We start from the raw sequence: 113,597 nt of genomic DNA, 5'->3' as shown, positions 1-113,597 counted from the left end.
AAAGAACTATAAAACCAGAGTGATCTCTATTTTAATGAAAACACCCTCTTTATTGATAATAAGCTTAGAGAGATTTAGCTGGGTAAATTCCTGACAATACTTCCTTCAAGTTCTATGCCAGCTTTTGTTCTCAAATGCCAGGTGTGGATTTCCCAATGTAATATCTTTATGAAACGTGGCAAGTTTAAACACAACCATTTTACTATTATTGCTCACCTCTGAATTCTGTTTTATGTTCTCAAAATGCTTAAGATTTTTGAAAAGGTGTTAATTAATCTTTCAGTAGCTTTCTATTTAATAGCTAGGAACCTGACCAAACTATGTGATCCTTATAAAACCTTAGACTCTTTGGGAGTCAGTAAGAAGATGAAATCCAACAGATGTGAGTTTGGATTAGCTGCTGACCTAATAGTTTGTAAGCTATTTAACATCTCTAAACCTTGGTGTCTTTATTTGTAGAAGCAGGGGACTCAAAATTCATTCTTACAAATGCATTTTGAATGTTTACCACATGCCAGACACCAGGGAAATAAGGAAGACATGTTCCTTGCTCTCACTGAACTTATCACAAGACATGAATACTAAACAAAAGATCACATAATTAAGTAGTTAATTCCCCGGCAAATGTTGTGAGGATTAAGAGTCAGTCAACAGCCTGGCCGGTGTGGCTCATTGATTGAGCGTCGACCTATGAACCAAGAGGTCACGGTTTGGTTCCTGGTCAGAGCACAAGCCCGGGTTGCAGGCTTGATCCCCAGGAGGCAGCCTATTGATGTTTCTGTCTCTCATCAATGTTTCTGTCTCTCTATCTCTCTCCCTTCTTCTCTCTTTAAAATCAACACAAACCTATTTTTAAAAAGTCAGGCAAATTAAAAACTAGTGTCCTAATAATATTTGTTAGTTTTGCTAACAGTCCTAATTGGAATAAACATGTTTTGAGGATTAGTCCTCCCTAATTGTTTGCATATACAATTGACCTTTGAACAAGGGTTTGAACTGAGGGGGCCACTTAATATGTAGATGTGTTCCAACAAATATGTACAGTCCTATAAATGCATTTTTCTATTCCTTATGATTTTCTTAATAACATTTTCTTTCCTTGAGTCCAGCTTATTGTAAGAATATAGAATGTAACACATATAACATACAAAATATGTGTTAATCAACTGTTACGTTATCGGTAAGGCTTCCGGTCAACAGTAGGCTACTAGTAGCTAAGTTCTGAGGGAGTCAGAAGTTATACACAGGTTTTCAACTGTGTGGGGGTTCAGTACCTCTAACCCCCCATTGTTCAAGGGTCAGCCGTACTTTAGGGGTTCAAAGTAACAGCACCATGTGACTTAGTTGTGTGCTCCTTATAGCAAATGGGCGGGCAAGCATTCCTCTTTATGTTGGGGACATGGTCTTCCCAGCCTAAGGAAAGAAGCTGAGCTTGTTGCTAATTACTATTAGGAAGAGCAGTGTAGCCTTAACATTAACTAGACCCGCAGGGCTAACCTGTGAGCCCTGAGCCCCCAGGGCAGTGCAGGGTGTGGGCACAACGTTTTGTGAAGGGTCTCTGACTCCTGACCTGCACCGCTTATGGTCCAGAGACTGAAAACATATTTCGCCCAGATATGGACATTACTATAATCTATGTAGATGTGGGTGTGATTAATACAGTCTAGAATCCTTTCAATGAATTAATGAAGTCTTACATTATTTCATTACATATTTCTCAATAAAATCTTATCTCATCTCTTCCTGGCTTGAACAGCTCCTTACTGCTCAGGATAAAGTCCAAATTTCCTCCCAGGCACTGCAAGACTCTGCTGGCTTCTCTTGGCATCTGCAGCACCCCACCCTTGTCTATGCACCAAGCTCTGACATGAAGGCTCCTCCAGGTCATGGCTTAGGGCCCTGGGCACTTAGCACAATAGCTGTTCTGGCATGAATAGACCCAGAACTCCTGAGTGGGCACAGATACTGCCAAACAGAGTTCAAGACAGGAGGCTTTGGCTAGAAATACATGACAAAGATTTATTCAAGGGTTTTAGGTTTTGCGAATCAAAAGCACTATGGGGAGCACTCAGGGTGTTTCCAAGAAGAAAGAAAAGTTGGAGAGTTTATACAGTAAAAAGCACACACTTGAGAGAAGCACACACTTAGCTGCAGATCGGCTCAGGATGGTGATCTGTCAGGTGCCCAGCGGTCTGCATAATAGATGCTGGGTAGCCTGGAACATGAAACATGCTTTCTTAAGCATATCAAGTGGGAAGCTATGAGAGATACAACAGCAGCACATGAACATTTTTCCTAAGTTTTTCAGACGTTTACCTATGGAATTTAGGTATATCCAGACACTGAGGCACAACTGAAAAAAGTCTAAGAGTTTACGTTGCTGGGCTCATTAAAACAAGAATAATTTTCTCATGCCTCAGCCTACTTGATTTTAATAATTTAGCAGCCTGGCCATAGTGACTCCATTTTTTTTTTTTCTGTACTCTTTCCCTCAGTATCATCATGCATGGCATGGGTCGTCGACTTGGGCACCAAAACCAGCAGGTCTCACCTTGGTGCTCACCTAGGCCACCTCTCTCCCAGGCTTCCATTCTACTCTCTCTCTCCCTCTTTCCCTCTGGGAGTCATCAAGGCCCAGGCGGAGGTGCGATCTCTTAGCTTCCTTCCTCTGTCACTGCCCCAGCAACCCTCCCTCACAGAATCCTTCCAAAGAAGAGCATGAGCCATTCTCTGATTGACAGCCATTTTCCTTCCAAGGATTTAAAAAACAAACAATCTTGGAAGTGACAAAACGTCTCGCTATCAGTTTTCCATGGACTCACCTCAATATTATATAAAAACCCATGTCCCATAATGCTCCATGCCTTCACGTGCTATGCATTCACATTATTCGGGTTCCTGGGGAGCGAGTCATTGATAAAGAGGGCGAGGGAGGCATTTCTACTCCTCTCTCCACTCTTAAAAACCTCCAAAGAATGAAAAACAAGTAACTCCATCTTTTCTATTAACCAATGTTACCCGAATACATTTAATAAAATAATAATAATAATAAAACAGTGGAAGAAAATAGCAATAAATAAATAAATAAAAGCAATAACTCCATCTTTTAAAAGATGAGAAAAAGCCCTGACTGGGTGTCTCTGTTGTTTGCTGTGTTGTCCCTCACACCAAAAGGATGCTGGTTCCATTCCTGGTGGGGCGTGTACAGGAGGCAACCGATCAATATTTCTCTGCCTATCTTCCTCTCTAAAAATCAATAAAACATATCCTCAGATGAGGATTAAATAATAATAAAAGGTGAGAAAAAATAAAGTTAGTATTCCATTTTTTATTCTGAAATATCAAGCTAACCAAAGGATGTATTTAATATATATGTACACTTTCACTTACAACAATAAAATGAAACATGAACCTACTAACCAGCTTTTCAAAATCTAAGGTAACCAGTGACTTGAAAGGTCCTGTGTGAATTTCCCCATCATTCCCTTTTCTCTCCTTCTAGGCAGTCGCTACTGAACTTTGGCCTAATCATTATCTTCTTTTTCTTTAAATTTTTAGTCTTCATGTATATTTTCTTACACAACATATTTTAATTTGAGGGAGTTTTTGCATTGTATTGAAATCACAAAGTGTAATTCTTCTGTGACTCACCTTTTTCCATTCAACTGTATGTTTTTAAGACCAGTCTATGCTGCTGCGTGCAGCTCCAGTCCACTCATTTTTATCGCTGAACTGTGTTCCATTGGATGAATATGGGCACTGTGTTTACCCATCTGGTAGCAGTCACTTGCATGTTTCTAGTTTTTTCTTATCACAGACAGGGCTGAACATTCTGAACATCCTTTTTCTTTTTTTATTTTATTTATTTATTTATTTATTTCTTCAAATATATTTCATTGATTTTCCACAGAGAGGAAGGGAGAGAGACAGAGAGTCAGAAACATCGATGAGAGAGAAACATCGATCAGCCGCCTCCTGCACATCCCCTACCAGGGATGTGCCCGCAACCCAGGCACATGCCCTTGACCGGAATCGAACTTGGGACCTTTCAGTCCGCAGGCTGACGCTCCATCCACTGAGCCAAACCGGTTTCGGCCTTTTTCTTTTTTTTAAATTCTTCCCCAAGAATATGTTTTTATTTATTTCAGAGAGAGAGGAAGGGGAAAGGAAAGAGAGAGAGAGAAACATCCATTGGCTGCCTCCTCTACGCACCCTCAAACCCGTAACCTTTTGGTGTGGGGACGACGCTCCAATCAACTGAGCCGCTCGGCAGGCCTGCACATTCTTGCACCCGTCTCCAGCTTTAATGACACAGAAAGCTGTATACTGCCAAGTGAAGGTAAGGGCACTGTTCTGGAAGGCCCAGCTTCGGGGTCTATTGTTTGGAAACAGAAGGCAAGCAGCTGGAATAACTGCAGAGAAGTGGCTCCACCCCAGTGAATGTAGGAGTGGGGAGGGAAGTGATGAATACGCCATGTTAATTGTCTGTCTTGGCCTCCTAGCTGGACATGAGGGGAGATGAGGGAAGGGAAAGGAGGGAACAGTGGTTATCAGAAAGTCTGCTCACACTGAATGTTTGTGTGCCCTGCCCTCTCTCCCTTCCCCCCAAAATTCATATGTTGAAACCTAATCCCCAGTGTGATAATATCTGGAGGTGGAACATTTTAAAGTTTAAGAGGTGATTAGGTCACAAGGGTGGAGCCCTCATGAATGGGATTAATGCGCTTATAAAAGAGATCCCAGTGGACATAGAGAGAAAACAGCCATCTATGAACCAGGAAGCAGGTTCTCACCAGACACCAAATGTGCTGGGGCCTTGATCTTGGACTTTTCATCCTCTGGAACTGTGAGAAATGCTTGTTGGTTGTTTTAGCCACCCAGTGTATAGTATTTTATTTTTATTAGACCAATGGATTAAAACAAAACTTGTCTTCGGGAGTGTTGCCGCACTCACTTCCTATATTCTGAAAACCGAGGGAATATGGCCCCAGACAGAGGAGAAAATAGACTTGGTGATAGTGTTTGAAGAAAAAAGTCAATGTAAAACTCCGGTCTGTCCACATCAGTTGCCTCATCTTTCTCTAAATTAATTTTTAATAAGTAGCTGGTCTCTTTCAAAGATGAGCAATGATCAGAAAGACATAATTAATTAGTGAAACTTTCTGTTAAAAAGCTGGTATTTATAGTTTCTCCTCCCCCAAACCCTACTAAAATGACAGAAGAAATATAAAAGGGATTTACCCCCACAGGAGTCAGGAGACATCAATAGATGAGAGATTTCAAAAAATTTTTGAAGACAAGGAAAAGGATGGAGTAGCAAGAGGCAACTCAATTAGCAAAATGGAAGATGGAAAAAAAAAAAAAAAGGAAGACGATATCACTCAAAGTGTCTATAGACACCCTGAAAGCATCAGGAACTGTGTAAGAGGGGGTGAGGCATAGGGCTTCACAGCTGAATTTCACCAAAAATTCAAAGAAGAACTAACATCTATCCTCTCAAACGATTCCCAAAAATTCAAGAGGAGGGAAGACTCTCAAGCTCATTTTACAAGGCCAACGTTATTCTAATTCCAAAACCAGGCACTACAAAGACACTACAAAGAAAGAAAACTATAAACTATTCCTGATGAACATAGATGCTAAAATCCTCAACAAAATATTACAAACCAGATACAGCAATACATTAAAAAGGTCATATACTTTATCAGGTATATCACTGGCAAATGTATTTCCCAAAGAGTGGGTTCCCTTTTCATTTTGGTGATGGTTTCTTTTGCTGTGCAGAAGCTTTTTTACTGTATGGGAGAACATATTTGCCAATGATATATCTGGTAAGGGATTAATTTCCAAAAAATATATATAGAACTCATGCAACTCAACAGAAGGAAGACAAATAACTCAATTAAAAAATGGGTACAGGACCGGAATAGACACTTCTCAAAAGTGGACATACAGATGGCCAATGGACATATGAAAAAAAATGCTCAGTCACTAATCATCAGAGAAATTCAAATTAAAACTACAATGAGATATCACCTCACACCTGCCAGAATGGTGGCCATCAATAAATCAACAAACAACAAGTGCTGGCAAGGATATGGAGAAAAGGGAACCCTCTTGCACTGTTGGTGGGAATGCAGATTGATGCAAACACTATGGGAAATAGTATGGAGTTTCCTCAAAACAATTAAAAATAGAACTATTGTTTGACCCAATGATCCCACTTTTAGGAATATATCCTAAGAAGCCCAAAACACCAATCAGAAAGAATATATGCAGCCCTATATTCTTAGCAGCATTACTTACAATAGCTAAGAACTGGAAACAGCCCAAGTGCTCATCAGTAGGTGAGTGGATAAAAAAGATGTGATACATTTACACAATGGGATACTATGCAGCTTTAAAGAAAGATCTCTTATCTGTTGCCATAGCATAGAGGGACCTGGAGAGTATTATGCTGAGTGAAATAAGCCAGTCAGAGAAAGAGAAGTATCACATGATCTCATACATATAAGAAATCTAATGAACATAATAAACTGGGGGGGAAAATGGGTCCAGAGGCATGGATGCATGGAACAGACTGCGGAATCTCAGAGGGGAGGGGCATGGGGAGACAGAAAGAGATTAGCCAAAGAACTTATATACAAACTAGAGGCCCAGTGTACAAATTCATGCACAGGTGGGATCCTGCTGGCTCGTCCCCTAGTCAAATTCCCAGTTGAGGGGACAATTTGCATATTATCCTTTTATTACATAGGCTAAGCATAGCCAATGGACAGAGATAACGGTATGATGAAGGCCTGGGGTGGGGCACAGGCTGGGAGGAGGAAGAAGAGGGCAAAATTGGGGGACATCTTTAATACTGTCAACTATATATATATATCCTTTTAAAAATATCATACACCATAATCAAATGGGATTTTTCCCCAGGGATACAAGGTTGGTAAAATATCCACAAATCAATAAATGTGATACAGCCCTGGATGGTGTGGTTGAGTGTTGTCCCATGCACCAAAAGGTCACTGGTTTTATTTCCCGGACAGGGCATACAGTCAGGTTGCAGATTTGATCCTTAGTCAGGATCTGTAAAGGAGGCAATCAGTCTAGGTTTCTCTCTCTCTCTCTCTCTCTCTCTCTCTCTCTCTCCATATAATCTGGTGAGGATTTAAAAAAATCACAAAACACTATTTGATGACAACATTCCATCAATAAAGGAATGGCTCCAAAAATAGAAATGAAGTCATGGTAAAAACACCAGATCTATTTAAAAAACAAACAACTAGACAATTGTGGGAGTTGTGGTAAAATAATGAAATATAAATATTATTAACCTTTCCTATGTCAGAATAATACAACCAATAAAATTAGAAAGAGGATGCAAGTGGAAAGGATTTTTTTAAATGTGTTTTTATTAAATTTTTTAGAAAGAGAGAAGGGAGAGGGATAGAGAGATGAGATAGAAATATCAATAAGAAAGAAACATCAATCAGCTGCCTCCTGCACGCCCCCACAGGGGCTTGTGCCCTAACCAGGAATCCAACCAGGGACCTCTTGGTTCATGGGTCGATGATCAACCACTGAGCCACACCAGCTAGCCAAGGGGAGAGGAAATTCAAGAAAATGTATGTAATTTCCTCATGTTTCTTGGCTGGAAGTTAATAGACATTGTCTAGCCCTAGCTGGTTTGGCTCAGTGGATAGAGCATTGGCCTGCAAACTGAAGGGTCCCGGGTTTGATTCTGGTCAAGGGCACATCCCCAGTAGGGGGCATGCAGGAAGCAGACAATCAATAATTCTCTCTCATCACTGATGAAGCTATCTTTCTCCCCCGTTCCCTTCCTCTCTGAAATCAATAAAAATATATTAATAAATAAATAATAAAAAATAAAGTTGAAACATTTTTGTTTTAAAACATGACTCAAACCTTTTAATGATATCCTTTTTTTTATTTGAAAGGACTATTTTTAGGAAGCTGTATTTCTTGGCATCAAGAAATATTTTCAAAATTCAAGAATTTCTTCAAGTTTTTCTTCTTGATAAGTGTCATGCTTTTGTTTAGAAAAAAAAGTATGATCCGATTTTTAGTAATGCTATTTGTAGGTATTTCCATTCTCTGTAAAATGATTTCTTTTTCTCACCTACACACACAAACACACACTTTTTTCCATTCTCATTCTTATCTGTATATTTGCATGTAGAAACATCTGGAATTGATTGTCCTTAAATGTGAACAGTGAATTATCTCTGAGTGGTAGAGTTGGGATCAAATTTATTTTTGTTTTTTACTTTTCTTCTTGACAATTTTTTGCATGCTTCAAATTTGTATAATATAGATCAGACTTGGAACATGTAAGATTATTAGATTTTTTTGGATTATTAGACTTTCAAGGTATTAGTCTATTGCTATTTCAAGGTATCATAATTTCACAAATATATTTGTAATGTACTTCATTAATTTGTTCTTTGCCTTAAGAGTATAATTATTTAAGTCCTGTATATACTACAATAGTAACTCTAGTTCAATTATATTACCAATATAATTGGCTTTAGTAAAAATAAACTAATTCAGTACTTGAAAATGCAATGTACAGTGCAGATTATAAGTCAGTATATGGCTATAGATGCACTACCTGTGTGGAGTTGATTTGAAAAGTGAAATAATTCCTTGCGGAAGGTATGTATGCAGCATAGCACAGTCTCTATCTTTGAAGAGGTATATTTATAAAAAATTTAGAATAACTGTAACTTAAGCTGAAATTTTCTTTTATTAGCAAGAGCTTTTACAGCATGCATAATCATTTAACTTAAATTTCCATACCGTTCAAAAACTTAAGCAAAACTGTTTATTCAATAATAAAATGAAAATTCACTTATTCACATAGCTATTAAAAATGTACTCTAAAATGACTGCAGTGGGTGTTAATGGCTGAAGGAAATTCCATTACATGAATTTACTTGACAGATTCTTAACTGATAGACAATAGGTCATTTCTAATTTTTTGCTAATGTAAACAGTTTGCTTACACCCTTAATTATTTCTTTGACAGAGATTTCTAGAAGAATCACTGGATCAAGGGAATGTATATTTCCCAGGTGTTTTATATTAATTGCCAAGTTGCCTTCCAGAAAGGACTAGCCCAGTGGTCGGCAAACTGCGGCTCTCGAGCCACATGCGGCTCTTTGGCCCCTTGAGTGTGGCTCTTCCACAAAATACCGACTTCTGCGCATGGGCCACGAAGTTTCAATCACACTGTACGTGCGCGCCCGCATGTGGTATTTTGTGAAAGAGCCACACTCAAGGGGCCAAAGAGCTGCATGTGGCTCTCGAGCCGCAGCTTGCCGATCACTGGCCCTCGCCAGTTACACATTCCCACCTACAGTTCAGAAAATCTAATAATCTTACATGTTCCAGGTATGTTGGGATTAGTTAGAACCAAGGATTTGTGACTAGTAGCCCAGATTATGATGACTCTGTTGTGCACAAATGTCATAGAAAAGACTGGAATAAAATAACAACATAGTAACCACAGTGATCTCCGGATTCTGGGCAATTGTTGTTTTTTCTGCTTTTAAAAATATTTTCCTATTTTCTAGGCTGAACATCGATGATGCTGCAATTACACAAAGAACATACCCTTTATTGTGCTTTCTAAAGAATGGATGGGAGCTAGGGAGAGGCTGAAGGGGAGGGGACTGGTCAGGAAGTGGGGTTGGCTGAATCCAGATGTTTGGCCCTCAGAGATCCAGGGGTGGAAGGCACAGTAGTTACAGACAGTGAGTGATTCAGACCTGGACTTGAATCCCAGTTCTTCCTCTCGCTGTGTGACCTTGGGAACATTCATGAACCCTCTGCGTTTCTACGTTTGCTAGTTGTGTGGCCTTGGGGAGCTAACAGCTTCTTTAAGCTTCACTCATTCAATGACTTTAATAACTATGGAACTATGTGCCTAGCACTGTTCTAGATGCTGGTGACTAGCAGTACACAGTTCAGACAACGTCTCCACCCTCACAGAGTTTTATATTCTAGAGGGGAAAAGTAGATAATAAACAACCAAGAAATATTTTATATGTGTACACACACACACACACACACACACACACATGCATAACATGCCAGGGTGTGTTATCAAAGTGCTATAAAAAAATGTGTTGAGCCCTGGCTGGTGTTGTTCAGTGATTAGAGTGTGGCCCACGCACCAAAGGGTCATGGGTTTGATTCTTGGTCAAGGGCACATACCTGGGTTGCCAGTTGGGGTATGAGAGGAAGGCAACCAATTGACGTGTCTTTCACACACTGATGTTTCTCTCTCTCCCCATCCTTCGCTTCCTTCCACTCTCTCTAATAATCAATGGAAAAAATATCCTCCCTGAGGATTAACAACAACAAAATGCAATGCGCACTCTCTCCATGGAGCACTCCTGCCCCGCCCCCCACCCCTCCCCCAGGCGTGTTTTCCCTGCCTCTCTTTCTCCTAAGCTCCAAGGGCTCTTCTTTTGCCTCTGCAACTTGTTTCCTGAGCCCATTTCTTCTACAGCTCACTTCTACCTCTGGGACTTTCCAAATAAACTGTCTCTTATTGTTTGAAAAAAAGTTAAAGACAACGAAGGATGGAGAGTGTGCAGTGTGGATGAGGCTGCTATCATAAACAGGGTAGTCCAGGGAAGTCTCACTGAAAAGGTGTCATTTGAGCAAAGACCAGGAGGAAATGAGAGAGCAGTTCTGTGCCTGGGGGAGAGCTGCAGGCCTGAGGACAACTGTGCAAAGGCCTCGAGGCAGGAAGAGACGGGGTGTCTTGGGGAGCAGCAAGTGGGCCAGTGTGGCAGGAGCACAGTAGGGGGAGTGGAGGAGATGAAACCAGGAAGGTGGCAGTGGGCCAGACGACATGGAGCCTGGTAAGCTGCGTCAACTCAGTGGCTAGGAGTAGTGGCAGCAAGGGAAGTCATGGATAGATATATTTTGAAGCCGGAGGCAACGGGATTTACTGATATATAGTGATTATGGAGTGTGAATAAAAGAAACACATCAAGGGAGAGTCCTTGAACTCGTTTTGGTCTGAGCACTGGTTACTGAGCTGGGAAAGGCTGCAGAAGGAGCAGGTTTAGGAAGAAATTAGAGGTGCTGGCCTAGTAGACATCCAGATCAAGTCAGTTCAAGCCTGGATTTCTGGAAACAGAACAGGGATGAGGATATAAATTTGGGAGCTGTCCCCATAGAGCAATGGACCTTAAATCTATCGACCTGGATGAGGTCATCTGGGTGTGAGTAAGGACAGAGAAGAAAAGAACTGAGTCCTGGGACTCTCCAATGTTCACACATCAGAAAGTTGAAGAGAAGGAGGAGCTAGTGAAACAGAAGGGGAACCAAGAAAGAGTGGAGCCCCAGAGACCAAGTGAGGATGTGTTCACCAGCCTCGTGCTGCTGGTGCAAGTCTTATCAACAGACTAAGTCCAGGGTACAGATGGGTGATTGTATTATTACTTTATCAATAGCTTCTCTGGAGGAATGGTATCATTGCGATATACTAAAGAAAGGCTACCATTTGCAATGGTCAATGGTTAAAAAACAATTTGGTCTAATTTAAGGCAGTTGTCGTCCCTCACCCACAATTAGGCTCAACTTGACCTCACACAGACAGCTGTGGTGGAAATTCAGAGGAACCAGGCGATGGAGTGTGGTGGGGAGCAGGGCTTGATAGGAGGCTGTGGCTGGAGTTCCAGGAAGGCAGGTGGGGTCTGAGAGCCCACAGAAGAGCTTTGGTCCCTGGGGAGCTGGCTGAGAGTCAGGTGAGATTCTGACCCCAGACCAGATACAGTGGCCCATCAGGATGGTGACACCTTGAGCAGAATGAGGAAGCAGGAAGGGGAACCAGTTTTTGGAGCAAATGGGTATTTTTACGAATACATTGATTTTCAAGTGGAGCTCTCTGCAAGCCCTGACCTGCCACCCCTCAGATTTGCCCTTCCCTCCCCCTTCCTTCCCCCTTCTCCACATTCAGGAACCCCCTTCTCTGATCCCAGTCCCCTGGCTTCTACCCGTTCTCCTTCCAGAAACCCCCCTGGTCCACAGGCCGCCCGGCCAGCCCCTCCCTCTCAGGATCCCTCACCCCACGGTGTTCTCACACCCACCCTAGAACTGAGCCTGAATCCACAAACCAGCCATGACAGATACTTTCTGTCCTCTGAACTAAATCTCTAAACAGGCACAGCCCATACCTTCTGAAGTCCCTGTCCCTTCTTATTACCCTGTTGTCTGATAACCTAATCGTTCCGGGCACTCTATGACCTTTAGAGCGAGACCTGCTTTGCTGAAGGGAGTGTTTACATAAAAGACAGAGGGGGAGATGGGCCAGGGCTCACCCCAGAGAAACTCCAAGGATCACAGAGGGGGTGGGGGGTGGGGGGGGGACAGGGAGGAGGAGGGGATCACAGAGTAATCACCCTCTCGAGCCAGAGAACTGCACGCTTGGCATTTTACGGAGAGACAGTCTCTTTTTGTCTTTTAGTTGTAATTTGCAACACTCTGTACAGTTCATGAGCAAAGAACAGAATGTTCGCCTCAGGATGATTTGCCCCTAAGGGGGCCAACCAACAACCTTGGCCTTCTGAGCAAGGGCATTAACTGAGCCAACGGTGCAAGAAAAGAACGAATGAGGAGCAGGCCTGTGGGCCAGTGAGCTTGGTGGTCAGGGATGTGTGTGTCCAGGTAGCGAACTTCAGGGCCTCGGGTGCCCCTGGAGGAACAGTGCACCCTCTGCTTCTGTCTCTCCATTCAGGCCATTGTTGTCCACGGCCAAGGGGGTACACAGGGCCCAGCTCAGAGTCCAGCTCACAGGGGGTGACAGAAGAAGAATCCTTGACCCTGCCCTTGAGATGCCCATAGTTCTGATGTGGCAAAGAGACACTTAAGAACTCAAGGTCAGCTCGGCTGGTGTGACTCAGTGGTTGAGTGTCGACCCCCATGAAGCAGGAGGTCAGGGTTCAATTGCCAGTCAGGGCACATGCCCAGGATGCAGGCTTGATCCCCAGCAGGGATTGTGCAGGAAACAGCAGATCTCTTATCAGTGATGTCCCTCTCTCTTCCTCTCTTTTAAATCAATTTAAAAAAAAAGAATGCAAGGTCATTTAGTAGGTGAAGGGAAGACATTAGGGAGGTGGGCGATGGTATTGGAAGAGCAGGGTGCCTCCGCTTGTTGTGTGATCTTGAGTCTCCTTAACACCTGGGCTCCTCAGCTTCCCTAAGAAAAGAGGCCGTTTTGTTATCTGTCCTTTTCCGGGCCCCCAGTGAAATAACAGGCCGAGGGGGATGGGGAGGGAGAGGGAACAACGTGGGCCTGCTGTGGGACGTTTACCTCCGGTCGCCTCCTGTCCATTCTCAAGGACTGTTCAAAGCAGGGGAGTTTCTCCTTCCTCACCCCACGCAGAAAAGTTAAGCAAGACGTGCCCTGGCAGCTCTAGCCGGTTTGGCTCAGTGGGTAGACCTTCGGCCTGTGGACTAAATGATCATGGGTTCCATTCCGGTCAAGGGCACGTACCTCGGTTGCAGGCTTGATCACCAGCCCGGTGGGGGCGCATGCAGGAGGCAACCAATCGATGTGTCTCTCTCACATGGATGTTTCTCTCTGTCTCTCCCCCTCCCTTCCACTCTCTCTAAAAATGAATGGAAAAGTATCCTTGGTAAGGATTAACAACAACAAAAAAGATGTGCCCTGGCTATGAGAGCTCCGATCATCAGAAATCCAGTGATTAATCTAGCTTATCTCTGGAAAGATACACAAGAAGCTGGGAACACGGCTTTTCTCTGGGGAGGAGAAAAGGCAGCTGAGCCCTGTGGGAGGGACTCTTGTTTTTCTCCGTCTTATACTCTTTTATACTTTTTAAATTAAATATCATGTGATTGCAATATCTACTAGAAAGTAAATAGACTTCAAACTTAGAAACGATTCCAGTGATTCCAGGGTTTGGTTCAAGGCTGAGGCAGAGCCAGGAGCCGGCTTTGCACTGGATTTTCCCCTTTAGACCCCGCTTATCTGATCATGAGGGGTTGGCGAAAGGATAGACAGGAGAGTCAACAAACAGGTCCGGAGTGCCCTGCAGGCCAGGCCTTGCGTGTCCCTGGAGCCCCGTGTCCCAGCTCTGAGTCCTTCCAATGAGAAGGGCACACCTGCCTCCCTTCTCGCCTCCGGCTCCACCGGTGACTTCCCTGCCAGGCCGAGAGCGAGTCTGGGAGGGGCGGGTGCAGCTGGTACGGGCTGTGCCTTCCAGCACAGGACGTGGTGTGCTCACCTGCCCGTGAGCCTGGCAGCCTGAGCTCACCATTCTCAGAAGTTGCATCAGCAATGAGAACTGCTGGGAGGGCCATGAAGATGTACACATGGCCACCCAGAGGGGGTCGGGCATGGCTGAGGAGAAAGGGAGGATGGGGGAGATGACAAGAAAGGCCTCCATCAACCCAGGTATTAACAGGGAGGCCAGCGATGGCCACTGCCATTGGTCCTGGGCCAGACCAGCCCCGCTGGTGCCAGGCAAGGTTGGTGTGACCAGGGAACCTGTCTGAGTGAGCAGCTGAGGCCCAGGGGCTGCAACTCCAGTGCTCTGAGAACCCCACCCCCACCCCCACCCCCACTGCTCCCCAGAGCGTTTCCAGGCCTTCCCAGGCAGACTTGGCCGGAGCCTCTCCCCCACATCCACAATCCTATTCTCCCAGCCTTTCTGCCTTCTCCCCCTTCCCCTAAGGAAAGCTGCTCTGTCTCTGATGGCAAGCAAGCCTGCCCCTGGGAGAGCATGCCCGTGGGATGGGACTGAGGCGGCATGAGGATGAGGGAGACTGTCTGCCAGGTAAGCTTCCTGGCCGCAGCTCTTCATCCAGGGCCCCCCGATGTCACAGCGTTGTCACTAGGATTCCTTGAAGTACTCGTTAGCCCTGAAAGCACTTTGTAAAAGGAGGCACACAGGTTGCCCGTGTTATGCTGTTGTTATTATTACTGACTCTAGTAAGTGGAAGCTGAATGGAGCCTCATCCTGAGCCGACGATGCCTCGAGGTCCTCGAGAAGGTGGTAGGGCCTTGACGTTCCCACCCTGGGCCTGGGCACCCAGAGTGAGAGGTGAGGGCGGGTGGGGAAGGCCCACCTTGCTAATGGGCTAAGACAGCCTGACCTCTTCCCAAAGAGGAAACGAGGCCCGACTGGCATGGCTCAGCGGTTGAGCATCGACCTATGAACCAGGAGGTCACGGTTCGATTCCTGCACATGCCCAGGTTGCAGGCTTGTGAGATGTACAGAAGGCAGCCGATCAATCAGTCTCTCTCATCATTGATGTTTCTATCTCTCTCTCCCTCTCCCTTCCTCTCTGAAATCAATTAAAAAAAATATATTTTTTAAAAAGAAAGAAACGAGCTTGCATGGACAGAGCCCGAGAGCGGAGGGGTGCCCAGGCCCTCCATTTCCACTGGACAGGTCCCGGGAGGCAGGGCTCCAGGTCCCAGCGCTGCTTACAGGCTGCGTGCAGGGGAGAGGGGTTGACTGGGAAATGCTCGGTGCCACCCCAGCCCGGAGCAGCCTCTGCGCTCAGAATCCTAGGCGGCCCTGCTGTGCCTCCAGAAGGAACAGAGCGAGAGACCCAGGAAGGCCCAGGCAGAGGGGAAGGAAAGGCGTGTCTTCTAGGGTGCAGTGCGATGCAAGAAGCTCTGAATGCTGGAGACAGGCTGAGCTCACCCAGCCCTGGCCTTGCATCAGCTGCAGAGCTGGCTCCCAGGCCCTGGGAATTAAGCAGGAGGCTCCCAGGAGCTTCTTGGCCTTGCCTCTTGCTCTCAGGGAGAGGGAGTCAAGGCGAAACAGTCAAGCCGGGGCACCCCATTTCCAGGTCACCCAGCTGCCTCAACTTCCAGCTTCCCAGGCAGCAAACAGCCTGTGTGATCAAGGGCAGACCCAGCTGAGGGCTCTGGGCGATTGTCCAGCTGCCCAAGTCTCCTTGCTGGAAGCTTCCTCATTTGGTGGTGTCTCCAGGCCGATTTGGGGACTTTGGGGCTGGTTCCTCTCTGGCCCCTGACCTCACCTCTTTAAAAATGACCCTCTACCAACAGCCGCAGAGGCTGCAGACATGGGCAGGAAGTGTATGGGAGACTTCCACCGAGGCCTTTTGTCTCACGCTTGATTTATTACTGATCCATCTCCGGGTTGAACGTGACAGGTCCCCGGAAGCAGGGCTCCAGGTCCCAGCACTGCTTACAGGCTGCGTGAGGGGAGCAGCGTTGGCTGAGAAATGCTCAGTGCCACCCCAGCCCCAAGGGTGCAGTGGGAAGCAGACGGACTCCTGGTTCCGTTTTCTCCCCTGAGGTTGCTAGCATTCATGAGAGTTGCCTGGCACCTCGGCTGTCCCTGGATCCCCTTAGGCTGCAAACGTGTGTGCGTGGGGGAGAGACATCTGTTCTAAGTGTAAGCGCCACGATAGTCCCTCCATCTCCCCTCTTCCCACAGCTGCTTCACAGGGCGTGTGAACTTTTCCGTTCTCTGGAGAGCATCCATCGGCCCTCCTCACTCCCTGGCCAGCGCTCTCCTGCCAGGCTCCTGCTCAAGCCCACTGGGGCTCCTGTCTGTAATATACTGAGAGCTGAGCTGAGGGCTGTGGGCAAAGGAAAGGAGACCAGAAAAGAGGCCAGAGCAGAGTGCGCGGCTGGGGAGCAGGGACACAGGGCTCATGGGGGGCCTGGGGCCTGGGCCCTGGGTCAGCCCCAACTTCGTGCTCTGGTCTCTCCTGGGCTCAGTTCCCAAGCCTTCCTCAATTCCTTTCCATCTCCAGGCCTTAGCCCCAGCTGAGGGGGTGCTAGAGAAAAAATGTACATCACCCCCACCCCATCACAGACGCCTCTGCCCTCCCCAGCCTTAATTTCCTCATTTATAACCGAGGAGACAGGACAGGCTCCCAGCTCAGATGTCGGAAGAGTCTATATCATTCCATTCCTTTTGATGATCTCCGTCTACCCAGCCCCCATGCTGGTGTTTATTCTGTGCTTTTGTTCCTGGTCTCTGACGTCTGTCCTTCTAACTTCCAGGCCTGCTTGGAGGCTGGGCTTGGTCCACCCATTATCTCATGACAAATATCAAGCAATTCAAAACCCACATTCGCCTTTTATAAACGGTCCTCCTGGGTTATCATTTGATCCAGCGTGCACTGCGGATGGAGGGGGCGCTCTCCCACAGGAATACGCAGGGGAGTTCAACTGAGGGCCAGCCTTGTGGGACTGAGCAGAGCGGAGAGTCTGTGTGGGGGGCAGAGGAGGGGGGGGAGCGGAGGTTGGAGATAGAGATTGAGGGAGAGGCAGGCCGGGCTGAGACACAACCCCAGGCAGCAGTGTACTTGGCCCAGGGCCCTGAGGATCTTGGAATATTGGAACTGGAAAGGCCCTCGAGGTTTTATAGGCCACCACCCTGCCCTCCACGCATTTTATTTGTTTGTTTGTTTCTTAATCCTCATGCAAGGATATTTTTTCCATTGAGTTTTAGAGAGTGGAAGGGAGGGGAAAAGGGGAAGAAAGAGAAACATCAATGTGGGAGAGACACATTGATTGGTTGCCTCCTGCATGTGCCCCAACTGGGGTTGGGGATCAAACTTGCAACCCCGGTACATGCTCTTTATTGGGAATTGAACCAGCAACCATTTGGGGGTGGGGGTGGGAGGGGCGTGTCGACCAATGCTCTAACCATTAAGCAACACTGGCCGGAGCCCACTCCATTTTAAAGATGAGGCCCAGCAAAATCAAGTGACCTGAAAGAAAGTATATATTAATACCAAAAAAGGAGGAAGAATTTGATTTCCTTTCAAAGAATGGCCCTTTGCTTCAGGAAAAACTCACTGCTCAGGTTGTATTTTTCTGTTTTTGTCACGGACTGGCAACATCGTCATCATGGTCCATGCTTGTTCTGAGAACCAGATTTGGAAACCATGATCCCAAAGTCCTGCTCCCAACACCCCTTTTTCTGCTCAACCAGATTTGCGAAGGAAAGAAAGGAATATCTGGGAGAATTTAGATCAAAAGCTATTTTATTTTATTTTTTACTGATTGTTTGATTTTAGAGAGAAAGAGGAAGAGAGAGAGAGAGAGAGTTGTTGTTCCACTTATCTATGCATTCATTAATTGATTCTGTATGTGCCCTGACTGGAGAAGGCACCGATTTCTTGGGGTAGGGGGACAATGCTCTAATCAGCTGAGCTACCGGCCAGGGCTGTCAAAAGGAATTTTAAAATGACCTCAGTATCTCCATAAATATAATGGCCATCAGGCCAGCAGGATCATTATTGCTCCCAATGGGGTGCAGGCAAGATTTCTGCCCAGGGGCTCTGGGCCAGAGCTAGGACTTACTTCCTGTTGAGCAGACCGTGGTAGGTAGGTAGGTAGGCAGGCAGGTGACTGGCTCCTCTCAGATCCTTGGCACGGGAGGACGACTCTGGGAGGATTGATTCTGGGAAGACAGTGAGTATGCCAAGCCCTATCCCAGTGGAGAATATCCCCTGAGTCCTTAGAGAGTGGGAACGAAGGGAGGAACGGGAGCCCTTCATTAGGTGTGGAGCAGGAATGAGATGCACAGAGTATGCACTCAATAAATACTCGTGAATGATGTGTGGTGCAGTTTATGGTGGGTTTAGAGCCAGGCAGACAAGTCTGAATTCTGGTTCCACCACTAACTGTGCTTCAGGTAACTCCTTTAATGGCCCCAAACTTCAAGGCCACAAGTGCCTGTTCCAAGCAGGTGTCTTCTTTAAAAATAGCAGAGGCCATACTCCCACCAGTTTAGACCAAAAAAGAAATGTCTAGCTCTCACTGCTGGGAGGAGTCCGACGGCAAAAGCTGGGACCTTGGAGCAGCACTCAATGTCCCCAAGACTATCTTCCTCCTGGTCTCTGCCCGACCTCTGCAGACAGGCTCTGTCCACGTGGTGAGGAAGGAAGGTGGCCATTTGCAGCCCAAACTCAGGCTTCAACTTGCAAATGGGGCTTCTCTCTCTCTCTCTCTCTCTCTCTCTCTCTCTCTCTCTCTCTCTTGCATTAATCAGTCCACCTCAAAGGAGGCTTTGATTGGCCCTGCTTTGGTCCTAGCCAGAACCAGGTCACATGCCTGGTCCAATGGTGGGAGAAGTGGATGGTGTTCCCAGGAAGAGGGGAATGGGAAAACCAGGCAGGCAAACAAAACAACAATCACAGTACCTGTGATACCTAAAGGTCACGTGTATGTGTGTTGTGTCGGGGAAGCCCAAGTCAGGAGGAGCCCTGACCGAGCCAGGCTTGGCCCATTTGCAGTCAGCATTATTATTAGGTACGAATCATTTGGCTCCACTATATATATGTCAGGCTCTGAGTTAGCCTAAGTACATCTCATATGTATCTTGTCTCATTCTCACAACAACCCTAAGAAATAGATATTATTAGCCCCATTTAAAAGTGAAGAACAGCCGTAACCGGTTTGGCTCAGTGGATAGAGCGTCAGCCTGAGGACTGAAGGGTCCCAGGTTCGATTCCGGTCAAGGGCACATCCCCAGTGGCGGGTGTGCAGGAGGCAGCTGATCGATGTTTCTCCCTCACCGATGTTTCTAACTCTCTATCCCTCTTCCTTCCTCTCCGTAAAAAAATCAATAAAATATATTTTTTTTAAAAAGTGAAGAACAGAGGTTAAGCTCAGGCAAGCAGTGAGTGACTGAGCCAGATTCAACCTTGGGTCCTCTAAACTCCAGAGCCCAAGTTTTTCCCAAGGTCAGGCTGCCTCTTTAGAAACCAAAGTTGGAAGCTTGCGAGAGGGTTGCGTTGAGCACACTGTGGCCCCAGCGGGTGTGGTCTTCCCAGGGTAGGTAACCATGGCTTCACGGCTATCCCGCTTCCTCGGCTCTTCGCAGTCCTACAAACCCTTCCCAGCCAATGGAGACAGGTAACCACTCTGAGTAATTATGGGTTTCTTCACCAAGTCCAACACTTGATCCCCCCGTTGGTGACCCTGCTTAGAATTTTCTAGAGTTTGGCCTGCAGGGTGAGAGGAAATGGGAATGAGGTGTTTGGAGGGACACTGGCGTGGCAAACAAATCAAGGGGTGTCATCTCTCACCTGCATCACAGAACTATCTGCAGTTGCTAACGGTCCTCCCTGCCTCTGTGCTGCCCTCCACCCCTTCAGCACTTCACAGCCAGAGCAATCCTCGTAAAACACCGTTCCTCCCCGCACCCAGCCCTGCTCAGAGCCTCAATGGCTCCCCTGTGCCCACACTCACTAGGGAGGCCTCCCAGGCTCCTCCAGACCGACCCCCACCCCCCAACTTCTCCAGCTTTCTCGCCCACCACTGCCCCTCACACTTGGGAAGGCAACACACTTGGAAAAATAGGATAGCACAAACCATATGTGGTTATTTAGATTAATTACATTATTATTAAAAATTCATTTCCTCGGTCACACTCGTCACATTTCTAGTGCTTGATAATGCCTGTGGCTATTGTATGGATGTGGACGTAGAATGCTCCCGTCATCACAGAAACTTCTACTGGACCGCACTGGTGTTGACATTTCTTTTACGAAGAAAACCCTAATCAAGGAATGCTATCATCTTTAAAGGAACCTGGAGTACACTTGACCTGTTCTGTGGCTCCACAGATATTTGGCACCTCCTATATTCCCCAGGCCCTGGGTACACAGTAGTGGGAGCAGGAGGCATAGCTGGTCCTTTCCTGGAAGTGAAAAAGCCATGGCCAGGGAGTGTCGGAAGTGCCTGTGCCCAGACTGGGGGGGGGGGGGGGGGGGGGGGGTTGGAGGCTTCTTGGAAAGGGGGACATCTGAGCGCAGGACTGTAGACTGAGGAGGCAGGAGCCAGGCTGTCACTCTCCAGACCACGCTGTTTTTGGCATTCAGGGTCCCCACTGTCCCCACTGCCTGGACTGCTCCATCTCTCTTGTTCCCCAAGGAGGGAAGGCATGGAGGCTAGTTCCTTCAAGTTAGTCCCCAAGCTGGGACCAAACGGGTCCTGGAGGGCCACCCCGCCTGGGTCAGGCTGGGGAAAGTGTAGAGAGAGGCCACTCCCACCAGGACCTATAGAGCCTGGGCAGCGGTGGTGAGAAAGCTGCAGAAGGAGGGAGTCTGTCTGGGGGGGGTCTCTTATCCACCCTGCTTCTGGCACAGCCCCCAGCTGCGAATCCCCTCCCGCCCTGTGCCCGCCGCCCCATCCCGCCCCTCTTCCTGGTGCCCTGGCAGGAAACTACACCCTTGCTGCGACTTGAAAGTGGCAGTTCGTGGGCCGAATTCACCACCTTATTTGGAAGAGAGGAGCTAGAGGACTGCGCAGCAGGCCCTGGACAGTCCTGTCGCTTTAGGCGGAAAGCCTCGCTGAACCTCCTAACCCTGGGGTAACTGGGAGGGCCTGTCTTCACCCCATCACAGAAATCCTCAGGGGAATTTGCAGGAGCCGTAGGTGTAACAGCGGCACCTTTATCGCCCTGCGGCCGGGCCTGGCCCGAGATCGCCCCACCCGCCCCTTCCCTTGGCTCCCCGCCTCGCACTAGCACTGCGCGCGTCCCCGCCCGCGCTCCCCAGGGCTCTCGCGCTCCCGGCCCCTGGCTTTCGTGGGGTCCCGCTCCCCCCGCGCCCAGTGTCCGTCGGAAGACAAGGCCGGGCCGCAATGGGCGGAGGGCGCGGGCCCGAGGAGCCAGCCCGAGCGCGGGGCGGCTCTGAGCGCCCTTTGTTTCTGCGGAGTCACAGTCACATGGCGCTTCCGGCACCGGGTGTTCCCGGGCTCCGCGCCAGGCGCGCGCGCCCCCGCCCCGCCGCCTGCCTTTCCCGGAGCCCCGAGCCCTGCAGCCTGCTGGGCCTGGCTGCCGAGCGCCGCCGCGGAGCCAAGCTTTTTCCTCTTAGGCCTGGCGAGCCAGGTTCCAGGGTTTCCTGGGTCCGCCTGTCTCCCTGGGGTAAGCAGGTGGTGGACAAGTACTTACCCCATTCTGATCATTTATGGAGTGGCAGAGACAACACCGAGCTTCGCTCCCTTCCTCTCCGACCACCAAACAAAGCTAAACGAAACCAGCCACCCAGGGGCTGGCCTCCCTCCTCCTCCACACAGACCATCGAAGGGCAAAGGCCCGGGCAGTGTGCAGAAGTGGGGGCTGGCCACCCCTATCGCTCCCAGGCCTCGTCTGTGCCCTGGGACACTTGAGAACCTCGGAACCTCACGGAGGCCACCTCTGCTTCGCTCAGCAAATTCAAGAATTTAAGAATTTATTTAACAAATGTTTATTATAATTATTTTTAATATAATTTTATTGATTTCAGAGAGGAAGGGAGAGAGAGATGGAAATATCAATGATGAGAATCATTGATTAGCTGCCTCCTGCACGCCCCCTACTGGGAATGGAGCCCGCAACCTGGGCGTGTGCCCTTGACCAGAATCAAACCCTTTGGTCTGCACGCAGGCCAACGCTCTATCCACTGAGCCAAACCAGCTAGGGCTCAACAAATATTTATTGAGAGCAAAATAGTGCAGGGCAACCAAGTCCCTCCCAGATGCCAGCCCTGTGTTAAGCCCCCAAAAGCATGCGAGAGGATTCTTTGTGTCCCTGCAGTGCCCGGCTGTCCCCGAGAGGCTCAGGTTCCCTGAGCAGGCCTTCATCCAGGGCAGCTTGGAGGCCCTGGTAACAGGGTGAACACGGCCATTCCTGGGGGCTGGGACTGGGGGCCCGCCTGACCCTGCCTCCCAGCCTCGGAGTGGCAGCAGAGAGCACAGGGCCAGGCTCTGGGTGAGCATGGCATGGGGTCTCGGGACCCTTTCTGATTCCGGGAAACCTTTCCCAGTGCCTTCATCTGGGCCTGCAGAGACTGGGACAAGGGATGAGGAGGGCCTGGAGGGGTGGAGAGAGGGAGACAACCCAAGTGGACAGATGGATGGGGCAAGGAGCAACTGATGGGGCCAGAGGTGGGTGTGGGCGTCCGCTGGTGTCAGGCCTTGGTGGGGAAGAGCAGACAGGTGAGTTGGCAGCTGCCGCTGTGTCTGTCCACGAGGGGCAGGGGGTGCTGCATGTAGTGCTGGACCATGGCAGCCACGGAGGAGAAGCGCTGCACAGAGAGGCAGGGCACCAGTGAGGCCCTGGGGGCTCACGCTGGGAGAAACGTCCTGAGGGAACTGCCGCCTCTGGGAAGGGGGCTTGTTGACATTTTAAAAAACACGTTCCTTCCCGTTTGTCTCATGAGGCTCCACTGCCATTTTGCTACCCAGTTCCAGGCCTTGCGCAACGTTCCTGTGACTACACCCATGGGCATGTGTTGGCCAAATCCTATTTCCAAGGCCAGATGGCAATAACTCCGGGGACCTGCCCCTGTCCTCCCGCATGCGAGCTGAGTGGCGGGTGACTGTCTGTAGTTTGCAAGTGCTGGGCACCAGTTGAGAGTCTGGACTACCTGAGCCCTGCCGCCTCCCAGCGGGTTCCCTACCCCATCTGGGCCCTGTGCAGACTGAGACAAGCAGGAGGAAGTGCCTCCCCCAGAGGGAGGTGGGCCTCTGGGAAGGGGTTCAGGTCACTGCCTCTGTCAGGTCAGGCCATTGTCATTTCCACCCACTACAGAAAAATATAGAATGTGGGTTTTCCCCAGGCAGATACTCCTGGCTGGGCCAGGGTACTTCTCTGCTGTGACCTTGTTGCCCTTTGGTCCCCTGCCTCCTCCAGCACCCACCTCCTCGTGGCGCCTGCCCTCTCGGCCCAGGGCATAGTGGCGCCCACCATCCAGCCGCCGGATGGGAATGTTGAAGACCCGGCCGTGGAGCAGCACTGCCAGGGTGAGGGGCTGGGAGCCACGAGACCCCGAGCTGGGGCTCACGGTGTAGGCCCCGTCCTGTGGAGGAGACCCGTCCATCAGCCTCGCCTTCCAGCTGCCCACCGGCAGCCCTGACCCTCGAAGGCCATCCCCCAGCCCTCGCCCTACAGTCCCTGCCTGCTCAGCCAGCCACAGCCCATGAGCAGAAGGGGTTTCTGAGAAGGCCTGGGGGGCTCTGCGGTTGCCCACCTTTTGGCATTGGAGCAGGGCACTCTCGACGGTGTGACGGTCACAGTTTTCTGAGAACCACGGCTGACCCAGCAGGCTGCCGTCCTGGGCACACACACACACACACACACACACACACAAGCTCAGAGATGTGTGTGTTGGGGCACTGGATGGGGGTGGGGAGCAGAGAGCCCCGCGGGTAGTGATTTGTGTTCACAGATGCCTTCCCAGACTGAGTCTGTGCAAGCTGAACAAAGATATGCTGGTGCTGGTACCCAGCCGGGTGCCACACACACGTGTTCCTTGCAATGGTGGACGCAGGCCCAGGAGGGCTCCTTGCAGGCCTCCGCCCGCCCTCTCCCAGCCCCTCCTCACCTCTGCAGCTGAGGTTCTTCCGGTGGGGGCTGCAGAGGAAAGAGAGGCACGCCTTCCTGCTGGGAGCAGATTACAGGGCTGGGCTGGGAGGGGTTAGACAAAGGAGGCTTGGAGCAGCTGCAGGGGTGGGGGAGGCTGCAGGGGTGTGTGCATAGGGCTGAAACCCAAAGCAGGGCACCCAGTGTGTCACCCCTCCTCTCCTCTCTTGGGCCCTGGTAGGACCCATCAGGCAGGCCACGCGTCACCTCCCATCGAGGGGTGATCTCGAGGTACACGCTGGGAGCCTCCTGCTCTGATGCAGACCCTGGAAAATGGCCAAGGGGGTCCCCTCGGGCCTGCTCTCAACTGGGGGCAGAGCTGCCGGGACCCCCTCAGCAAAGTGGGGTGTGCGGGGCTGCGGCTGGGATGGGCCGGGGCAGGACTCCTGGGTTCTCACTGAAGATGCCTGTGCTCACCTTTGGAGGCGGCGTTCGCTGCTCCCTGGGACATAGGAGGTCTGATCAGAAGAGACTTGGCTTCTCTGGGCCTGCGGTCCCACCCTGAGGCTCCCTCCCTCCCAGCTCACTTCCCCCCAGAGCACCAGCCTCTTACACCCAGAGCTTCCTCGGGGGCCATGGAGGGCCTGCGGGGGGAAGTAGGGAAACAGAGCTCAGGGTCTTCACTTCCTTCAAAAAGAAAGGCCCAGGCAACCCAGAGATCCCAGGGACAGGGCTGGGGAGCCTGAGTGCATCTCTCTCTCTCTCTCTCTCTTTCTCTCTCTCTCTCCCCTCTCTTTCTCTCCACATACACACACAGGCACACACACAGGCACATGCACACACGCACAGGCACACACACACAGACACGCACAGGCATGCACGCGCGCACACACACAAGCACACACAGGCACGCACAAGCATGTGTGCACACACATACAGACACGTACACACAGGCGCATGTACACAGCCACATGTACACAGGCACACATGTACACACAGACACACGTATGGGACAAGCAGGAGGAAGTGCCTCCCCCAGAGAGAGAGAAACCTCCTCTCTCTCTCTCTCTATCTCTCCACATACACACACAGGCACAGGCACACATGCACAAGCATGTGCACACACAGGCACACACGTACACACAGGCACACAGACATGTGCATACACAGACGCATGCACACACAGGCACGTGCACACACAGGCACATGCACACACACAGGCACACGTACACACACACCCTGGGGCACTCACCTGCGCACTGCCGATAATGTCCTTGGCAGAGGGGCTAGGGGCATCAGGACTTGGGAGCTGGGAGTCTGAGGCCAGGCAGGGACTGAAAGAGAAGGCAGGCCCTGCTGGGCTGGGAACAGGCCAGGAAAGCCATGCAGGCCCGGGAGGGGCTGGCAACGGCAGGGCCTGCTGCTTCCCTGCAGCGGGCCTTTCTGGGAAGCCTTCCAACCGGGCTGCAACAGCTGGGAGCCCACACACAGTGCTGCTCTACCGGGTCCCCTCCCTTGTGGCCACAGTGGGGGTCAACCTTCACCGAAGGTGGAAGCGTGTGTGTCCATGTGTGTGTCTGAGGCAAATGTGTGTCGGTGGGGTGGTGAGAAGACAGGGCAGAAAATGGAGTCAGGAGCTGGGGCCTCCGCGGAGGGATCTGGGGAGCAGGGAGGTGTTCACCTGAACTGGGCTCACACTCCAGGTAGATGTCCTCTTCACATTGCTTCGCAGAGCCTGGCCCCTAAGACAGAGAGGGCTGTGTGGGACCAAGGGTGTGACGGAAACGTGAGTGCAAGGGCAGGCAGAGCATCACTGGGGGGTGCTGAGGGGGGCTATCGGCTCCTCACTTCCCCTCACAAGGTGAACCTCATTCTGGGAGCCAGCTGGAATGATCACAATTGCTCCTTTGCCTGGAAGGGGACACCCCACAGGCCGAGCTCTCGGAGAATGGGGTGACCGGAGGAGCGGTGGCAAGGCCCTCCCCACTAGCTCTGAGCAGCTCCCTCAGGACCACTGTGGCCCACAGGGAGGGAGTCAGCTCTGGGCCCTTTCCCTCGGTTTTCGGGACATTTCCTGGCCCTCCCAGGCACTCCACCCCAACCTGCTCACTTCCTAGGGAGAACCCTAGGGTGTCGGGGGATGGAGGGGCTGCTCACCACTCGGGCTGGTGCGCTCAGCTCTGGGGGGAAAGGAGAGGACCGTCAGTCACAGCGGAGGGAGAGGGGAATGGAGGGAAACCGCGGCTGGAAGAGTGCGGTAGCCTTGGGGCTCCTCTGAGGGTGTCCTCGGCGCCAGCACTGCAGTCCCGGTGCAAAGCCCCCCTAACCACGGTGCCTCGCTTCACGACCCAGGTGTTACCTGACTTCACCTCCCAACCCATTTGCCAGGTGTGGCTCCAAAGGACACTGGGCTGTTCCAAAAATCAGAACCTCTCAAGGTCATGAGGGTTTACCAACTACTGAGCACGTGCCTCGGGGTAGCTGTCTGACCTTGGGCAGGAGGAGGCTGCCCCGCCCGGGGCCGCTTTCAGACAGAAAGTGCTGGCAGAGGTCCCTCTCTGGCGTCCAGGCTGTGGGGTCACAGGCCTGCGGGCAGTGACCTTAGGGAACAGTCTCTGGACAGCGGGGGCAATACTGCCATGAATAGAACCAGAGACTGCGGCCAAGGGGCCCTTTGGTGGGGGCTGGCACTCCTGTGTCTCCGCAGGGAGGGGCCTCCAGGCGGAGTAGGCCACCGTGGTGCCCCTCACCTGACCCGAGACCATGGCGGGCTCTGCTTCTGTGTGATCTCAGTTCAGGCAAAGCATTTCACGTCTGGGACCCAGTCTCCTCAGCTGCCTGCCTTGGCGGGTCGGCAGGTGAAGATGAGGGACAGGGAGGGGAGTGCAGTGACCAGGGCCAGCATGAGACCACGGGGAGGCAGCTAACTCTCTCCCTGTGGAGCTGGATCGCCCTTCTCAGGGGAGGGGAGTGCGGGGCCCCCGGGGAGAGCGAGAGGACATCCCCATTACCTCGCCTCCCAGAGGACTGGCCCTGCTTCATGGCCTCCCGCAGGCTCAGTGCTGCCATCCGCTGTGGACACAGGAGCGCTGGTGGGTGGGGGTGGGGGTGGGAGGGGAAATCGAGGCGTGGGGAGGGCAGGGGTGCTGGGGCAATGTAGATCTGTGCCGCTGAAAGAACCCTGCAGCACAGAGTGAATAATGCACAGGGGGGCGGCTCTTCCCTTTGCCTCGATGCTGAGGCTCTTTCTTTGTTGTCAATCTCTCCCCGTTTTCCTTTTGATTCCAATAAAGTATGTGCTGAAAGCGGCAGCTTTCACAGCCCATAGCAGGATCTCGAGAGCTGGCAGCTGATTGGCAGCTGAGCGGGGTTTCTTCACTCTCCAGGCAAGGAGGGGTCCAGGGAGGCGCGACAGAGCCTCTCTTGTCCCCCCCGCTCCCCCTCCCCTGCTTCCAGGCTGAGTCCTGGGTGGTGCTGCCTGGGAGGATGGAAGGGCCAGGCAGGTGGGAGAAGCGACAGGGCCTGGGCTTCTGATGCACCTTATTTTTCAGGGGCCTCTGGGGTGCAGATGCGGGGGAATCTTGCACAGGAGATGCCTCTTAGATTTGCTCACTGGGAAATGGTAGCCTGGGATGGGGCGGGTGGGGCGGGGGGGGGGGGGGGGGGGGGGAGGGACTTGGGGAGGCTGTTCACCATCGCGGGCTGGGGCTGGAGCTCCTGTGGCGGCGGAGACTTGGACGGGCCCAGGAGGCCAGAGCGATCTGGAAAAGACACCCAGCATTGATTCTCTAGGCTTCTCCCGTGTAGGTTCCCATTTTCCTCCCTCCCCACCTAGACTCTATTTCCTCCTCCCTCCCAGCTCCATGCTTTCCCGACAGCCCCGTCTCCATGGCAACTGAAGGTGGCCAGCTTCCCTGCCCCCATCCGGCCCAGCCTGGAGAGGCGTGTGGGGAGGATGACAGGGGGTTCTCCTGGCGCCCCTGCCCTTGCTCTGAGATTGCTGGTATCTCAGAACGGGGAACGCCAGGCCCTAGGGACCAAATCAGGCCTTAGGCCTCCTGCTTTCCCATTGTTGCCTTGGTTACACTGCCCTCTCCTCTTCCCCCTCCCTCCCCCCTCCCCTCCCCTTCCTTCTCCCCCCCCTGTCCCTCTTCCTCTCCCTCTCCCCCTCCCTTTCCTTTTCCTCCTCTCCCTCTCCCTCTCCCCAGCCAGCTGAGGCCTCCTCTCACTGCCCAACACAGATGAGGAAGAGGCCAGGCCTGCGCCTTCTCCCCTGGTGGGCACCCTCCTCCTGTCCTGCCCGGCCCCCGTACTTTCTGCCTCCACTTCCCAGGCCTCACCCAGGTACAAAGATTCCTCCACGGTGCCAGGAAGGCGGGCAGGGGCTAGATTCACAGACAGAGCCTCACAGGGAGGCCGCTCATAGCTATCCTCCTCCTCCTCCTGGGCCTTTGGGACGGGGGTGGTGAGCACAGGGCGGATGGAAGAAGAGCAGAGGAGTGGTGGCCCCTGCCGCCCCCACCCCAACCCCAGGCTCAGCAGCTGGACTTACCCTGGGACTCCAGGTCCCTGGGGCAGGCAGAGGGACATCTGTTCTCCAAGTCGGAGAGTCTGGACAGGAGACTGATGAGAGTGCCGCATCTCCCCCTGCCCACCCCCATTCCAGCACAATGACCTCCTCTCTCTCCCCGATATAATAAGCCACCTGCAGTTCCACAGTGGGAGAACTGCAGCTTCACTCAGCTCAAAGGCCCATTCAGGGGGGCCTTTTCACAGTGCAGCAGGGCGACGACAGAGGCATTTTGGAAACAAGGGTGCCTCCCAGCGAGCTGCCTGTTGCCCCTGGGCCAGTCCCCCACCCCAAGGCCTCCTGATCCTGACCAGGAGGCGGGGAGGCCGGGCCCTGGTGCCTTAGTGGTGCTGGACTGTGATGGCCACAGGTGGGGGAAAGGCCACTCAGGGAGACTCAAATCCCAAGGGACCCTGTCCTACTGAGCCCCTTTTGCCCACTGTGTCACTTACCTGCACATTTGAGGGGTGAAGAGGGTAGCTTCAACCTGCAATCAGACTATAGTCAACTCTGCCCAAGGGGCCCTTGAGTTTTCATCAGCCAGACACTGCACAACTCCAAGACATTCACCCCCATGACAGTGGATGGAGCCCCTGGAGTTGTGTGACGGCAGCTTGGGGCAGGGAAGCAGGGGTTAGAATCTGGGGGCAGAGCTAGTGCTCTGGGTACGTAGCTGGATGAGTTGGTGCCCAAGGGAAGCCAGTAGTGGGTGAGCCCTCGTGCTCACAGGGTGGTGGAGGTACAGGCATGGTCTGACCAGGTGGGTGGGGAGGGCCCAGGCATTGCCAGCACAGCTCCAAGATGTCTGTGCCTGGGAAAGGGGTGGCGAGGTGGAGACAAAAGAGGAGCGAAGGAAAGCGAGGAGCTGAGTACTCACCGGCGCTTGCTCTCCCTGAGCTTGTCCTGAAAAGAGGGGGGTAAGGGGGTGGTCAGTGCAGCTGGACGCCTCTCCCTCCCCAGAGTCCTGGGCCCCCAGGGGTGGGCAGGTCTGTGCACCTGGGGCTGCCCCCAACCAAGTCTCACCATGGCCAAGGTGAAGGAGCTATGCTTCCCGGAAGCCCAGTCTCTGGCACAGATGTCCTGGGGACAGGGGCCCTATTGTTGCATCATTTGCATCTCATAAGCTCCTGGAAGGTGGGCCTGCTGTGGCTTCCAACCCCAGACCAGCTTCACCCCTGCCACTCCCAGGGCCCAGCCCCAGCTCCCCCACAATGCCTCCCCAAGCTGTGGTCTCCAGCCCCTCAGCCCCACAGGAGGACGAGCTCTCTCTTCCAAAAGTGTTTTAAACAGAGAGAGAAAAAGCTCTCCCCTCCATGCCCAGGCCTGGAAAGTTGGGCCAGGGTTCTAAGGCATCCTACAGCTCTCCGATGCATTTCCCTCCTCCTGGAAGAGGCTCAAACTGCCCTGAGATCAGCCAGACCAAGCCCTTTCCCAGTTCATAGAAGACATGACATTGTGGGCAGATCCAATTAAAAACAGGAAACTGTCCTTGCAGACACTTTCCCCAGCCATCAACATTTTAATGTTCTTGTTTTTTTGTAATTAATTTCAGAGAGAGGAAGGGAGAGGGAGAAAGGGACAGAAACAGCAATGGTGAGGAAAAATCATCCATCGGCTGCCTCCTGCATGGCCCCGACTGGGGAACGTGCAACCCTGGGCATGTGTCCTGACCAGGAATGGAACTGTGACCTCCTGGTTCATGGGTTGACCCGCCACTACTGAGCCATACCTGTCAGGCACAGACACTTTCCTTAAACCCTTTATTCCTGCTGTCATTTGCTGGTGATCAGTGATCCAGGAAACGGAGGTTAGTGAAAAGCTCAGGGATATGCACTCCTAATTTAATTTGACAGCTTCCTTTTCTGATAGATGTGTTTGTTCATTCAGTGGGTATTTATTGAACATCCACTATGCCAGTCACTGTTCCAGGTGCTGAAGAAAACTAAACAGGCAGGCATTACATGTGTATTTCCTCAGCTTCCTGATGCAATGACTCGTTTTATTCCTGCTTTTCAGATGAGGAAACTCGGTGTCTGAGTCAGCTCGGGCTGCCATCACAAAATACCACAGACTTGTAGGTTTAAAATATTTTCTGTTCTGGAGGCTAGAAGTCCAAGATCAAGGTCATCAGGGTTGGTTTCTGGCGAGAGCTCTTCCTGGCTGGCAGACAATTTCTTGCTGTGTCCTCACACGGCCTTTCCTCTGAGCCTGCAAGAGGCATCTCTGGTGTCATTTCCTCTTATAAGGACAGCAGTCCTATTGAATCATGCCTCATCCCCATCACCTCGCTTAACCTCAAGGATGTTCCTAAAGGCCCTATCTCCAAACGCAGTCACATTGGGGGTCAGGGCGCCAACGTATGAATTTTGTGGGGACACATTTCAGTCCACAGCCCTGAGAGGCTGAGAAGTTGAGTGTTGAACATGGGATTCAACCCCAAGTTTTCCCAGCCCAGAGCCTGTGTGCAAACAACTGAGCCATCCTGTACCTCATCGAGGATTGAGTCCTGACCCAACTTTCCTGTGATGGACTTAAGCGCATCGGAACCTGTGAGCCCCCCAAAGGAGCCCATGACTTCCAGGTGCGCTGTTACCTGCGTGAATTTTAGAACTTTGACTTCTGAGAAGTGTTGGGGTAAAAAGTCGGGCTGGAGCCTGGTGTCTAGTTCTGTTTAAACCAAGGAAGGAGGAAACACAGATCACAATCATGAATGTAAGGCATTTCTGGGGCACTGTAACTTTCCTGTCTTTATTATTTGGGGACAGTCCTGGCTGTTGGCACAAAGGAGAAAGGAAGGCCATCTGCTTGCATCTCTGGAGGCCATGATGCTGAGGGCACTGGAGAGAGAGCACCAGGGTTGGCGCTGGCCACAGCCTTCAGAGAGGAAGACCAGGTGATCCTGGGACCTGCAGGCAAAAGGGCACTGAGATGGCTAACAGGAGCCCATTTGGTGCAGTGGCAAAAACTAAAAGAACAACAATAAAGACACAGCCCAGGCCTGGCGTCATGGGGTTTCCCCCCTGACCTTCGCTCCCCAGCTGGCCTTTGTTCCACATTTGGACCATAAGGCAGGGGGCAACTGACCTCACCCAAAGGAGACCTCCTAGGGCAGTGGTCGGCAAATTTCGGCTCTCGAGCCACATGCGGCTCTTTGGCCCCTTGAGTGTGGCTCTTCCACAAAATACCGACTTCTGCGCAGGGGCCGAGAAGTTTCAATCGCACTGTACGTGCGCACCCGCACGTGGTATTTTGTGGAAGAGCCACACTCAAGGGGCCAAAGAGCTGCATGTGGCTCGCGGGCCGCAGTTTGCCGACCACTGTCCTAGGGGACCAGAGTCAGCAAGTCCAAGTCAGCAGGAGGCCTTCCCAGTCCATACCGCCTTCACCTGGGCCACACCCTCCCTCTCTTCGGGGCTTTGCATAGGCAAATGCAGGGCCTGTGTGAGCAAAAGGGCCCAGGCAGAGGATGGAATCCATGTCATCTCCATGGGGTCACTGGCCTGGACAGGTCAGGGGGGAGGGAAAGGACGGAGTCCTGCCTCACAGCTTTGTGCCCGCTGGACCGCTTCTTGCTAATTGCACAGGCAGACCTGGGCATCCTTTCTCCATCTCTGGCACAGGATTGCTTTGTGCACAACCATAACTATTCCCTTGGGATGAATTTCTAGAAAGAGAATTTCTGGAAACACATTTTAAAGGTTTCCTTGCTGCACTGTCTGACAGCAGGTGACCGCCTGATTTATGGTCCTTCGAAGCACATTTTTCAGCTCTCAGGTTCTGATTTCTACAGAGCACAGCCCACCACTTACAGGCCCAGCATGGTCTACGTGCCCCTAAGGAACAGCTGTCTGGAGCAGTATTTCCCGATGGGCAGGATCACAAGAGTCACTGAGGAGCTGTCAAAAGTCTTAGATGCCTGAGATCTTAAGAACTGATGCTCCATGAGAGAATCGGGAATCTAGATTACTTCTAACAAGCATCCTAGATCCATCTTGTGATCGGTCAGGCTTGAGAAGTGCTGTTCTGCAGGAGTCTGAGAGGACATGACTCCTGGGCCCCCGAGAATCACATGCAGCCTTTAGCTCGCTGGGAACACAGGGAAGGAACGTGACACCCACCCTGCTCTCAAGAGACCACTGTGAGTGACAGAGAGGGCAAACCCAAGGAGACACTCATCTCTCTGGTCTCCCGTGTCCTCTTCTGTAAATGGAGATATTAATTAGGCGTTCCTCCTGGCAGGGGGTGGGGTGGGTCTGAGGGTCAAATGAGAAGACAACCCGTGAAACACAGTGTGTGCACAGTAAACATCAGCTCTTCCCGAGGTGGTGGTGCCCTGGCCGAGGTCATTGTCAGCAGACAGAGGAGGTGGTGCCTTCTAGCTGGGATCCCTGGTGTGAGCGCAGCAGGAAGCCCTGTGAGGAGGGGGTGGTTTCTGAGGACCTGAAGGATGACAGGTAAGCCGGCTGTAGCCAGAGGACTCAGAGGTGGGAGCGTGCACAGGTCGAGCAGGAGAGCTGAAATGCAGGTGGCTGGACTGACTCCGAGAGAACTGAAGGGGACACCTGCCATTCTTCCTGGTTGCTGAGCATTGCCTACATCTGGGGCATCTCCATCTTATGAATCTTGCTCCCTGTCACAGAAGCCAAATGAGGCCTTCCCAGCCTCCCTTGCAGCTGGGCTACGGGCATTCTGCCAGTCAGATGCCCTCATGCAAGACTGAATCTGAAACAGGCCCCCAGAGGAATCCACCCTGCGGAGAGGTGACAGCTTTATCCCGCTTCCAGAGGCTGAGGAGGCTGAGACCCCGTGGCACCACGCAGGGCCTGGGTCCATGGTGTGGGCACATGGGGGTGTTTGTGCTCAGAGGTGCCTCCACTAGGCCAGCTTGGCTGTAACCCTTGGGACATTGTTCCTGGCTGCTTCTCTGTCCCTCCTAGAGATGCTCTGAGCTACAGAATTATTTTTGTTTAAATCCTCACCTGAGGATATGTTTTTACTGATTTTTTTTTTTGAGAGAGAGAGAGAGACAGAGAAAGAAACATTGATGGGCTGCCTCCCGTATACACCCCAGCTGGGAATCGAACCCATAACCTTTCTGACTGTACAATGCTCCAACTACCTGACCTACCCAGCCAGGGCCAGAATCCTCTTAGTAAATTATTTTTCAGCCTAAACTAGCTGGGGTCGGTTTGTCTGTTTTCAGTTAAGAGCTCTGATTTAGAAAGTGCAGCATCAGTGAGATTGCCACGTGGCTGCCAAGAGCCTAAACAATGCAGCCAGGCATCTCCTGGGAAGGTGAGACCAGGTAGAAAGGCGTCACCGCTTTAGCTTGCTATTCTCTTGAGACATTTTTATAAATTAAAATATCAGTCAATACAGAATTTTTAAAGAAAAAAAAGAAGGACGGAAGGAGGGAGGGTGACCTGGATTTCAAACGTGAGGAAGCTCTGGAAGAAGGATGTCTTTGGGGCAGGAGGGGCCCTGGCAGCGGGAGGTGAGGCCAAGGGCAGGGTCTGGGAGTGTGAGGCCACCTCGGACAGCCAGGGTTCCCTTGGCCAGGGGAGCAGGGGAAAGGATGCTGAGAATACAAGAATGGGTATAGATTCCCATTGCCCTAGAGCAGTGGTTCTCAACCTTCTGGCCCTTTAAATACAGTTTCTCATGTTGTGACCCAACCATAAAATTATTTTCGTTGCTACTTCATAACTGTAATGTTGCTATTGTTATGAATCATAATGTAAATATCTGATATACAGGATGGTCTTAGGCGACCCCTGTGAAAGGGTTGTTTGACTGCCAAAGGGGTCGCGACCCACAGGTTGAGAACCGCTGTCCTAGAGGCATGGGGAATCTGCAGGGTCCAGGGGAAGGGGTGGGGTAGAAGAAGGAAGGGAGACCTTTCTGAACAAGAGGTTAGGGCCAAGTGGATGACATGGGACAGGCCTGAACAAAAGGGAGACCTGGGAGTAAGAACAAGGTCCTGGGGTTGGCGGGGGGGCGGGGGGCGGGGGGCGGGGGGGTGGAGTTCATGAAGGAGAAGGAGGCCCTCAGGATATTTTTACCTGAGCAAGTGGTCAAGGTCCGGTTGAACTTTGTCCGTGGTTGGGTTAGTTAATGTCAGGGACAATCCTTTCTTTAAAATTTGTTATTTATTTATCGATTTTAGAAAGAGAGGAAGGAAGGGATAGAGCAAGAGTATGAGAGAGAGGGGGGTGGGAGAAAGAGAAACATCGGTTTTTAAAAAATATATTTTTATTGATTTCAGAGAGCAAGGGAGAGGGAGAGAGAGATATAAACATCAATGAAGAGAGAGAATCACTGATCGGCTGCCTCCTGCACACCCTCTACCGGGGATCAAACCCCAAATCCCGGCATGTGCTCTGACTGAGAATCAAACTGTGATCTCCTGGTTCAGAGGTTGACACTCAACCACTGAGCCACGATGGCCGGGCAATTTGGTTTTTTTGTTTGTTCATTTTATTTTAAATATGTTTTTATTGATTTTAGAGAGAGGAGAAGAGGGAGAGAGAGAGAGAGGGAGAGAGAGAGAAACATTGATGGGCTGCTGCCTCTCCAACAGGGAATGGAACTCGAAACCCGGCGTGTGCCCTGACAGACCAGGAATCAAACTGGCCATCTCTCGATGCACAGGACCACACGAGACCACACCAGCCAGAGTGAAACACTGATTTGCTGTTCCACTCATGCAGGCACTCATTGGTTGATTCTTGTATGTGCCCTGACTGGGGATCAAACCCACAACCTTGGCGTATTGGGAGGACGCTCTAACCAACTGAGCTACCTGGCCAGAGCTGTCAGGGACAATCTTGAAGCGAGGTGGTTGGCAATAGGGAACCACCCTCCTGGGCTGATGGATGAAGGGGAATGTGGGGCTGTTTTAGCCAGAGCGGGCAGAGAGCCTCTTCCTCTGCAGCCCACGCCCTCTCAGGCCCGCGGAGTCAGCTTACTCTGGTGGCAGCCGCAATGGGCGATGGAGGACTAGAGCCCCGGACGAGCTTCCTAAGATGGGTCTCCGGCATGTTCCTCCCTGGTGCATGATCATTTTTTGCTGCAGCTTCAGAGTTTAATAACAGATCCTCCTGCCATCTCCCCTGAAAGTGGATACACTAACCTGTTTTTCTGGAAGGCAGCACACTCACTTTCAACAGGGTTAGGGTTGGGGTTGAAAGTTGAGGTTGGCTTTCTCTGGCCTCGAGGGTAAAGTGCAGAAGCTGACACCACCCTGCTTCCCTCTGCCCCTGCCAGGGTGGTGTGCCTTTGTTCCACTCCCCTGCCCTTCCCTGTTCCGGAACCTTTACTCACAGCAACTGTGTCCCGTGACAGCTCTGCCTAAAACCCCTAGTCACTGCCCCTGATTCCTTGGAGACCAAATGTTTCTTGTTGTCTCTTAAGATCAGGCCCCTACCTTCTTCTCCCTCCCCAGCTCCTCCATTCCCCCCGTGGACTCCCTCCTGGGCACCTTCTCTCTGTGGTTCCAACATGACTGGGGCTCCAGGTGGCCCATGCTGCGCCCTATTGACCGGAGGAAATTTCCGTTGGAAGAAATGTAGATCTTTAATCTTAATGTATAGCAAAACACAGTAAAAATAAAAAAGAATATATATATATGCTTCAAAAAGGTTTGCCACCCACCCCAAATCCACTCTCGTTATCCCCACACCTGGCAATGCCCCCTTCACAGGTGGTGCAAGCGTACTCTCCTCCCCGCAGAGCCCAGACCTCTCCATCTCAGCTCCTTACTATGCAGATCACCATTGCTTCTTCAGCTGTTGTTTAAAAAATTTATTTGGGGGGGCGGGGCGGGGAGAGAGAGAGAGAGAGAGAGAGAGAGAGAGAGAAAGGGGAACATTGATTTGTTGTTCCACCTATTTGTGCATTTTTATATGTGCCCTGACCAGAGATCGAACCCACAACCTTGGCATATCAGGACAATGCTCTAACCAACTGCAAGGCACTTCTTTTAGTTGTTTTAAAACTTGATCCCTTAGCCCACTGCCCAGATCTACCCAGGAGAGAGCCCAGGAGGTGTCCCAGTATCCAGGAAGCCCGAGTAAGATGCAAACACATGTTACGTGGCTTCTTTCATGCCTTTCCAGTCTCAAGCAGGCTCCTTCTTATCAGGGGGCTGTGTGTCTGCCATTCTTCACTGGAACACTCTGGTCCTCTTTCTCCCTCTTCAGTCCACAGCTAAAGTGACCCTCAGCAGGGTCCCAGACCAGGGCAATCTGTCCCCCCAAACTCTCAGGGCTCCCATCACAATGAAATCTATAGACTCGCACTGAACTGTAAGCTCTAGATGGGTAGCAACTGTGTCTATTTGGTTTATGACCAATTTCCAAAGGCCCAGCCCACAGTTTGGCACAACAGGCTCTCGAAAAATACTTGTTGTAGCTGCATATTCCAGTCTGACTCAGAGCTCTCCTCTCTGCAAACATCCTTGGTTTCTCTCTTCTGGAAGACCCAGGATTTGCTCCTTTCTTGCCCATGAGACACCAGCCACCAGCCCTCGACTGAGCCCCTGTCCCTGTTACCTGCAAACAACCCCCTTCTCTAAATGCAGGTGGATTACCAAGGACTCTTCTCTGGGGACCTGTGACAGATCTTATGGGCACTCTACTGGACCGTCTCCTCTATTTACCTTCCTGAGTGGAGGAGGGAGGCATGCATTCCTCCCGACCCTCCTTGGCACTCCACCCCCTTCTCATTCCCCCACCCCCAACTTCCTGGCCAGATGTAATATGGCCCTGCTTAGGCTTCCTTCTTCAGCTCAGAGCCCAGGAGCCAGGCGTCTCCTAGTCCTTGTTCCTTTGTCTTAAGCTGGTGACCAGAGAGACCAGAGAGAGACCAGAAAACCAGCCTGGCCCTCTATCTCCCCCTTAGGAGAGACCAGGCACTGACGTTCCGGATGTGTCTCCATCCCCACATCCTTCCTCGGTGGGTGTGGAGGGCCCTCCCTACCTTCACCACCGGAAAAACTGAGACTGAAGCGGAGACGGCTGCTGGGCTGGAGCCATCTCATTGTGTACACAAGACAAGGCCCTCCGTCCCCTCGCCCCAGTCCCAGACCGCTGTGGGGCCCTGAGCAGCGGTTCCACGGGAAAGGGCGGTCCCTGGTGGTGAGGAGAAGCATGGCAGCCTGTTCCTTTCCAGGACAGGCAGACAGGAAGGGGCATGGGAGGGAGGACCCACCACAGGCTTTCATTACCACCTGTTACGGATACAAAGGCCTTGCTTCCAATGGCAGAAATTCGTGGCGTCCCATACAAACGCAAGATTTAAAAAATATGTACAAACAATATTAAGGCAAAAATTCAACCACGCCGAAACCGGTTTGGCTCAGTGGATAGAGCGTTGGCCTGCGGACTGAGGGGTCCCGGGTTCGATTCCGGTCAAGGGCGTGTGCCTGGGTTGCGGGCACATCCCCAGTGGGAGATGTGCAGGAGGCAGCTGGTCGATGTTTCTCTCTCATCGATGTTTCTAACTCTCTATCCCTCTCCCTTCCTCTCTGTGAAAAATCAATAAAATATATTTAAAAAATTAAAAAAAAAAATTCAACCACAACGCCACTATACCTGGAAGGCGTTATGAAAACGGTCAATTTCTGTTTGTGGTTTTAAACCGGCAGTTTTAACAAACGTATTGGAAACATTCATGTGCTAAAGACATTGCTGCTAAAATGGGAATCCTGCCGTTGCATCAGGATGTGTAACCAGTGTAGGTGCAGGCGTTCCCATGTACAGAATGTGGGTGCTCCCAAAGTCCTGGAGGGGAAAGAACCCAACTTTTGGTAAGCCATCCCCTTAGCCACATTCCCGGTGATGACCTAATAATCCTGCCCTGTGGCTTTAACGGCACCCAGATGGCTGTGTATCTGTGCAGGAAGCAGTGAGAGGCGTTCAATGGCTTCTGGCCCATCACGTGCAAGTAACACGGGCTCTTCCTGATTCAAGAGTGAGGTGCTAAGTCCTGGGACACAGAAGCTCGCTGTCAGCTCTCGGCCGAGGGAGAGATTAGGCTCTTTACTAAAGAGCCCAGGAACTGGGGCAAGGGTGTCTCCAAGTTTCGGTGGTATCTATCTCTTGTCTAAGCAGAGAGGCTGTGGAACAAAAGGCTGGTTGTCTTAACAGAAACACTTGGGAAACCAAGCCTTTGAGAACCTCCCAGGCAAAAACGGGCATGCTTAGAGACCACCTGACCGTTTAGTACGACCTCCGCTCCTGCAACCAAGGGAATCTGAGCAACCCACTGGGCATGGCCTCTCTGGAGTTGTTTCTGTTTCAAGATTAATTGGAGTATTTCTAGAACGTAGCTGGTCACAACCTAACTACAGAGGAATACATCTCACCGACGTTACCGGGTCTTGGCTATACCTTCATAAACCAGGCCTCTTCCTATCAGCCTTGGCGGGCAGGGACACAGCAGCCTATGACCACATGAGAAAGTGCAAAAACGGAAAATGGGGTTGGAGACACAAAGTCCAATGTGTGGCTGGCCGCTGTGGTGTCACTGCTCCCGATACCGGGTGTAACCTGAATCCTCACTTGGGAGCCAGAAATCAGCCGAGAAGAGGCCTCTGGAGAGAGCCGGCCGTGGCCCCGAGGGTGAATGAAGCGGGGCGTCAGCACAGCCCTTCCCACCGAGCAGGCTGGACCCCGAGTTCCTGACTGGCACTGAAGGGTTTGGGTAAGTCCCTTCTTCATCGCTGGGTAGCCTGGGGAGTTAGGACGAGAGCCTGGCACTGGCCCTGAGGAGTGAGCAGAGCACTGGGAGCGCACACTGGAGGAGAGGGCCTGGTTAGAACTTCCTGGCACCCCCTCCCCCAGCCTTAGGCGCATCGCCAGGTGAAGCTGATGCCTGGGCGCCAGGCGCTGAGCGGTCAGACACAGCGGCCCAACATGCGGACCAACATCCCAGGACACGGAGGACCCAGCCTCCCGGGCTTCTCCAGGAGACCTGGGGCCACCCAGGGGTGCTAACAGGCTTGGTCCTTCCTCAGGTCGGGGCTACTCTTCCTTCCAGGGAAGGGCGTTTGCTGGGGACGGTGGAGACAGGTCAGGGAGGTGCCCTCTCCGTCTCCCGGGCGACGGGCCCACGCCCCCACACCCCCACTCCACCCCGGTCCCCTGATGCGAGGGTGGACGAGGCTCGGGTTCGCGGAGGAGCGGAGGGCTGGGCGCGGGCCGCTGCCCCACGCGGAGCAGGGTGTGCAGGGGCGGGGAGCGGGCCTGCGCGGAGAGCAGACCCCCTTCTCCATAGCAGGGGAGCCCCACGCGGCGACGGGGATCCCACCGCGCAGAACGCTCGCTGTCTTCAGGTTGCGAATGTGCCGCTCGCTCCCAAGGCCCCGCCCGCAGCCCACGCCTGATGGGAAGTGTAGTTCGTGGGGCGGGGGCGGTGCGGTCCGTGCGTGTGTCCGTGCGTCTCCTGACCGCGCCCGCCATGGTCCCCTGCGCCTGGGCACACCCAAGCCGCACCCAGAGCGGTGCCATCCTTCGCCCTCGTGCTCCTGCGCGCCCTGGACCTGGACAGAAGGTCTGGCGCGGGTTCCCACCTCCAGCCGGGCTCCCCCGGCCCTTCCCGGCGGCCCGCGCCCTGCGCCCTCTCCAGGCGAATGCGGGACCAGCCCCCAGGTGGGCAACTGAGGCACCAATGGAGGCGGAGCCGGCCCCCGCGGAAAGGCTGGAGAAAAAGGGCCCAGTGAGGCCCAGTGCCAGCCTGGTGGGCGAGGCTGCGCTAGGAGAGTGTCGGAGCCCTTCCAGTTCTTAAGAGGCCGTGAGCAATGCCGCCTTAAAATGAAGAACAGACCTGCCCACGACGGCTGGCACATTGGAGCTGATTACCTGACAGGGTTGACAGATGAAAGTATTTGCTAGCCCAAATGGTTTGGCTCAGTGGATAGAGTGTCGGCCTGCGGACTGGAGGGTCCTGCGTTCGATTCCGGTCAAGGGCATGTGCCTTGGTTGCGGGCACATCCCCAGTCGGGAGCGTGCAGGAAGCAGCTGATGGATGATTCTAACGCTCTATCCCTCTCCCTTCCTCTCTGTAAAAAATCAATATAAATATATATATTTTTTTAAAAAGAAAGTATTTGCTAAATTTGGCAACTCTTCAGACTCGGAGTTCGGGGTGGGAGGAAGTATCGTGTGAAAACCAAGATATGGGGGGACCCTAGCTCGCAGGCGCACTTTGAGCTCAAATGGGGTTTGTGTGTAGGGTGGGGTGTTTCGTAAACTGACCGCCAGCATCTGAACCTGAAGCTCTGGAGAAAGGGCTGGAGCCTTCCGGAGCCCACTTCAAAGGGGAAGGCACATGGCTGCAATTAGGAGAAGCTGGGTAATAGAGACATGGGACCTCCCTATACTATTTTTTAATAGATTTTCTTTTTAAAAAATATGTTTTTATTTATTTCAGAGACGAAGGGAGAGGGAGAGAGAGAGAAACATAAATGATGAGCTCTAGCCCGTTCTAGTGTCAACCTATGAATCAGGAGGTCATGGTTCAATTCCTGGTCTATGTACTAGCACATGCCTGTTTCAGGCTCAATCATTGATCAACTGCCTCCTGCATGCCCCCTACTGGGGATCGAGCCTGCAACTTAGGCAAGTGCCCTTGGCGGGAATTGAACCCTGGACCTTTCAGTCGGCAGGCTGACACTATCCATTGAGCCACACCAGCCGGGCCCTATACTATTTTTTTAACTGGGGTGAAATGGGTCAAGGATGGCCTTGTCACTCAAATGTTACAAAGTCCCTTTGTTTCTTGTTTGTTGACAGCTTTATTGAGTGTACCATTCAATGTTTTTTTAGTATATTTATAGTGCAACCTTGACCACAGTCTAATCTTAGAACATCTTCATCACCCCCAAAAGAAACCTGTATCCATTAGCAGTGACCCCCTAATATCCCTCCAGCCCTAGGCAATCTTTCTATTTCTATTCCTAATCTTTCTGTTTCTATAGACTTATCTATTCTGGACATTTCATAATTTATAAGTCAAATCATATAATATATGGTCTTTTGTGACTACATTTTTATTTAGCATGATGTTTAACACTCCGGTGTGGGGTGAATTTCCCGCCAAAATATAAGATGGCGCGGGCAATTATTTAGGTTTCCCGCGCAAAATCAGGGATTTTTATGATACCTATTACCCCAATGGGTATGAAACGGTTCGCATACGCAGGTAGGTATCTTTGTGAACGGCAAACAAACAAATATTTGGTAATACGCAGTTACAATCGGCCCGAGTTTACACGTTTCCCGCACTCCACCGCAAATCTATATGAACCGAGTTAAGACGGCTCCCGCGGAGTACGCGCAATTCACGCGAGCCGACTTAACTCGTTTCCCCCACTCCAAGTGTTAAAAATGTGTCCAGGGTGTAGCATGTATCAGTATTCCGTATTATTTTTGCAATTTCTTGTGAGTATATTTTGAAATAAAAAAATGTCCTTACATGTGAAATGGCTCAGCTGGCACTAGCATTCAATGCGGAGAGCAGGGTGGGCCTTGGGAGAGGAGGAAGGAGAGCAGGGCCTGGCACGGGGGAGAGGCCCATCTCAGCCCAGCTGCACCTCAGGAGGCTGTGGGCAGTGAGGGTTGGGGGGAGGCATAGGGTCCCACCACCTGGTTCCCAACCCGTTCTCTGCCACTTCCTAAGTGGGTCCTGGAGCAAGTTAGTTTGACCTCATTTTGCCTCCATTTCTTTGTCTATAAAATGAAGAAAAGACAATCTACTTTAGAGGGTAAATGGGAGGGCTAAGTGAGAAAATTATATAAAGGACAGTGCCTGGCATATAGTGCATCATTCAATAGTTTAGCTCTTATCATGACCTTACAGTAGTGATGAGGATCCGCTGTGACCCTAGCCTTGAAGGGTAAATTTGCCCTCTTGTGTCCTCCCTGGGGTCCAGTTCCCCCTGCCCTAATCATTCAGTGTCCCCCCTGCCCACATTGCTCCTCCTGAGTGGACCTCCTGGTCTACTCATTCCTACTGTACGACAGTCCCCCTTTTTAAGAGGTCACCAGAATTCCAGGATGTCATGTCCAGGGTGCCTTTGAGCACCCAGCAGTGAATAAAAAACAACAGCTCTGGCCAGTTGCTCAGTGGTTAGAGCCTTGGCCCACAGACTGAAGAGTCAAGGGTTTGATTCCTGGTCAAGGGCATGTACCTCTGTTGCAGGTACTCCAGCCCCGCCCTGGTAGGGGCTGATGCGGGAGGCAACCAATCAATGCCTGGCTCTCTCTCTCTCTCTCTCCCCTTTCCTCCCTCCTTCCTCCCTTCCACTCTCTCTAGAAATCAATGGGAAAAATATCCTCTGGTGAGGATTTAAAACAACAACAGTAACAACAACAAAACAGCCCAGCTGGAGTGGCTCAGTTGGTTGAGCCATGTCCCACACACCAAAAGGTTGCCGGTTCGATTCCAGGTCAGAGCACATACCTGGATTTTGGGTTCGATTCCAGTTGGGGAGCATACAGAAGCAACTGATTGATTTCTCTCTCTCTCTCTCTCTCTCTCTCCACGCCCTTGGGCGAGGATTAAAAAACAGCCCTGACTAGTTTCTCAGTGGTTAGAGCCTCAGCCCTCAGACCAAAAGGTCTCAGGTTTGATTCCTGCACCTTGGTTGCAGGTTCCCCAGCCCTGGTCGTGCATGTGCAGGAGGCAAACAATCGATCTGTCTCTCTCACATCTATGTTTCTCTCTCTCTCCCCCTCTTCCCTCCTTTTCACTCTCTCTAAAAAAAAAAAAAAAAAAAAAAAAATTTAAGGGAGCCCAACCAGTGTGCTCAGTGGTTGAGCATCGACCTATGAACTAGGAGGTCACAGTTCAATTCCTGGTCAGGGCACATGCCCCGGTGGTGGGTTCGATCCCCAGTGTGGGGCATGCAGGAGGAAGCCGATCAATGATTCTTTCCCATCATTGATATTTCTATCTCTCCCTTTCCTTTCCTCTCTGAAATAAAAAATATCTTTTTAATATATTTTTTAAATCAATGGAAAAAATATCTTGGGTAAGGATTACAAAATAAACAACAAACAAAAATGTTTCAAATCTTGAGCTTTATGCAGAAAAAAATGGCCATCCAGATCCCTGGCCATTCCTCAAAACTGGTTGAAATGTTCTAGAAAGATTCATTGCAGATCAGATTTAAAGACTAGCAACATCAGAGGCAGTGCCATCAAAGGAGTGTTCTGGGGTATTGTGACAGATGCCCTCAGCCCCCCAGGCTGAGGACATGCAACAGCTCAGCCTGAACTGTGCTTCTCCGCTGGAGTCAGAGCAGCCAGAAGGGACTCTCCTTGTCTAGTGCCTGCATTTTACTGGGAAACAGGCTCACAGAGGGCTGTGAGGCAGGGAGGGAAATCACTTAGGAAGAATCCTTTGCAATTTCAGGAAATTCTTAGCCCTGGAAATCAGTTCATAGCCTCCTGGGTCCATGGACACAGAAGCCGAAAGCTGTCCGTTTTGGGCGTCCTCCGACGTTGGCCAGAGTCCAAGCAGCCAAGCCCGGAAGTCAGTGTCTGATGCCCTCCTGTCCTGGTTTATTTCAGCCAGATGTTTATCCTAGTAGTTTAATAATAATAGTGGTCACTCTTTCCTTTTGCGACCATTGCTGAAGCACCAGCGGCCAAAAGGAAGTTCAATCCCTTTGTGACTTCTGACCGGAGCAAGAACCATAAAGGGCCTTTCCGAGCACCTTCCCACATTCTCAGGAAGGTTACGTCTGCCGGACATTGGGCAACATTTAACGCCGGTGGGTCTTGATCTGGCATCTAGAAGGGTTCTGGAATCTGGAGAAGGCTGTGCATAGATTAAATAGGAGTCCAGAGACAAAGCATAATTTTGAAAGGCATATGGGGGTCAGAGGAGCTTAGCTAAAAGGAGCTAAGAGCTCAGGACCCCATGGTTTTTATTAACACAAATTGTCCTGAGGCGAGGCAGAGATATACACTTCAAAGGGTCAGGGTTTCCTATACAGAGGCATTGTCAGAAAGGGGGAATTAGCCTACGGCTGTTCAGGTGTTTGGCCAATAGGAGGCAATAACATGTAGGTTAAGATGCCCTGAGCTATCAGGCAGCAAGCAATCACCTCTTTTCAGGTTTGGGGAAATGCCTTCAGCCATTCCCAACAGGTGACAACATATGTGACTCAGCCCTTGATGAGTCCCCAAGTTTTATCAACCTTTTAATGAAACTCTTGCAATTATGACATGCTAGAATTGGCTTCCGGCAACGTCTTCTCCTCTTTCCAAAGAGCTGAGAAAGAAAGAAGTACAAGTTCGATCCACACCCATCGGAAAGCGTGATGAAGGTCACTTGCGCAAGGACACTATACAGGGCAGCAAATTGGCAAAGTAGTCCCGTTTTACAGGAAGAAATAGGCCATCTACACCAGACGAGTGCAGCTAATGGCACAGCTGTTCATGGGGGCACTCACCCCAGGAAGGTGGTTACCACTAGACTAAAGCTGGGTAAAGACCACAAAAAGATCCTTGAACAGAAAGCCAATCTCGCCAGGCAGGGAAGGAAAAGGGCAAATACAAGGAAGAAACAATTGAGACGTCACAGGAAAAAAGTTACATACAGCTTTCACTAAAAACTCTTAAAATGAAATAGTAATAATAATAATGGTCACAGCACCTTGCGCATATCCAGGCCCTTTTTCAATTCCCCAAGGTAGGAGGGCTGCGGTATTGTCCTCGCTTCACGGGCAAGGAACCTGTTTAAGCAACTTCCCCCAGGTGACAGAGGCTGGAGCAGAACTAGAATGTGGGGATTTTGCTCTCTAATCTGTGAAAGCATCAATACAAATTTTTTTGGAGTCTCTGTTACCTGCTGCGTGCTCTGCGGGTGCTGGTCACAGGAATCAGCTGACATGGTCCCCGTGCTGGAGAAGCTGTGGCGGAAGAGCCACCTTCTGTGGGTGGTGGTGGACGTGCTTTCTATCTTGGGTGACATGGGTGTTTGCATATATCAAAATTCATTCAGCTGTACACTGATGGTTTGTGCATTTTGCTGTAAATTTTACCTTAAAAGGTGTAGAAAATAGAAATGCTCTGGAAGGACTGTGCCTGGCAAGGCCTTCGTAGCTGTCTGGAAGCAGGCCAGGGGCTGGCGAGGCTTCCACCTTTGTTCGTGGAGTATGGCTGAAAAGTTTTCTCCTTTGTCCGTGGGGTGTGGCTGAAAAGTTTTCATCCAGTGGCCTTGATGCCCAGAGCATGTGGGCCGCACTGAGGAGGGAGTCAGGGATCACCACATGTTTCGGAGGAGGGATTTGTAAGCGGAATCTGCAGGAGAGCAGTTGGTCAGAGGAGGGAGCATCAGCGGAGTGAGGTTGCCCAGCATCACCCAGATGGACAGGGGTAGAACCAAGCTTTGAATTGATTCCCTTAACCCAGGTCCCATCAGTGGGCCTTGGAGAAACTCATGCTGGTTAGAAATTTTGAAGCTGTTTCCCAAGAATGGAAAATGTCCTATTCCCACCGCGTCAGGAGCCAGGGCCATGCCCCGATCCCATGCCGTTGTCACCTGACCTCTTGTGGGGTTTGCCTGCTGCTCCTGGCTCTCTCCATGAACCAGTAGAAGCCAAGGTGGAGGAGCAGGTCACTTGCTGTCTGACTCATCCAGAATGCCCGGCCTCCTGTGCAGACACTGGCCTGTTTTCTTCTGGCTGAAGAGGGGGAGGGGGAGGTGTTGCAGGTCTAGCACCAGCTTTGACACTAGACCGGCCAGGGTTAGAATCCTGGTTCTACTACTGAACTGGCGGTGTGACCCTGCTCCAGTGACCCATGTGGACAAAAAAGGGGACACACACTGTGCCTGACAAGCTCAGGGGAAGCCTGCATTGCAGGCCTTACAAACTCGGACTGAAAGTAACCACGTAAGATGGTCTCAACATAAATATTCCCAACTAAAAGCACATCCAAGGCCTATAGCTTCCTTGACAAAGGTCAATCTTTACCTTAAGTGAGCCTGTCTTGTATCCTTTTGCATCGCAGATAACATTCCTTTGAAATGTCAGCGTAATCTCCAGGCCTGTCAGGGCACAGTCACTGCCCCAGAGCTGGAGACCACAGGACCCCTCATTGTAACCTTGTTCGCTGTGTGCTGTCAATGTTAACTATCCTGCGCCCACACGTAAAAGAGCAGTGTCTCTCTGTTTTACTCTTCATCCAATCCCACAGATTCCTCTGCTTTGTTTTCTCCCACCTCCCTGATCTACCACCAATAAATTTCATGTAACCACCCCCTTACATCTTCTTTGATTCTAATGTATAAAATAAGTATAAAACTGCCATTTTCTGCGTCATTTTCTCAATTTGTTGAGAGTTTGCTTCCTGGCAATTGTTTTCAGTTTGGCTCAAATAAAATCATAGCCCTAGCCGGTTTGGCTCAGTAGATGGAGCTTCAACCTGTGGACTGAAGGATCCCAGGTTTGATTCTGGCCAACGGCACATGCCTGGGTTGCGGGCTTGATCCTCAGTAGGGGTCATGCACGAGGTAGCCGATCAATGATTCTCTCTCATCATTGATGTTTCTATCTCTCTATCCCTCTCCCTTCCTCTCTGAAATCAATAAAAAATATATTTTAAAAATCATAAAAATTCTTTACAGGTCTGGACATTTCTTTTAAAAATTATTTTCAATTACAGTTGACATTAAATATTATTTTACATTAATTTCAGGTGTACAGTATAGTGTTTAGACTATCATGTAATTTATAAAGTGATCCCCCCAATATTTCCAGTACCCACCTGGCACCATACATAGTTATTACAATATTATTGACGATGTTCCCTATGCTATACTTTACACTCCATGATTTGTAACTACCAATTTGTACTTCTTAATCACTTCACCTTTTTCTTTTAAAAAAAATATTTTTATTGATTGATTTCAGAGAAGGAGGGAGAGGAGAGAGAGATAGAAACATCAGTGATGAGAGAGAATTATTGATCAGCTGCCTCCTGCACACCCCACACTGGGGATTGAGCCCACAACCCGGGCCTGTGCCCTGACCAGGAATCAAACTGTGACCTCCTGGTTCATAGGTCAACGCTCAACCACTGAGCCACGGCAGCCGAGCCACTTCACCTTTTTTATCCAGTCCCCAGGCCCCCTCCCCTATGGCAACAATCAGTTGTTCTCTGTATCAATGAGTCTGTTCTATTTTGTTTGTTCATTTATTTTGTTCTTTAGGTTTGCATTTAAGTAAAATCATATGGTACTTGTCTTTCTCTGGCTGACTGATTTTACTTGGCATAATACTCTCTAGGTCCATCCATGCTGTTGCAAATGGTAAGGTTTTCTTCTTTTTAATGGCTGAATCATATTCATATATATTACTTTTTTTTAAGTTTTTTAAAAATATATTTTATTGATTTTTTTTACAGAGAGGAAGTGGGAAAGATAGAGAGTTAGAAACATCAATGAGAGAGAAACATCGATCAGCTGCCTCCTGCACACTCCTTACTGGGGATGTGCCCGAAACCAAGGTACATGCCCTTGACTGGAATCGAACCCAGGACCCTTGAGTCCTCAGGCTGACGCTCTATCCACTGAGCCAAACCGGCCAGGGCCATAAATATTACTTTTTTATCCAATCGTCTATTAATGAGCACTTGGGTTGATTCCATATGTTGGCTATTGTAAATAATGCTGCAATTAATATAGGTGTGCATATCTCTTCAAATTATTGTTTTGGATTTCTTTGGATATATGCCCAGAAGTGGAATTGCTGGGTCTTAAGGCAGTTCTTTTTTTTTTTATTTCAGAGAGGAAAGGAGAGGGAGAGATAGAAACACCAGTGATGAGAGAGAATCATTGATCAGCTGCCTCCTGCACGCCCCCTACTGGGGATCGAGCCCATAACCCAGGCACGTGCCCTTGACGGGAATCGAACCTGGGACCCTTCAGTCCCCAGGCCAAACTATCCGCTGAGCCAAACCACTTAGGGCAGTGGTCGGCAAACTCATTAGTCAACAGAGCCAAATATCAACAGTACAACGATTGAAATTTCTTTTGAGAGCCAAATTTTTTAAACTTAAACTATATAGGTAGGTACATTGTTATTAACTTAATTAGGGTACTCCTAAGGCTTAGGAAGAGCCACACTCAAGGGGCCAAAGAGCCGCATGTGGCTCGCGAGCCGCAGTTTGCCAACCACAGAGCTAGGGCAAGGCAGTTCTATTTCTTATTTTTTGAGAAACCTCCATTCTGTTTTCCACAATGTCTGCACCAGTTTGCATTCTCACTGACAGTGCACAAGGGTTCCCTTTGCCCCACATCCTTGCCAACACTTGTTGTTTGTTGATTTATTGTTGATAGCCATTCTGACAGGTGTGAGGCGATATCTCATGGTGGTTTCAATTTTCACTTCTCTAATAATTAGTGAGATTGAGCATCTTTTCATGTCTCTTGGCCATCTGTATGGGTTTGGTCTTTTTTATATAGTCTCTGCCCTTCCACCCAGTGTAAGCAGCTGGCTTATGGGGAGGGGTAGAGCAGATTTTTGTAGATGACCTGCTGCTCTCCCATATTACTGGCATTATTGGAATAAACGCTCATATATAATTTAACCCTGTCTCTGCTTAATTTGGCTCAAGTAGTGACAGGCAGCCCGAACCCCTTGGTTGTTCGGTTACAAAGTGACTATAAAAAAATGCCTTCTTTAATGGCTGCTGAAGCCCAGGGAATTTTCTTATGAAACTCTTACTGTCCTCCTGGCTTCTGGCAACCTTTAGATGGTAATTGTCATTTATACCATTGTGTTTTTATAGCTCTTGGCCTGATTAAACCGTAACATTGGTTCCCAATTGCACAACTAGTAGGAATCAGATTAATAATGAACAACACTTGAGGGCTTCCAATGAGAAATAGGTGGGCCACATTAAAATAATAATAGTAATAACAATCTACACTAATAAAAGAGAAAGATGCAAATCGACTGTACCTTCGTGATGCCCACCAGCCAATCAGGCGTGAGTATGCAAATTAACCCAACAAAGATGGTGGGTTAATTTCCATATGCATTCCACACCATCCCAGCCGCTCCAGGCCTCTGGGCAGCGTGGGAAGGCGGAAAGGTGGCTCCGGCCGGAGCAAAGGCGGTGCCGGCAGCCAGGGGAAGGAAGGCCCATTCTTGCACAAATCTTTGTAATCTCTAGTAATAATAATAATAATAATAACACCAGTAAATGGGAACCCATCTCATGTTTCAATTGTGAAAACTGAAGAGGTGTATGGTGTGCCCTCAAACTGCAAATAAACTATACTAGATGCAAAACACAGAAAAGTGAGACAGCAAAACTTGGATCCTGATACTTGTAGGATAGAAATGACCCAGAGTGGCCCTAACTGGTTTGGCTCAGTGGATAGAGCGCCGGTCTGTGGACTGAAAGGTTCCAGGTTCAATTCCGGCCAAGGGCAAGTACCTTGGTTTCGGGCACATCCCCAGTAGGAGGTGTGCAGGAGGCAGCTGATCAATGTTTCTCTTTCATCGATGTTTCTAACTCTCTATCCCTCTCCCTTCCTCTCTGTAAAAAATCAATTAAAAAATATATTTAAAAAAAAGAAATGACCCAGAGTGTTTTTATTGTAATTTTTTTATAAGAGAACATTTATTTATAACATCACAGAGGTAAAGAAAGGGCCCTTGGAGCTTGGGGGTGAGGACGGTAGTGGTCTTGTGCCTGGGGTGGAGAGGAGAGGGGGAAGGGGAGGGGAAGGGGGAAGGAAAGGTGAGGGAGTGCTCCCGGGAGGGAGAGTGCTCGCAGAGTGTTTTCTTAACCAAAGCCCATAAGACCTGACTGCCTCCCATTTACATGGCTTTCCCTTTGGAGAAAAATTCAGCCTTGACTTTCATTCAAGGTTATGATCCCAAATGGTCCACCATTTCAGCAACACAAATGACATGGAAACATCCTAGGGACTGTGGGACCGCATTATCCAGCCAGGAGGTCGGTCATTAATGTATCCTTCAGAATGGTTTATGACAAAAAGGGGGACGTATGGACGGAGAGGGGGCCACATACTGAAGGACAAGCTCAGGGGAGGCCCGCATGGCAGGCCCTACACATTCAGAGACCGAAAGTAATCACATAGGATGGTCTAAACATACAAACTCCTAACTAAAAGCAAGTCATGGCAGGTAATTACGCCCAGGCCTGTAGCTTCCTTGACAAAGGTCAATCTTTACCTTACGTGAGCCTGCTTTTTTTTTTTGTAATTTAATTCTTTATTAAGGAAATTGGATTCTTTTGTTACAACTCTTTAGATTTGTGTTTGCAAACATTTAACATGGGGGTGGGGAGGGGAAACCAAGAACAGCCCACACCACCCTTTACCTTCCCCAGCTTCTGGCAGAAGCAGGACCTAGAATAGGGCTCCCGATAGGGGTTTGCACTTGAACCTTGCCTGGTTCGCGCTCCGGGACCCCAAAATGCCTTCATAACCTGGGAACCGGGCTCTGGGTAGTGTTGGGGGAGCTCTGGGTCGCCACCTCCTAGACTGTGGGGAACAGCGGGGTCGCCTTCTCCCAGACTTTGTCAGGGGAGGCCTGGACCGTAGCCACCCGGACTGCAGGGGAGAATTCTGGGGCTCGGCCTGCTGGGCAGCGTTCTTCCACGAGCCTTGTGCCCAGAGTTGGCGGTGATAGTGAGCCAAGTTTATGATCATCTCGGACACATTCTTTTGGTAAGAAGGCCGACCCAATACAAAGATCTCAGCCTCGCCTTCAGAGTCCCACTGATGCATGCGACAGGGCCTGCGACACACACTCGACGGGCAGAATGTGCTCTCTGCCCGGCGAAGATCTTCCAGCAGCCTCGCCTCGAGGTGACCTGTCTGCGGGCTCTTGAGGTACTTACTCTGTGTGCAACCAAGAGGGCGGCTTCTCGCTGTCACCCAGCATCTGGACCGCCCCCCCCCCACCCCCGCTGCTCCAGTGGCACCAGTGTGGGAAAGCACGTGGCGGTGGCCAGGCTGCGGCGGGACACGCGGAGATGCTGGTGCAGATGCAGGTGGGCCTGGCTAGGCCGTGAGCCTGCTGTTTGTCTTTTCCCATCGAAGATAACATTCCTTTGAAATGTCAGAGTAATCTCCAGGCCTCTCAGGGCACACCCACTGCCCCAGAGCTGGAGCCCGCAGCACCCCTCATTGTCATCTCACCCCCCAAATACTACCTTTATGTGCTATAAGTGCTTAACTATCCTATGCCTGTTGTAGGCAGTTAGACAGACATGAGCAGAGCAAGGATGATGGGCCAGGAAGCCCAGGATGCCCAGCACGGGGCAAAACTGGGAAAACAAGAACTTCACGCCCAGGGAGACTTTTCCTCCCCTAGCGAACGGCTGGTCATGTAGTTTGGACCCCCTGATCTTCTCTCCCTAGAGATAACATCTGGGCCTCAGTGTATTTCAGCTCCGGGCCCAGAAAAGCAGAAAAACCAGACAAATGACACGGTGGCAGCCTCAGGACCAGCTGCATTGACTAATGACCCCCACCCATGGCGCTGACCAATCAATGGAGACCATGACCCTGACAGAGCACACCTGGACAGCTGATGAATATTCTATCGAGACCCTCCCCTGAGACCTCCCCTAAGATGTCCACCTGCAGGAGAGATAATGTGCTCAGGATGAAGGGCCCAGGGTAGGCTCTTCCCCAGGGGAGCATGCCCACACCGTTCCCTTTCCCGTCTCCCCTTTAAGGGACTTGCAACCAGGGGAGCAGTGGGGCTACCACGGAGCCACACCGGCCAGGGCTGCACTCTGTCTCTTGATTGAGCTCTTTCCTTCAAGAAGACAAGAACCGAGGTCTCCTTGTTCACAGGTAGCATACCCATCAATGTATGAGAAGGATGTGTCTCTGTTTTACCCTTTATCCCATCTCAGCGATTTCCCCACTTTGCTTTCTCCCACCTACCCAATCTCCCACCAATAAATGTCATGTAACACATCTAGTTAGGACTGTAGGGCAGTACACTCCTTAATGGCCATTTGTAAGCTTCTGCCACAGGAGAACAGAGACCAGGAAAGACTCACTGGCCACAGGAGTCAGACCACACAAGGCATGGACACTGTCCCGGTGGCACCCGACTCACACCTGCTTCCCATCCGCATTAGGAGCTCACATCTCAGCCCCCAACCCACTGAGGGCACGTGTTCCACCAGGGACTGCACATAGGGACGGAGCTCCGGCGTCTGTGCTGCCATCACCGACCAGTGTCCCCTTGGCTCAGGGCTGCGTAGGCCTTCCCTGTGGATAGCCCCTCCCCCACTCCTTTCCCTAAATAAGTGCAATTTTCTTTAATCACCATCAGAGATGGCTACTTAGCCTACCCCTGTGCACCATCCACCATGTTCACCTTCCACTTCTTTAAAAAAAATTACATATATATATATATATATATATATATATATATATATATTGATTTCAGAGAGGAAGGGAGAGGACAAGAGAGAGAAGAACATCAATGATGAGAGAGAATCATTGATTGGCTGCCTCCTGCACATCCCCTACTAGAGATCCAGCCCGCAACCCAGGCATGTGCCCTTGACCAGAATAGAACCCAGGACCCTTCAGTCAGCAGGCTGACGCTCTATCCACAGAGCCAAACTGGCTAGGGCCACCTTTCACTTCTTAAACTCTCACAATGTCTCTTGGCCTGGCTCTTCTCGGTACGGACCAAACACCCCTTACATCTTTTATGATTCTAATGTATAAACTAAGCTGTGAAATGCCATTTTCTGGACCATTTCCTAAATTTATTGAGATTTTGCTTCCTGGCCATTGTCATCAGTTTGGCTCAGATAAACTCATAAAAAGTCTCTGCAAGTTTGGACGTTCCTTACAGCAACACCTACCTTCTTGAGCCTCCCTGAATCTTCATGCATTAAGCACAATAATGGCAGTGGGTGTGAGGACCAACCAAGATCATTTTTTTTTTTTTTAAATATATTTTATTGATTTTTTACAGAGAAGAAGGGAGAGGGATAGAGAGCTAGAAACATCAATGAGAGAGAAACATCGATCAGCTGCCTCCTGCACGCCCCCCAGTGGGGATGCGCCCGCAACCAAGGCACATGCCCTTGACCGGAATCGAACCCGGGACCCTTGAGTCCGCAGGCCGACGCTCTATCCACTGAGCCAAACCGGTTCGGCCAAGATCATTTTTAAAACACAAAGTCATAGTGGGCCTCAAGGAACAGTAACTGATATCGCTTGATTGAAGCCAAAGACCCACCCACTGCCTGGCTAGGTTGTGACCACGCAGCCCTCTGAACACGGTTACCCTAGCCTGGTTGTCTCAGCTTCCCCAGGACCCGCCATAATTCCAGTGTGTTTCCGTGCCTGTGACCCAGGAGGGACGACTCGGGGGACAGGGCACACACAGGCGGCCTGGTTTCAGCAGCGTCCCCAGCTGGCTCAGCCACCCGCCCTCCCTCCAACTCACTCCAGCGTCATCTGCTGGCTCACATGGGGGAGGGGAGGAGGAGGCGCTGGCGGGCAAGTTGCACTTTGGGGGCTGACTGACAGGGTGCCCGCCGGGGCTCCCCCTTTAGGGGTAGGTGGGCCTTGGCTGCTCCAGGGCCACCTCCTCGGTGCGCCCCGCTCCCCCCCTTCCCTTTGTGGGGTGCCCCCGCATGACTAATCATGTCTCCTGGCTTCCAGTCAGGAGGGGCGGGAGAGGGCGGGTCCAGGCTAAAGAGCTTTTACTACGTTTGGGACAAACCTAACATTCCTGCTGGGGGAGACCAGACAAGGAGGAAAAATGTGAGTCTAGTAAAAACAAGTTTTAGAATCTTGTTACCAGGTAACGTCCTTAGCGTGTGCATCGTTAGGCTGTAGGCAGTTAGATGTGAGAAGAGCAAGGACGATGGGCCAGGGACAGGTCACCAGGAGGGAAAGCCTCGCCAGGGACCATCAACTCGAGGGCGGGACCTCACCCCCAGCGTGACTTCCTCCCCTAGCAAATCGCTGGTCATGCGGTTTGGACTCCCTGACCTTTCCTCCCTAGAGATAACATCTGGGCCTCAGAGTATTTCAGTTCTAGGCCCAGATTAGCAAGAAAACCAGCCACAGCTGACCAGCTGCGTGGAATAATGACCCCCTGCCCTGGTGCCGGCCAATCAATCAATGGAGGCCACAACCCTGACAGGACACCCTGGAAAACTGCTGACTATGCTATTAAGATCTTTCCCTAAAATCTCCGCCCTTAAAACCCTTAGGATGGAGGACCCAGTGCGCTCTCCCTCCTGGGAGCACGCCAAGCCCATTTCTTGTAGGAATTACTTTTTCTACCTCTGTAATGTACCCAGGAAATGCTCTCTTACAGTTTTGGGTCTTGCTCTGAATTCTTCCCTAGCCAGAACCTGAACCCAGGTTTGGTCTGACCCCCACAGTCATATACACTGTGCCGTTCCGCTGCAGCCTACAGCAGTTAGTTACAAGGCTCCGGGGCCTCCCAGGCTGAGTGACATGCTCCTTTGTTTCACTGTTAATTTGCAAACCCTTTTTTCCCTGTGGTCAGGGTGCCACCTTTAGCCAGAGGAGACTTCAGTGTGGAGAACAGTTATTCCCACCCATCCTTGTGCCCCCGGGTGGGTGCACAGAGGCTGGAACTAAGGGCTACCCAGGTTCTAAGCCGTCCAGGAGCCTGCTGGGGTGGGAGTGAGAGAGCGGTGAGAAGGGGCAATCAACTTCGTCCCTCTGCGCTGGAGGAGGGAGCAGGAGCCTTGCTTCCCAAGATGCTGTGCCCATTTACTGGAGTCTGTTAGGGTCACCGAAGGAGGTATGCACGAGGCCAAAAGTGGTAAGGGATTATAAATGTATTAGGTCCTCTGGATACCAGATGGGCTGAGCCCCCAAATGGTACCAGCACCCAGAGATGGGGAAGGCATAGGTTTTATTTATTTATTTAAAAATATTTTTAATTGATTTCGTAGAGGAAGGGAGAGAGATAGAAACATCAGTGATGAGAGAGAGTCATTGATCAGCTGCCTTCCACATGCCCCACACTGGGAATCGAGCCCACAACCTGGGCATGTGCCCTGACTGGGAACTGAACGGTGACCTCCTGGTTCATAGGTCCACACTCAACCACTGAGCCACACCAGCCAGGCTTAAAGAACGCCAGGCGGGCTTTTTCGAGGGACACTCTCTGGGTGGGTCCAGATCCTGGGAAAGTCCGGAGCGGAAAGATAATGGTCTTAGCAGTGGACTGTGGCCTAAGCAAAGGGGAATGCCAGTTGTGAAGGTCAGTTCCCAGGGGAGGGGGTATCGATTCAATTACTTGATCAGACCTAACAGGGTCCTCCTAGCAAATTATCAGTGTTGGGAAGGGGAAAACGTCCAGGTTTATTAAGCATCTATTACTTGCTCATTAATTATAGGATCTACTTTCATCTTCCCACTTATCGTTATACCCATTTTACAGATAGCGCACACGGAGGCTCCAGGAAATCAAGTCACTTGCCCCAGGAAGACAGCCAGTAAGTAGCCAAACTGTCTAACTGTTTCCACTGTACCAGTTTACCTGCCCAGCCCCTGGATCCCCTGGGTTCCAACCCAGATTACCCTACTTTTAATGCCAGCAGTTTGGCCGCTGAGACACTCAGATACCACCTGCCCCTTTCCCGGACTGCATTTCTTTGAAGAGAACATTTAACTTCCCCTCTTGCTCTGGTCCAGAAACTTTTAATCCATGCATTGATTTTGTTTCACTGCTCACACCGCTTCCTCCTACTCGGGGCCTGGACCCTGAGGGCTGAGCCTTATTATCTTTAACTAGCCTGCTGACCAGCCCTGGACCGGGGCCTGCCTGTGTCCACAACAGGGGACCAGCTCTGGCTGAGCAGCCACGCGTGTGTGGCTGTGTAACTGGGTGCTCCCTTGCTCCTGGAGCACACGCGGACTCCGCCTCATCCTTCTGCGAGGACTCAGAGGGAGTGGGAGCTCCTCGTGCCCTGCCTCCGGCTCCCTGCATGACCGTGGGCAAGTCACCTGAGCCGCAGGGCCTTGGTTTCCTCCCCTGGAAAGTGAGTGAGTTGGAGAGAGGAGTCCATGGCCCGCTGATGTGATGTATGCAAGAGGGTGGCCCCTGGGTGCAGGCAGAACCACACTTGTCACTGCTGCCCCAGGCGGCCTGGTGAGGAGACTGGAGGGAGGGGAAGCTGAGCGGGCACACCCGAAGGGCCTCAGCCCGCAGGACACAGTACAGACTCGCACACCACAGGCCCACGTTTCCCATTACCCGTGGGAGGTGACCAGTCAGGGGAGGAGGAAAAAGTCCCTGCAGAGGCAGGAACCCCACCCGGGAAAAGTGACTAACCCAGTGGAGGCTGGCGCAGGGCGGACAGCCTGCCTGAGGCTGGTGAGTGCAACAGGCCGGCCAGCGGGCGTGGCTTTCCTGTCCGAGTGGCTCTGCTCGCTGGTGGACGCTGATCCTGGGGGACGGGCTGGCAGCTGGCTAAGGCCCCTAGGAAGCCCCCCACCCCCACCCCCACCCCCACCCCAGCCTGGGCTGGGATGGACCTTGGCCTCCCTGTGGGTGCCTCTCTGGGACCCGCGGGACTCAGCACCAGCAGGGATTGGAGCAGGGGTGGGGCAGGTGGGTGGGGCAGCCCCCGAGGAGTCAGAAGGAAGTGAGAGGCTGGGGTGGGGCAGGAAGGGAGGAAGCAGAGCTGGAAAGTAGAAGTAGAAGCTGTGCTGCAGAAAGGTGAAAGGGGGCTGGCCGGGACCCTCGGCGGTGGAGGGGGGGGGCGGGTGAACGGGGCTGGCTGCCGGGGTCTGGAAGGAGACCAGGTTGCCGGGAGCCACTGTGTCCTGGCAGCTTTCTGCCAGGTTCCAGGGGCCTCACCTGGCAGGAGCCAGCAGCCGCGGGAGGAGATGGGTTGGGATCAGGATCCTGATGGGGAGCTCCTGCGTGGGGGCTTGTCCTGGTGTGAGTGCTGGTGACAGCCTCCCGACTGAGGCCACCTCCCCGAGAGACGGGACCCCAGAAGGCCCTCAGCCGGCCTGGAAATGCATTCAGACTTGAGGTCACCTGTCCCCAAGCCTGGACTGTGGGGTGACTGTAGAGTGGCTGGGGGAGGGGCCCAAGCAGGCCAAGCATTTGAATTCCAGATCCTGCCGGGGATCTGCTGGCTGCCTGGGGTGCAATGAGGGGGGGTAAAGGGGGAGGGGGAGGAGGAGGGGGTCCTATCGGTATCAGGGGAAATCGCACCACCCAGGAGCCTCTGCACCCAGCTCGTGAGAATGCCGCTTTCCCGGACTGGAGGGTCTGGTGTTGTTTGGGGGGAGTGGTAGGGACTGTTCCATTTCACAACTAGGGACACACTGGGACTGGGAGGTGAAGGGACCTGTTGGGGATCAGTGGAATCAGGGAGCAAGGATACAACAGAGGACTTTTGTCATTGTGACAGCCTCCAGGCATTGCCTGAAATGTAAGCACGTCAGCAAGGGCCCCCCCCCGCCCCCGCTCCAGGGCATGCACCCCACCCCGACCCATGACAGTCTGACTGGATCCCTGGTCCTGCCTCTGCCGCGCCTGCTCCAGCCTGTCTCACTCTGTTCAATCCTGTGCTCTCGGGCTCCGTTCTGGTCTAATAGTCGGAGCCCCTGCAGGGTAGCATTAAGATTCCTTCTGAGGCTGATGACTGGGGTTCTGCGCCATCCCCCACCCAGGGGCCGTCTGTCTGCGGTTCCACTGGCTGTGATGGCTCCCTGCTCCATGGCCCCTTCAGGCAGACCGGGCCACAGGTTGCTCTTCATTTCTGCGCCCCCCCTCCTCCCATCCTGCCCGGGGCCAAACTCCCAGCACAGACCTTAATGGCATTGAGTAGAGCCTGTCAGGGGCTGCTTGAGGAATGCAGGGCCCTCAGGCCTGTCCCCTCCTCTGGCTGAGCCATGAGGCGGTCAGGTCCTGCTCTATGGGAGCTACAGGAAGGGACTGAAGTGCATGGTCCCAGGTGAGAGGGCTGGGAACTCCCAGAGAAGGCGCAGGCCACGGAATGTCCTGGAAGGCTCCTGGGACTTGATATGGGCCTGGGGGTGAGGAGGGGCTTTGATGGATTTGAGGGAGGAGGTGCGCGCTGAGGAGGCTCCAGGAACTGTGGGCTTGGGCAGAGGGGCTGGGAGGGACGGGAGAGTGAAAGGCAGGAGGTGAGGTGGACTTTGTGGGTGAGGCTGGAGCAGCAGCCTGGGGGGCGGGGACCTGAAGGGGTAGCTGCGGGGAGCGGGGTGTCAGCTCTGACCGGTGCCCAAGAGGCACCTGGAATTTCTCAGTCTGATTTTAACTGGTCTGCTATGGGGCCTGCGACATTGGGATTTTTTTTTGCAGGCTCCCAGGTGATTCTAATGTGCAGGCGAGTGTGAGGCCCAGCTCTGGGCAGCTCACTGGCAGCATCAGAATCACCTGGAACATACATTCCACGAGCTGGCGCACAGGCCCCCTGCGGACCTGTGGAATCCAATCTCCAGCCTGGGGTTTGGGCATCCCTGTTTTTGTCTTGTTGTGTTTTTAATATATTTTTTAAAATATATTATATTGATTTTTTTTTACAGAGAGGAAGAGAGAGGGATAGAGAGTTAGAAACATCAATGAGAGAGAAAAACATTGATCAGCTGCCTCCTACACACCTCCTACTGGGGATGTGCCTGCCACTGAGGTACATGCCCTTGACCGGAATCGAACCAAAGGCTGACGCTCTATCCACTGAGCCAAACCTGTTAGGGCTTGTTTTTAATATTTTTATTGATTTCAGAGAGGAAGGGAAAGGGAGAGAGAGATAGAAACATCAATGATGAGAGAGAATCATTGATCGGCCGCCTCCTGCACGTCCCCTACTGGGGATCGAGCCCTGACCTCCTGGTTCATGGGTTGATGCTCACTCAACCATTGAGCCACACCGGCTGGCTGGCCACCCCTATTTCTTTAAGATCCTGAGGTGATTCTAACGGGCAGCCAGGTGGAGAGCCAGGGTGACGACGGAGCAGGCAGCCGAGCCCCTTTCATCAAGACTCTGCAGTGGCTCTCCGAGGCCTGTGGGCTGCCTGCTTTTGAGTTGTGGCCTGAGCTCTCAGATCAGTATCTCAGAATGAAAAATAGCAAGGCTGACGTTGGTCCGCTTGGTCACGCCATCTCTGTCCCACACTCGCCCCACTGGCTTGGGCGAGGGCAGCGGCCTCACCACTTCAGGCCTGAGTCACAGGCTGTTGCAGGGGATGTGGGCACAGCATGTGACTCTCTGTGGGACAGAGAAGTGTTACAGGTTCCTGCTCCAAACCTCCCCCTCACCGCCTCCCCTTTGTGGGGAAGCGTGGATCCAAAACATGCCTTCAGCGATGTTGTAAGGTAAAGAGTGGGAAAGGAAAGTCGTAATTCACATGGTATCTTCCACCCATAGCCACTGCTCCTGTTTCTCCCTGTTTGCTCTTCAGACTCAACACCCACTGCTCTTCTAGCCACCTCCCCCCCGCCCCCCCCCCCCCCCAACAAAGACTTTTCTCTGCTTCCCCAGCCCTCAAGAATCTCCTGATGGTGCCAGTTTGCCTCTTCGCCCTGAAATTCCCAGTCCCTTACCCTGCACCACTGGCGCTCGCCTTACAAAAACGCTGTTCAGCCGGTGGGAATGGCCCAGTTGGTTGAGCATCGTCCTGTGCACAGAAAGGCTGCCGGTTCGATTCCCGGTCAGGGCACATATCTGGGTTGCGGGTTCTAACCCCAGTTGAGCATGTACAGAAGGCAACCAATTAATGTTTCTCTCTCACATCAATGTTTCTGTTTCCTCTCTCTCTTTCTCTTTCTCTCTCTTCCCCTCTCCCTCTCCATCTCCCTCTTCCTACCTCCCCCCCCCACGCCTCTTTCTAAGCAGTGAGTATTAAAAAAAATTTTTAAATGCATAAATAAGTGGAACAACAATTTGATGTTTCTCTCTCAAATGTTTTAAAATGCTCATTGTTTTGCAGTACTTGCTGGTGTGGGCTCTGCATTTTAAGCCAAAAAAAAGAAACCCTCTGGTAATGGGAACATATGAAAGAGACAGTGAGTGAAGCTGTAGTTACTGCATCTGCTGAATTTTTATTTGTATTTTTTAATATATTTTATTGATTTTCCACAGAGAGGAAGGGAGAGGGATAGAGAGCTAGAAACATCGATGAGAGAGAAACATCCATCAGCTGCCTCCTACACACCACCCACTGGGGATGTGCCCGCAACCAAGGTACATGCCCCTGACTGGAATTGAACCTGGGACCCTTGAGTCCGCAGGCCAACGCTCTATCCACTGAGCCAAACCGGCCAGGGCTATTTGTATTATTTTTTAAAATTTTTATTGATTGATTTTAGAGAGGGAGGGAGGGCGAGGGCGGGGGGGGGGGGGGAGAGAGAGAGAGAGAGAGAGAGAGAGATTCATTGTTTTATTGTTCCACTTATTTATGCATTCATTGGTTGATTCTTATATGTGCCCTGACCCGGGATTGAACCCAAAACGTTGGCATATCGGGATGACTCTCTAATCAACTTCAGCCGTGGGCAAACTACAGCCCGTTTGAAATGAATAAAACTAAAAAAAAAAAAAAAAAAGACCGTACCCTTGTATGTAATGATGTTTACTTTGAATTTATATTAGTTCACACACACACTCCATCCATGCTTTTGTTCCGGCCCTCCGGTCCAGTTTAAGAACCCATTGTGGCCCTCGAGTCAAAAAGTTTGCCCACCCCTGAACTAGCTACTAGTCCAGGGTGCATTGGCTGAATTTTTAAAAAGTTAATATATGTTTAAAGTACTTCCTTTAGCATTTTTTCCCCTTGAATAATGTTTGTCCCCAAAGGTTACTGTTACTGACCTACAGAGTAAAGATGATGTTCGTCATTCTGGCGTTTGAAGGGAGCTGGGCATATACTAGTAGAAATGATAGCTGATACCCCAGAGAAGGTATTAAGTTTAATGTTAGCTTTAGGGTCTTTTGTTTTTCTGGGTTTTGTTTGTTTTTGGTAGACACATTTTATCAGGTTAAGGAAGTTTGCTGAAAGTTTGTTTTTGTTTATTTTTTGTTTTGATAATGGGCCAGGGCTTTGAAAGTTGTGTGTTTTTAAAAAATATTTATTTCAGAGAAGAAGGGAGAGGGAGAGAGAGATAGAAACATCAATGATAAGAGATAATCATTGATCAGCTGCCTCCTGCATGCCCCACACTGGGTGGGGATCTAGCCCACAACCCAGGCATATGCCTTGACTGGAAATCAAACCATGACCTCCTGGTTCATAAGTTGACACTAAAACTACTGAGCCATGTTGGCTGGGCAAAATTTTTTTCTTAAAAATCAGGAATGGATATAGAATTCTGCTAAACTGCTTTTTCTGCATCTATTGAGATAAAAGTAAAGAAATAGTTAATAGGGTGTATTACATTGATTGATTTTCAGATGTTAAACCAACATTGCATTCCTGGGATAAACCTCCATTTAGTCATATGTTTTATTCTTTATATTATGGCATTCCATATGCTAAAATTTTGTTAATATTTTTGTGCCTTGTGTTCATGAGTGATAGAGAGCTGCATTCCAGCCCCATGCCATGCCCAGGTCTGGAAGCAGAAGAGAGGTGTGGCTCAGTGGTCACAGCACGGGGAAGACCCTGGCCCGGGAGCCAGACACGCAGTTTTCCTGGCCCCTTCCTAGCTGTGTGGCTGGGGACTTAGGCTCTCTGAGCTTCAGGTTCTTTGCCAGCATCATGGAGCCAGATTTAATCTCTCATGCTCTTGGAGATGAAGTAGCTGATGAACATGAAGCCACTTGGCCAAGGTGGAGGGCCTCTCCAGACCACTGGGAAGGGTGGTCATCATGACATTTTGTAATAATAACGGCGTCTTCTCTCGTTTCAGGTCTGGAAACAGCATGTACACACCCATCCCCCAGAGGTAGGCTGTGCACCCCATCCCCTCCCACCCCTCCCCTCCTTCACTTCCAAGGCCGCCTCTCCTCCCCAGCACTCCTCCCCCCAGCATCCCTCCTCCCAGCACTCCTCCCCCAGCATCCCTCCTCCCAGCACTCCTCCCCCAGCATCCCTCCTCCCAGCACTCCTCCCCCAGCATCCCTCCTCCCCAGCATCCCTCCTCCCAGCACTTCTCCCCCAGCATCCCTCCTCCCAGCATCCCTCCTCCCAGCACTCCTCCCCCAGCATCCCTCCTCCCAGCACTCCTCCCCCAGCATCCCTCCTCCCCAGCATCCCTCCTCCCAGCACTCCTCCCCCAGCATCCCTCCTCCCAGCATCCCTCCTCCCAGCACTCCTCCCCCAGCATCCCTCCCCCCAGCACCCCTCCTCCCAGCATCCCTCCTCCCAGCATCCCTCCTCCCAGCACTCCTCCCCCCAGCACTGCTCCCCCCAGCATCCCTCCTCCCAGCACTCCTCCTCCCCAGCATCCCTCCCCCCAGCATCCCTCCTCCCCAGCATCCCTCCTCCCAGCATCCCTCCTCCCAGCATCCCTCCTCCCAGCACTCCTCCCCCAGCATCCCTCCTCCCAGCACTCCTCCCCCCAGCATCCCTCCTCCCCACATCGCAGTCCCCAGGCCTGCCCAGGCCTCTCTGCTCCAGGCCGCTCCTCTCGGGCTCTGGTCGCTGCCAACCCTCTCTCCTCCCACAGCAGTTCTCCATTCTCGACATCAGTGCAGGAGCCCGGCCTGTACGTATGGCGGGTGGAGAAGATGAAGCCGGTGCCCGTGGCCCCCGAGAACCAGGGCGTGTTCTTCTCGGGGGACTCCTACCTGGTGCTGTACAACGGCGCGGAGGAGTTCTCCCACCTGCACCTGTGGATAGGTGAGGGCCTGCAGGGTCTGGGGGTCGGGCCCCGAGGGTGGCGGGGGTCTTACTGGCCTGGCCCTGCCCCCTCCCACCGCCCCAGGCCAGCAGTCCTCGCGGGATGAGCAGGGAGCCTGCGCGGTGCTGGCCGTGCACCTCAACACCCTGCTGGGGGAGCGGCCTGTGCAGCACCGCGAGGTGCAGGGCAACGAGTCGGACCTCTTCATGAGCTACTTCCCGAGGGGCCTCAAGTACCAGGTCAGCCTGCCCTGCGCTTCTCTCAGAGCCCAGCCCCTTCCTGCTGGTGCTCTCCCTGCAGAAGGCCCGGTGTCCTAGGGGCTGGGGCTGCCCGTCTCCCGGGGGGATGGGGTGCGGAGGGCGGGATGGGGTGCGGGGGGCGCCGGGCCCCGCCAGCCCACTGAGGCTGGCCACCTGGGCTGCAGGAAGGCGGCGTGGAGTCGGCATTTCACAAGATCTCCGCAGAGGCCGCCCCAGAGGCCATCAGGAAGCTGTACCAGGTGAAGGGGAAGAAGAATATCCGCGCCACCGAGCGGGCGCTGAGCTGGGACAGCTTCAACACCGGGGACTGCTTCATCCTGGACCTGGGCCAGGTGGGCAGGCGCGGGGACCGCTCTGTCGGCACCGTCCTTGGAAAGGGCGGGGCCGGGAGACCAGGGAGAAGGAGAGCAGCTGTAAGTCCGCTCCAAGTGGGGCCACTCCAGCCATTAGAAACATCTGTGTGCTCAGGACAGAAACCTCCCTCTGCCGCCTAGCGGAGCCTCGGCACTGGAGCCGGCCCTCCTCCTCCTCCTGGAGCCACTGTGCCTCTGAGTTAGCTGCTGCCAGACCATTCATTCACTTCCTCACTCATCCTTTCACTCAGGGAGTCTGATGGCCACTCTGAGTCAGCCCGGGGTCCACTGATTGCTTGCCCTGGGGAGGCAGCCATGACGGGCCTGGCCTGTCACTTGCAGTCATCTATGGCAGGATGTGGTGAGAGAGAGAAAAGGAGAGGGAGAGGGAGAGGGAGAGGGAGAGAAACATCTGTGTGAGAAGATAACATCAGTCGGCTGCCTCCTGCACGCCTCCTATCAGGGATCAAGCCCACAACCTGGGCATACGCCCTGATTGCGAATCGAACCAGCAACCTTTCGGCACAAGGGACGATGTCCAACCAACTGAGCCACCCTGGCCAGGGCTGGACCACATCCTGTGGTGCCGAAGATTTTGGGCAGAAATGGAAGGAGGACTAGAAGCAATGGGATGGAGGCAGGAGGACCAGCTCGAGAGAGGGGATGAGGGCTGTGCCTGGCAGGGGTGCAGGTAGGATGCTCAGGGATGGCATTCACTCACTCATTCATTCATTCATTCATTCATTTTGTGCCTAAATATGTGCCAGTCTCTGTTTGAGCACTGGGCATACAGCAATGAACAAAGCAAAGCAAAACGAAATGGAACACTCATGTCCTAATGAAGCTTACTGTCTAGTCAGGGGAGAGAGATTATACACAAGATAGAGATGTTGAAATGTCGCTGCTAAGTGATGTGGAGAGAAGTAAGGCAGGGGGGAGGCGAGGGGCGGATGGCTGGTGTTGTCATCACCGTGCTCAGAGAAGCCTTCTTTCCCGGCCTCCCCCTTCCCGCCAGAACATCTTCACCTGGTGCGGGGGGAAGTCCAACATCCTGGAGCGCAACAAGGCGCGGGACCTGGCCCTGGCCATCCGGGACAGCGAGCGGCAGGGCAAGGCCCAGGTGGAGATCGTCAGCGATGGGGAGGAGCCTGCCGAGATGATCCAGGTGGAGGGGCTGTTGGGATGGGAGGCCTCTGCTTGGAAGCTGGGAGATGGCTGTGATGGGCTGGGGGCCAGAGGGCGGTCAGTGGAGGACTGGGCGGGGGCGTCGTGGCCGCTGCTCGTGGCTAGTTCATAGGGTGCCTCGGTGTGGTTCAGAGTAAAGTACCCCTGAGGGCGGATGGACCAGTGGCCTGGCAGGTGGGGTGGCCTGGACCCAGCCCTCATCTGTGCTGGGTGCCCTTGTGCAGGACCGTTTGCCCCACCCGAGGCCGAGGCCCTGGGCGTAACGGGTTGGGAAGGTCTGGGACGGGTGCCAGGAATCCCTGGGAACCTAGTCTTCCCTGACTACTGCAGGTCCTGGGCCCCAAGCCTGCTCTGAAGGAGGGCAACCCTGAGGAAGACCTCACAGCTGACCAGACGAATGCCCACGCTGCGGCTCTGTATAAGGTGGGCGTCCGGGGCCTGCCCTGGGCCCGGGCAGGGGTGGGTGCAGCGGGGGCTGAGGGAGAGGAGGCACAGTGGGAAGTCTGGGCTGGGCTGGGAGGGAGAGGAGGATGGGAAGGTGGGTGTCGGGCCCTCCGGGGGAGATGGATGCTACTCCACTTCCGGCCATTCTTGGAGAAGGACATCTGACGATGTCGAGCTTTGCTTTCTGAATCTTTGGGTTTATTTGTCATGTGGAATCCACTTAATTTCCACATGGATTTGGGCCTCTGGGCTGCAGTGGTGAGGGTGATGGGAGGCCTGGGGCTGCCTGGATTTGCCCAGCAGAGCCTCCTCCTTGTCCCGTCTGCTTCCCCGGCCTGGGCTGTGGGTGGGGCCGTGGTGCAGGGAGGCAGCCTCCTCCCTGGACCCTGGACGGAGGTTAGGACTGTGTGTTGGGGGGAGGGTGATCCAACACGGCTCTGTTAGCCTAAAAATAGACTTTCAAACTGAGAGGCAACAAGCATTTAAAAATATTTTTAAATATATTTTATTGATTTTTTACAGAGAGGAAGGGAGAGAGATAGAGAGTTAGAAACATCGATGAGAGAGAAACATCAATCAGCTGCCTCCTGCACACCCCCTACTGAGGATGTGCTGCAACCAAGGTACATGCCCTTGACCAGAATCAAACCCGGGACCCTTCAGTCCGCAGGCCGACACTCTATCCACCGAGCCAAACCGGTTAGGGCGGCAACAAGCATTTTATTTAAGGTCAAAGGAATAGCTATTTGGGAGACACGGATGCAGGCAGAAGCCCAAATAGGGTTCTGGCTAGGAGACAACGAAGGCATTTCTGTTGTCAGATATCTCTGTTCTGAGATATCAGTGATGCTCATTCTGAATGTTTCCGGTCCAGTCCTCCTCATATCTGCTTTCTTGTTATCTTTGCAAAGGGTTCTTTGAAACACTGTTGGGGGGGGGGCAGCCTAAAGGTTACTTTGTCCTATTGAAGGTGTGAGGTGTCTGTGCAGGGCAGCTCCGCTGGGACCTCAGCGTGGGCTCCGTGTGAGAGGGGCTGTGCTGACACTGTTGCTGCACATCCTCCCCCAGGTCTCTGACGCCACCGGGCAGATGAACCTGACCAAGGTGGCCGACTCCAGCCCCTTCGCCATGGAGTTGCTGATACCTGATGACTGCTTTGTGCTGGACAACGGGCTCTGCGGCAAGATCTACATCTGGAAGGGTACGTGGGCATCTCCACGCCAGGCGGAGGCTGGCCTGCTCCGACCCCACAGGCTGATACTCTGGGCCTGCCCTCCGGCTCCGGGCTTCTCGTTTCTGTTCCCACCCCCTAATTCTGAAACTTGAGCATCCCTCAGGATTGCAGGAGGGCTGAGGGCCTGTGAAGACAGATGGCTGGACACCCCCCTCCCTCCCATTCTGATTCACTAGGCACTGGGGCGGGAGCCTGGGAAGCTCCCAGGACCCTGGTCCTGCCGACCTGCCTTGAGGAGCGACAGGCCTTTTAGATAAACTGGCTCACTTTAGGCCGTGGGCAGAGAACTGGGAGAACGTGTCTGGTTGTACATAGAAGCATTGTTGTGCAGAGGCCTGTCCCGTGGTCTGACTCCACAATGGTGAGACAGAGCTGAGTTGTCTGAGTGGTACTGGCAGCTCCGTATCTTCTCCACGCTTGTCTGTTCATGTCTTACCTCCCTGGCCAGGTCATAAACGCCTTGAAAGCAGAAACCATATCATCTCTAGTGTCTTGATGGTATATTTGCTCAACCAAGGCCAAGACACACTGGCAGTCCCAGCCTGGTCAGGAAGATAGAGAGGGTTGGGTGTTCGAAGTGTGGCTGCTGCTGGGCAGTAATGCCATTGCTTTAGGGCAGGGCCCAGAGCAGCAAGCAGCCTGGCAGGTTAAAGTGTGTGTGTGGGGGGGGGGGGGGGGGGGATGCCTTTTCCCTCCTACCACAGGGCTCCTTCCTACGGAACCAATTCCAAGCATGGGGGTCGGGGGGGTGGGCGGGGGTGGGGGGTTTGGTGTGCAGACCTCCATGGGAATGTAATTAACCCCAAGCAAAGAACCAAGCAATTCAGGGAAGAGAAACCAGAGAAGAAAAAACAAACTTGCCAGCCAGGAAGATATCTGGTGGGTAGCCGGTCAAATCACAGAGAAGGGTACGCCACATTAAGTTAGATAATTTGTAGCAACTGGATTGTATAGCCTGGTTGGTGTTGTCACCAAGCAGGGGCACTAAAGCCAGTACTGTGGCACTGGCTTTTAAAAATATATATATATTTATTGATTTGAGAGAGAGAGGAAGGGAGAGGGAGAGAGTGGAACAGCGATGTGAGAGAAACATTGATCAGATTGGTTGCCTCCCGTCTGCACCCCGGCCTGGGATCAAACCACAAACCGGTATGTGCCCTGACTGGGAATCGAACCCGTGACTTTTCAGTTCACGCTCAACCAACTGAGCCACACTGGCCAGGGCAGCACTGGCTTTTGAGAAAAGAAAAAAAAGATTTATTGGGAAGTCAACCAGCAAGGAGATAGGAAGCAACTCAAACTGCCTCCCAGATCGAGGGTGGGGGGGGCGGGGGTAGCGTAAGGGAAGAACAGTCTGGCGCGTGGAGGGCTGGCCGGGCAGGTTTCAATCGGAGGGTTTCAGCACCGGATCGTTCTGGACAACAGACCCTTTGATTCTGAAAGGACTCAGATGATCAAGTTCCAGTCAAGTCTCGACTTTTTGGTTCCAGGGAGTTGGGGGTGAAACTTTGGTTCTGGGTGTTGTTATAGATCAAAATTCTCTCCTGTGCATGCCTCGGCCGCATGTCTTAACGAGTTTGTTCTGTTGACCCCAGTATCTTGTTAGAAAGAGGGTGAGGCCAGCTTGAGCTGGTTCTGCAGTTACAGTGTTAATGAACGAAATTCAACGCAGTCGATGTAAAGATCGTGAATCGGGCTGCTTCCCGTCCAGTAAACGGAAGGGTACCGAGAGGCGCTGTGCAGATGGAAGGCTTCTATCAGGGACAAGGAAGTGAGATGAGTGGATTATTTCAGGCCAGGGCACCTTCTCTTGACGGGGGGGGCTTATCAGGCAGATGCCTCACTAGTGCTCACCAGGAAATTCCAGACGATGGATTTCAGAATTCCACTCCTGGGAGAGGCGGGCACTGCAGTGAGGGTAGGCACTGAGTCTCGTGGGGTTTACCACAAGGGATTCTATTTGGGTCTGTTTGTCTTTAGACCCAACTGTGGAGAGCCAACCACAGTTGACAATATTGTTGCCCTGGAAAATGCCTTAAGCTGGAGCCCACTTGTGTTAAGGGACTGCCGCTAGGAGAGAATGGGTGGCTCTGGGGCCTTCCTTCTTATGCTCTTAGTTGGCATCACTGTTAGGCCTGTGTCGGCGAGCTGGCATTATGGGAGTGAGACTGGGGTCAGTCACACCCTTTGTCCTAGTCGGCTGTACAGTGAAGGCGTGACAACAGAACGTGGCAGGCTCAGGAGGCCAGGGGCCTGCGGTGGGGCCATGGCTCTAATGCCACAAATGTCCCATGAATGTCCCCGGGTCTGATGGAGTGAGTGTTCATGAGTGGGCAGAAGGGCATTTTTCATCTGGCTCAGCTGCCAGGCTGGGAGAAGCCTCAAGGGGCTGACTTCATAACTCCGGAGAGCTCAGCAATCTTATCACCTCCTGGCCCATTTATTTATTTTTTAAATATATTTTTATTGATTTCAGAGAGGAAGGGAGAGGGGAGAGAGATAGAAACATCAATGATGAGAGAGAATCATTGATCAGCTGCCTCCTGCATGCTCCCTACTGGGGATCAAACCTGGGCATGTGCCCCTGACCGGAATCGAACCCGGGACCCTTAAGTCCGAAGGCCGACGCTCTATCCACTGAGCCAAACCGGCTAGGGCTGGCCCATTTATTTTTAAAGTTGCCAGCTATTCTGGGTGCCCCCTGAAATTTCTTCAAGAAAAACGGCATGTGGGCTAGAGAGGGTTCCTGATCTTCTGAAACCTCTCCTTCCTGTGGTCCAGGGCGAAAAGCTAATGAGAAGGAGCGGCAGGCGGCCCTCCAAGTGGCCGAGGGCTTCATCTCCCGCATGCGGTACGCCCCAAACACGCAGGTGAGGAAACACCGTGCCCCTGACCCTCCGCCTGGGACACCTCTCTTGACCTGCTGCTGCTCAGATGGGACAAGAAGGGCAGGAAAGCCTCGGGCAGTGAGGGACAGTCTGGCCTCCCTACCAGACCCACCCAGCGGGGAAGCTCTTCTCAATCCTTGAAAAACTTAAAGTAAATGTGATTTTCTAAGAGGATGTTGGGCAGCACTCCCCTGGGAGCCGGTGAGCCTCTGAACAGCTTGTGCACTTCTGGGCCACTGTCCCAAGCTGGTACCACCCCCTCTCACCCCAGCGTGGTGACTCCACAAACCATTTCGCGGGGAGCTGATAAGGCTCATGTGTAATTGGTGCGTCTTGCAAACTGTTTCCTACGTCCTGGGAGCAGTCTGTCTCCTCAGCCGTGACCTGTAATCTTCCTCAGCTCTTATCACCTTGGGGGAGCATCCTTGGCCTGGACAGCAAGTGGACTGAGGCCTGGTGCCCAGTCCCCCCCCCCCCCCCCAACCCCGTCCTTCCCTGGCGGAGGCAGAGATGGCATCCTTGTGAGCAAGTCTCCCCCTGCTGTCCCTGCAGGTGGAGATCCTGCCCCAGGGCCGTGAAAGTCTCATCTTCAAGCAATTCTTCAAGAACTGGAAGTGAGAGGGCCATCTCGCTGCGCATCCCCCTGCCTGCTTGTTCTTCCTCCTGCTGCCCGGTCAGGGCTGAGGTGCCCTGCAGATGTTCAATAAAGGAGACAAGTGCTTTCCCCACTCTCCGCCTGCACTGCTGCCCCGGCTCACTCTCCCTGCCCCACCTGCTCACCCGGGCTCATTCCTAATGCTGGGTGCAGTGGGATCCAGGGGACACGTTCTCCCCTCCGAGGGGCCAGCGCTGGCTTTGCAGGATTAAGGCAGAGGGGCCAGGACTCCCAGTGGGCCTGGCAGGTACTGCTGTGAACCCAACAGGGAGGTGGCACAGCGCCAGGCTCAGGATCACTTGCAGCCAGAGGCTTCAGATCAGTCTCACGTTCCCAACTGGGAGAAGGTTGTGGCAGCTGGCTGGGGCTGCCTCTCCGTCCGAGCCAGCATTTCCTCAGCTGCCCTAATAAGCCACAGCTTCCAAATGACGCATGTTCGCCAGGCAACGACACTACCTTCCCTCCTGTGCAGAAGTCTGCTCGTCACTTCACGGCACATTGCCTCACGTGTTACCAGGGCCCCTGAGTTCATGCTCTTGCGTAATAGGTGGTGGCTGGAATATCAAAGAGGCTAGATCGCTAAACAAGGGGAGAATGGAGTTGCCCCAAAGCGGTCCCATCCTGAGCACATGACCCAGGGGGATGAGCGAGGCAGGGCGGTGTGAGCCTCGACCAGAGTGCGAGGCCTGGCCGGGCACGTCTGTGCTGACCCAAGCTCACCCCTGGGCTCCCGGGGCTGTGTGGCTTCTGAGCTGACATGCTTGCTCTTTCCAGTCTAAATAGAAATTCTAATCAAGTTCATCTTGTTGATTTTGTGCCAAGAGGCACAAAAAATCAGCTCCCTGGATATCTGCCTTTCTCTGCACAGTCGTCCACCTGACAGCCGACAGAGAGCAGTGCCAGGGGGTGTTTTTTAAAGGGCACTACTCTGCTATCTTGACCGGAAGCTTCAGGGATGATTCTTAAAAGGGGGAGTTAGGGGCTGCACCAAACCTGTAGTTCTCACACCTTTAGGGTTGTGAAGCATATTAAGTCTCCCATGAAAGGCCTAGGCAGGCCTTTCCCTGCCAAAAACTGCAGATTAAGATTTTTGTATCTACTTTTTCATTTTTAAAGATTTTTATTTTTAATTCTCACCCAAGAATTTTTTTAATGGATTTTTAGAGAGAGTGGAAGAGAGAGGGAAGGACAAAAAGCAATATCAATGTGAGAGAAACACATCGATTGGTTGCCTCCTGCATGAGTCCTGACCAGGGCCTGGGCCAGGGAGGAGCCTGAAACTGAGGTACATGCCCTTGACCGGAATCGAACCTGAGACCCTTCGATCTGCAGGCCAACGCTCTATCCACTGAGCCAAACTGGCTAGGGCTTTGCATCCATCTACTTTCAGAGTTTTTAGAGACTAACACTGGTCCCCCCTCCCCCGGCACCACCCCCACTCCAAACAGTCCATCAACAGAGCTTGATCCCTGGACTGTGTTACTGCTGTGAGCACTCCGCTGTCTGGAGGGTGTTGCCCAGGGAGGGTGCGGGAAGGGGGCACCTGAGAGGCCCATTGGCTGGGCCCTGGCAGTGCTCAGACTGAGCATGCAGTCAGGTCTGCCCAGAAGCCTGGTCTCAGCGCAGGTGGAAGGAACCTGACACCGAAGTGGAGGCTGGGCTGCGGCCCTTCTGCATTCCCACCCACCCACCTCCCTGCATCTCTGCGGGTCAGCTAAGCCCGGACTGGAGGAAGGATTAGTTCCTGTCGGGCAAAGATGACAGGCACACTGCAGGGCCCATTGCCAGCCCCGCCCCCAGGGCATCCTGCTGACAAGTTCCCTTCCACCCTGGGGTGGCCATGTGTCAACCCCACCCCTGTGATGGCCCCACCTCCAGAGGGTCGGCCTTGGAGAGGCCTGCAGGGGCTAACAGGGTCTTCCACGCTCTACCTGAGGGAGGGCAGAGGACAGAGCAGTGTAGTGGGGCCCCCGCCCCAGGTCAGGATTCCCTGGCCTGGAGGCTGTTCTGTGAATGAAGGAACAGCCACCTTCCCCAGAAGCAAATGCAGGAAAAAACCAGTGTGGGCACTTCATACCAGTCCATCTTTTCTTGGTGTTAATCCTCACCTAAGGATATTTTTCCATTGATTTTTAGAGAGAGTGGGCGGGGGAGACACTGAGCAACATCGATGTGAGAGACACATCAATTGGTTGCCTCCTGCATGTACCCGACCAGGCCGGGGATTCAGCCCGCAACCCAGGTACGTGCCCTTGACCGGATTCAAACTCGGGACCCTTCAGTCCATGGGCCAATGCTCTATACAGTGAGCCAAACTGGCTAGGGCACACCAGTCAGTCTTACCTTGCCCACTGGTTAGAGTCTCTGGACCCAGAAGTGCAGGGTGGACGAACTCAGTGGGAGTTTGGTGAGGGCACAGTGCCCTTTCTGGGAGCCCTGGCCAGGGCCTTCACCCGGTAGGAGTGCCGGGCTCTAGCAGGGCTCAGGGAAGGCACAAGGCTTGTCTTGGAGGAAACATGGAAACCTTAACCCAGAACAATTCTTTTATTCAATAACTTCCGATTTCCTCCTTCCCCCAACCAGGCTAGAAAACCATCTGTGATGGGCACCGCACAACCTCCATGGGAAGCCCAGCTGGCAGGCAGCTAGGATGGGCAGCAATGGAGACTTGGCCAGAGGCCCTGCTCTGTACCGTAAACAGCGGGGAGGAGAGGAGATGGGACAGATGGGAGGCCAGAAGCCCCAGAGGGGTTCTTCTACTAGCCTGGTGGATGGAGGAGAGGAGGGCGGGCCCAGCTGTGGCCTCAGGCGTCTTGCTCTTGTTCATGCTGCCCCCTGTTGGCTGCTGCCACTGCCACCTCCCTTCATATTCTAACTAGACACTCTATGTGCCTGTCTGGTCCCTGTCCTATGGCCACCAGGGGTCTGAAAGCCCTACCTGGGGGCGTGTGGAACATCCTGGTGGGGCTCTCCCACCTCACGATCCATTCACTCTCACTGAGATGACCTGGAACCCAACTCAGATGACAGCAAAGGATGCAGATCTGTACGGAGTGCGTCAAGTCTGACTGCCCCTGTGTCCCAATAGGAGGAGGGTCCTTGGCTTCCCCGACCAGGCCTGGGAGCTTCCACATCCCTTCTGCTGAGATGGGAAGGGGCGTGGTCCAGCCAGGTGTTCCTGATGTGGTTTGCCTCCCTCGGCGGTCAGACTGGCCACGTGCCTTCGGATGAGTGTGGTGGCAGGTCACACACGCCTGTGAAAGTGAGGTCCTTGGAGTGAGGGGCTGGTGCCCCACGGCACTTCTGTGCTCCCAGCAAGGAGGTCTGTCCCTTCGATACTCCAGCCAAGTAGATCTCCAGGGTCTTGAGCAGCCGCCGTGGGCTCTTCTTGGCCAACACTTCCAAGTCTGGAACAGAGAACATTGGGAACAAAAGGCTTGAGGGGGCTTTGGATGCACAGTCCAGGGCCCAGCAGCTCTAGGGAGTACCCCCAGCCCGGGTCCTATGGAGAGAGGTGAAAGAGACCTCTAAGATGGGGAGCTCACCACGGAGGGAGATCAAGGGACCACAGGGTCCACAGGGACCATACACTCTACCTTGCCCAGGATAACTGCAACTGTGAATAGTCAGTCCACTGTCGGACCCAGCTTTTGATTCAGAAAATATCACCACAGGTAGAAGGGCAGAAAGGGAGGAGGGGGTGGCAGAGAAGGGAGAGCTAGCAGGCTCCAGAGGGTGGGCTGGAAGGGAACTGCAGCCAAGCCCAGTCTAGTCACCACCCTGAGGTCCCTAAGCCTGGGACGCCCTGGAAGAGGTAGGTCTCCCCAGAAGAAAGAGCACACCTTTGAGGACAAAGCCCGAGTCTGCGATGGTCTTCTGCTGCGTCTTCCAGACATGAGCGAGGTGGAGGAAAGTGGCAGCATAGAAGCTGTTCACCACTGGGATCACCTTCTGCTGCCGATTACACTCCCTGCAGGAAGGGAGGTGATGGACAAAGGCTGGCCCCTGGGTGCCCTTCCCCACTACCCTCCTGGGGAGCCATTCCCCAGGCAGCCTTCACACCTGAGCTCAGGGTTGGGGAGGGGCTGGCAGATGGGCACTGGTGCACATGGACGTTGCCTAGTACCCCCAGAAGCCAGCAGGTGAGGAAGGAAGCTGGGGAGAATGAGGCAGGGAGGGAGGGAACCAGGCTCTGCTGGGTCCTTCTCATCAGCCGGTGGGGTCGAGGGGGCGGGGGGGGGGGGGGGTGAGCAGTGGGAGGACTCACCTGGAGAGACACTCCTCTCTCAAGGCCTGGATTGCGATGCGGGTGATATTCACAGACATCAAACAGAAGGGGAATTGCTGGAATGGGAGTGGTACCAGGTCAGTGGCAACCCAGGTCTTGCCTTCTGTGTTTCCCGTCTCCCACACCCAGCCTGGCCTGCAGGCAATAACAGTTGCAGCCCAGAGGCAGCAGCGATGTTATGGCTGCTTCCACTTAGTTTTCACAGTGATCTTCCCATCTTACAGATGAAGATACTGAAGCTTCATGAAATACCTTAAGGCAGCGGAGCCAGGATTCTAACTGGGTTAATTCACTCCAATCTGGTTTGCATAACCCCTGGGAGAGCTCTCCCACCTCTTCAACATCCCAACCCATGAGCTCTCTTTGGCCTTCACCAGACCTACCCATGTGCTGCCAGGGACCACGTCACCCCTGGGGTTAGGATGAACATGAGAGACTGAGGCCCAGGTACCTAACTAACTATACAGGTTCTTAAAGTCTCTTCCCTTTTAAGGGTTTCTGGTTATTTGCTCAGAGCACTTCATCCAAAATCAGACAGAGAGGGTGCAAGTACGTAGAAAGTCAGCTTTGACTTGCTGGACACCCCATCTCTCAGGAGCAGAGGCCTGAGCATTCCCGAGAGGCGGCATGGACTCCCACCAGCACTTCACCAGGGTGGGCCTCAGAATGCCCTGCCCACCTCAAAGCTTTATTTTTAGAGGAGCAAATTCCTTTCTATTTAATAAACCAAACCAAACCAAAACAAAACACACACAAAAAAACACACAAAAGCAAAAGCAAATGAAAAACATTTTGCAGGGGATTTGCAAATGTTACATGTTAGTTTTCATTGTTGCACGTACACAAGGGCATCCACTGAGGATAGATCAGTGCATTCCGTAGTTTAGAACAAGTCACAGTCTATTTATCCCATCTACTTCCCCTGAGAAAAAAACTCATTACATTATGATATACGGTGCTGTCCAGTGTGGTAGCAACTAACCACAGGCACCTATTTAAATTTAAATTCAAAATTAAATAAAATCTAAAATGCAACACTTTTTTAGCTCATCCTAGCGTGATTCCAAGTGCTCAGTAGCGACATGTGCTCAGCTGCTGTAGTGGACAATGCAGATCTAGAAGGTTCTATTGGACATCACTGCCTGACCTGTAGAGGGTCTCCTGGCCCCACCCAGCTTCTTCTCAGGGTCTTCCATGACACCTGGGTCCCAGATCTTGGCCTGGCCACCTGCTAGCTGTGTGTCCTCATTAAAGCCACCCAAACGTTGAGACTCAGCTTTCCTATCTCTCAAAATAAAAAGGGAAATGCACTTTGAGTCAACACAGCGGCCTGAGACTGCTGTCCTTAGAAAGGCCTGCATACAAGGTTAGCCCTTGGCTGGCATCTGGGCGCTTGGGTTGAGAGAGACGCCCGCCATTCCCTCACGATGACTCACTGTGTAAACTGTGCAAATAATATGGTTTATGTTACACACCTGCTTCCCCTGTGACTCTGGGATTCTGATCTGTGCTACAGATGGGGCCTGCATGGCTACCGCCCAATAAAAACCTTAGATACTGACTTTCTAATGAGCTCCCCTGGTTGGCACCATTTTATTTGCTGGAGGAATTACGCGTGTCCTGTGTGACTCCACTGGGAGAGGACTCTTGGAAGCCTGCACCTGGTTTCCTATGGATTTTGTCCCATGCGTTTCTTCCGCGGCTGATTTTGCTCTGGTTCAACTAAACCATGGCTGTGCCTCTCTGCCAAGTCCCGTGAACCCTCCAGTGAATCACAGAACCTGGAGGCTCCTGGGGACCCTGCCCAAGTGCCATGCTGGGTGGAGTCAAGACACTAATCATTACAAAAATTCTACGAGATGGGTTTCATTATCCACAGTTGACATTTTCTATTATCCCACAACCTACCTCACAGAGTTGCTCTAAGGAGTTATTTAGATCTCATATGCAAAATACTAAGTACAGCATCAGTCTAAGTAGGTGCTAACAAATGTTCATAATTATTATTTTAGCCTCGATGTGTGACTGAGGTAGCAGCAGTGCATTTATACCTTCTTTCTTCTTTTTTTTTTTAAATCCTCACCTGAGGATATGCTTTTATTGATTTTTAGAAAGGAAGAGAGGGAGAAAGAGAAACATCAATGTGAAAAACATCGATCAATTGCTTCCAGTACACACACTGACCAGGAATCAAACATGCAACCTAGGTATGTGCCCTGACTGGGAATCGAACCCACAACCTTTTGGTGTATGAGAAAACACTCCAACCGAGTCAGCTGGACAGGGGGTTATACCTTCTTGTACTGCATATTCAATTATATATACTTGCATAATATCACCCCTTCCCTTAATTTTTTTCAGTCTAAGATAAATATGGGAACAAGAATATGGTAGCAACATAATTAAGAGAAGATTTAAACCTAGTGTTAATTCACGCTCAGGAACATTCATTTAAAGCTCACTTACTAAAAAGCAGTTTTCACTGGAATTCAGATCTCAATGTCTCCGTTCCTTCAGTAGTTCTTTTGGATCTGAAAAGTGTTCCTTTGAGCTAAAATACGACAGTGAGGCTGTGTTGAGGGAACTAGCAGACAGCAGAGGAAACCAGATCTGGGCATTTTTGGGTTTCTATTTAAAGTTTCACTTCTCTTCATGCTTAGACACCTTTGAGAACTGAACAGGAAGCCCAGATGGTCTTCAGTGGCTACGGCTGACATGGCCCCCCCTGGAGCTTCCAATCCCGTAGTTCTCTAAAATCAATAAAAACATATTAAAAAAAAAAGCCAGCCCTAGCCAGTTTGGCTCAGTGGATCGAGTGCCGGCCTGTGGACTGAAGGGTCCCAGGTTCGATTCCGGCCAAGGGCACATGCTCAGGTTGCAGATCCGATCCCCAGTGTGGGGCATGCAGGAGGCAGCTGATCAATGATTCTCTCATCATGGATGTTTCTATCTCACTCTCCCTCTTCCTTCCTCTCTGAAATCAATAAAAAATATATTTTTTTAAAAAAAGCTAGATGGGATCTTAGAATTATTTAGGCCAAACCTTATCTATAATAATCTATAATAATAAACGCATAATATGCAAATTGACTGAACAACCGAACAGCAGAACGACCGTCTGGACGACCTTCTGGACGACCACACTATGACACGCACTGGCACCAGGCCAGCCAAGGCAGGTGCAATGCGATTGGAGGGGGGCCCCTGCCATCACCCCACAATTGCCCCAGGTGACCCTCTGTAGGGAGATCGATGGGGGGGCTCTGCGATTGATCTTCCCAAAGAAGGAGGCCCAAGCCACCCTCTGCACTGCGACTAATCACAGAGCCCCGGCCGGGTGGGTGGGGCCTCTCTCTTTGGGCTAATCCATCTGGGGACCCCCGCGATAGATTGCCCCACAGAGGGAGGCCCAGGCCACTGGCCAGTGACGCTGTGGCGGGTGTGCAGGGCAGCCAGCAACCACCCTGCAGAGGGAAGCCCAGGCCAGCCAAGCAATGGGACCTCACACCTGTGGCCCACAGAGGGAGGTGACTGGTAGCATGGGAGGGGGTGGGCAGCGCTGCACAGATGGCAAGCAGTGGCAGCGGCGGGGGTGGGGCAGGCTGCCGACAGCCAGGGGAAGGAAAGCCCAATAGGCCTGCCCAGGCCTAGGGACCCTATTGGAGGGGTCCCAGATTGCGAGAGTGTGCAGGCTGGGCTGACGACACCCCCACCCCCACCCCCGTGCACAATTTTGTGCACTGGGCCTCTAGTTATTTCATAAAAGAGCAAACAGAGGTTCAGAGACTTGCCTCAAATCACAGCTAAATAATAATACTGCAGATGGAACTAGCATCTAGCTTCCTGACATCTACACCAGCCCTCTTTTTTTATTAAGCTGCTGTTCCTGTGGAATAAATATAAATCCCCAGTAAATGCCACAAAGGCCAGCAAGCGATATACCTCAAGACCAGATACTCATGAAGTCCCACTCTTGCCTCCTCCAGTGTTTCCTGGAATAGACAGGCATACGTAAAGCCTTAAGATATAATGAGTGTGCCCAGCTGGGTGGGTCAGTGGTTGAGCATCAACCTATGAACCAGGAAGTCACAGTTTGATTCCTGGTCAGAGCACATGCCCGAGTTGAGGTCCTGATCCCCAGTAGTGGGCGTGCAGGAGGCAGCTGATCAATGATTGTCTCTCATCATTGATGTTTCTATCTCTCTCTCCCTCTTCCTTCCCCTCTGAAATCAATAAAAATAAATTTTAAAAAAAGATTGAATGAGTATTTTCCCCCAAAAGATATAGAGACATATAATAAACATTAGAAATTAAAAACTGCCCAGATGGCAGGAACTGTATGATTATTTGTTTTATATTCAAGTTTTGGATTCAAAGGTATCGACCTTACTAATAGTTGTGTGTGTGTGTGTGTACATTTATGCACACAGCAACTCACACAGATATGTATTTGGTTGATTTAAAAAACATGACATATTATATATTACACATAAGATGTAAGAAATCTATTTTCACTCATGGAAATCAAAAGTTACTTTAAAAAATAGTTTATTGCCAAAACCGGTTTGGCTCAGTGGATAGAGCGTCAGCCTGCGGACTGAAGGGTCCCAGGTTCGATTCTGGTCAAGGGCATGTACCTGGGTTGCGGGCACATCCCCAGTAGGAGATGTGCAAGAGGCAGCTTATTGATGTTTCTCTCTCATCGATGTTTCTAACTCTCTATCTCTCTCCCTTCCTCTCTGTAAAAAGTCAATAAAATATATTTTAAAAAAATAGTTTATTGATTTTTAGAGAGAGAGGAAGGGAGAAGAGAAAAACATCAATGTGAGAGCATGACATCGATCAGCCGCCTCCCTCATGCCATGTACTAGAGACTGAGCCTGCAACTCCCAACCCGGCACATGCCCTGACCGGGAACCAAACCAGCAACTTTCAGGGCACAGGATGACACCCAACCAACTGAACCACATTGGCCAGGGCCAAAACTGACTTTGATAACCCTCACTAACTGACTAATGTGCTGGGTACTTTACATAGCTTATCTGCAACTTAGAATAATTTTACAGGGTTGGAATTATGTTCACATGTTACAAAGGAAAAGACTAAGGTCCTGAGAATTAGGATTAACATGGCCAATACTCTTTGCAACTCAGGCCTGCCCAACTCTAGCCTTCTAAGATAAAATGATCTGATTAACATACTGCAGGTCTGATCTTCAGCCACTGATTCTCAGGCACCTTCAGACTCAGGGATTTCCCTGGGAGGGTGGTGAGTCACTTAGTGCTTTAGTACATTATCTCCTTTAATTTTTCCGACTACCCCGCTGAGGTTTCCATGATTTCCATTCTACAGATGAGGAAACTGAGGCTCTGGGGAATTGAGGCAATGCTTGAGACTCATGCTAATGAGTGCTAGAGCTCAGATCCCGGCACTGACAGGGGAAGACCAATCCTGGTTTGCCCCAGTTGTCCTAAGAGCCCTCAGCAATGAGAGAGATTTACCTGGGAGGCCCGCCTGGCTGCTCAAAGAGCCCTGAGCCCAGGTCCTAGCTCCACAGCCCTCTCTGCTGGCTTCCCACCAAAGCCCCACCTGGATATGGTGATGAGACAGGCGGAAAATCTCCTGGGCCATCAGCAAGGTCTTTGAGTCCATCACCAGGTACAGCAGATGCAGGAGGGCAAGGAAGCCCGCTCCTCTAAGGTCTGTGGCTGGATTTGCTCCTATAGCAGAAACCAGGAGGAAGTTGAGGGTGATGAGAGCAATACTTAATGAAATGCCTGCTGCCAGGAGCATCAATGACTTAGTTATAGACCAAGTGGAGAGCCTAGACTCTAACAAGACACCCCTTAGCAGGGCAGTCAGAGAAGTGGGACTTCATCCCTTCCTGGTGCTAAGGAGCCCCCTCACTCTGGTGGCACTGGAAGTGAAGTGGACGTCAGTGGAGGCCACACGGGAACAGTAATGAGGCACCTCTGCCCTTCCCAGCCAGTGGTACCAGTGGAGGTTAAGTGGTAACTGGGTTCCCACCCCATCTGACAGTAATGAGGTCACAGCCTCCTCCCCCCATTGGCTCAGTATCAGAGGAGGCCTGCTAAAATAGAAGACTTAAAGAAGACCCAGAGTCTCATTACACAATACCCAAAATGTTCGGGACACAATAAAAAAATCATTTGTTGCACAAAGAAAATCACAATTTGGATGAGAAAAGGCAATCACTAAATAGCAACACCAGATAAAGGTTTTTAAGCAGCTGCTATAGGCAGAATAATGGCCCCTCCAAAACTGTCCCTGTCCTAATCCCCACAACCTATGTATATGTAATGTTGTGGGTCAAGGAGGAATTAAGATTGCAGGTAGAATTAAGGTTGCTCATTAGCAGATAAGAAAATTACCCTGAATTATCTTGAAGGGCCCAATGTAAAAAGTGAAAGAGGGAGGCAGAAACATAGTCAGAAAAAGATGTGAGAATAGAATCGGGCTCAGAGAGATGCTATGAAGGAGGAGTGCAGGCAGCCTCTAGAACAGTGGTTCTCAACCTGTGGGTCGCAACCCCTTTGGGGGTTGAACGACCCTTTCACAGGGGTCACCTAAGACCATCAGAAAACACATATATATATAATTACATATTGTTTTTGTGATTAATCACTATGCTTTAATTATGTTCAATTTGTAACAATGAAAATACATCTTGCATATCAGATTTTTACATGACGATTCATAACAGTAGCAACGAAAACAATTTTATGGTTGGGGGTCACCACAACATGAGGAACTGTATTAAAGGGTCGTGGCATTAGGAAGGTTGAGAACCACTGCTCTAGAAGGTGAAAAAGACAAGGAAACAGAGTCTCTCCTGAAGCCCCCAAAAGAGTGCAGCTCTGCTGTCACCTTGATCTTACCCCAGTGAGACCTGGTTCAGATTTCCGAACGATAGAACTCCCATATTTGTGTTGTTATAGCTACTAAACCTTTGATAAGCAATTACTAACATACTTAGAAAAGAAATGAAAGTCTCGGTAAAGAAATATAACTAAAATAAAAAACCCATTGGATGGGCTCTACAGCAGAATAGCTTATAACAGGAAAAGAATCAGTGACCTTGAAGATGGAACAATTTAAATTACAAAATCTGAACAACGAGGGGAAAAACAAAACAAAATGAGGAGCACTTCAGAGATCCATGAGCTATAGACAGAGCCTGTGGAGCAGTAACAAAAGACCTAGCATTTGTGCCATCAGAGTCCCACAGGAGAGGACAAAGTGTGGGGCTGAAAAAAGTACTCAAAAGTAATAATGAGTGGATATTTATCAAATTTGGCAAAAGACATAAAACCTACAGATCCAAGAAGCTGAGTAAACCCCAAATGGAATAAGATATCCACACCAAGACACCTCATAATCAAAACGCTACAAACTAAAGACCAAAAAATAAGAATCTGGAAAACAGAGAGAGAGAAAAACAACCCCTTAACTATCGGGGAGAAATAATTCAAATGACAGTAGCTTGCTGGCTGGTGTTGCTCAGTGAACTGAACTAGGAGGTCATGGCTCAATTCCTGGTCAGGGAACATGCCCGGGTTGCAGGCTTGATACCCAGTAGGGGGCCTGAAGGAGGTAGCAGATGGATGATTCTCTTTCATCACTGATATTTCTCTCTCTCTCTCCCTCTCCCTTCTTCTTTCTGAAATCAATAAAAACATATCTTTAAAAATGACAGCGTTTTCTCATCAGAAACCATGAAGCCCAAAAGGCAGTAGCACATTTATCAAGTGCTGAAAAAGAACTGTCAACATGGAATTCAATATCCAGGAAAATTACCCTTCAGGAGTAAAGGGGAAATCAAGTCATTCTCAGATGACTTGTTTCTCTCATTGTTCAGATTGGGTAAGAGAATTTATCACCTGTAGACCTAGATAAGAAAATGCCTAAAGGATGTTTTGAAACAGAAATGAAATGATAAAAGGAATCGTGGAATATCAGAAAGGAAAAAAGAACAATGGAAAAGTAAATACAATGGATTTTGCTTCTCCTCTTGAGATTCTTAAGTTGACAGTTGAAACAAAAATCAAACACTCATATGATTTTCAGTGTTTATAGAGGAAATATTTAAGACAATTATACATGAGGGAGGATGGACTTAAACACGTTGTCAATATCAACAGACTGTCAATTAATTATGGGTATATAAAGTTTCCTTTTAAAATTAAGATTTTTTCCTATTCTACACAAGTGTTAATTTGGTATGATTTTGAAAAAAGAGTAGCACAATCCAAAAGCAGGTGAAATAATTTTGTTTCACTCAAAATAAAATAAAATAAAACAAACTTTTCATCAATATTAGTGGCAAAGAGGAAAAAGAAAAAAACAGATTCCAAATCATAGCACTCAGTGGTTTCCACCCCAGAGTGTTTGACGATGGTCTGCACGGCCACGAGTGAGCGTTTCTCCTGCCACTCTCTTCTCACGTCAGCCACGCTGTTTCTCTAACAGAGGCAAGCAACCTTCATGCCAGGGCCTTTGCATTTGCTCTACCCTCTTCCTGGAAGACTTTCCCAGATACTGCTCCGCATGGTGCTGGTCTTTCTCTCTAGTTCTGGAATCAGGGGTCCAAGAAAAGAAGATGAACCATTCCTCTCTCTTACCCTGAAAGCCCAGATCTTCCCAGTGATCACCGTGGAGGGCACAGTCAAACTTGGAGCCGGTCAGCTTCTTATAGATGGTCTTGAGGACTCGGCCATGTGTTGGGTCTCGGCTATCCAGGCCACCTGCCCCAAAACACACCCATGTTTCTGTTGGATTGCCCTTCAAGGGAAGACCAAGTGCTTCTCAAGATAGATCCAGACTGTACTCAAGACACCCTGTTCTCCCAGACTTTTACCTCTCAGTCCCTGCTCCCCACGTCAACATGGAAAATGCAAGACCCTTGGGTGAGGCTTAGTCACAGGGTGGGCAAGCAGTGCTCTCTGCCTGACCTCATGCAGCACCTGCTCTGTGGCAGCACCAGTGCACTCACACTGAGCAATGGTCAGGACCAAGTCCCTTTCTTCACGGAGGCCCTGGTGGAGCTTTGGAGGCCCGAAGAGGCAGTGCCGGAGGGCGGCAAGCCCAGTCCTTCGAATTGTTGGCTGGATTCTTTTCTGGGGAGAAAGTTGCAGATAATGGGTAGCATGCTAGGTCCACCCACTTTCATGAACTTATCATTAGGCTGAGCACAGGGACTGTTCTTGCAGAAAGACATAGTTCCCCCAAGTAAGTGGCTGGTCTTTCCCCCAGGGAAAGGGGGCAGACGCTGTGAAGCATCTGTGGGATCTCTGGAGACAGGCTCTCCCAGCTCTTAAGTCCTTTGTAAATAGAGAGACATGTCCCCAAGCATTATCAGTCGTGTACATTTGGTCCTTCGGGCTCTTCCAGAACTAGCTATTCCATTGACTGTCAAGGAGGCTGGCTGTGGGGACTCCCCCAGGTGGTCTCAGAAACACCAGACCAGGTTTCCTAGCAGGGCTGCTTCTGCATAGCCTTTGTATGCCTGCCTCTGTCTCTCTCCATAAAGGACGTAATTTATAAAGTCTAGCACCACTCTCAAATTCCAGGATGAGACAGCCAGTGGGGACAGAAGTTGAGTGGAGACTTTTCTGGAGCTGGATACCTCTGAGGGGAGCTAAAGCCTTCTGCTACCACCACAACCAGCACTTCCTAAACCAGGTCATGCTGACTTCTCATTGCTCAGGGCCACTGCCAGGAACTTAGAACAAACTGATCTGGGTAGCTTCTGGCAACCTGATTCCTATCTTTGCAGCCTCTCTATTGAGCCAGGTTTTAGGTACAAGATCTGAAATCACATTCCTCTAAACTTACTACTGGTCACTCAAGATGCCCCAGAAAGCTTGCCAGCTTTTATTCTCAATACTAGAGGCCCAGTGCACGAAATTTCATGCACTGTGGGGGTGGGGGTGTCCCTCAGCCCGGCCTGCGCCCTCTCGCAGTCTAGGACCCCCTGCGCCCTCTTGCAGTCTAGGACCACTGCTGCGCTTAACAGCCATGAGTCTGGCTTTTGGCTGAGCAGCGCTCCCCTGTGGGAGTGCACTGACCACCAGGGGGAAGCTCCTGGTGGGGGAAGCTCCTGGTGGGGGAAGCGTTGAGCATCTGCCCCTGGTGGTCAGTGTGCGTCATAGCGACCGGTCGTTCCACTGTTCAGTAGATATGCATATTACCTTTTATTATACAGGATTCTTTCTTTTTCCAATCTTACATATTTTTAAAATTCCCAGATAGCTTCTAATACCTTGAGAGAATGGAAGATTTTCCTACATTAGCCATTAATTACTCAGCTCTGGACAGGCTGCCTTGCTTCCTCAAGGAACTACCTAGCACTTGATTCCAGACCTCCCATCGCTAAGAGGGAAGAGCAGGGAGCAGCTACATGGACCTCTGTATGACAGGGCCACCGGAGCTCTGGGGCACAGGTCCAGAAAGGCCACTGGGGCCCTGCATGCAACAAGGGTCTTTGGCAGCCACGACCCTGTACCCCAAGATCTTTCTAGGTGAGATAGGACCCTCAACTAGAAGCTTCCATCTGCTTGCCCAGTGCCCTGTCCTGGTGGGATAGAAACCTGGCTCCTGGGAAGAAGTGCTTTGCTGGAGATCCCAAACGTCCCTATGTCATACCTTGAAGGAGGAGAGGTCCATGGTCTGGAAATGCTGCAGGGCCTCACTGAAGGAGATCAGCTGCGCAGGCTGGTCTGTCTGGCTTCCTGTGGCCAAAGGGAAGAGGCAGAAACCCCAGGTTTGTAACAGTAGTCAGTGTCAGCAGCCATTCACTGAGGCCTTCCAGTTGTCACCTCTAAGCTCAGATTCCAGCTGTAAACATCAGACACCCAAAGCTGCTGGATCAATTTCCCTTCCACACCAGGCTGGTCAGAGGCTTGCAAGCGATCTATGCTGTGAGTAGGGATACATCTGCCCCTCAGGGCTTCCTAAATTCCACTCATCTGGGAGGGAGTGTCACTGACTGGAGTAGGTACACACATAAGAGTGTGCCACAGTTTTGCTTAGGGGTATTTCCTAATTCCTACTTTGACCCTTCTCACACCCTACATATGAATGGCCCTCTCTCCATCCTTTGTTCCAGTCCACAGGGAATTAACTTGCCAGTTAACAGTAACGTCTCTCCCATATGGTCCTAGTGCTGCTGTCCTGGAGCTCTCAGAAAGAGATGAGAGACGATTTTTACCAAGCTCAGAGCCTTCCAGCAGATGGCTTCAGCCCCACTCCAGGGATTTCCTTATACAGTGAACAACCTGCTCAGCCTTATGCAGGGGCCCCAGCTGCCCGCCTCCATCCTGCCGCTAACCTCATCTCCCTACAGAAGCTGACCATGCCAAGGTCCTCCCTGACTTCTCTCAGGGCTGGGTAGATGGCAGCCCTTTCCCCATGGCATTCATTCCCATTTCTCCCAGAAAGTCGTCTTTAGATTTGCAAAGAGTTTTTATTCTATTGCACACAGCCAAAATAGGACCATTCAGGAACTGTCTCCTAATCTCAGAGTCACAGAAACATTAGCCTCATGTGTGGACAGTGACTTTACCAGCAGCAGATTGTGTGGCAATAGTGCTATTCTTGCAGTTACCTGTCTCTGGCTGGATGTTCTGCACGGCTTCCCATTCTTCCTGGGCTCTGAGCACCTCGGGGCTCACAACTGCAACGGTAAGAAAAGGAGACCCTCTGAGCTCGGGGTGGTCTGGATCACCGTCAGCCCCCAGCCTTGGGTCCTGTTGCCCTCAGATACCCTCTTTACGAGGCTGCCAGGGTGAGCTTTCAGAAAGGCAGGTCTGACGTCCCACCCTGGCTCCCCTGGTCAAAACCCTCCAGGGATCCTCCATAACTCTCCAGGTAAAACTCAACTCTTTAGCATAGCATCTAAGTACTCTCACAATCTGAACCTTCTGTACCTAACTCTGCTGTAGGACGTAAAGGATAGCTAAAGTTTCTCTATACTTCCCACCTTCAGTGCCGTGGCACAGACTGCTCTCCCTCTGCCGATAGTCAGCAAGCCCCGCCAATTGCAACCCCTTCTGGTGTAACTCCTTCTCATCCTTCAGTTAATTCTGATTATCACCCTCACCTGGATGCCTTATCAGTGTGGGACCATCTTTCCCACTGCACTGGGAGCTACATGAGAGTGGGGCTCTCCAGAACCTAGTACAGTGCCTGACACATAACATGTGCTCAATACTTGATGAATGAATAAAGCATGATAAGAGGGGGGAAAAGGAGAAGAAAAAAACCCAGCAGGATAGGCTCTCTATAGCCACTACATGGCCCTTTTCTCCAAACCACAGCTGCCACTCTCTGGCCCAAATTGCTAGTAGCATCCTGTCACTGGTTTTTCCCATTTGCTATGGAGGACATCAACAAATAGTGGAAAGGATGAAGAGACTTCAGTTAAATACCAAAAACTGTGATCCCTCCAGCCTCAGTGGTAAAAGCAGTTTAGGACAATTCCTCTCTGCCTTGAACTCATGGCTGAGGACATCACGTGACAAACTGTTTTGAAAGTATACTTGCAAATTAAATAAAATTCTATCAAGAACTCAAAACACTAGTGGATAATGAGGAAGAGCAAGCGGCTGGGAAGCGGTAGCAGATGGTTGCTAAAAGCACACTCTAGTGGTTCTTAATCTTGGCTGCACATTAGAATCACCTGGGAATCTTTTTAAAATCCTGATTTCTGGGCCCCATCCTCCGGAAATTCTGTTTCTTTGTTATGGGTTGGGGCCACAACATTAGTAACAAAGAAAGAGAATTTCCGGAGGATGGGGCCCAGAAATCAGGATTTTAAAAAGATTCCCAGGTGATTCTAATGTGCAGCCAAGGTTGAGAACCACCGCTCTAGAGCCTGTTGCTGGTGAACAGTTCATCTCCACCACTTATTAGCTGTTCTTTGGGCCAATTACTTAACCATTGGTAATCACTCATGGGACTATGGGGATGATGTAACTCTTCGACCTCTTCGGGGAATATGTGGCCCAAAGGTAAGTGCTCAATACATGTTAGCTAATGTTATGGACACAGTCGTGGGCTTGGGACCAGCAGGGCAGTGAAGTGGTGGCAGACGAGATAGGTCCGGGGTCCTGAATGTCTGGAACTCTGGGAAACTCAATCTTGCCAGTCCCAAACTCTGGGTGGGGCAGCAGACACAGAACCTCAGGGCTTCCAAGTTGGATAACTTCAACAGAATACAGAATACTCGACCATGGACGGTAAAAAACAAACAAAAAACCCCCTTCGCCCTGGCTGGTTTGCTCAATGGTTAGGGAACCAGCCTATGCACCAAAGGGTTGCAGGTTCAATTCCTAGTCAAGGGCACATACCTAGGTTGTAAATGGGTGTGTCTCTTGCACATCTATGTCTCTCTCCCTTCCTCCCTCCCTTCCACTCTCTCTAAAAATCATTGGGAAACATATCCTCTGGTGAGGATTAACAAAAAACAACAACCCCACAAAAAAGTGTGGGGCAAAAGTAGGTTTATAATTCTAAGTATGCAAAACAAAGTTTATACTTGTATTATTATTTATCAACTAGAGGCCCGGTGCATGGATTTGTGCACCAGCGGGCCCCTCGGCCTGGCCTGCAGGGATTGGGCCAAAATCGGCTCTCTGACATCCCCCGAGGGGTCCCAGATTGCAAGCGGGCACAGACAGGCCAGGCCGAGGGATCTCTTCGTGCCCTCCTCCCTCTGAAATTCATCAGTCTGTTCCATGTTTCCATGCCTGTGGTTTCTGCTCCTGTATTAAATGTCTGCCCCCTGGTGGCCAGTGCACATCATAGCTACCAGCCAGTTGGCTAGTCGCTTAGGCTTTTATATATATAGACTAGAGGCCCAGTGTACGAAATTCGTGCATGAGTAGGGCCCCTAGGCCTGGCTGGCGATCAGGGCCGATTGGGGCCTGCCGGCTGCCAGCCAGGGCCTCCCTTCGTTCCACACCACCTCCTGGTGGTCAGCACACGTCATAGCGAGCAATCAAACTCCTGGTCTCCCGGTTGAACTCCCGAGGGGACAATATGCATATTAGGCTTTTATATATATAGATTATTGTATTATTTTCCATACGAACAACTGTAAACTTACTTTTGCCCACCCAGTAATGTAGGAAAGAACCATGTAAAGCAGATAAAATAGGATGCTTTTTCAAAGTCCTTTTGCATATACTGTCTTATTTCATTATCATACTATCCTTTTTTAAAAAATATATTTTATTGATTTTTTACAGAGAGGAAGGGAGAGGGATAGAGAGTTAGAAACATCAATGAGAGAGAAACATCGATCAGCTGCCTCTTGCACACTCCCTACTGGGGATGTGCCCGTAACCAAGGTACATGCCCTTGGCCGGAATCGAACCTGGGATCCTTAAGACTGCAGGCCGACACTCTATCCACTGAGCCAAACCAGTCAGGGCCGTAATATCCTTTTGACCATAAAGGAGGTTTTAATATTTCTACTGTAGACACAGAGATTATATGATTTGCCCAAAGGCACATAGTCAGTCACTAGCAGGGCTATTGGGGCTAGATTATAACTCAGATCTTGTGACTCCTCCAGTGTTGATTCTAATTTTCCTTTAATAATGATAAATCTGGCCGAAATCGGTTTGGCTCAGTGGATAGAGCGTCGGCCTGCGGACTGAAGGGTCCCAGGCTCGATTCCGGTCAAGGGCATGTACCTGGGTTGCGGGCACGTCCCCAGTGGGAGATGTGCAGGAGGCAGCTGATCGATGTTTCTCTCCCATCGATGTTTCTAACTATCTATCTCTCTCCCTTCCTCTCTGTAAAAAAAATCAATAAAATATATTTAAAAAAAAAATAATGATAAATCTGCAAAATTCTGTAGGACAAGTAGTGAGAAATTCAGATGATGAAAAGCAGATCCATGGGCAGCTCTGACTTGGGCCCCACCCAGGCTCCAAGGGCCCTGAAGGGGACTTACCACCTGGCGCCCATCCATTAGCTTCTGTTGTCAGGGCCCGGAGGAGGCTGTGGTTCTTCAACTCCGAGATCTGCAGGGCAGTGATCTTTAGTGTAAGGGTAGATTGATGTCTCCCCAACCCCACCCATGGTACTGAATATCCTTGAAACTGGAGGCCAGAAGGAGCTAGTCTACCTTGATGGGTTCATTAAAGCCAATCTTAAAGAGAGGCACCTGGAAAGCTCCAACTCTGATGCACAAGTTGAGTGATGTGGGGACGTGTATGCCTTCCATGAATAGTAAACAACCAAAATCCACACAATTCAATGAGACTGTGGTGAGCCTTTGGTATTCCCGTTGCACTTTACATTTTGCTTCACTAGAGCAATTATCTTACTAGACAGAGGTTGTTTTTGCTTGTTTGTGCCCCACACCTCTTCCCCTCAGTATGAGCTCCTGGAGGGCAGGGTCTATGCCATCCTGTGTCATGGGTTCCTGGCACCACCTAAAGGCATGCAACCAACACTTGTATTGGCTGGAGGTACTAAAGTGTGTGCAATATGTACAGGAATTCCTCTGAAAGCCAGAAGAGCACTGCTGTCCTTGTCGTTTGGTGGAGAGTTCCCAGCAGACACACTTTCGACCTGAAAGACAAACCAGAGTCACTCTCCCAGGCACATGTCAGCCCCAAAGATGACAGCTTAAATGTCACACCTTTTCCCACCCCACACACACACACACACACACACACACACACGAACTCCTAAGAAGTTAACTATAAGAAATACTATAAGGGAAAGCTTCTGTTTAATCTAGTGTTAAGGAAAACTGCGAAAAGCTGAGTTAATGTTATCTCAAAAATGTTACACAGATTTCCTGGATCTGTTAAAGGTCTCTGAGTAAGTGAAGTTCAGTGAGGCAGTTCCCTCACTTTTGGCCTTTCCGCTCAGCCAAACCTGTCCCCTATGAGAGCTTAAAAAAACACACCTGACAAACTTTTTGCAACTCATACCACCCATATAGCACTAATTTACCCAATATGTTAAAAATTAGTTCTAAAACCAATAAGGAAAAATAACCCAAACCAGTAGAAAAACAGGCATAGATATGGCTGCTTTACACAAAAAGAAACACAAATAGTTCTTAAACATATGAAAAGATGCTCTACCTTACGAGAAATGTAAAATAAAACTACTCTGAAATAACATTTTTCACTTAGTGTATTATCAAACACCAAATACTGGAGAGTAAATTGTTCCCACTTCTACAGCTTGACAATACCTGACAAAATTATACATGCTTTGTACATTCTGGACCTGCAATTGCATTCTAGGATTCATAACAGATATACTCATCCATGTGCAAAATAAAACGCTTACGGTGTCATTCACTGTAGCACTGCTTATAATAGTAAAAGGGTAAAAAAAGTAAATGTTCACTAATGAACTAACAAATTAAAGCATATTCACTCGATGATAGCTTGTTATACACATAAAGAATAAGAAGAAAGTGCTTTATGGACAATATGGGACAATCTTCATGACATATTAAGTGAAAAAGCAAAGGACAGATTATACACTGTTTTACTATTTATATTTAAAAATAATACATAATCATATTTGCTTGTCTGCAGAGACTATTTCCAGAAGTGGAAAGTTTGCCTCCAACAGAAAAACTGGTGGCCAGGGGACAAGGGTAGAAGGCAATTTTTAAAATATATATATTTTTATTGATTTCAGAGAGGAAGGGAGAGGGAGAAAGTGATAGAAACATCAATGATGAGAGAGAATCATTGATCGGCTGCCTCCTGCACCACCCCTATTGGGAATCGAGCCCATAACCTGGGCATGTGCCCTTGACCGGAATCGAACCCAGAACCCTCCAGTTCACAGGCTGACATTCTATCCACTGAGCCAAACCAGCTAGGGCGGCAATTTTTTGTTGTTGTTGTTGTTAATCCTTACCCAAGGATATTTTTCCATTGATTTTTTGAGAGTGGAAAGGAGGAGGAGAGACAGAGAGAAACATCAATGTGAGAGAGACACATCAATTGGTTGCCTCCCGCATATGTGCCCTGATCAGGGCCAGGGATCAAGCCACAACTGGTATGTGCCCTTGACTGGAATTGAACCTGGGACCCTTCAGTCCACAGGCTGACACTCTATCCACTGAGCCAAATCAGCTAGGACTAGCAGGCAATTTTTTCATAGCATATACTCTATATGTTTTGAATTTTGAATTATGTGAATGGATTATTTTCTGTAGAATAAATAAAAAATAATAATCAAAGGAAAATGATTAATAAAGGAATCACTGCTGAAGTCAAAGCCCTATAAACCTAGATTATCCCATTACTCTAATTCAGGGGTCCTCAAACTACGGCCCTCGGGCCACATGCGGCCCGCCGAAAACATTTATCCGGCCCGCTAGGTGTTTTTGCCGCCGCTGCCTGTCCTGCTTAGCAGCCGACTCATCCCGGGCCCGCAGTGCGCATGTGTGGAATGTCTGAGGGACAATGAACTGGCCCCCTGTTTAAAAAGTTTGAGGACCTCTGCTCTAATCCCTCCTTCCTATTTTTGCTAATACTCCTTAAAATCAGATTTGATTTTTTTTATCCCTGGGAGATGAGAATGGACGCCCTAACACACCACAACTGAGCCAACTCCTTCATAACTGGCCTCTTGATGCCTAAGTACTAGTATTTCCCACATCAATCCAATGAACATACTATTGCAATTACTCTCACTTCTATTTCTGTCTGGGGTCATGTGATTTTCCTCTAGAATACACACCTACCTCCAACTTCTCTGTGTCCTCTATTCCCTTCAAAATCAGTTCTACCTCCTAAAGGTGGCCTACCTTACCAACTGGGGCTACAATGGCATCTCACTTATCTTAAGTCCAAAAGCCACAGGTTTCTCTGCCAAGGCCTGTCTCCCCAATCAGAATCTGTTGCTTTGAGCCTAAGGACCTTCTCTTATACTTCTTTTATGTTTCCCATACTCATTCACATAGTACTAGGCACAAAATATGTTATCAAAAATATTTGGTGATTCACCATGCTGAACAACTCCCTGCAGGGGTCTGTGTACTCAGGATTCATTTCATCCTTCCTTCCCCCCTCCAGTTCAGTCCCCTCCAGTGTCCAAAGACTTCCCTTTGGGAATACAGTTCACCTGTCTTAATTCAGTGAAGGCAACCATCAAAGCAAAAAGGCCTTGTCCTAGTTCCAACCAGGGAATCCTACAGGCTCCACTTAGGAATACATTTTTTGGTCAGAGCACATACAAGAATTAACCAATGAATGCATAAGTAAGTGGAACAAGAAATCAATCTCCATTTCTTTCTCTTTTCCTGCCTCTAAGAATACATTTCTAGGCAAGGTAGTGGGAAAGATAAGACTTGCACAGAGATAGGTCACACTGAACCAAGAGTCCTGAGGATAATCAGGCCGAATCAATGAGATACAAATCAATGAAATATAAATGTCTAGGAAGATTCCTAACTGAAGTTCTCCTACCAAGCAAATCCAAACTCAAATCCCATAACCCACTAAGAAAATAAGATCTCAGGAAAGGCAACCGACCCAGAGGTGAATAGAAGCTTCTTCTAATAGAACAAAGAGAACGATTATGAGGGTTTTTCCTACACATAAAGTTCCACATTCTCTTGATACATGCTTTTATTACTATTAATGACATATCCCACACCAAATGTTTCCCCCAAAACAGAAGTGCTTGCTTACCTGTCCATCTCTGAATTCTTTCTCATTGTGGAAAGAGCAAGATTTTTCATTCATGACTCAAAATCATTTGTTCAAGTGAGCTTTGTCCTTGGGCTCAGAAAGGAGTTTATGAAGGTCTGAGATTAGAAGCTATGGGGAGAGCCAGAGATCCAACTGCTCTACCTTTGCCTTCCTTTTTGGCAGTCATTCAGACTTAGAGCAAGAAAACAGTCCCTATGTGCCATCACCAGGGTGTAGGTTTCTGTGAGTACTGAAAGAAGTCCCTGAGGTCTTTGAGGCCTCAGCCCTGTTAAAAAAAAAAAAAATAATTAAAGAAAACTGGTTTCATCATTCAGTTATGCTTCTGTTGAGAAAAACTGACTTTAAAAAATCTGTTAATTTCTTTTTAAATATTTTTCATTTTTTAAATAGATTTTTATTGATTTCAGAGAGGGAGAAAGATAGAAACATCAATGATGAGAAAAAAAATCATTGATCGCTGCCTCCTGCATGCCCCACACCGGGGATCGAGCCCACAACTCGGGTATGTGCTGTGATCAGAAATCAAACCGAGACCTCCTGGTTCATAGGTCCATGCTCAACCACTGAGCCATGCCAGCTGGGTTGTAAATTTATTCGTAATAAATGAGCTGCCTTAGCCAAATGCCTACCTCTTACTACCCATTCCACTGGATGGAAAGAAGGGGACCCTGCAGGAGTCTAAGGGCTGGGTTCTCAGAATCCAGAAGGTAGCAGCACCACTGTAAGTGGTGGCGTTCTGTTTCTGACAGTGAAGTTAATGGGATCTAGGGAAGTTTATCAAAGAGGTGAGGCTAATGGGTGGCATCTTGAAGGGTGGTCTTAGCTGACGTGCTCAGGCTTGGGTCTAGGGCAGGGGTGGGCAAACTTTTTGACTCGAGGGCCACAATGGGTTCTTAAACTGGACCAGAGGGCCGGAACAAAAGCATGGATGGAGTGTTTGTGTGAACTAATATAAATTCAAAGTAAACATCATTACATAAAAGGGTACGGTCTTTTTTTTTTTAGTTTTATTCATTTCAAACGGGCCGGATCTGGCCCGCGGGCCGTAGTTTGCCCATGGCTGGTCTAGGGGCTTATAAGATCTGGTTCCTGTGATGGTAGAAACTTAAAATGCAACACAATGCTAACCTTCAGTTGTCACCAATACTGCACATGTTGCAGCTGCTTAGCCAGTTTGGCTAACTCAGTCTTTCATTCTACATCATCTTTGGAAGAGGGCTGGACAGGCTCATACTTCCATCACAGGGGAACTGGACCCATGGATACATCTCAACAAAAAGCCAGATCAGCCCTGGCTGGTGTGGCTCAGTTGGTTGAGCGTCATCCCATGCACCAAGAAGTTGCCAGTTCAATTCCCAGTTAAGGCACATGCCCAGAGCTGCTGGCTTGATCCCCAGTAGTGGGCGTGCAGGAGGCAGCCAATGGATGTTTCTCTCTTTCTCCCTCTCTAAAATCAATAAAAACATACTTAAAAAAACACACAAACCCTGCCTTTGATCCACGCTTCATATCATCTTCCTCCTTCTGTATTAAAAAAAAAAGCCAAAAGCCAGATCATAATGGACAGATGGCTCACACACAACTGCCCGTCATACTTCACAGACTCCAGTGTCTAAGGAAGGAGGGCCTCATCCCTAGGTCAGCCCTCCTCTGTGGGAATATAACTTGGATTCCCTAAGAACTGGCTGCCAGTAACAAACAGGACTCTTTGTTGGGGTAGGACACACTGATTCCCACCCAAGGAGCAGGAATACCTCCTGGCTCCTGGGCTGGGCATGGGGCTCACTGTAATTTAGAAGATAGGGTAGTGCCCCTTACTCATGGCACCTCGGGAACCAGCTCCCTCTCACTATGTCCTCTGGGGCCTCAGCATCTGCTTCCCTTTCCCCTCTCCTCCTTGACCTCCATGACAGCGGCTGACAAAACACTCCTACATCGGCCAGCCTCGGAAGGTGAGAGGCAGGCATGGTGACAGCAATCTCAGGAAGGCCCTTCTGTTACCCAGCGTGAAATGAGCCAGGCAGGGTAGAAGCGTGAGCAGCTTCACACGCCTGCTAGGGCCTGGGTTCTGGCTGGAGCACTGCTGGGGGCTTCACTAAGGGCAGTTACTATCTTATCAGAGAAAGAAAGGAGCAAACTGTCAAACACACTGAGAACTCTTAGTTCTTAAGTCACGCCCACCTCTATTAGGCAAGTTCCTTAGAGCTGGACCTGAGGAAATGGCCTTCCTTTAAAAAAAATATATATATATATATTTTTTTTTCTCTCTCTTCCTCTCTGAAATCAATAACTTATATGTTATATAAATATATAAATTATAGATTTATATATAAATATATATCATTCATATATATGTTATATATACAATTCATTGATTTCAATAAATTATGTTATATATATAGATTGTATAGTTATTGATTTATATATATAAATTATATATATTGTATATATCACTTATATATAATTTATATATTATATAATTTATATATATAACATATATATAAATATATAATTTATTTATATATATATATATATAAATTGTATATATAATTTATTAATTTCAGAGAGGAAGAGAGAGAGAGAAACATCAAGGATGGGAATTATTGATCGCTGCCCCCTGCACACCCCACTGGGGCTCAAGCCCGCAATCCGCATGTGCCCTGACCGGAACCCAACCGTGACCTCCTGGTTCCAGGCAAGACGGATCCTTTTTCAATGAAGTATTGATGGTGCATCGCTTTAGAGAAGGGGCTTCATTCGGGTTTGACTTTCTAACTGCTTGGAGCATAAACTCTCTGAATAGGAATTTAACTTAGAAACGGGGTCCACGCCTCAAACACAAACGCGCGCACCGGTCCGGCAGCGCTCCGGTCCTCTCCTCGGGCGCATCGCTGGGCGCCCCCGTCGCGCCCCGGTCCCCTGGCTGCCCCCACGGAGGGAGGTGCCGCGGGACCAGCCGGAGGCCGGGGGCGCCCGCAGGCCCCGCCCACGGCAACGCCATCCCCCGGGGGCGCCGCGGCCATAACCAGGGGCCAGTCTGGGGCGCTAGGGGGCCAGGCGCTCGCCGGCGGCGGGGCGCAGATCCCAAGAGAGACCTCCGTCCAGCCAGGCAGCCGGCCGCGGCCCGGCGGGAGCGGGTTCCGCACCGACGCGCTCTCTCCGGCGGGGAAATGGAGCGAAGCGACTTGCCTCAGGTCCTCGGCCGAGCGCGGACCGGAGCCCAAGTCTCCGGCGTCCCAGTCGGGGCTCTCTCTCAGGCCTGCACCTCTCAGCCTCGCCTCGCCCCGGGACCATCCCTGGCGCCCCACATCCCCGCCTGAAGACCCCCGGGCTGGCCCGACGCGCTCCCGAAGCTTCCCCACCGCCGCCGCTGCCGCCGCCGCCGCGGGCCCCTCCGCGCATGCGCCCGCCCGCCCCGCGCTGGCGGGGGAGGAGCGCGCCGCCCGCGGGCGGGGAGTCCGAGCGCTGCCTCCCGCCCGTACGGAGGGCCGGGAGGGCCAACCTGCGCGGGAGTCTGGGCTTCTGGCCAAAGCCAAAGACCAGGCGGCTCCACGGGCCAAGGGGCAGAGCTGCCTCCGCCTCCCGCTGGGCGGGATACCTTGCAGGGTGGCATCTCCGCCACAAGTCTGGGCGCCGGCGGCGCGAACAGCCCTCGGACAGGCGCCATGTGGCTCACCCTGGTGCTGCTGGCCGCGCTGCTGCTGCTGCTGGCCGTCCTCCGCCGAGTTTACTCAGGCAGCTCCCCGAACCCTTTCTCCGAGGATGTCAAACGGCCCCCCGCGCCCCTGGTGACCGACAAGGAGGCCCGGAAGAAGGTTCTGAAACAAGGTCAGTGGAAGGGGCCCTGCGGTCGGAGGCTGCACCGATTTGCGGCTTCTTTCCAGCAGGGCGAGCTGCTGCCAGACCTGGCCTCAGTTTCTCCCGATGCAAAGTGCCGGGGAGGCTGGACGCACGTGGAGGCGCCCGCTGTAGTGTCCGCCACCAACCGGCGCCTTTGCTGGGCAGGCTGGGCAACAGTGGACGCATGGACGCGCGCGCTGTCCTCTGTGTGCCAAGGTCTTGGCAATGTCAAGTCCAGACTCTGTCTCCCCCCCCCATCCCCCTCCACCCCCCAAGCCAAACTGTATCCAGCTTTATTAAAGATGCTTTTCATAAATAATCATGGTATTTCAAGGCAGGACATGGGTAGACAATCCTTCACAGTGTACAACAACTTTCAAACTCCCCTCCTCAATGGACTACGAAAATCAGAAAGCCGCTATATGACCCAATGAAGTTTTCATCTGATGCTCAGAAGAAGGAGAGTTTGAGTGAAGGTTGACATTTCACATTAAGCATGTTGTTTAGCAACTTTTCACAAACCCATCCTCACTTTCAGGCAATGAAAGGAAAATGGCAGATTTGTAGAACCACAGTCGAACATGCCTTTTGAGGTCATGTCCCAAGAGGTCTCTGGGCTTAAGGGAGCCAGGTCTATGCTTAAAATGAGAGGGAGGAAAGAATTAAAATGATTTTTAGTTTTGCCACACCACAATGTGTTTGTGCCAAGGTGGCTAATGTGTGTCAACATCAAGTGATCCCTCCTCTCACCAACTGAGCTACCCAGCCAGGGCAGGAATCAGTAAATGAGCCAGGGTTGCAGGTTTGATCCCCGGTCAGGACACATAAAAGAATCCTATATAATAAAAGGTTAATATGCTAATTAGACCAGATGTGCTTCCAGACGTCCTCCCGGACCAAGCCGGCCCACGGCTACAAGGGACAGATCCAGGCAGCTGCCCTCAGCTGCAAAGGCCTACTCTTGCACGAATTTTGTGCATCAGGCCTCTAGTGCATAAATAAGTAGAACAACAAGTTGATCTCTCTCACATTCCCCCCCCCCTCAAATAAATTTTTAAAAATTTACTGATTCCTACTGTCTTTGAAAGTAGGGAAAATCCCCATGTACATAGCAACTTTGGTTAAATCAGTTCAGGTCAAACCAAATCACTTTGCTGGTCCTGAGCAGTTCCCAGGTAAGATGTTTGTGATGTTCTACTAAGGATTCTCTGCCAAACTGCTCTAGACTTCTAGCACTGGGCAAGCTAGAGAGGTCTGCCTTGGTTTCCATGTCTTTGCTACCCTTTCCTGAGAAGCCCACCCTCCATCTCCTCCCTCTGCTGCAGCTTTCTCAGCCAGCCGGGTGCCCGAGAAGCTGGACGTGGTGGTGATTGGCAGTGGCATTGGGGGCCTGGCTGCAGCCGCGATTCTGGCCAAAGCTGGCAAGCGAGTTCTGGTGCTGGAACAGCATACCAAGGCGGGAGGCTGTTGTCACACCTTTGGAAAGAATGGCCTCGAATTTGACACAGGTAAGGTTTATGTGGAAAAGGGTTGGGCGCATGCTCTTTCTTCAGGAGGCTTGGAGCATCGTGGGATGATAGCTTTTCTGTTGTTTTGGAGGCCCTGTTTTCTCTCTGGGCGCCTCTTTCCTTGTCTGCTAGCTGCACCCATGGGGAGCTGAAATGGCAGGGATCTGGTGGTTTCTGCTCTAACTCCTCCCTTCAGCAAGGGTGGGTAGATTCCTCTGGTGTGGATTCAGCCAAGCAGGACAACCTCTCTCACCTTCCGTCCTGGTCCGGGGCTCAATCTCCTTATCCCTAAGACACCTTGTTTGTCTGTCTCCCCACAGGAATCCATTATATTGGGAGGATGCAGGAAGGCAGCTTGAACCGTTTTATCTTGGACCAGATCACTGAGGGGCAGCTGGACTGGGCTGCCTTGTCCTCTCCCTTTGACGTCATGGTACTCGAAGGGCCCAGTGGTCGAAAGGAGTTCCCCATGTACAGCGGGGAGAAAGCCTACATTCAGGGTCTCAAGGACAAGTTTCCCCAGGAAGAAGCTGCCATTGACAAGTATATAAAGCTGGTTAAGGTAACATGGACATGCTAAGGATCCCCTTGTTTATTCCTGACAAGGCTGACCTCCATGTGTGGAGTCACTGTGGGGAGGCAGGATGGGAGGAACAGTCATGTCTGTCCTGAACTCAGTCCCCTCCAGAGCTGGCCTCTGTGCCTCTGGAGCAGGGGCTTGGCAGCTGCCACTCTCACTCTGGCCTCTGGGGGGCGCCATGCTCTCCTTTCTGATCAGGCTGGCTTCTGTGTCTTCAGATTACTACCCTTTTTTACTTCATCTGAGATCAGATTGGGATTTTTGTTTTCTTTTGAAAATACATATATTTTTATTGATTTCAAAGAGGAAGGGAGAGAGAAACATCAATGATGAGAGAGAATCATTGATCAGCTGCCTCTGCCCCCACACTGGGGATCTAGCCCATAACCCAGGCAAGTGCCCTGATTGGGAACTGAACTGTGACCTCCTGGTCCAAAGGTCGATGCTTGACCACTGAGCCACACCGGCTGGGCAAGATTGGGATTTTTCGAAAGGAATTTAGGCAGTAAGTGAAAAAACAAAACGACTCATTTGAGTGTAGAATGGGAAGAATTCACAGAGAAGAGGTTTTTAAAAATCCAACTTCAGCCCAAGTTCCGCCATGGTAAGTGTTGCTGGGCCTGCAAGCTAATGGAATGGTGATTCTGTCACAGCAGTTCTAGAAATGAGATCTGTTCGTTTTCTTTCCAGCTGGCATCCAGGGGAGCCTTTCATGCCATCTTGTTGAAGACCCTCCCGCTGCCTGTGGCTCAGTTCCTCGGCAGGTGTGGGCTGCTCACCTGGTTCTCTCCATTCCTTCGCGGGTCCGTGCAGAGCCTGGCCGAGACCCTACAGCAGCTGCCGGCCTCCCGGGAGCTCCAGGCGGTGCTCAGCTACATCTTCCCCACGTATGGTGGGTACTGGCCTTGGGCAGCTCCTGGAGGAGGCGGCGCCCTCCTGGCTCTCAGTGTTTCTTCCTGAATGTACTTGGCGGGCTGAAATGCAGCATAAACCCCAGGCCCTCTGGAGCTTATGGATGGGAAGTCTGCCTACCTACCTACAGGACTCCCTGGTAAAATTCCTTCATCTACACCCTGGACGATTGTCCTTTTCTACCAGCACTGTCCTCCCCAGTCTTGGCTGCATGGCAGTTTGCAGGGAGGACATTCCCAGTGGCCCTATGATCCGTAAGGTACCCCATATTTTCATGGAGACCGGCCCTCTGGCTCCCCTGGGCATCATTTGAACCCTGGGAAGGAGAGACTCAGACTTCATGTTCTCTGCTAAGAGTTGGTGTTCCCTTCTGACTGTTGCTGCTGCCGCATTTGCCTCATGGCCCCTCCTTCCTTCTGTAGGCGTGACCCCGAGCCGCACCTCCTTTTCCATGCATGCTCTGCTGGTTGACCACTACATAAAAGGGGCCTTTTATCCGCGAGGGGGTTCTAGTGAAATCGCCTTTCACATCATCCCTGTGATTCAGCGGGCCGGGGGCGCTGTCCTGACGAAGGCTTCTGTGCAGAGTGTGTTGCTGGACTCAGCTGGGAAAGCCTGTGGTGAGAGCCCTGCCTCACGCTTCATGGGCCCTGGGCTGGGGTGGGAGAGACCTGGGCTGCAGGGAAAAGAAAGCACTGAGGGTGGAAAGTGTCACAGGACCGACTTCCAAATGGGGTTAAAGGTTGGAATCTGCCCCAGAGCAGGGTTTACAGGCTGGAACCTGCCTCAGAGCAGGGCTCGGGGAGTTACTAATCTGGAGATAAAGAGGACATAGGAAACATTGCGTGGTTTGCAAAGAACAGCATTTAATCATTTATTCAATAGATAAGAATAGTTACCTGGTAATACATAACCTCCTTGAGTGTAGGGGCTGTCTCTTTAATACTTGCCTATAGATTTTAGCACATAATAGAGGTTCAATAAATGTGTGTTGGCGATTGATGGAATGAATACGTGATCTGGGCACTCCCTACGGCAGTGTGGGGGCCCTCAATCTGTTAATGGCAGAGTGGGGCCTAGAATCCTGTTATCCTGGCTCAGGTCTTTGCTGTAATCTGCATGGAAAGTCAAAATCCCACTATAGAAGGACTTCATGAGGAGAGGCCAATGCAAGGAAGGGCTCTGGGAAACAGCAGGCCATCCACGATGCGTGGGTCCTTAAGGAGCATCAGGGAAGGTGCCAGAGAGGCCTGAGAAAACAGGGCTGGTGTGGCGGTGAAGTCAGCAGAGGAACCTGTCAAGGAGGAGGCGGCCAGTGGGTGGCCCAGTGCCCCACAAAAATCCAGGAGAAGAGGCCACCAGCAGTCTCTGAGAACACACTCGTGGAACAGAGTAGGACATGGCTGGTGGTAAGGACATGGCTGTCAGTAGCTGTGAGATTTTCTCTCATCTTCACGAGCAAGTTCTCCCAGCCTGAAGGGGTCCATGAAGCAAGGTGGATTTATCAGTTCAATTAAACTCAGTTTAGAATATATTTACTTGTGTTTTTCATGAGCTAGGCCAGTTGATTTCCTCTCTGAAATCAACACAGTTTGCCAACCAGGGAGCTAGGCGATAAAAGATGAAAATAAAAAGACAAGACCTAATCTCTTACGTCAGGAAGCTTCAGGTCTCATAAGGAAGATCCCTGATTTAATGTATGTGCCATACAGAGGCACATGCTAAAGCTGGAGGTGAAGTAAAGGATGGCGGAACAAGGAAGGCCTCAGAGGAAGGCAGGGGTGCTTGAGCCAGGTCATAAAGGGTCAGAAGATGGGGGGGAGTGGGGCACATCTGTACGCGTGTCAACAATAAAAATATATCTAAACCATAAAGGGTCAGAAGAAGCTAGTCAGAGGTTGGGGGAGGTTATTCCAGGCAAGGGGAACAGAAGGTGCAAAGGCATGAAAGAGCTGAGTATTAGAAGGCATTAGAAACTGCCATTTTTGTAGGTCCGAAATGGTTGACCATCAGCTTTTTCTTATGGATGTACCTATGGTTTGGTGAGTGGTCAGAAATGAGGTGGACACACAGTAGGAACCAGGTCGTGGAAGGCTGATAGGAGGGGTCAGTGTGAAGATTGTTGGGTTTAGCTCAAGAAAAGGGAGCCCACCTGGAAGGGGAGGCAGCTGAGGAGGGCGAGCGCAGAGCAGTTGTGGGACACGCTTAGAGTGCTTGAGGACTTTGCAGTTTTGCCTGGGGTGTGCCCGTCTGGGTAGGTGGCCCAGACGCCCAGGTCTGAGAAAATGAAGTGGACGCTGGGAGAGACCTGTGCGGGATGTGAGCCTTTCTTTCCCTCCTCGGGCGCACAGAACCTCAGTCATGCTCTTGTGCCTGCAGGTGTCAGTGTGAAGAAGGGTCAAGAGCTGGTGAATATCCACTGCCCCATCGTGATCTCTGACGCAGGACTGTTCAATACCTACAAGTACTTACTGCCAGAGACCGCCCGCTGTCTGCCAGGTAAGACGGGGCTGTGTGGCTCTCTCCCGAGGTCCCCGGCATCGCTGCTCTAGAGCAGCTCACTCAGCCGGGCTGATGCTTTTCCCAGGGTGATGGCTGCCCTCTGTGCTTAAGCAGAAAAGGTAGACACAGTGGTCTCTAACTTGCTCCTCTGTGTAGGAGTTGGGGAAACAACTTTGTTCCACATCACCCCAAAGACCCTTTGATCCTCATTTATCTCTTCATGCTTGGCATAGTCACTCCCTCCCCCTCATAACCTCAGCCACTTTCCCCTCTCCTCTTTTAAGATTCCGTGCCAAGTTGCCCATTTCCGGTTTTCTTACGTCTTAAGTCATCTCTCTAATGGTGAATGATGGTGGGTAGAGTCCAAAAGGAACATTTCTTGGGTTTTCCTTAAGTTTGTGGTATGAATCCTGCTTCCTTCCTTAAGTTCTCACTTATTGTGAGTGGGGAAGACTGGTCTGGCATTATCAGTAAGGGAAGCTCAGGCTGGTGTGGAGAAGAAAGGCCTCATAAAATTGTTGTGTGCTGTATTGAGATCAAGGTTATATTTTCCTGTCTCTCTCAGGAATCATATTGGGGCTGAGCCTTTCTTCTGTTCCTTGAACCCTGTGCCAAAAATCTGGGCACCAGGTAGAAATAAGCCTCAATGCAGCCATCTTTTCTGATAGACCGCATCTAAAAACAAAAGCCTGGCCCAGCTGGTGTGGCTCAGTGGTTGAGCGTCACCATGAACCATGGAGGTCACGGTTGATTCCTAGTCAGGGCACATGCCTAGGTTGTGGGCTCATCCCCAGTAGGGGGCGTGCAGGAGATAGCTGGTCAATTATTCTCTCTCATCATTGATGTTTCTATCTCTCCCTCTCTTTTCCTCTCTGAAATCAACAAAAATATATTTGAAAAAAGAAAAAGAAAAGCTTGGTTTTGAGAAGGAGGAGGTAGACATATTTGTCTGTGTTGTGTTTTGTTTTGCAATCAATTTTAGAGAGAAAGAGGAAGGGAGAAAGAGAAAGATGGACAGAATAACATCGATTTGTTGTTACACTTATTTATGCATTCATTGGTTGATTCGAACCCACAACCTTGGTGTATTGCCAGGACAATGCTTTAACCAACTGAGCTACCCAACCAGGGCAGGAGGTAGACCTATTTGTGGTTGGCCCTGGGTAGGTCTGTGCAAGAGGCTTTGTCGTTGTGTTTGATCCTCCTCGCCACCTGGGAGAGAGCCATCATCCTCCTGATGTTGGTGGCTGGGGAAACTGAGGCCATGCACGTGAAGTAACTTCTCCAGGCCACCTATCTGGAGGTGGCAAGCTGGGACGAGAATGCTCGCGTGCCTGCCTCTGAGCTGAGAGGCATGGGGCTTCCAGAGAAAAGGCCTCACTAAGGGGTGGAGAGCAGGTCAGCCCATGAGGAACACGGGCTCAGCCAAGTAAGGTGAGAGGTAACTGTTTTGAAATGGACTTTAGGATGTTGTGTAACTAGAAGCTACTGGTGTGATCTGAGGAGAGGAGGCCGCTGGCCTGGAGGGGACCAGTGACCCAGGAGTAGGGAGGGGTATAGCTGAAGGCTCTGGCTGGGGCTGGGGGTGGAGAGAAAGGAGCAGCTCAGATGCTGTCACAATAGAAAGGCGTGGAGGAGCCCAGGGAGCAGTGGAAGGAGCGCTCCACCTCACGGTGGGGTTTGCAGCTGCTCTTTGAGGAGCTGGGGAAGGTGGGCAGCAGAGTGGGTTCAGTAGAAAAGTGATGGCCTGGATTTCCTCCTGGGGGAGGGTGGGTGGGTGGCGGTCGTCATTGTCCCTGTGGTATGTGTTTGACTGAAAACCAGCCTTCTCGTTCTTCTGCCTCACTTAGCTGGGCCTCAACCAGCATCTGTGGCCAGCGGAGGCCTCCTCCCTCAGACTGGGTAAGCTGAGTGGGGTGAGGCTGAGACTGCCCGGTGCAGGGCAAGGGGCGGGGCTGGGTGGCTGACCAACAGACTTTGCCTTTGGTACTTCCTGCCTCCCTCTCTCCCTGGACCTTTGATCCTGGGTCCCACCCAGGCCTGCCTTCTCTCCAGGCCACATGCTACCTGTTCAACTTGCCTTCCCTCACTGTATAGGAATAGCTGTCACTGCTCTTAGGTAGCTCAGCCCTGAAAACAGGTGAATTCCAATTTGAGAACATTTCAGGCAGTGGCAGGGTGATGCTTAATTCAGAGGCCCCAGTGCAGAGACTCCTTTGTTTCTAGCTGTTTGGGGTGGAAGTTTTCATAGTTCCACCTGCCTCTCAGAGATGGGAACCAGACACCTGCTGGCCTGTGGGACAGGTAGAGCAGGAGGGGTCGAGGGTTGAGGTGGGATGGTCAGGCAGAGGGAACCTTTGTGGATGGGAGCGCCTTTCTTAACCGTTTGAGTCCCAAGCAGCGCAATTGCGCTGCTTGGTATTTCTCGACATAAAATAAAACAAGCGCTATCACGCTGTTTGGGTCTTTTCGTACTCATTTAGAGAAAGCGCGGTTGCGCTGTTTGGGATTCTTCGACAGTGTTTTTTCAATACCCCCTGGGACTCAAACGAATCGTATGTTTTCTCGACATAAAATCTCAACAGCGCGATCGCGCTGCTTGGGACTCAAACGGTTAAATCCCACTGCTGAGCCTTGAGAGAGTTTGGAGCAGAAGTTTTTTGAGTGGGAAAGACTGGTCTCATAATGTCAATAAGGGAAGCGAAGGCTGGCGTGGAGAAAAAAGGCTTGGTATACTGTGCCTTGTTTGGGACCCTAGGTTATATTTTCTGCCAGGCATATGGTCCCTGGACCTCTCCTTCTAGCTGGGGAGAGAGAAAGCGGTCTAGGTGGAGGTGGTTGCTGTTCTCAGGGGCTTCCTAAGACCTTGGAGGTTTCACTTCTGGGCCCTTGGTTCTCTCTGTGCCCACCCAACCCAACCTGGACAGGGCGTGCCAGCAGTGAGGTTACCCTGGAGGCTGGGACCCACGTGGTGAGCTCCTGCGGCTCCAGGGCGGTCCACTGCTCCGTACTGGGATGGGGGAGCCCACACTCCCCTCCTCATGGCTGGGTTGTCCGAGGCCAGTATCCTGCTGTAATTGTTATAACACTCCCTTTTGCTCTCCAAAGTGGCCTGTTTTCGATAGATTCTATGTCACGCTGCCCATAGCACTCATTCTTTGCAGCCTAGAAGAGGGCATCCAGCTTATTTCAGGAGAGTCTCTTTTCCAGTAGACAGACAGCGTATCTGATTCCTTGAAGCATCCCCAGCACCTACAGAGGAGTCAGCACATTTTGGGTCCTCCACAAATAGTTGTTAAATGAACAGTCAGAGCAGCCAGTGTTAACCCTCAAGCAGGGGCTGGGATGGTCCTGGGAAGGAGAACAGAGGATAGGAATCTGTAGGAGCAATTTCTGGGTAACTGGTCTGGGGTGCTTTGAAGAGAGGTGGGGAAGGCCAGCTGCTTAGTCCAGGGGACATCGGACGGCTGTTGCCTCCCTCCTGTTCTGTTCTTCCCTCTCCCGGCTGAATCCTGAAACACTGGGTGCCAGGAGTGCTGTTTGCTTTTGTTCATCTGCATTGCTGATCGTTTTGAGGCCTTGCACTGACTGTACTGCACATTGTGAACTGTGTATGTTCATTTATTAGGTGGCTTATCTTCAAGTTCATACTGAAATTAAGGCTTATAAGGAGGTACTGTTCGTATCTGTGATCTTTGTAGCATGGAGCCCAGTCATCCACTCCTAATTGAGACATTAGGGCAGTGGTTCTCAACCATCTGGCCCTTTAAATACAGTTCCTCATGTTGTGACCCAACCATAAAATTATTTTCGTTGCTACTTCGTAACTATAATGATGCTACTGTTATGAATCGTAATGTAAATATCTGATATGCAGGATGGTCTTAGGCGACCCCTGTGAAAGGGTTGTTCGACCGCCAAAGGGGTCGCGACCCACAGGTTGAGAACTACTGCATTAGGGGAAGATTGGAGGCAGTTAGCTGGAGACTGTCCTGCAGGTGCTGTGAGCCAGCTCGGGGAGGCTGGGCGCTACCTGCTTCTAAAGGTGCTTAGAACAGAGGTGGGTGGAGGCAGAAGAGTAGGAGTCGGGCATTGTGGCCTTCACAGGCGGAGACAGGAGAGCAGGCCCTTGCCAATTAATTGTTATTTCAACTGTTGCAGTTGAAATGACACTAAAAATGGCCCAGGCGCTAGGCTGGCAGCTGAGGCTGCAGACACAGCGAGCAGGCTCAGCAGGTTCCCCTGGGGCCGGGCACCACAACTGGCCGCCGTGCACACAGCGCTCACCAGCTCTCTTCGGCAGGTGTGAAGCAGCAGCTAGAGATGGTACGGCCCGGTTTGGGCATCTTCTCTGTCTTCATCTGCCTACGAGGCACCAAGAAGGACCTGGGGCTGCCGGCCACCAACCACTATGTTTATTTTGACACAGACATGGACAAGGCGTAAGGCGTGTGTGTGCATGGTTTTGGTTATAGGTTCAGAGGCCTCCATATCCCATTTTTTGCTGGTTCTAATGGCTCGCTCAGGGGGGGAGAGGGTGTCAGCATGGGCTCACAGCCCACAGGACCCTTGCTTCTTCCCGGGATGCTGGGGAGTCAGTGCAGGAGATGGAATGGGAGGGGGTGGGCAAGCACTGACTCCAGGCAGGGCTTTTTGCACCTGGGCTGTCCCTCAGCTCCATCCCTGGTGGTGAGGGGGTGTCCGTGGGGATGAACTGTCCTTGGGGCGTGCTGGTGGCTGTGAGGACCAAGGTCTTGGGCCGGGCAGCCACACTCCTCTCACCCTCAGGATGGAGCACTACCTGTCTATGCCGAGGGAAAAGGCTGCGGCACACATGCCCTTTCTCATAATTGCTCCCTCATCAGCTAAGGACCCAACTTGGGAGGACCGATTCCCAGGTGGGGCTTGAGGTCCTGAGGTCCCGGGGAGGGGGTTAGGGCAGGAGGGGCCAGGCAGCAGTAATCCAGCTCTGCCTCCCCAGACCGGTCCACAATGGTCGTGCTGGTGCCCACCTGCTATGAGTGGTTTGAGGAGTGGCGGGACGAGCCCAACGGAAAGCGGAGCAGCGACTATGAGACCCTCAAGTCCTCCTTTGTTGAAGCCTCTCTGTCGGTTGTCTTGAAGCTGTTCCCACAGCTCGAGGGAAAGGTAGGTAGACCACGTGATTGTACCATTTCTCAACTTCCTCTGGGCCAGGGAAATAAAACCCCGAGATACCTGAGCTCCGGGGAAGGCAGGGAACCCATGCAGGCCGTCAACTCATTCAAGGAGAGAAGAGGAAAGATGAGCATCTCACAAGGTCTCACTCCCACCCTGTGGCTGCCTTTTTTGCCTCTTAGGTGGACAGTGTGACCGGAGGATCCCCGCTGACCAATCAGTTCTATCTGGCTGCTTACCAGGGAGCCTGCTATGGGGCTGACCACGACCTGGGCCGCTTGCATCCTCATGCGATAGCCTCCATCAGGGCCCAAAGCCCCATCCCCAACCTCTACCTGACAGGTACACTGACTGCCCCATTTTGCCAGGAGCTGCACCCCTAGGCCTCGGTATCACCCACAGTCCTCTGTTCCTGTTCTCAGGTCTTTCTGCCCCTGCAGTTCCCACACCTGCAGGCTGTCGACCTGGGCTGATTTGAAGCCGCCTCTGGGTGACCCCAGCACAGAGGGATGAACACGAGAGCCCTCGTCCTCTCTCCTACTTGTGGCTGCTCATGGGTCTCTGCTCCTGTCTCCTAGGCCAAGACATCTTCGTCTGCGGGTTGATGGGGGCCATACAAGGGGCCCTTCTGTGCAGCAGTGCCATCCTGAAGCGGAACGTGTACCTAGACCTGAAGAAGCTTGGTTCAAGGATCCAGGCACAGAAAAAGAAGAATTAGTTCGGTCAGGGATACGCTAGGTGAATTTGGCCGGTGCGGTGGCACAGCCTGACTCAGCCACTCAGCCATGTCTTTCAGCATTAGTTTCTGCTCGCACGAAGCACTCTCATTTGTTTTTGATTTCTGAATGGAGATCCGACCCACAGGTCTCCCACAGATCACAGTTCTTAACTGAAGCTCTTCCAGCTGGGGCTGGGGATGATCTTCCACCTTTTACAACACACTAGGTACTAAAGGCCCGGTGTGGGCTGCTGATTTGGATAGCCTTAATGTCTCCCCAGCAGTGCTCTGCACCCCACCCCCATACCTCCTAACAGTCAAACCAAATATTAATTTTTGTTGTTAATCCTCACCCAAAGATATTTTTTTTTCTATTAACTTTTAGAGAGAGTGAAAGGGAGGGGGAGAGAGGCAGAGAGAAACATCGATGTGAGAGAGACACATCAATCGGTTGCCTCCCGCATGCGCCCCAACTGGCGCTGGGGATTGAGCCTGCAACCAAGGTACATGCCCTTGACTGGAATTGAACCCAGAACCTTTCAGTTCTCGGGCCGACACTCTATCCACTGAGCCAAACCAGCTAGGGAAAACCGAATATTCTTGAAAGCGTTGGTCCAGCTGTCCTGAGGCTTCTCTCATCACTCGAAGTGCTCTGCTGCAGTCTACACTGTTAAGGAAAAAGGGTGTCCAACAAGGGTTAGTCAAAGCCTGGGCATGATTTTGGTTATAGGTTCAGAGGCCTCCATATCCCATTTTTTGCTGGTTCTAATGGCTCGCTCAGGGGCGGAAACATGCCTGCGACAGACTCATTGTGGTTGTGGGGGCTGGAAGAATAACAAGATATCAGTTTGCAAGGTGTGTGTTTAGAAGATAATATTCAATTCCTATGCAGCCAAGGTCCTAGATTTGTCTTCCTTATGCTCAGGGTGGCAGCACTGAGACACGCCCTTATGGAGCTTATACCCGAGCCTCAAGGCTTATCTTTCAAAGATAACAAAGGGTGACATTGGTAGCCAGGGCACAGGCTGGAAAAGTGATGTCACTGGGGTTGAAGCGGTCCGCAAGGGCATTCCAGGCCAAGGGGACAGCAGAGGACAAGTGCCAAGAGTAAATGAATGACCACGGGCCCAGCTACCTCCTAGACCTAGTCCATGGGCTGCAAATCAGTCACCATCACAACACAGAAAGCTACAGGATGTGTACAACCCTGGGATGGCGTTTTCTGTTTATTGGAGATTGGATGGGAAAGTAAATGAAGACTAAAGGTTAAGAATAAAAGGACCTTTCACTTGTGTTAGGCCTCATATCACACAATTCTAATACAATATTAATAAATTCAATGATTTTATAGCTTTACCATTTGAAATTTATTTGTTTCTGCAACGATACAAAATTACATCAAGTGGCATTCACAGAAGCTCAGTAAAACATTAGATACTGAAAAATACTTATCATTAGACCAAATAAGCTTTAAAAATAATTATAGTTAAGTTACAAAAGCTGAAAATATAAAACACTGCAAAACAGTGGCAATCTACTAAGTAGATAAACAAAGAAGGGAAACAACATCAACCATTTAACACAGTATATTTTGGAATTCAAGGAATATCTATCACATATACACATCAGTGTGAGGAGGCTGGCTTTGATGGCAGCTTAAAACTACACAGTTCAGACTCAACCTTTTAACAGAAGAGTTTGGGATAGTAAGGAAATTTACATGTGGCTTGTGGAACTAGCTAAGTTGAGATTCAGTCTTGGCTCTGGATATACACTTAAAACTGAAAATCTCTTCCCAGGATACTTAAGCCAGGCCACGCCAAACAACCTTCCCAGCAAGTTTTCAGAAAACAGCTGACAGAACTAGAAGGATTGACATATAGCACACTCTTCCCAGTTCATATGATTCAGCATGTTCAAGCATGCTAGCTTTCATCACACACAAGGCACTGGGTATCGAGTTACCCTGTAGAAACAAATGACAGGCTTCCATTTTTTAATTTAAATGACATGAATTGGAGAACAAAACGAGAATCACCACGGGTAATTTTAGAGGTTTAGAATTCTATTGCCAAATATTTCTTTAAAAGCCATCATGGGAAGCCCAGCTGGCATGGCTCAGTTGTTGAGCGTGGACCTATGAACCAGGAGGTCATGGTTTGATTGCCGGTCAGGGCACATGCTCGGGTTGCAGGCTCAATCCCCAGTACGGGGCCCGCAGGAGGCAGCCGATCAATGGTTCTCTCTCATAATTGATGTTTCTCTCTCTCCTCCCTTCCTCTCTGAAATCAATAAAACAAATACATATTTTAAAAAGCCATCATGGGAAAAGAAATGTCAAAGTATATATAACTAATTGTCAGGTCGTTCCAAGTTGTCTTAGCCTTTTGAGATAAGACTGGCCTTCCATTGCCCTGGCTGGGTAACTCAGTTGGTCAGAGCATTGTCCCCACACACCGAGGTTGCCGGTTCAATCCCCAGTCAGGGACATACAAGAATCAACCAATGGATGGATAAGTAAGTCGAACAACAAATTGATGTTCTCACAATCTCTCTCCTTTCCTCTCTCTCAAAAATAATTTAAAGACTGGCCTTTCACTCCCTCAGAGCCCAGAAATGGACTCTTTAAATATTCTACTCAGTAATCTATCAGGAAAACAAGTTCCTCTATTACATCCATGACTAAAGCATAGATGCCTCCAAGTAGAAATCACCCTTCAACCAAAGGCTGGGGCAGGAAAGGAAGCACACAGCTGCCTAGAGGGGTGCCTCTTAGCTCCCTGTACCTCATTGCCTGACCCCACCCCGGCTTGAGAGATGCCTCAGCCAGCTCGCCCTCATCCACAGAATCTCTAAGAAAACATGCTTCAAGTAATCTCAAAAAGACAACTGCCCAGATAAGTTTTCCTTTGGTGTGAGAGATTTCCTTCAGTGCAATTTTTAAAGTGAAACTTAAATTCTATACTCTCACCACAAGAAATGATATTTCTCAGACTCAAAAAGTGGAACTGTGTGGAATCCACAAAACTACCCACCTTTCTTTCTGCCCTCCTCTTTATGGGACAGCAACCAAAAAAGCTGTGTGAGGCCTCAGTTAAGTCGCAGCCAGATGTCCTGAACAAAGAAAACTTTTGCAAGAACTCCTGAAGTACTGAGGAATGTCACTCCGCTAGGCAGATGAAACTGTAGTTTGGTTTTCTTGGGGAGACCAGAGACATCAGATACTGACTGCCCTGCTTTGCTAAAGTTCCAAAATCTGTGATTGCCATTATTAAGAGCTACTAAAGTAGAAGAGGAAGAGTCCATCCCAGGTTGGGGAAGTTAGGAAGATACACAGAAAAACCTGAGCTGGGCCCTGAGGAAACAAATTTTGGGGAAGTAAGGGAAAGAGGAGAGCAACTATGGGAAGTCAGGGAATGGAGGACACCGCAAGAACAAAAAAGCAGGGGGGGAAGGACACATATGTAATACCATTTGTAATACTTATTATAATATTTTTTTAAAAAAATAAAAAAACAAAAACAAAAAAGCACAGAGGCCAGTAGGGCACCCAACAATAGGGGCTTTTGGCCTGGCTAGACTGTAGAGAAAGACAGGCAGGGCAGTGGCCATCTGCAAAGTCCTGAATACAAAAGAGCCTATAAACTTGCCTCTAAGCCAGGAGGGACACAGACGGAAGCTTCAGATCAGGGCAAGTGTTTTATTTTTATTTATTTATTTATTTATTTTTAAATATATATTTTATTGATTTTTTACAGAGAAGAAGGGAGAGGGATAGAGAGTTAGAAACATCAATGAGAGAGAAACATCGATCAGCTGCCTCCTGCACGCCCCCCAGTGGGGATGTGCCCGCAACCAAGGTACATGCCCTTGACTGGAATCGAACCTGGGACCCTTGAGTCCGCAGGCCGACGCTCTATCCACTGAGCCAAACCGGTTCGGCAAGGGCAAGTGTTTTAGAAAGGTCAATCTGGTCTCTATGCACAAAGAGAAGATGGACAGGAAAACCAATAAAGGTGGCTCCTGAAAGAGAGATCCGGGAGAGAGGTGGAATGGGTGTGGGACAGGGAAGCAAGGAAAATGGAAAGAAAGATTGCAGCTGGAGACATTTTTTTTTTAAAAGCATAGGACTTTTGTGACGAGATAAAAATGGTTTAAGTTTGTAGTTTGGAGTTGAGAGGATTAAAGAAATTGGGCAGTTGAAAGGGACAGTGTAATCTGTAGAAAAAATTCAATTTTAGAATTTTTAGGACAACCACGCTGAAAAGAGCACACAATAGGACTGTTTCTTTGGGAACTATGCCAAGGATAAAGACCTGGGAATGAAGAATGAATGAATTTCTGAGGAGACAAAGGAGTTTTTTTGTTTGTTAAAAATTTGTTGTTGTTAATCCTCACCTGAGGATATTTTTCCATTGGTTTTTAGAGAGTAGAAAGGAGGGGGAGAGACAGAGAGAGAAACATTGATGAGACACGTTGATTGGTTGCATCCCACACATGACCCGACGAGGGCTAGGGATTGAGCTGGCAACTGAGCTATGTACCCTGGACCAGAACCAAACCCGGGACCCTTCAGTCCGAGGGC

The 113,597-nt window shown here is 50.7% G+C and overlaps 4 protein-coding genes across 10 annotated transcripts; 2 read left to right on the top strand and 2 right to left on the bottom strand.

Moving 5' to 3' along the window:
* Positions 1 to 22,458: 22,458 nt before the first annotated feature.
* SH2D6 (SH2 domain containing 6) lies at positions 22,459 to 36,439 on the bottom strand. The gene is made up of 16 exons (XM_070428317.1): positions 36,341 to 36,439; positions 29,792 to 29,817; positions 29,367 to 29,401; positions 28,897 to 28,955; positions 28,685 to 28,793; positions 28,038 to 28,105; positions 27,356 to 27,416; positions 26,502 to 26,524; positions 26,026 to 26,086; positions 25,597 to 25,678; positions 24,958 to 24,988; positions 24,822 to 24,846; positions 24,367 to 24,449; positions 24,013 to 24,096; positions 23,683 to 23,841; positions 22,459 to 23,067 (listed from the first exon to the last, which is right to left on the bottom strand). The coding sequence occupies exons 1-16, from the start codon at positions 36,437 to 36,439 to the stop codon at positions 22,951 to 22,953; spliced, it is 1,122 nt and encodes a 373-aa protein (XP_070284418.1). The 3' UTR covers positions 22,459 to 22,950.
* A 19,973-nt stretch (positions 36,440 to 56,412) lies between these two features.
* CAPG (capping actin protein, gelsolin like) lies at positions 56,413 to 70,852 on the top strand. 4 transcript variants are annotated; one of them, XM_070429618.1, is made up of 10 exons: positions 56,413 to 56,432; positions 62,828 to 62,863; positions 63,587 to 63,759; positions 63,845 to 63,999; positions 64,185 to 64,352; positions 65,389 to 65,538; positions 65,889 to 65,981; positions 67,071 to 67,203; positions 70,018 to 70,106; positions 70,677 to 70,852. In XM_070429618.1, the coding sequence occupies exons 2-10, from the start codon at positions 62,841 to 62,843 to the stop codon at positions 70,740 to 70,742; spliced, it is 1,050 nt and encodes a 349-aa protein (XP_070285719.1). In that variant the 5' UTR covers positions 56,413 to 56,432; positions 62,828 to 62,840; the 3' UTR covers positions 70,743 to 70,852. The 4 variants fall into 4 exon arrangements, with proteins under 4 accessions (XP_070285719.1, XP_070285717.1, XP_070285720.1 ...); XM_070429616.1 differs by lacking the exon at positions 56,413 to 56,432 and adding an exon at positions 57,295 to 57,313; XM_070429619.1 differs by lacking the exon at positions 56,413 to 56,432 and adding an exon at positions 57,595 to 57,658 and having other exon boundaries at positions 63,590 to 63,759.
* Positions 70,853 to 73,304: 2,452 nt separating this feature from the next.
* Positions 73,305 to 97,150, bottom strand: ELMOD3 (ELMO domain containing 3). Of its 3 annotated transcripts, XM_070429603.1 has the most exons (12): positions 96,985 to 97,150; positions 93,775 to 94,060; positions 90,596 to 90,673; positions 90,051 to 90,120; positions 86,694 to 86,762; positions 85,733 to 85,818; positions 84,081 to 84,204; positions 83,710 to 83,832; positions 80,657 to 80,787; positions 75,047 to 75,123; positions 74,622 to 74,749; positions 73,305 to 74,186 (listed from the first exon to the last, which is right to left on the bottom strand). In XM_070429603.1, exons 2-12 carry the CDS (start codon positions 93,826 to 93,828, stop codon positions 73,984 to 73,986), a joined length of 1,143 nt encoding a protein of 380 aa, XP_070285704.1. In that variant the 5' UTR covers positions 93,829 to 94,060; positions 96,985 to 97,150; the 3' UTR covers positions 73,305 to 73,983. The 3 variants fall into 3 exon arrangements, with proteins under 3 accessions (XP_070285704.1, XP_070285705.1, XP_070285706.1); XM_070429605.1 differs by lacking the exons at positions 73,305 to 74,186; positions 74,622 to 74,749 and adding an exon at positions 77,534 to 77,817; XM_070429604.1 differs by lacking the exons at positions 90,596 to 90,673; positions 93,775 to 94,060; positions 96,985 to 97,150 and adding an exon at positions 90,225 to 90,420.
* A 159-nt stretch (positions 97,151 to 97,309) lies between these two features.
* Positions 97,310 to 110,368, top strand: RETSAT (retinol saturase). 2 transcript variants are annotated; one of them, XM_070429599.1, is made up of 11 exons: positions 97,310 to 97,623; positions 98,961 to 99,143; positions 99,464 to 99,705; positions 100,414 to 100,615; positions 101,058 to 101,255; positions 103,015 to 103,134; positions 107,441 to 107,579; positions 107,926 to 108,035; positions 108,119 to 108,285; positions 108,477 to 108,636; positions 108,717 to 108,964. In XM_070429599.1, the coding sequence occupies exons 1-11, from the start codon at positions 97,461 to 97,463 to the stop codon at positions 108,770 to 108,772; spliced, it is 1,740 nt and encodes a 579-aa protein (XP_070285700.1). In that variant the 5' UTR covers positions 97,310 to 97,460; the 3' UTR covers positions 108,773 to 108,964. The 2 variants fall into 2 exon arrangements, with proteins under 2 accessions (XP_070285700.1, XP_070285699.1); XM_070429598.1 differs by having other exon boundaries at positions 97,312 to 97,623; positions 108,873 to 110,368.
* Positions 110,369 to 113,597: the final 3,229 nt, after the last annotated feature.

Source organism: Myotis yumanensis, unplaced genomic scaffold (assembly GCF_028538775.1).
Source record: "Myotis yumanensis isolate MYYU_CA2020_CCGP unplaced genomic scaffold, mMyoYum1.0.hap1 SCAF_11, whole genome shotgun sequence".
In the NCBI taxonomy this organism is placed as follows: domain Eukaryota; kingdom Metazoa; phylum Chordata; class Mammalia; order Chiroptera; family Vespertilionidae; genus Myotis; species Myotis yumanensis.
Note: the sequence above shows the minus strand (reverse complement) of the source record. Positions and strands in the feature narration are given on the sequence as shown.

Bases quoted from the DNA above. Each gene is read 5' to 3' on its own strand.
- SH2D6 (XM_070428317.1), bottom strand. From the start codon at position 36,439: ATGGGCCACCTGGAGCCCCAGTCATGTTGGAACCACAGAGAGAAGGTG. The intron at 27,417-28,037 runs GTGAACAGCCTC...CTGTGTCCACAG, and splicing joins TCCAGCCCCAGCCCGCGATG to CGGATGGCAGCACTGAGCCT. The intron at 24,847-24,957 runs GTAAGAGGCTGG...CCTATGTCCCAG, and splicing joins CCCCCGAGGAAGCTCTGGGT to GGAGCAGCGAACGCCGCCTC.
- CAPG (XM_070429618.1), top strand. From the start codon at position 62,841: ATGTACACACCCATCCCCCAGAG. The intron at 63,760-63,844 runs GTGAGGGCCTGC...CCACCGCCCCAG, and splicing joins CCACCTGCACCTGTGGATAG to GCCAGCAGTCCTCGCGGGAT. The intron at 70,107-70,676 runs GTGAGGAAACAC...CTGTCCCTGCAG, and splicing joins GGTACGCCCCAAACACGCAG to GTGGAGATCCTGCCCCAGGG.
- ELMOD3 (XM_070429603.1), bottom strand. From the start codon at position 93,828: ATGAATGAAAAATCTTGCTCTTTCCACAATGAGAAAGAATTCAGAGAT. The intron at 80,788-83,709 runs GTAAGAGAGAGG...TTTCTGCTATAG, and splicing joins GGAAGATCTGGGCTTTCAGG to GAGCAAATCCAGCCACAGAC. The intron at 74,187-74,621 runs GTGTGCTCTTTC...TCTCTGTTCCAG, and splicing joins CTCGGGCTTTGTCCTCAAAG to ACTTGGAAGTGTTGGCCAAG.
- RETSAT (XM_070429598.1), top strand. From the start codon at position 97,461: ATGTGGCTCACCCTGGTGCTGCTGGCCGCGCTGCTGCTGCTGCTGGCC. The intron at 103,135-107,440 runs GTAAGACGGGGC...TCTCTTCGGCAG, and splicing joins GACCGCCCGCTGTCTGCCAG to GTGTGAAGCAGCAGCTAGAG. The intron at 108,637-108,872 runs GTACACTGACTG...CCTGTCTCCTAG, and splicing joins CCCCAACCTCTACCTGACAG to GCCAAGACATCTTCGTCTGC.